Below are 144,179 nucleotides of genomic sequence, written 5' to 3' on the forward strand. Positions count from 1 at the left end.
CCCTGGAAATCAGCTAGGGCCCTGGACCTACCACACCTTTGCAAGCCCAGAAGGAACCCAAAGACAGAGAGCAAAGAACACTACTCACAAACAGGAGACAGCTCTCCAACCTTTTCTTCCCACTAGTGGAGATGAGGCATGCAGAGGGAGGGTAGCCACCACCACCATCTGCCACGTGGTCTGTGTCTGTTAGTTTGCATCCTGCTGCCTCACTAATAAAACAAGTGATGTAGTGCTTTCCAGGGGAGAAACATAAAACACATTTGAAGGTAGTTTATTTTATTTTAGGTTCTATTTAAGAAAAAGAGAGGAAAGAGATCTCTGCAAGTGGTGCAGTTGCTGACATGAGCACAACATGCTTGATTGTGCTTTCTTCGTCCACAGTACCTCACTGACCCCCTTGAAGGCAAAACATTAGAGGGGTTAGGTGATGCAGCTAAACCATGTATAAAGCAGCAGCTCCTTAACATGTGGTTGTAGTTACACAGCTGGGGAGTGGGCACATATTTTGGGAAGATACCTAGCCAGTGTGTAGCCAGCTGTGATCTGACATCCAGGGTAACTGCGCCACCTCATGGTTCCCAAAGTTGGAGTCCAGAGGTGAGAGTTCATAGTGTGACTCATGTATTTACTGTAGTGAAATCACCTCCTTTAGTAAGGCCAGGTGAGGATTTGCTCCATGGCTTACTGCATTACTTTGACAACACTCCAAATAATCTCCAAAGGAACTATTACTCTTCTAAAACAAACTAAGAGCTGGAGATGACCTTGGGCACCGTTCTCTCCTGCCTGTTTTGGGACTGTTCCTTAGAGCACACACACATCCAGTTCCTGTGGCTCCTGCTGCCTCCCAGCAGTTGTGAGCTCGCAGCCCAGCAGATCCCATCCTGGAGAAGGGCTGTCCCAAATTATCAGGTTCTGTTTCCTGTTGGGGAAGATGAAACAGGAAAGCCTTATAAATATGATTGCCTCACAAAAGATTTTGGGAATATGAAAACTATAAGCGACATCGAAATGAAAGCCACCTTTGAATTACCAAGTCTTAGTTACTGAACAACTGGAAAACAATGGTATGGCCGACTGAAGGTAATCCCCTCTTGATGGAACAATACCCTCTGCTTGCAGGCAGGTCCAAGGGTCAGAGCAGACCCTACTAGCTCAGCAGAAGGGGTCCAAAGAGTAGTTTTTAGAAGTTAAGATGTAACACTCTATGGTAATATAAGAACTCTTATAGGCTGTATGTAAATGCTATAGGATTTGTATCTTGTATTAGATTGGTTAGTGACAATTAGAATATTCAGTACAGAAGATGATTTATTGTATTGTAACCAAGACTTCACCATTCCACTCTTACACACTCTTACTACTTCTTCTTCACTCTCATTCCTCTCGCTCTCTCTCTCGTTACTTACCCGCTTACTCTCTTGCTCTCTTGGGCCTGCTCAGAGCTGCCAGCTGCAGCTCTGAGCAGTGCCCCTATACCTACGCCCTTTGCAATAAACCGCATGTTCCAAGATCTGACTTCAGAGATCTCCCAACCATCCGTCACCGTCTCCGACCATCTACGCCCAGTCCAGACTGAACCCCAAAGCACCTACAGTTTCCTTTTCCTTTTATCCACTTGAAATAATCTCTCTGGTTTGGTACCCCAGGCAGCCCTTCTTTTAGCCTTCTATTCTCACCCTTCACACTTGAAGCTGATTGTTAGCTATGTATCTTACAAGCTGTCAGTTGGACATTCATGCCTGGAATTTCCCAGTTTTTCCTCTGTAAGAGATGTGGTGGGAGTAGTTTTCACCTACTTAAGTCCAGCACAAGGTAGTCACCTAGTGGTCTCCCACAGTAAAAGGGAGAGAAGGGTATCACCAGGGTTAAGCAAATCCACCCCAAGCCAGCTACCCAACAAAGTCCTGTGACCCTCTTCTGGGAATGCCTCACTTGTTCCTCCTGCTGTCTCCTCCTTAACCATGTTCAGCCACGCAGATTGCATTTCCATGGATGACTTCCCTTTGCCTCAGTTATCCAGCACCAGCCCTTGTCTGCAGTGAGATAACAATAATGATCACTGTTAATTTATGACAATGTCATGCACACTGTGTGTCTGCATATCACTGACCCTTGGCATGGGTAGTTCTTAGCATCATAAAACACATCTATAGTGCAAGCAGATGGAAATCTGATGTATCCTAAATCTAAATGCAGCAACTATTTTTCAAATTTCCCCTCCCTGTCCTCAACTCCAGTATTTGTTTATAAAGAAGGCTTTGGGAGAAGATGCAATTTGCAGCAATGGGCTCAGAGCCATTTTGATTATTGTTCTGCCTCATCTTCCTTATTCCCTTTGCCTGTTATAGAATCACAGAATCCCAGAATTGTTTGGTTTGGAAGGAACCTTAAAAGCTCATCCAGTTCCACCCCCTGCTATGGGCAGGGACACCTTCCACTAGACCAGGTTGTTACAAGCCACATCTAGCCTGGCCTTGAACACTTCCAGGGAAATGGCAGCCACAGCTTCTCTAGGAAACGTGTGCCTCACCACCCTCGCAGCAAGGAATTTCTTCCCAATATCCCACCTAACCCTGCCTCTGGCAGTGGGAAGCCATTCCCCCTTGCCCTGTCCCTCCAGGCCTTTGTCCAAAGTCCCTCTCCAGCTCTCTGGAGCCCCTTTAGGCACTGACAGGGGCTCTAAGGTCTGCCTGGAGCTTTCCCTTCTCCAGGTGAACACCCCCAGCTCTCCCAGCCTGTCTCCAGAGCAGAGGGGCTCCAGTTCTCAGAGCATCTTCATGGTCTCCTCTGGATTTGCTCTTGCAGCTCCCCATCTGTCTGATGTCGGGGGCCTTTCTTTTTGTCCTGGTACGTACCTGGCTTCAACAAGCACTGCTGTTCAGGGGGAGCTGAATGCTGGACTCTGATGCCATGTTAGAGCTAGCTGGGGGTCACAGCTGCTCTTAGAGAAACAAAATTCAGCTTTGGGAAAGACATTTTACTCACTTCATTTGGAAATGCTGTCCCAGGAATCACCAGGTAAGTTCTTTATATCACGTCAATTTATCAAAAGATTGGGTTACTTGCAGTTTGGAAATCTCATCTCTGCTTTGACCCAAATACAATACAGAAAATGTGAACGGAACACTTACAAAGCATAAATGTAGCTGTCTGTCTGTACAAACTCTTCACAAGGCAAAGGAGGAACTGGTTGGCAAAACAACAGAAATACCACCAAAGGAACCTATTTCAGGATATTTGAGAAGCCATTTGTAAACTTTACTCAAAATCTTTTCTGCATCCTTGCCTTCACCATCCACCATGGATACAATCTCCCACTTTGAATTCAGTGGTTCCTACTGGAATGAAGAACTAGGGACAGTTGTAAAGCAGAGAGAAGTGACTGATTGGTCACCTGCTGCCAAACTCCTTGACTGCATGCTTTGAGCAAAGTCATGAGATGCAAGGTGTCCTTGGAAATCTGGGAGCATCAGCCCCAAGTAAAAGTGATCCAATAAATACTGTTCTGCTTTTTCTTCACTCTTCCCCTGCCTGTTTTAGGATTAAGTTCCTAAATACACTTAATATGCACAAAGTGAGAGAACTGAAAAAAACGCATAAAAACTGTGACCTCTGCAGCTCATCTTATCAGAACATCTTCTAAGGCAGGCATTTAAGCATCACAGTTGTCCAGCAAAAATGGGCATTGCCAAGGTCTGTCCCCTCACCTGATGGCCAGATGAGATGCAAGGTTCTATACCTTTATCATTAGTCTCTTTTTCTTCACAGAACAGGTTGGTCACATCCATTCTCATCACCAGGAAGGCTGTTTGGCCTGTGCAACTACAGGACTGTTTGGGACTGTCCAAAACTGTTCCAGGGACCTTGCATAAAGTTTAACTGTACAGCCAGCTGCAACCTGCACTGGTTATTAGTATGGATGTAGTCAGGGAGTTTTATTTACTTGAAAGAGCAATGGTGCCACAGCCTCATCAGTGAACGCTAGTCCAATCTTACCACAGGAGTGAGGGTCAAGGGGTCAGACTGAGCTCAAGATGTTGCCTAGAAGCAAAGAGAGGCAAAGAGTGAAATGAAAACCTAATTGGTTATATTATTTATGAGGAGGAGAAGGAAGATATTAAAAAAGAAGAAACACCTCAGTCCCATATCTTCTTCCCTTTACATTGTGCTTATGGCCTTCTCTGTCAGTAAACCAAGCATTCAAACATCCTGCACAATGCCTATCAGCATCTGTCTGGAATAAGAATGAGCTGACAGGGACTAGAAAAAGTGTGTCACATCCCCATTTGAGTTCCAGCTCTTTGCTCTAATTTAACGAAGCAATGAGCCAATTTGGTGTCTTCATGCCTGTGGCTGTAACATCCTGTCTCAATCTATGATCAAAGGAGTCCAGGCACCACAGGTTTTGGAGCATGTTGTAAGAACCACTAAATGAAAGTCAATGAGCTAGATGACGAATTAGATCAAACTAGGTAATTAAGCTAGACTCAACCAGACTTCAAATAAAGGAAAAATCCCCATGTAACTCCTCTTAAGTGCTAAGGGCATTATCAGTTCTCTGGGAAAAAGCTCAGATAAAGCCATTTAATTCTGTGGATAAAATCAGAGGTTTAAGGGCAGGGGTTTTTTATGGTGTTTGACTGTTTGATGCCTGGAAATGTCTCAATGCTGGAGCATGATTTGCACATAAAACCTTACTAGTTTTCTTCCTTGGTGTGCCATAGGAGCTCTTGCAGTGCAGTGTCATCTCTGTCCCCCAGGACTTGTCAAGCATTTAAATGTCACAAGCTCTTTGGGTCACTATTGCTATTCTCTACTTTAAGATGGTGAAACTGAGGAGTGGAGATGTTCAGTGCATTACCTTACCCACAGAGTGGGAAAGTATTCCTTTGCAATTCAGAACAGTACTCAGTCCTATGCCAAGTTTTGCTTCTGACCTGAATCACAATAAAGAAAATGAAGAGAATAAATGTGGAAAGCAGAAAAGGGATTTGCACTCAAATACACATCAGTTTTAGGCACAGGTTTTCCCTTAGTGGGAGCAGGTAAAGAGAGGAGACACCCACACATCCTCCCATTCTCAGGTCTGTTATTTGAGATGCCATATCAGCCTTGGGGATCAGCCCAAGCTCTTGATCCCACCTTCTTGTCTGGCAGCTACTGGTATTACCCTCAGCTGAGTGTGCTGTCATGTTTGTTCAGAAAATATGTTGATCATTTTTGTCAGTCCTAGAATTTATATCATACAGTTGTTTGTCAAAGCCCCACCTATCCTGTACAGCGCTTCCTTTCTGATAATTGCTACTGAGATATGGAGCTAAATAATGGAAAGGGGAGAAAACTCTCTAATTCTTACCATTATCTTGAGAGAAGCCTGTTAAAACATGAACTCTTGATATTTTCTTCCAAGCTCCTCCCCTGCAGTAGGTTTCTGAGCATCCCTGGAATTTCCTTGCATTTGGACAGTGTCCTGAACTGTTGTGGGAAACAGTGAGATTGGGATGGTGCCATTTGGTGTTGAAAGATTCTCAGTTTTGTCAAGAATTAATGGAAACACAGAGTGGTGAGCTGCTCTTAGTCTACAGCACTTGTGCATATGAAATACAAGGAGAACAAACCCCCTGGAAAGGAGCAAAGAGACAACCAGGGAGATGGGATGTGGAAGAGAATCAAAATGTCAAAGTAGAAAACAACTGCTCTGAAATAGGACCAGTGACGGATGACAGCAAGACTCTTATTCCCAATGTGACACTTGAAAAAAGGATGCAAATGAGAAAGTTCTCCATGACTCCTTGTGTTAAGAAGTATCATTAATCAAAAACAATCCCCTAGGAATTAAAGTTACAAGCAGGTTTTGTCACAGCTTGATTTCCACCTTGGTCTCTGCTGTTCACCAGGGAAAGCAGCTCATCCTGTACTCTGTGAGGTCAGCAGGACATCTAGTGGCAGAATAGCATTGAAATACACAGGGGAATATACTGGACTGAAGCTTTGCTTCATTCTTTGGACAGCTCGATTATCACCTTCTTTCTACCACACATAAAAAGGACTGGTTGGGAGCTCAACGTTGTATTTTTAACTGACCTGTTGAAAAATATATATTGAAATTATGCTATCCTGTATCTTCCAAACTCCATCTTTATGGAGGTAAAACACCACTATAACTACTGTGCTTCCTGCCTGTCCTCAGCCTCCCAAGACGCTGTTCACCCTGACTGTCTCCTTCTTTTTGAGGAGTTGGACATATCATGATTGTGTCTGGTTCTGCTTATGTTTTTTGCCCATGTGCAAAGGGTTCTATATGTGATTGCTGCTGGGCTGATTGATGTGATCCTGTTATACAGCTCATAAGAATTTTTTTCCCATCTGTTCTTTCCAAATATATTTAAGAGATTTTTGTATTTTGGCTTTGATGGCAATGGATTTTTTTTAAAGACTCACATTACCTATTATGTTGAACATCTTTGTGCAGCTGTTCCATTTAGTCCAAGTTTGTTCTTCACTGGACACAAACCCATCACTATTCAGCTTTGGCAGCTGCTTAAAAAACAAAACAAAACAAAACAAAACAAAACAAAACAAAACCCCAACCTTTGCAATGGCAAAATTAAATTTCTTAGTGGAGCAAGAAATACTGCTATTTTACCTGAGGTGAATCATAGAATCATAGAAAGGTTTGGAAGGGACCTTAAAGATCATCTGTTCTACCCTCCAACCTTTCACTAGACCAGGTTGCTCCAAGCCCTGTCCATCCTGGCCAGGCACACTTCCAGGGATGAGGCAGCCACAGCTTCTCTGGGCAGCCTGTGCCAGGGCCTTAACACCCTCATAGCCAAGAATTTCTTCCTAATCTCAATCTACTCTCCTTCAGTTTAAAGTTATTCCCTCTTGTCCTATCCGGTTTATAATCTGGTTTACTTTAGTTAAAATCTGTAGTCCTTACTCTACAGTCACAGACAATGGTAAATCCATAATGGTTGATCCATTGAATACTGCACATTAAAGATGAAAGATGTGAACACTGTCTAGGACTAGGTAGTCTAAGTCTAGGTAGGAGTTCTCACTTTTATAATGACTTTGCAGGGTTCGTGTACATCTCACAAAAGACCTTTGGCCAATAATGGGTGATTGTTGCTGCAATAGCAGGACAGTTGCTCAAGCAAGAGAGGGCTGTGGCCCAAATTTTAATGGGTATTTAGCAGTGTTCAGTACTGCAATGCCTAAAGTAAGCAATCAAGAGCTAAAGTAAGTGGCATAGCACCCACTTAGCAAATCTCTACTCATCACCTGATCTGTGATGTCCATGGTTCTACCCCAACTCATTTGCAACATTAACTATTTTAGCTTACTGAAAGCCCATAAACTGCAGGCTCAGTTTGGAAAATTAAGCTTTGAAGTCAATTAGGCATTGAAAAGTGAAACACTGAAACATGTAGTCACCTGCTGGTTGGGCTAAAGAGACAGCTAGGGATCTTTAAAACATTTGGAGCCAGATATTTGATGTGATTCCATGTCAGCTATGAAACATTAAAAAGGTTAGAGGAATCAATAGAAAAAAATGGAAATATGAGGGGTTTTTTTAAATTACCCTTTCAACTTTGGTAGTGACTTTTTGGTAGTGATTTTTTTTTTTGGTCATGTTTTTTGGGGGAGTAATTTTAAGTTGCAAAGAGAAACACCACTTTTACCAGTAGTGTCCACATCAAATTCATTAAGCAAACCAATGAAGACCGCTTGTAAATTGTCTGCAACCTTTCAGCTGTGCACATAGATGTTCTGATGAATACCTTAGTCCTCTCACTATCATTCCTCCTCCTCTCCTTTTGACTTGTCACATGCAGTAGAGAAAGTCTCCTCCACCTCCAACCACAACTGCAGACAAGGAGACACAGAAAGTCTGACAAACACTGGCTGCACTAGCAAAAGAGAACTACCTCTCACAGGGAAAAGGGGGTATCACTCAGAAGAATCTGGGGAGAATATTCACCTTGGAAGAGGCTGCTGTTGCCCCCTGTCCTGATCTCCTGTGCAACACAGACTACAAGATCCCTGCAGAGAGCAGCAAACAACACCCACTCTCCCTGGGCTTGCACCTAGAGGCAGGACACTGCTGAAAAGAGCTATGGCCACCCTCCCTCCACTAATGCCTCTGCACCCAGCTTGAGCACCATGCTACAGAAAAATATCTAATTTAACTCTGAAGCCTTCAGGTGATAAAGAATCCATCCTACTTTCTAATGACCTGCTCTAGTGCTAATTACTCACCCTGTTGACAACAACCTTCTTCCATCCTGAACATTCCTGCCTTTCCTGTTAAATCCTTGTCTCCAAGATTGTTAAGTCCTTCTGTCGGAGACTGAAATGTTATCATTTATGGCTTAAACATTTTTATGAAGGACTTTTGCCTATTATAGAAAAACTGTATAACAAAAGCTGCATGGAGGACTACCACACCCTGAGTGGGCCTCCTGACTGAGGCCCTGGACTGCAAGTTGACGGTGATAAAATAAAATTACTCAGGTCTGGGCTGGGGGAGAAGAATACATTCACAGGAGGATCAAGCCTAGCACTTTGGGGTGGAGAGCACAGCCCCAGGCTTATCTGCTGCCAGGCTCACACAGATCCCTACACCAAAGCAGGGAGGAGGAGAGGTTTTGGGGGCATGGTGAAAAAAGCCGCTGGTCCGAGGCAGTGAACACCCATCCTCTGCTGAGGCAGTGAATACCCATCCTCTGCTGCACAGACCAGCTCAGCTGTGGGGGCCCCCACTCTGGGAAGGCTGCATCTACAGGGCAGCAGATGGGGTGTCATGGCCCATCGAAGCCCCATCCCCCCCAAAGGGGTCACCAAACCCTGCACCAGAGCACTGTGCATAATGCAAAATAGAGCAACAGATCCAGACTCTTGCAAGGGACAGTGTCAAACCTAGCCCCCTCAGGAGAGGCACCTGGGCGTTCTCACCTGCCCAAACATATATTAATCCTTTGGATTCTATACTCTTCAGCGCGAGGGACCCTCACCACCAAGAAGACCAGATGGAGGGCAGCGACAATGCTGGCAATTATACAAAGTTTAAAATTTTTTATGTAACTTTAGTCAGTTTTATTCCCCTTTGCCCTGGGGGAAGGGAATTGAAGTTTCTTTTCAGGGCATTGTTCCACCAGGTGAAGTCTGATGAACTTAACATCTCAACAGACTGGGAGTAGCACAGAAGATACACAAAAGATAACGACCATCAATGACCATTAACGACCATCAACTCCAAACATCACCCCTGGCATGGTTGGAGACACCTGGTCTGAGAAAAGAGAGAGCACCAAGAATGAGAACCTAATTAGCATCGGAGGTGAAGAAATCCGTATCCAACAGGAAACCAAATACTAAGAACTGTGCAACTTGGGACAAATGAACATTGAACCAATGAATTTCTATGGATTTTGACTGTGTAAAATACGTGAGAAATCTAGTAAAATCCATATGTGATGGAACAATTTTCTCTGCACACCCAGGCTATGTGTGGATGAAATGGTTTCTGTTGCACATCCTGGCCAGAACAAGATCCTGGCCAGAATAAAGTAAGGCTTTTATTCTCTAACACTAAAAATGTTGTTGGAGAGTTTTTTCGTTTTCCTGTGGTTTCGGTGACAACGAGACATCATTGGGACCTTCGGAAGGGTGATTTGTTTCTACCTAATCCCTGTCACTCTCCCTGTCCCTCACCCACCCACCTTTCTTTCTTTTCTTTCTTTCTTTCTTTCTTTCTTTCTTTCTTTCTTTCTTTTTCTCTTTCTTTCTTTCTCTTTCTCTTTCTTTCTTTCTTTCTTTCTCTCTCTCTTTCTCTCTCTCTCTCTCTCTTTCTCTCTTTCTCTTTCTTTCTTTCTCTTTGCCTCTTTTACTATTAAATAAAATACATCAAATTTTTTTGCATCAACATTTAACCTCATTTGGTTTTAATCAAGTTTTGGAGTATATTTTGAACCTTTCTGGGTTTGATCTGTTTTATTTGCAGGCTTAGTTTTTTTTGCTCTTCTGTGTTTAGACCAGTTCGTAACACCTTCTCTGTCAGCAGGCAGTAACATGAGGGCAACCAGCGTCTGCAGCTCAGAACCATGTTCATATTAGTGGCTACATCTCTTGTAGTAAATATTTTGGGTCCTGCTTTGTTTCAACACCCTTCAAGCAAAAGATCGGCTGTATAAGGATAAAAACATTATCCAAAGCTGTAATCAGTAATAATAGTCTTAAGGGACACTATAAATCCCTATGGCTTAATGTGTGGCTGAACTTCAAACTACTATGGAGAAGGAAGAGGCCAGGACAAAGCTTGTGCTTCAGGCATCTCACCTTGTAATACATCCTAAAGACATGTTTGTGGTTTTCTCTGTGGTGTTGAGTCTGATCAGTGTCTGTAGAAAGATACTGAGCTGCAGTTCTAGTGAGAAGGACAATTTTAGTGATACTGCAAACCAAAGAGACCCATCATTTCCCAGAGGAAAAAAAAAAAACAATGGAGGAATTGTCCAGCATGTCTTCTCTTTCGGGAATGGGGATGACACAAAATAAGTAACTATTTAGCTCACAAAACTGGAAGGATTTCTTTCTCTATACTATTTTTCCAATGTAGGAACCAGTGAATGTGGATTGTCACTTGATACTTCATTTCAGTGCAAACCTGAAGAGTTCAAATCCTCAACAAATTGAGCTCTAAGTACTTCCTCTGGACACACTTGGCTGCTGTTCCCAGAAACCTCTTCCTTCTCTTCTCTCATTGTTATTGAACTTGCTTTCACAGTGTCAGCCCATGAGATGAAGTAAAATGTGTGGCCAGAGACCAGAAGACTCTTAGGTTTTACAAGGCTCCTTGGCATCAATTCCAGCTCCCAAGTTATTGCTTTTCACTCTTTCAGTAATACGAAAAGTCAGTCCAAAAAGGCCAAGGGAGAGTCAAGACAACCTCCGAACTTTCAAAAACAGGCCATTTGTCTAAGTATTTAGAAATGAGCACTGAAGCAGACAGTCACTTACTGAGAATAGGTAACCAAGAATTTTATTTCATGGAATCATGGCACCATAGAAGAGTTTTGGTTGGAAGGGATCTTAAAGTTCATCTTGTTCTACCCCCTGCCATGGGCAGGGACACCTTCCACTAGACCAGCTTGCTCCAAACTCCATCCAACCTAACCTTGAACACTTCCAGGGATGGGGCAGCCACAGCTTCTCGGGGAAACCTGTGCCAGGGCCTCAGCACCCTCCCAGCCAAGAATTTCTTCCCAATCTCTAATTTAAATCTACCCTCCTTCAATTTAAAGCCATTCCCTCTCATCCTATCACTGCACACCCTTGTCACAAGTCCCTCTCTAGGCTTCTTGTATTCCAGTAAAACCAATTATTACAATCTTTGAATCCCTTTGATAGTCTTTCAGTGCCACCATTTCCCAGAATAGCTGAAGTACTCAGAAATCGGAAATTATATGAAAGAAGACATTTTAATGGCACCTGATTTTAAAGGCACTGTCCATAAACACACAGGTAGGGGCAGGAGGCTGCAAATTAACCAGCTGAAACCTGAGACATCCATCACCAGCCTCATTATAAAATCTGGATACATTTGCCAGTTACAGATGCTCTCCCTTCTGGTTTTCCTTGCACATCCCTGGTTGTTCTGAATATGTTCAGATTAACACAAAGAAGGTGGCTGTTACTTAAATGCAGGTGGCTCTCTGCAGACAACTCCATAGGGCCAGCTGAAGGCTGCCAAGCAGCAATTTAGCATTGTCTCTGTTTTCACAGAAGGACCTAAGTGGCTTGGAAAGCATAGAAGAAGGAAATGTTTTCTCCATGACATACTATGGGCTGCGTACCATCAGCATCCTTCCTCAGCAGCTGCACTTGATAAATGTCATCAGCAGCCTGGGAGTCCTTTTGGGCTTCCACTGTCAAGAATGACTCTAAAGCAATCATGCAGGGACAAAACCCGTGCTCCAGAATCGCACTGGTCACACTACAATGAGTCTTTACGCGACTGGGCTGCAAGACTGAATTCTTCAGAATAAATTCAATTTCAGCTGCTTATTGGGTGTCTTGGTTTGAAAGACAGGTGTCTGCCAAGGAAGGCAGAAGCCTCTCTTGGAATGGCAGATGCAACCCCCCTTCCCTCCGAGTTACTATAATTTTGAAATCAAGGGGGCTTTTAGGCAAAGATGTGGGAAATAGGAATAACAGTTCTTTACTATTATAGATATAACCAGTCAAACAAAACAACAACAACTATGGCAGTAACAGCAAACAATCACAAACCCAGTCCCAGCCTTCTCGGCCGTCGGGCCCTTTCCCCTCGGGTGCAGTTCCGCTCGCAGCCGGCAGGGGCGCTGGCGGCTCCCGGTGAGCAGGGCAGGTGCGATGGTTCCCCCGCGGCTGCAGGGGGCGCTCCGGAGCGAGCTCGGGGAGCACGCGGCACCGGTGCCCTGGGATCCCGGGAGGGATGGGACAAAGGCTTCACAAAGCCCTGGGCAGCCGATCCCGGTGTCCAGCTGGACCCTCGGGAACAGCAGGCTGGAACGGCAGGCTGGCAGACGCAATGTATCCAAAGGGGGTACCCCCCGGAGGTCTGGGCAGGCAGGGCGAGCACGGCTACGACGTAGCGAAGGCTCAAAGCAGCGGCGGGGCAGGGCGGCCACGGCCCAGCTCCCAGCGGGGCAGGGAAGGCGGGCTTGGGATCCCGGTGTTTTCTCCAGCAGAAAGAAAAGCAGCCGTAGGAAAAACAGCTTTCTCTCTGGACGCAGAGACCAAACTGCCCCACACCCAGGTGAAACAAAAGAGTAGCCAGGCGCACCCCACCCCCAGTGGGTAGCTCTTTGTTTTCTTAAGTACCCAGCGATCTGTCGTCTTAGTAACAGTATGGGGAAAATTCCTTTAACAGAAAAAAAACCTAGAACTCCAAAAAAACCCCCAACATTGGGAATCAGCAAATTTAGTGATCTAGTCTTTAGTAAACTATCCAGTCCTAGCATATGTACTTGTGTTGGTTTTTCACGGCCTGGTTTTTGGTTGTGGGGGGCCACAGAGGTGGCCTCTGTGAGAAGCTTCCACTGTGTCCAGCAGAGCCAATCCCTGATGGCTCTGAAGATGGACATGCCACTGGCCAAGGCTGGGCCAATTAGAGATGGTGGTAACGCCTCTGTGATAACACACTTAAGAAGAAAATCAAAACAAAGTTCACACAGTTTTTTCTAGCCAGAGAAGAGGAGGAGGTGAGAACATGTGGGGGAAACAACACGGCGACACCAAGGTCAGTGGAGAAGGAGGGGCAGGAGGTGCTCCAGGCGCCAGAGCCGAGATTCCTCTGCAGGCCGTGGTAATGACCATGGTGAAGCAGCTGTCCCCCTGCAGCCCATGGGGATCCACGGGGGATGCAGAGATCCACCCACAGCCCGTGGGGGAGGTGCCCGTGCCGGAGCGGGTGGATGCCTGGAGGAGGCTGTGATCCAGTGGAACACCCGCTGGAGAGAGGGGGCCCCTGCTTCCAGGCTGGAGCAGCCTGTCCTTGGAGGACTGCACCCCGTGGAAAGAGAGCCACAGCGCAGCAGTTTTGGGAGGGCTGTGTGCCCGTGGGAGGGACTCACGCTGCAGCAGGTGCGGTGTGGCTGCTGCTCATGAGAGTGGGCCCACGCCGGGGAAGTTCATGGAGAACAGTCTCCTCTGGGAGGGACCCCATGGCCTCACACGGGAAGACTCCTCTCCTGGAGCAGCGGAAGGAAATCTCGGTGATGAACTGACCAAGCCCCCATGTCCTGTCTCCCTGTGCTGTTGCTGGGAAGGAGGGAAGGGCTGGGGGAAAAAGGTGTTTTAAGGGCTTATTTTACTTCTCATTATCCTCCTCTGAGTCTGTTAGTAATAAATTCACTTTGCAACTTCAAGTGGAGCCCATTTTGCCCAGTCCTTATCTCAACTCATTAGCCCTTTGTTAATTTTTTTTCTCTCCTCAGCCCAGCTGTGGCAGGGGAGGGTGAGCAAGCAACTCTCGTGGGTGCCTGGTGTTGGGCAAGTGTCAAATTTAAAACCTAAAATAATCCTCATTTACCTGACTTTTCAGTAGGAAAAAAAAGTAAATTAATTACACTGCTTGTCTGCTAGAATATACTAAATTTCCAGACAGAAATGGTGCATGCTCTTACATATACTGTTCTTCAACTTGATATTTTTAGCCCAGTTTCTAAAAGGAAAACAATTTTTTAAACCTTGTAAACGTCTTGGGCTATTTGCGTGATCTTACCAAGCTTCCACTAGAATCTTTGAACCAACTGGCCAATTTCATACAAATATGGGGAAGGAAGATGGGTCCTGCAGAGCCACAAGAGACAAACTCTTGAAGTTCACCTTGCTAGAGCACACAGCTGGATGTGAGCTTACCCTTTATCAGACAGAGAAACAACACGGGTGAGGTCCCCTTGGAAACACAAGTGAAGATGAAATGAAGCTTCTTTGGCTCTGCTAATCCCAAACCAATTTAATTCTTCTGTCACACCAGCAGTCCCCACCTCCATTCCCATTTCCTACCCCAATCCTGTGTGATCACAAAGACAGATTGGCACTTTGCAAAAAAACTAAGAGAATCACTAGTAATTTTTCATCCATAATGGGATATGGGCACAGTTTATTCCTAAAAGTAAAAGTATATAAACTCAGGAAAGAGCTAGAGATGTCAAACACAGATCTGGTTGCTCCAAGCCCTGTCCAACCTGCGCTTGAACACGTCCAGGGATGGGACAGCCACAGCTTCTCGGGGAAACCTTTGCCAGGGCCTCAGCACCCTCACAGCAAGGAATTTCTTCCCAATATCCCACCTAACCCTGCACTCTGTCAATGGGAAGCCATTCCCTCTTGTCCAAAGTCCCTCTCCAGCTCTCTTGGAGCTCCTTTAGGCACTGACAGGGGGTCTAAGGTCTCCCTGGAGCCTTCTCTTCTCCAGGCTGAGCATCCTCAGCTCTCCCAGCCTCTCTCCAGAGCAGAGGGGTTCCAGCCCTCAGAGCATCTCTGTGGCCTCTTCTGGATTTGCTCCAGCAGTTCCATGTCCTTCTGATGTTGGGCCCCAGAGTTGGAGGCAGTACTGCAGGTGGGGTGTCACCAGAACAGAACAGAGGGGCAGAACCCCTTCCCTGACCTTCCTGCCCACACTGTGGGATCAGCCCAGGACACAGCTGGCTTTCTGGGCTGCCAGCACACATGGCCAGGTCGGGTCAAGCTTGGAAGCGGGATCAATACACACTCCTGCAGATGAGGAGAGGGCTCCAGGATTCTTGGTTGGCTAGGGACACTGTTGGACTCACTTTGTTCTTTATGCAAAACACCATGAAGCTATTAATCATAGATATTTATATGATCCCCATTTCTGGAATATTTTCTACTCAGTTGATTTATTTGTTTTCATAAAATCTCTGTGATATAAGGCCCAGTTATCAAATATCTGAAGGAATTATGACCTCCATGTGACCTGGTCACATGAAAAAATTGCAGTGAAACAGGACACTCTGTCAAGGTCTCCCAAACCCCTGCCTAGTGCAGTAAAACAATGTCTCTAGTCCAGTATACTTACAGATCTTACATGATGAGAGACAGCAGAAACAAGACAAATAATACTTAAAGAGAAGGGTAACGGGTGAGTTAGTTTGGGGTAAATGAATGTTCAGTTCATAAAAACTAAGAAGACAGCCCCTCCTAACATGAATATCGATTTGGATTCATGCTTTGTCAGCAGTGGACAAGGAAGGATCACTGGCAGAGGAAGAATCTGAGAAATTCATTCCATGTGGCTTTGGTTATTTAAGCAACTTCTCCCTGACAGCACTGTCTCCTCTCGCAGTGACAGCAGTGTTTGAATGGTTCCACTTCACATCTTCCTCTTCACACCAACACACCTAAGATGACTCCTCTGCAGAAAAGAAGGTGGGAACAGGTTGGTGACAGGAGTGTGAGTGTAAGGAAGGTGCATAGGTGAGTAACATCCATTCAAATTATTAAATATCCAAAGCTGACTCAGAAACCTAACTTCCATATTAATCTAATTACAAAAAAAAAAAAAATTAATCTCTTTAGCTTCAGCAAATCAGTATTTCCTGAAGTATTGTGATACCTCAGCTGGGTTAACCAGAGCTCCACTAGGATTTTCATTTACAGACAATTTAGTAATATCATATTACATGTAAGAGTTGTGCTAGATCAGATAAAAATGTGTCTTGCATTCCTTGCTTGTCACAGAGCTGCTGCACAGTAGATGTTTCAATGTGCTAAAGACATAAAGAGCTATGAGTATGCAGCTTTGGAATTTTTTTAGGGGCATTTGGATATATCATTGACTTCACTACTTCTCCTGGGCTGAGAAAAAATTTGGAAAGAGAACTATAAAATAGTTGGTATTTTTTATTCAACAATAATCCTGAATAATAAAAAAATATAAATTTTTAGAACAGAAGGCCACAGTCTGTTGTGGGAAAAAATATACATTTTTAACCCTCTCAGCATTAAATTGAAGACAGATTAAGACAAAGTTTTGTGGTTACATATCATCAAACTAAAATATTTCATCTTAAAAACAGAGTTCCATTCTACCTGAATGAACCATTCAGGAAAACAATGCAATTCACACATAATTTTCCCAATTTAGAGAAAATTTCAGCTGAGAAACTTGGATTAATGCTGTCTATATGTCTGTACCACTACCACCCTGATTCAACTCACTTTCACAATAAAGACAAATTAGATCTTTCTTTTGTTTTGTTTGGCTTTTTGAACTTACTACATTGCTCATCTGATTTAGAGTGAAGGCAGAGTGGAGCAGTGAGTAAATCTTTTGTTTAGGGCTGGGGTTCTTTGCTTACTTTTAGATAAGTAACAAGTGTTACAGCAGCAGGGTGAGGGGGAAAACATTTTTGGTATGTGAACAACTTGCGATTACTTTCCCATGGCAAATTAAAATGTGTGTTTCATTACAGAGCAGTCACCTTAGACCTGACATTCCTACATTTCCTTCCTGTATTAAAAAAATTGCTAAGAACAAAAACCCCTATCTAGGAAAAATATGGCAGTGACAATTTCTCACTCAGTATGCAAAGTGGGCAAATAAACTTTGGTTTCTACACAGGTGATATTTGAGGTAAATGCAAAATGATTTTGTATGTGCAAAATTCCTGGAGTTATTGAGATAAGTGTGTGTGCTTCAGAACAGACTTCCCATATGCTGCAATTAAATCTTCAAAAGTTGTTCTGGAAAGTTATACCGCACTTGGAGCAGGTTTGCTCTGGAGAGAGGCTGGGAGAGCTGGGGCTGCTCAGCCTGGAGAAGAGAAGGCTCCGGGCAGACCTTAGAGCCCCTGCTAGGGCCTAAAGGGGCTCCAAGAGACCTAGAGAGGGACTTTGGACAAGGGCCTGGAGGGACAGGACAAGAGGGAATGGCTTCCCACTGACAGAGGACAGGGTTAGATGGAATACTGGGAAGAAATTCCTTGCTGCAAGGGTGGAGAGGCCCTGGCACAGGTTTCCCAGAGAAGCTGTGGCTGTCCCATCCTTGGAAATGTTTAAGGCCAGGTTGGAGGTGGCTTGGAGCAACCTGGTCTAGTGGAAGGTGTCCCTCCATGGTGGGGGGTGGAAGAGGATTATCTTTACGGTCCCTTCCAACCCAAACCAGTCCGGGATTCAATGACTCAACTGCAGGTTCCTGTTTTCCAGTCTCCTTGCACCATGGGCAGAGCACAGGGTGAAGTGCCTACAAAGACCAGAGACCTGTATGACACCAAAGCAGGCTATACTCAGCAAGGCCATTCATGCAGATTAGGGAGTGGCACATAATGATACAAATCAACATTTTAAAAGCTGAGAACCAGAGCAGAGAGGATAAGGAGACACACCAGTGTAAAGCCTAGAACATTTTTTCATCAGTTTGAGATGTATAAGGTCACCTTTTCCCCAAAGCATAGTTCCCAGCACAGGCAAGGTTGCAGGAGGAAAGCACAAATCTTTCCTTAATATTTGAAGAACATTGGTATTTTAAGAAAAGTGAAGAGGAACTTTCCGCTTATCTACATTTGAGTTCCATAAAAGCATCATTTTAGGATGAGAGGGAAAACAGAATGCTAGGTGAGAAAACTTATGGGTTTGTTTATTTAAACAGTAAACCTAACCCAACACATTTTGCAAATATATCCTGGTCAGAATAGAAAAAAGTCTTGTAGAGATTAGAAGCAATGACTGATCAATACATGCCCTGGGGTGACTGTATGATACTGTATTCCCCATCGTTTGCCCTATGCCAGACATGAATCCTGTGCCTTCCTGTGTCTTTAAGCTGTTTCTCACGAGAGGACAGAGAGAAGCCAGGCAAATTCTTCAGAGCGTTTTTGTGTTGAAGGACACATACACTCCCCTGCATTCCGGTTGCTACGGAGCCAAGGAAAGCACCTTCCTGCTTTTTCCCAGCTCTCCGCTCTCTGCAGCAGGGAAGAGAGTGGCATTCTCTTGCTTTTTTGCTAGCTTCTTGTTCGTTAGCTAAAGCACAGAGTTTCCTGGGACTTTGGCTTCTTCTCTTCTGGACTGTTCAGCAACACCAGAACATCAATGGGAGGCCTTACACCCTGGCCACGCTGAACCCCAGCTCCAGAGAGAGAGAGAGACAGACCTACAGAACTTTGAAAATCTTCCCAGGTCTTCTCCCCAGTGAGAGGTTTTAACATTATTCTTTTTCCGTGCCTGCATGCACTTTGCTTGTTAAATAAATAGGTTTTTTTCACTTTCCTCCAAGGAATTTCTTTCTGAACCTGGTGAGGGAGGGGTAGCTGAAACCTGCCTTTTATCAGAGGATGTATCTTCCAATTTGTTTCAAACCAAGACAACACGAAAACTGAAATTGAGAAGAGAAGGTTACTTTGTAGACAAACGAAATGGAGGACTGTTGGCCTGAATTTGGGAAAGGGAAATGAAAAGGCGTAAAATAGGAAAAAATAACAGCACATGTACTATTTAATAGCAGAAACATAGTATAGTCTGATTTTTCTAATCTCCAATGCACCGTTAAAATGAGTGGATATATCAAAAAGGCAAATTTTGAAATTGTTTAGAAAAATTTAAAATTCAAAGTATTTACAGAAAGCCACCTGGGGAATGAAATGAGATACCAAGGTAGCTAAACAAGGACAGCCCCAGTGCTCTATTCAGAGAAAATGGAGATTTTCAAAATGTGTGCTTTTTCCTGCCTTTGACTGTGCATGCCCAGATTGACATCACTTTCAAGTTCCTTTCCACAGAGATGGGTAGTGCTAAACAATTTCTAAAACCCACAGCCTTTTAATACACCTCCAGACAGAAAATGTAAAACACAGGCAGCTAAGAACACTGACCTTCAAAACACATGATCTTAGAAGGCAGAAAGTTGGGCACAAAACTATGGGCCAGGCAGGCACAGAAAAATAGCACCTAGACCTGGAAAAAGACCTGTCCTCCTTGTAACTCTTTGCGTATCAGTCAGTTCTGGAAGAAAAGAAGATGGGTGAGACTTGAAGGACCACACCAGAAAGGTGTTCAGGAGCTTATGCTTATGCATAACTTGGAGAAGCAAATAGGAGAGAAAATGGCTCTGTCTGCATTTTCAGCACTTTTTTTCCTTCAAGTTTCCCAGGAGGAATGTTGCACTCTCAGAGGGGAAACTGCATCCAGGTTCTAGCTGTATTGTCCTGCCTGAAGGATGCAAAGAATCAGGATTAGACTTGTGAATCTGCTCCATTATCTCTGTTGCTAGAGTAAGAATGTGAAACAGTCTAGAAAATACAGGAACACCTGATGTTAAATTATATGTATCACAAGTACTTTCAAACCCAGCTTTTACGATCACACAGAAGGGTGCCTTTATCTATGCCAAAACCCACACCGAAGCCACAGGTTTCTCAATAAACACATCTTTTGCAACAATGAAATACTTGTGGGATTAAGGTTTGTAAGAGCAGCTAAAGGAAGACAACTCTTCTCACCTGGCAAGCTTTCTGCCATCTCTGCAGCTCCTGCCTTATGCATGACACTGGTTTGGACACTGTAGTTTTGTACTATGAACTTGCAATGTCTCAAAGTTAATGCTCAATTGCACACTTCCACCTAATCTTTCCAGAGTGAAGTAGAAACTATCTAATACTTAGCACGTGTTTAGGCTCAGGTCTTTTGCTAATTAAACGGTTGTGTGCTTGGACATTAGGGTACAGGGTTTCAGGAGGAGCTGTGGGGACAAAGTCTTCCAGGAATAAGCTGTGTGCCCTTCACTCTGGGCATGTTTCTTCTTAAAGCATTGCTCAGCAATGTTGACATCCACAAGACAAAGAAGTGACTTCATTTGGCTTTGTATATTTTATATATATACATACACACAAAAAAAAAAATTAACCAAAAGATGACTTACAAGTGCTTATTCACTGGGCAGAGTTCTCCAGGGTATAAAGACTTCTATCAGTGTGGTTCCTGGCATACATAGCTTTCCATTACTTTTTTTATTAAAAAGGGAATTAAACCCATATTTTCCTCATTTGACTTCGTACATTCATGATGTCCAAACAACGCCAACAATGATATCATCTGTCTCTTTCCTCCAGGGAGGAATTCAGGCCAAACCGTGATACTCCTGCTTATTCCTAGAGTAGACTCACACCAAAGCAAAGCCAGCAAGCCTCACTCCCTGGTGGGGAAATGCATGTCATAGCATAGTCCGCTTCCTACTGTACCTCCTACAAATCCCGCCCTCTCCTTAAGAGCTGTTCAACACTATAAATTAAGAGTTAAGGCTTGAATCCTGTTAAGCTTGATCTCTGCAGGCAGATACCCAAGGCTGTTCTTTGGCAGGATTGTGCTCACCAGTAAGGATGTGCCCATATAGATCCTACTTCTCCCTGAATACTCTTTCCAGGATATGTACAACATGTAGCATAACTGTGCTGCTGTCTTTGAAATGGCCTCTGACCTAATAAACCAGATGATTTGCCTTTAACTTTTTAAGTACCCCAGCTCAGGAAGGAGGTCAAGTGTGCCTTTAACTAGCTGCCTGTGTGATGGTGGATCTGCTGGGATGGGCACAGGTCCAAACTCTCCAGCACCATCAGCCTCCTTGCAGCCCCCTCTCCTCCATGCTTTGTGTGAGATTTCCCTTCAGTCAGCAGCACAAAGCCCTCTGGCCCAAGCCTGCTCAGCCTCACACCACTGCAGGTGGAGATGGAGAAGACCAGGACTCCATTTGGGCTTAGTTCTGATGTAGAATTCACAACAGCTTCCAGCATCACACTACCAATGAAATGGTGCCCTTGACCTCTCTCACATATCTCCCCATCTCTCTCCCACTTCCCTAATGACTCAAACCCATTTCAGTAGTTCCCAAGTATCTTTCCTTCAGCAAGACAGCAAGTGCTTACTGTACAGAAATGTCTGTGTACACCAGGAGCTTCCAGGAAATGCTTCACTAGGAAACAGCTATGAAGACTGAAGCGCTGCTCTGGGGGGTAAGACAGAACAAAAAAACCCAAGGTCCTGATAAGTTCTGCCCCTCAATCTCTGCGTCGTGGTGACAATAGATGCTGAAGACTCTTGGCTGCCAGAATCTACTTGCTAAGAAATCACCCTGAGGTTCAGGGGCTGTGCAAACAGTATTCTCTTGGTGATCTCCTAGAGGTTCTTCCAGGAGCAAGGAAAGACACTCCTTTGCCCAGATCCTCAGACATTTACTAGCTGAAGAGGTGACAGAAGCTGAATTTTCACTTTAACAGTGGCGTGTGTGGTCCCAGCTCCAACTGTAGACTGCCACAGATGATGAGAGACTCAGCAGTACCCTCAGTGCAAGATGCCATGAGACACCTGAAACTATTGGCAAGTGTGCTGAGCTGCCTCCAGCATTGGCTTTCACAGGGACCTCAATTTTTAAATTTAAATCAGTGTTTCTCAGTACCTTTTAATAAAGGTGAAGCTGCCACAGGCCCCTCTCTTGGGTGCTGCAAGGGAAGCCTGGGCCCCAGCTGGGACTCCATGTGCCAGTAGCAAGAAGGCACCCGTGTAGGCGCCTGTATAAAATAACTATTTTTGAAAAACATCTCTTTATTATAGTGTTGCTCTTTGGAGCCTGTGGCCATGAGGAAGGTCTGTAGATTGCTTGGGTGGCCTTGGGGGACGGTAGCAGCCATCATCTATTCTGCACCCCAAGTTCTACAACTAGAAAACAAATTTATCCCTAGAGTATTTATGCCGGCTAACATGCATGGGGGGCATTGGAAGCCTTATGCAACACAAGAGTATCCTTTACTCTAAGATCACATGAGCAGTCACATGGCCAGTTTACTCACTGATATATTTAACTTTGGGACACTACAAAACAGAGGAACAGGGGATTGCAGGGACATCTGCTCTGTCACTGCTGCTTCTCAATCTCCCTGAACAAACTGCACTAGTACCCTCATTGCCTGCAAGGACACTTCCAGGGGTAACTCTTGCCAGCTAAAACAGAAGACCCACAGGCACAGTTTTAAGAAAAAAGCAAGCTTGCTGCAGGAAAATAAATTATTAGAAACAGTGCACAATATGGCAATAACAAAACGAACAGTTACTGTGTTATAGAACATGCACATTAAATTCTGTTTGATTAACAGAGTTATTTTTCAAAGTAAAGAAAACTTACAAAGAACATGAACATCTTTTGAAACTGCTGTAGATATGTTTAAAACTTCCAACTTAATTTTTTTTGCTGATGTCTCACTAATTACATTTAGGCAAAATGTTGGGGAGATTCCTATTCCTTGTTGGAACTGTTTTCCTTAAGGAAACTAGGGATCATTACAGGTCTGGAAATGACTGAATGTTACGCTTCTTTGGGATAACACCTATTTTTATTCTAGGTTATTGGCTGTTTCTTGAAACAGATAAATAAAGAGATTTATTTTCCTCTGCTTAAGAGTAACTGGGATGTTTCTGGCCACTCTGAGATTTGCACTGTTGCACAAAGAGCAAGTGTGGAAGACAGAATAGCTGCACCTAGAATCCTTAAGTGGTTCTGCTCCTCCACTTCTTTACAGGACAACCTTGGCACCCAAGCAAGTGGATACAGGATTTCTGAAGACAGTGACAGAAATAACACTACAGGAGACAAAATGATACATGCTTGACAGAGGCCAGTATCAATAGTGGTTTCTAGTAGGAATTCTGTGCATGGGAAAAGGAATTAGATTTTGTGTATTAAAACAAGCATTGCTTTCGCAGAGCATGATAGCCTGAGCAGTTATGGAAATGCACTTGTACTAAAATTATATCTGAGCAGCAACACTTACATTAATTTTACCAGACCAATTCCTTCATTACATAGAATGTGCCAAAATGCCAGATCAAACCAAGGTAAATACCTCACATACACCTTGGAAATACACACTGCCCTGAAATTGACAGAATATTTTAAAACTGTAATTCCCTGTCTCCAGAATCTGTTCAACAACACAGAATCAAAGTTTATCTTCAGTGATTGTTTCATTTGCAGACACATTTGTATCAGTCTCAGACCTGCTCTAGCAAAATTGTATGACTGCATTACACTTCAGTTGCATTCTTTCTGTGCACCCCTAGAAATCAGATGGGAAACACTATAGTTTCAGTAAATGGTTTTCTTCCACAGAAATCTCTCCTGTTAAAGGGGCACCTATCATTGCAGCCTGCTATGCCTTTGCTCCTCCACATCAGAAACCAGTCAGAATCCCAGAATGATTTGTGTTGGAAGGGACCTTACAGACCATCTCATTCCACTCCCTGCCATGGGCAGGGACACCTTCCACTAGATCAGGTTGCTCCAAGCCATGTCCAACCTGGCCTTGAACACTTCCAGTGATGGGGCAGCCACAGCTTCTCTGGGCAGACTGTGTCAGCGTTTTACCACACACAGAGACAAGAATTTTCCCCAACATCTAATCTTAATCTCCCTTCTTTTAGTTTTCAGCATTCTACCAAATCATCAATATTCAGACTAATTCTTACAGGTGACACACTGATGTGTCAAAAAATCAAGGGATTCCTTACCAGAAGGACAAATCAAATTGTAATAAATCAGGAGGTCCTGATTTATCACAGACAAGCTAAATATCTCTATGAAAGGCAGTGCAATACCAAAAGATTGAGCCAGCTTATTAGCAACACTTATCACAAGCATGTGTCTCAGCTGAGCTCCAGTAGACACTTAGTAACTTAAGGACAGTTTTACTGCACTTCCCTCCTTCAATTTGTCTCAGCACATTGGTTGGAAAGGCCTCATTTACAGAGTCAGAAAGCAGTCTTCGGCTCTTTTGGCCAATTCTATGGCACCGGATATCAATTTTCCTTCTCTGATTGCACTTGTAAGCCTGGGGTCATCCAACCTGACTTTAGTGACACAGGGCTCATAATCTCTGAGGTCGTGACCACCACGTTGCTGTGTTTAACAGGGGAACTCACAGAACTCCAAGACGGGAAAGATTTTTAAATTTATTTTATTAAAATTGTAATTGAGATCATCTTTTAAAAGAGCCAATTTTCCATATGACTTCTAATTTTAAAATGTCTTTTTTTTATAGCATTAACCAAGATTTGGGAGCTATTTTCATATATTCAGAGGAACAGAGAAAGCTATTAGCTAAAACACTTTTTACTATTGAGACAACTGCAATAACATGAAAGCATGTCAGAAAGCATATACAAATCCTAGTGGAAAGAAAAGATAATTTAGAAAAGGTGGAGTTTTTTCCAAATTTGATCTTATTGTTTTGACTATGTTAGAGCACTAAGAACTCATAGTCTTTAGAATCATTCAATTTGCTGTTGCTGGGGGCCTTTCTCACTGCAACTGCAAAGTACATAAAAGTACTGTAATTTCCCACCCACCCCCAACATAAGAAGGACATGAAGTTATTAATGGGACTGAAGCACTTCCCCTATGGAGACAGGATGAGAAAGTTGTGGCCTGGAGAAGATTGTGTGGAGATGTCGCAGGGCCTTCCAGCATCTGAAGGCCCTATAGGAAAGCTGGAGAGGGGCTCTGCATCTGGAACTGTAGTAACAGGACAAGGGAGAATGGCTTTTAGCTAAAAGAGGAGAAATTTACATTAGATACACAGAGGAAAACCTTGGCTGTGAGGGTGGTGAGGCCCTGGCACAGGATGCCCAGAGCTGTGGCTGCCCCACCCCTGGAAGTGATCGACGTCAGGTTGGACGGGGCTTGGAGCAAGCTGGTCTAGTGGAAGGTGTCCCTGCCCATGGCAGGGGGTGGAACCGGATGAGCTTTAAGGTCCCTTCCAAAACAAACCATTCGATTTTTGATGTTTGATTCGATAAATAAGTCATAAAACTGTCATGCATCAGGATAGCTGCAAAACTTTACTTTTGAACCATTTCAAATTTGATCTCTTTCTCCCTGATTGACAGAACTTCCATCAGTAAAAGCACTATAGTTAGTGCTATCTCAAAATACTTTAAAAAACCTTGTAGAACATGCAGATCAGCAGTACTATCACACAGCTTCCTCTGTCTTCAGACAATGCTGCTCAATAGAATTGCAAAACAATGGAGAAAAAATTGCTAAAATAAAAGGCACCTTTACAGAACACATTCCCAGAGGCACAGGTTTACTAAGAAATCCAATACTACGTAAAAAGCAATTCACATTTTATTTTAAATTTCAATAAACTGTACAAAAATGTTTCATTCTCACCAAAAATAACAGCAATATTTTCAATCTTACTCCTAGACAAACAACACACTCTTATTTTAATCTTTCCAGAGTGAGTTTACAAATAAACATACTATAAGATGCATGGGTTTGCGTCAGAGTCGGGGCAAACAGATTTAAATGTTTGTGAAATAAATTTTAAGTTTTTTGTGTCTTTTAGGAATTTAAATACTCCTGCCATGCCTGTTAAGCCTAAAGAAAAAAAGTTTTGTGTCTGACACAAAGGAATGTAAACAGTCATCAAGAGATTAAAGAGGTTGACTCTTCCAACAAAACCATAAACGTACCCCTATATCACTGACATTCACTTTACACCGAGACCTGTCCACAGCATGGGGATCATGCAATAGCTGAATCCACTCTCCAAAATGCCACTTAAATATACATCAAGGACTTTCTTAAACGTTTGGGGTTTTTTTAAAAATCCTAAGTAACAGAACTGAAATAGATTATACTCTTTTTAATATTTTGAGTTTCTTTCTTATCCTAATTCATCAGTGAATATGTAACAGCCCCATCAGATCTACAATCATAATGTACTTTTTCCACAATGCAATAGAGTAAACGAGCACCTAGTTAAGCCAATCAGATGTAGAAAGCACCTCTGCCAAGAGCACGGGCTTGTGTCAGCCTTGATTTTGTTTGCCAAACACATTTAGTATGGACTTACAACACATAATTTAGGTCATTGACCACAGCTTGTTCAGTCCAAGGCCTAAAATGGAAACACAATTGCAGTGATTTTTTAAGATTTCAACATTTTTTTTCCCCAGCTTTGAAACTTAATTAAGAACAAGCTGTTTCAATAGATCAATTAGAGCTTAAAAATTTAGGCATCATCTGTTACTTCAGAATTGTTTGAAGGAATATAGTCTTGAAATTCCACTTTATCCGGGTAGAGTTTAATGTAAGTGTCCACCATCAAATCTAAGTCATGTTTTATGTCAAAGTTTATGTTCAGCAAAGCAAGGTTGCTTGACCTTTGCTCTGTCAAGGTGTTTTTCAGGTATGCCTTTAAGCGCTTTCGCCCTATTCCGTATTTTTCATTCTCCACCTTCATCACTGGAAGTAAGCACAAGACTTTAAGCAATGCATAAACATTAGGGAAAAACTTTATGTCGGGCAAGTGAAGTGCTTCATAAATAGTAGCTGGAAGTTCAATATCTTTTCCTCTGTGCTTCCACTTGATTCTCCAACAGTGAAGCTCAGCAGAAAGTGTGTCTGGATTGGGCAAGTCATTTTTGAACATGTCAGCATGATGCTCCTCAGACGTATTGAATTTGAGCTGTCCCATGACTGAGGGCACTAACGACAAACATTTAAGAGCTTTTAAATGTTGTTCTGAGAAAATATCTTTTAATTCTTGAATAATATGCTCTACTGTCGGGACACTTAGGATTTCTTTGTAATAATTTTCTGATGTCGTATCAGGGTCGAAGTTCCCCTGTTGTGCCCTGCGAAATTTTCCTGGGAGTTTAATTTGTACATCCAGTTTTGTAGCCAAATTTGTTGCTTCCTCAAACCAAAATTCATGGTAAACTTCAATATTCTCCATCACTTCATTCAGAGAGTGCAATACTGCTGTTAAACTGCCAGCTGCAAAGAACACATCTGATGTTTGTCCCTGGAGATTTTTTCCAAATGCTCTTGTAAAAGACAGAACATTTTTCATAATTACAATAGTGACAATGAAATCAAAATCTGTTAATGCACTTGAAAGTACAAATGCTCGACCGACAATGAAGTTGTTCCACCTGACAGACAAGTCACTGCTCACAGTATCCAAGCACAGTACCAATGCTTGCAGGAGGTCCACTAAAACCTCAAAAGTATCATGCCTGCCTGTCCACTGAGAACGGCAGATCTTCTTCAACTCATTACCCTTCTCCTCATTGTCCTGAAAAAGAACAGAAATTGTGTTGTCCAGTTCTACTAGTAATTGTGGAGACTGATTAAAAAGACAGCAAACTTCTTCAATTGTTCCTAATGCAATGGAAACACCAACAACAGGAACAGATTTTGCCAGCCAAACATTTAAGGCACATGAGGAACACAGTGTATACACAGCTTGTGGATACTTTTCCAAGAGTCTTGTAGCCACAACTTTCATTTTAGAAGCAAACCCACTGGAGACGATGTAGGCTTGACCCCGACAGTACTCCATGTTTAGACCCCACTTTTCAGTAATAGTCGCATGGAACTTAACAGCTAAAATTTCAGGATCAGCCTCATATGGTAAAAACCCAATGAATTCTTCTCTTAGATTGTGAGAATCATCAATGAACCTGACCAACACTGGCAAATGTTCCTCTCCTGCTATGTCTACTACTTCATCGGTAACAATAGAAAAGAAGTGTGAGTCTCTTACTTCCCTCAGTGTCTCCTCTCTAACACAGTTTTCACAGATCTCAAGCATTTGTTTCTGCTGACTTTTTGAACAATACTCAAGGTTGACTGCAGTCATCTCAAATCGTTTCCTCAGAACTTCATCACCACTGTTTATTCTATATTCCAGTAGAGCCTGAAAGTTATCGGAAGTAAAAATACCTTCTGGAAGTTCATCAACATTATGGCCATCCAATGGAATATTTTGTTTACCCATTAGGATCAAAATTTCAAATAATGATTTAAGGTAATCTTTGTTTTCTCTTTCTTCCAGTGTTAAGGGGACAGCTTTTTCCTCTTGTTCTTCCCCTCCTTCCTCCGAGACAGTACTTTGCTCATTGTTTTCATTTGATTCTTGAGTTGCCTGTTTTCCTTCAAAAGCTTCATCAACTACAAAATGAGAAATACTGTGTCAAAAATAAAACATAACATTTACTTACTCATTATCTTTAAGTTACCAGAGTCCAGAGGATAATGTTTCCAGTTTAAAAGTGAATGAGTACTTTGGAAAAAATTTAGACTGGCTGGCTGAATCAAGAAGGAACTCAGTTATCCTCCTGATATATATAAACTAATAGTTATAAGTCCTTCATTACTTTGTCAGCCTTAGCAAATAAAGTTATTATCTCAATTATTTTGACCACTTACTCTTTTGCTGCTTCAATGTTCTTATTTCATCTTCACTCTTAAAAAAACAAACAAAAATAACTTATATTGATGACAATGTCTAACACGTGACCTTAAAATATTAACACATCAAGATCAGATACGAATACTGTAGATAAGACCAGTTAACATTTGCCAAAAAGTGCTAGAAACTCCAAGACCAGGAAGTTTCTTGAGGTAGTTTATTGCTGCCATGACATGTATCTACTAACTACATGAGAACAGTTGTATTAGGAGGTTCTTCAATATGTATAATTATTAGTAAATAGACTCTACTGCAATTTGATAATGTACTGTCAGTAGATAGAACTATATTTAACTCCATTTTCAGTCAACAGATGCAACCAAACTCACAAAGTAGTACTTAGAAATTGTCTGCAATTTTTCAAGCATAAACAGAGATTATGAGTGGAATTCCCCCTAGTTGTCAGTATACTTATAACCACAGGGACACTTTCTCCCTAAATGACACACAAGACACAATCCCAAAAAAAAATTTCTCAATCTTGGTTTTATCCATGGATCATCTTTTCAGAACAATAAGCTAAAACAAGCATGTCTGAATTGATTCAGATTTCAGAAGTTAAATGTGTGAACCGAAGATCACAATCAATATGCAGCAAGAATTTTGGAGTATCATGCATCAGTTGTGTTCAGTTGGCACTGAAGTAACAAGAAAAAGAAAACTATACATTTGATTTGGATGAAAGAATCAGCTCTAGATCAACATATTTAATTTTCCAGATTATTTCTTAACAACTTCCTTAGTAGATAAAATTTTTGTCATGCATTTAACTTATAATCAACAAAAAGAGATACATGAATAGGCAGCATAGAAAATACAAACACTCAAGCACTAAATATTATTATTTGATATTTTTGTGTAAAAGTTTCACATTAACTTACTTGCCTTTTTTTCTTTTAATAATAAACCAATAATTTTACATTAAAAATTTACCAGCTCTTTTATCCTTTTCCTATGTCTGCTGTGGGGATTGTTCAGGTGACTTGTAAGATCAAATATAGTTGGCACAGCATTATCCCGTAACACAGTTCTGTATGGGCTCTGTAAGAAGACAGACATCTAGATTAGGGAATTCTTTGAGAAATTTCAGACACTGTGCCTTTTTTTTTCTCTCCTTCTTTTCTCCTTTATTTTATTATTCTAAAGTACTTTGACTTTCTGATGTTACCAAAGAGCAAGCTAAGCAACTCACATTTCAGGGATATCAAGAGAACACTGAAAGTGAGAAGTAGACAGATACTACAGAAAACTCCAACCCGAACTGCAAATGCTTTTTTTCCTCCCCATTATCTTCATATCAAAGACCCTGGATGCAATAATTTTAATTTACTGCAATATTATGGTTTTTTAAAAATAAACATTCTGGATAAAAAGACATTTATGCATCAGGAAGGAAACATTTTGTTACTATTGTGTTTTGGGTTTTATCACTTATTTCACAATTCCAGAAACATTTAATTGTGAAAACGTTCAATTGCTTCTTTTTGTAGAACTACGAAGTCCACAAAACACCACTGTGAAAGATCATATGGAACGAAAATTTATCTATGAATAAACAAAAAGAAGAAAAGACTTCTAGATGATCATACAAATGCTTCCAGTTAAAAAAAATACTTTAAGTAGAATTTTGTAATTTGGATATACTGTAAACCTTTGTTATAAATACTGGCTAATTTCCATTAAGCACAAAATTGTAACTGACGTCATCTGTCATTAGACTGAACAACATTTCAAACAAACCAAGTTTCATAGAGCTTCTTTCAGAGTCATAATTACTTCAAATTTTCATTTGTTTCTGGGATGCTGGCTAATTAGAGACCCCATCACATGTAATACCACCAGGACTTCAGAGTTTGACCTGCATATTTTAATTATCCTTCAAAACTAAAAGACTGGTTTTGCCTATGTACCAGAGTGAAATTCAGCCTAGAAATTAAAATTTGATACAAAGTCCCAAGTCTATCCTTTCCTACTGTTATGCAAGCTGTTAAAATCATACTATCTTGTTGACAAAGAGAATTGAAAGCTATTATTTCATTAACAAAAACAGTGCTTTGATTTTAGCCAGAAAAAACGTAACAGGAAATTAAAGCTTGACAGATGTAAAGAGTATTTAAATCTTGTGGCCAGAGCAGAGTGTAATTTAACCAAATCACACCATGTACACACTTCAGTAACAGGACATTAATAAGTTTAAATAATTAGAGATATGCAAACTTACATCAAATAAACTTACATAATATTGTAACCTCTAGTGAAACAAAACAAGCATGAGGAAAGCACTGGAGTGAGGGCCAGTGTTCAACAAACACCTTAAACCAGCAGGGGCACTGCTTTTTCTCTCGCCTCCAACTGTTCATTTTCATTTCCAATGTCTGTGAGCCTGTGTGGAGCCCCAGACAATGACAGTGACCCCAATTAAGACTAAGAGATTAATTTTCCAGTTACCCAGGAGCTCAAAGATTAAAAGGCAGCATTCTGGTGAAAAATGTCAGTCCCATTTTGCAAGATGCAGCAAACAAATGCTTGTTTTTACTTACACTTCTGCATATCATAGAAGTCTCAAAATGTTTAGCACACAATCTGTAATGCTTGTTGAGTTGATCTGGAGTTTTATCTTCTAAATCTGCCCTTCGACAGTTCTCTACCCATCTCTGACATCTGCATGTAAGGAGAAGAATTAGATAATCTTAGGATAAAACAAACTCCCTTAAAATTTCAAACCATACTCAAAATTGGAGCAGAAGTGAGCCCAGACCTTGATGCAAGGCTTAGGAAAGTTCTTTACAACTTCCTTTTGAACACCCCATCGAATCTTTGTAAAAACTACTTTTTCTGCTTTTGCTCACCACTCAACATCACCCCAGCAAATTCAGGAATCCTTTCCCTTACTTTATGTATTCTTGCCTTTGTCACAGACACACACAGAGCAGACTGTAGCACAGTTGCTTGTGGTGATGCGATACCTTTATTGTATTTTTATATAAGTTTTCTGTACCCCAATGGTTCATCCCTACCTTCCCCACTCCTACTCCCAGCTGGTTTGCCCCAGACCCAAGCCGCTCCCCCGGTGCTCCCTACATGATTGTTCTCCTCCCCTTGTTCTAGCTCTTTCCCTATCAATCACCCAAACCCCTCCTGTTGTTCCCGAAGGTCCAGTGTCCATCATCTGAAACCTCCCAATTTACCCTTATATGGTCCTTGTCAATCCCCCGAGACCCTACCCCTCTAGATACCTCCCCCTTTGGAAATCCCCTAAACCTTGATGCCCCATTGGGGCATGTGATCCCTTTCCCTCCTCCCCTTGAGGCTATTGGCCCAAGGAAATGTCTATCCTCGTCCATAGCCCTCCCTTAGAGATTTCTATTGGTCCCCAGTTAAGCCATCCCCATTGTAACACCTCCCTTTGTAAGAGGCTCCCTGGAGCTGTTGGAGGCTTGTCTCCTGGGAGTTGCCTCCAATAAAGTTGGATTATCCCGTGTGGCAAGCCTCCTTGCTACTTTTTATCCTCTCCCTCGTCTGGACTGCTGACAGCCACTGTGCCTGGAGCTTCAGCTCCCCTGGGCAGAGCTGAACTCCTGAGGAACAGCTTTAAAGCCAAGAGCCTCCAGCTGCTCCCCATTCCTGTCGCATACTGCAGGAGCTAGCCTGCGCAGTGGTCGGTGGCGGTCATTGCGACAGTTGCTCATGAAACCTACTTAATTCTAAAGAATTTGCTCTTAAAAAGAAAAAAAAAACCAAAGAGATGTCCTTGTAGCCTAAAGTCATAAAGTTTTCAAAGCAGTTTTCAAGATAGTTGTCTTCTCCACCTCCTTTGAAAATACAGTATTCTTCTTATTTATTGTGGTCACTGGGGAGTTGAGAGTAGATTTATGAAAGTGAAATTATAACAATAGAAAAACAACCATTCTACAGACAGTGCTTCCATGCCTGAAGAAAGTTCTCCTTAGATACATATTTTTACAACGTATTTACTTCTGCTTTGGATTAGTTCTCCAAGGTATAACACAAAGATAAAGAAATATTTCCCTTACTAATAGGACTCCATTTAGGTATGCAAGAGACTCTTTCCTCTGGTGAGTAAACCACTTGCAGTAATTGATGTAAATGCAGAAGTCAGCTTAGACTTCTGCTAATGGGGTATATGCCATCCCTCTCTGAGCAATCAGGTTACTTGTTCTGTTGCTAGAAGTTAGGAGAAAGCAATTTTACTATTATTTTTGACTGCAAACATGAAATTATTGTTTATAGCAGTAAGGAGGGAGAAAAACAACTAGAGGTTACTCAACAATAAAGGAACAAAGGCTGTCTTGTCAGATGTTTTGGTGGGCAGCCCAAATGAGTAAATCACAGGTCTGAGTGGATTCACCTCTACTTCAGCTCAGTAAAGGGCAACTGTCCAGATGAAAGAGTAGAATCTTAGATTCTGATCTCTGCTGGCTGAACCATTTGTTAATCTCAATTTTTTGCTCATGCAAAATATCAAAATAACAGTGGCGGCAAATGCCGTAAGTCAGGAATCATTTCTAATATTGCTCTTGGAGATCCATACAGAGTATCCTTAGTAACAACTTAAAATAAGGAAAGAAAAAAAATGTTTTAAAAAATCAGGGGTTTTGGCACAACAGATCTTGCATGCTTGTCTGAGCAGTGCAATCACCCCAAAAAGAGAGCAGGGGAGCTTTTTTCACTTAAACAAATTATATAAACACTCTTTTTAAGTGGGAGACTGGCATGTAAATTGTATTGACCCTGGCTCTCAGACTTTCTCAGTGGGTGTCGACTACTGAACAACTCATTAAATGTGATCACAAAGGCTGATCAGCCTCCTCAATAGTTAGTGGGGAGGGTTTCAGTCCAAAGAAAGAGCCTAACCCCTGGTGTTACCTGCTTCTCTCAGTGATTCAGGGAAGCTGACAAACACTGACAAAGAGCAAAGCCAGAGCTCCTTACATTACATTAACTCCTCTGAATCATCTCCTGGCAACCACAGGGGGACAAATTGGTGGCAGCAATGGTGCATTTAGAACTGGCACACAGCTGTCAAGGACAGACAAATATCAGCCTGAATTCCTTGTCCTCCAATGTTGATGCCAACCAGAGAAGCTAAGTAGGTACCAGTAATAGTCAAGGATCAGATCAGTGAGTGACAGCAAAAGATACCACCAGCTCTTCAGAGGGGGCTTACTCAAAAATGAGTCTCACACTGATTTCCTTAACCACCCAATATTCCTTTCCCTTATCAAGTTCTTTGACAGTTGCACAAAAACTGGCTGTGGCTGCTTGCTGCCTTTTGTGCTGAAGTAAACATCGCTGACTGTGATGCCGAATTATTTTTGCCTTTTTTATCTATTCTCTGCATTCTTTACATATATATTTGTAGCTTTGTAGCCTATTGTTGTATCTGTGGCTAGTTTTCCCAGTATTTTCCCTACCTTTTCCCTAGGCAGAAAACCAAAACACATTCCAAGGCCCCCTATCCTATCTTGCTTCTTTCTGGGAACCAAGGCTGAAAAACAGCTCTTCGAGACACATTTTCATAAACAATGTTTAGTTCCCATCTAAGGGGGAGGGCAGGATTCAGAGAGGGTTGAACCAGGGGAAATAGCATCACCTCTTATGTATCTTGATGCCTGAAAGATAGGCTGGAAATAAATCCCCATAGACTGATGTCTATAGAGCAGGTATTTGTTTATTGCAGCGCAGGTGGTGAGGGGGGATTTTTCCTCCTAACTCACCTGCCTTCATCAAGTGCTGTGGTATATTTATACAGTAAATTTTATTTAATGTTGCTATGTCATTACAGCATCATCACATACGTGCCGGAACTAATTTACATAGCATGATCTCATGGTTATTAGCTAATTCTTTGCACTGTGCATACACTTCCCCAGTTCGGGGGTCTGCGGGGGTCTTTGATGAAGGCTTCTAGAGTCTTCTTCACACTTGAACTTTTCAACTTTGTCTTTGGGGCATGCGCAGTTGCGATGCTCTTCAGTCCATCTGGGCTTAACCGGCCTAAATTCTTTGTTTTGTGGCTAATTGGCTTTGGCTTGCCAATTTCTCATTAGTACTACACTTATCTATCTCTAAAACTATACACCTGGTAAGTTTTTGTTTGTTTGTTTCTTTCTTTCTCTTTTTCTCTTTTTCTCTATTCTGCACATAAGCAACTAGTTAACTATATACTAGCCATTACATTGTATAAAAAGTTATTCATATTAGATTATATGGGTATCAAAAGTTATGATTCAGGTTATATAAGCATCAGGTTATAGGTATAGGAGTTATGATTCAGGCTACATAAGTAAAAGCTGTGATTCAGGCTATATAACTACAGAAGGCTATACTTCAGCTTATATTCTTATATTGATACTCTTCAGGTTATATTGATAAAAAGTCATGATTCGGGTTATATTGATATTAAGGTTACATAGATATCTTATAACCCAAGCTTTATAAGCACTTTGTTACTTTGACCTAAGTTCTATAGACTTCAATCTAATTGGTGATTTTTGTCAATCATGCTAATTTGCCAAACTTTTAAAACTGTATTCACCCAATGGGAAGTGGGCATTTTGTGGACATTTTTCCCTATCTGCCCCTAGAGACCTCCAATGCAGACCAGCCATTGTGTTACCTCCTATACTAATATTATCTCAGGGGTGTGTTGTTTTATTTCTAGGTTCATTAAGGCATCACCTGAGCACATGATCCAAAAGCCCTTGGTGTGCTGAGCCCCAGTTTGAGGATCCTAACCACATTATCCTAGTGTGGTTTGGGTTGGAAAGGACCTTACAGCCCATCCAGCCCCTGCCATGGGCAGGGACACCTTCCACTAGACCCGGTTGCTCCAAGCCCCGTCCAGCCTGGCCTTGGACACTTCCAGGGATGGGGCAGCCACAACTTTCCTGGGCAACCTGTGCCAGGGCCTCTCCACCCTCACAGCCCTCACTTCCCAATACCTAATCTAAATTTCTCCTCTTTCATGTCATGGATCAGACATGGGCACCAAACTTCTCAACCCACTGGAGCAGCAGATCAGCAACCAGAGTTCTCAAAATTTAGGAAGCTCTACTGGCAAAGGCTGAAATGTTGACATTCTCTCAAGTAGCTACAGGACTAAAAGGAAGTGGCAGGTTATATGACTGAACTCAAACCTGCAAACTCCACTGGAGTCTGAATTCAGCCCTTCAGTCTCACTGTGAGTTTGGTTCCAAATAGAACACTCTCTGAGGAATGGAATAACAAAGCAAAAGGAAGTCAGACCCCTGAGATCACCTGCTATAGCTCTGCATGGTATTATCCAAGCAGCAACTAGAAAGATCTTAGAATAAAATTATGTATTAACTTTTCTCAAATCTTTCAGTATTCAACTAATGCATATATGTATTGTTACACAAGTTCTTCAGCTGCAATACATTTGGCACAAATAAAAAGCCATCTCAATGCAATATATTACACCACTGCTGTTGAGGAATACACCTAATGCAAGTAGCTTCAGTGTTTTCAGGCTGTGAATTGGCACTGACCTTGCGCCTAACAAAGTCCAAGAAGTCCTGTGGCACTGGCTGGCTGGGGGTGGCTGGTCCTGCCTTGGGTCACCACAACCTCACACAGAGGTACAGGCTTAGGGCAGAGTGGCTGGAAAGCTACCTGGTAGAAAGGCCCTGGGGGTGCTAGTCAACAGTGGTTGAACACTGGCGTGCCCAGGTGGTCAAGAAGGCCGAGGACACCTGGCCTGTACATGCAGTGGTGTTGCCACGGGCCCAGGGCAGTGAATGTCCCTCTGTGCTGGGCACTGGTGAGGCACCTTGTTGGGGTTTTAGGAGCTCTCCTGGTTTTTTTGGTTGGTTTTTTTTTTTCTGTTAAAGAAATCCCCCCCCCCCCCCCCCACGTTGCTAGGGGAACAAATGGCTGGGTGCTTAAGAAAAACAAAAGACGTGGCTGCTTTTTTTGTTTCACCTGGGTGTGTGGGCAGTTAGGTCTCCGGCTTTCGGACAGAGAGGAGTCTGCTTTCTTCGGCTGCTTTTCCTTGTGCTGGAAAGCACCGGGATCCCAAAGCCGCCCTCCCTGCCCCGCTCGGAGTGGGGCCATGGCCGCCCTGCCCCGCCGTGGCTTCGAGCCTTCGCTACGTTGTAGCCGTGCTCAACCTGCCTGCCCAGACTTCCGGGGGGTTCCCCATTTGGATACATTGCGTCTGCCACCCGGGATTTGTGCTCGGCCCTGCCATTCGAGCCTGCCGTTTCAGCCTGCTGTTCCCGAGGGTCCAGCCGGACACCGAGATCAGCTGCCCAGGGCTTTGTGAAGCCTTTGTCCCATCCCTCCCCGGGATCCCAGGCCACCGGTGCCGCGTGCTCCCCGAGCTCGCTCCGGAGCGCCCCCTGCAGCCGCGGGGGAACCATCGCACCTGCCCTGCTCACCGGGAGCCGCCAGCGCCCCTGCCGGCTGCGAGCGGAACTGCACCCGAGGGGAAAGGGCCTGACAGCCGAGAAGGCTGGCACTGGGTTTGTGATTGTTTGCTGTTACTGCCATAGTTACTGTTGTTTGTTTGACTGGTTATACACATATATATATAATAGTAAAGAACTGTTATTCCTATTTCCCACATCTTTGCCTAAAAGCCCCCTTGATTTCAAAATTATAGTAACTCGGAGGGAAGGGGGGTTGCATCTGCCATTCCAAGAGAGGCTTCTGCCTTCCTTGGCAGACACCTGTCTTTCAAACCAAGACACACCTCCAGTCCTGGGGTCAGTTTTGGGCTCCTTGCAACCTCAGTGTAGATGCTGGAGTGTGTATAGAGAAGGGAATGGAGTTGGGGAAGGGTCTGGAGCACCAGAAGCAGCTGAGGGAGCTGCAGGGGCTCAGCCTGGCGAAAAGCAGGCTCAGGGGGAACCTTTTTGTTCTCCACAACTCCCTGACAGGAGGGTGCAGCCAGGTGAGGGTCAGGCTTTGCTCCCAGAGAACAAGGAAGGGACAGGACAAGAGGAAACAGCCTCAAGTTGTACCAGAGGAGGTTTAGGTCGGCTAAATTTCCTCACTGAAAGGTAGTTAGGTACTGGAACAGGCTTACCAAAGAAGTGGTGGAATCACCATACCTGGTAGCCCTCAAAAGGACTACCACTACTACCACTACTGTGGCACTTGAGGACAGCGTTGAGTGGTGAACATGGTGGTGCTGGCTTAATAGTAGGACTTGATGATCTTGGAGGGCTTTTCTAACCTTAAGTCTCTGTGACTTTATTTTGTGAATACTGGGGTAACTTAAAGGCTTAGCTAAACCTGGTTCAGAGAGCAAGACTGATAGCAAGGTTGTTCATATTTAAAAAATCCCCAAAACCCGAAGTGCAGCAACCCAAACTCTTACAGTAATGATTCATGCCACTACATGCACATTATAGACAGCATTTTAACATATGGTGATTCTTTCAAGATATTTTAACCTAAGAGTTCATTTACTATCTTTTTTGTGGGGTTGTAAAAGTATTTTCTTCGTTTGAAAGTAAATAGGCAATTGGTTCACAGACAAAACATATTTCTGGAGAGCACAGAAAACACCAGCTGAAGTAATTGTTCACTCTGGTGTGCTGCTATTAGGTGCACATGGATTCCCTTCAAAAAACTTGCTTGTGAGAAATGCTCGTCTTCAAAATGTGTGCTATTTGTGTCCTTTTTTACAGAAAAGTTATCCTTTTTGTGAATTCAGATTTGGTTGTAGCTATTTGGATGGATTGTCAGGGTGTCAGTTTGAAGTACCATGCCAAGAACCGGTTCTCCAGCAGCAGTTCTCCAGCACGTTTTGTACAAATGTGAGATTTTCTGTAGACTAGTACTTGCTTATAATGGTGGTAATTTTGTGTATGGTTTTAAAGCATATTTATTAATGCATATTTTAGACATATACATTTATATAGGTAAGAGGATTTTTACATAGGTAAGAGGTAAATTACTTTCTCTAGAATAAAGAGAACAGTTGTTGTCTCAAGAATATTTGGTGTTATCCATAAATGGCAAGCATCGCCTGTGTGACCCAGGTTAGCAGCACAGTCACAGCAGCAGGAAATCTTTTTACTTTTCAAAACAATGTTATTTATATTAACTTGGAGGACACAGTTTCATTTTCATCCAGGACAAAGATATGCAAAGGGTCCTGTCTGAGCAGGGAACTGGTGTTTTGTTGCCTAAGACTTTATATTGCCTCTTCAGCAAAAAGAAAAGGAAAAAACTTCCGTTAATTAAGAAAAAAAAAAAAAGTAGATATAAGAAAATGCTTTAAAGTTCTGTTGCGGTCTTCAGGAGGTAGACAGTTAGGTCTATTAAACATGCAGAGAATTTTGACACCTACTACAATGCAATAAGGTATAAAACTACCATGTGAATTGATACTTGTACAATATGTAGATGATTTGTTACTTGCCAGCAAGGCATATGAAGATCGAAAGATACTATTTGTCTATGCACTGCTTTAGAAGGAAAAGGCCACTATGCATCTCTGTAAGCTTCAGCCGTGGTGTCAGAAAGTAAAACATTTAGGATTTATATTAACAAAAGGACAAAGATTAGGAGACCCAGAAAAAGTCCAGGATATGGTAACCAGGCTGTGGTTACTCAACCAGTAACAAAAAAAGAACAGTTGTGAGGATTTCTTAGAGGTAGAAAGATATGGCAGACTCTGGATATACCGGGGTAAAGCAGCTCAGTAAATCATTGGCAGAGAGTACTGCTAAGGAAACTTCCCTGTCAGACCACCCAGGAGCCACTCCGGCTATCACTCGCACCACCTGAGCTGGGACCAAGGCCCCTTGGCAGCTCCATGCTCCACACTCCCATAGTCAGACTGAGTTTCCTCAGCAGCTTGACCCTAGGTTTCCCATAGCACAGTTTCAGTTATATCAATCCTTAAAATAATTTCATCACAGTGCAGTAAAATGGCAGCTCAAGATGGTGCCTCCGAGAAGGGACCCCAAACAAGTCTAAGTCCTCTTGCCAGTCTAAGTGTGGGAAAGTTTGGGTCTCGTCAACTCCTGCAGTGTCTCAGAGCATCCATTTGCTTGGCTGTGCCACAGGTCCCTGTGCCGTTTTGTTGGGCAAAGGGTCGGCAGTTGCCTCATGCCTCCAGAGCTCCATCTGCAGCTGGCACTGCAGCTGCCTCTGAGCTGCCAGCACTGAATGGATTCCTTAACACTACCAAGACAGAGGATGTGGAGCCTGTGCAGTGGGGTCCAGAAACAGAAAAAGCTTTCCAAGCTATTAAAAGGAGTTTTAGCTTTTGCTCTGGCATTGGGATTGCCAGATTACTCCAAGGCCTTTTGAACTATTTTTGCATGAGAAGACAGGCTTATGGAGCTTGTGAAGTCCTTACTCAAAACCTATATCCACATCGCTGCCCTGAGTCATTACTCAACTCAACTGGATGCTGTAGCAGCAGGGAATAATTCCTATGTCAAAAGCAATAGCAGCAACAGCAATTACCATGAAAAGGAGCAGACTTAGGTCTGAGTCACCCAACAACTATGTGTACATTAAGTGGACATGATTCTTAAACATGCTTCACAAGCATCATCCCCACAGAGAGCATATAGTTGTGAATAAATTATTTTAAATATACATATTATTTTGAGATTTTTTTTTTAATCCAGCAACTTTATTTCCTGTTCCCTTCAATAGTGAGCTGCATCATGATGTGCTCAGGTAGTGTTTCACTCCAGCCACCTACAGGGAGATACGCATGATCAATCTCTAGAGAACTTGGATCTAATCCCATTCTCCAATGGATCTTCATACATGAACGGAAAATGACACACAGCCTACACAGGGATGAAAAACTTTGAGGCACCTGAAGCAGAACCTTTACAACCCTTAGTGAATGCCCAAGGAACTGAATTGACCTGCGTTAGGAAGAGCAGCCTGGTGGGGATGTAATTAATGAGTGACTATACTAATTCTAAATATGCTTTTGAAGAGTGTCATACAATCTCTGTGCTATGGAAAGAACCAGAGTTCTTTACCTTGGCAGAAAAGAATGTATCTAATGGAACTGAAATACAAGTGGTGCTGGAAGCTAGCAAGCTTACAAGAGAAATTGCTCTAGTACACTGTCCAGCTCATACCAAAGGCTCCTGTGAAACAAAGAAATAATAAAACTGCTCAAACTTGTAGTCAGGTAGATTTAAAATGGCCTGGAGTTTAGGAGTAGTACTATGGGATAGCGAGATATTGGACATAACTCTCACCAACCTCTAGAGTGGTCATCAACAGGAATAGTATTTGGGCAGAAAATTATACCTCAGACCAGCCTCTTAGAAAATAAATGGTTGGAGACCACTTCACACAAAGTAATAAATGATAAATAAAATAAAATACAGCTACATGACGTACAACCTAGAGAGGAAGGATTAATTAAGGTATTTTCAGGAAAATCCAAATTGGAACTTAAATAGGAGGGACCATACACTGTCATATACTCTTTGCTGTTAAGTTTTAGGTAAGGAAACTGGATACACCATTCTCACATCAAACAAGTAGTGGATGGTCAACCAGTTGATTGTAATTTTATATTGGTAATCATTTAAGTATTTGTTCACAGGAATCTATAATGTTGTACTCTACCCTGGTAATCCTGTTAGCTTTGTTATACTTGTTACTTTGAATAATGCTGTACATAAAGGCAGCAGTTACAGAATGGGTGCACAGACATATATGCCCAGGGATTATATAAAAGCCCAGGGATTTCTTGGTTCAGGGTCAATCCCCAGAAGCATCAGTTCAAGCTGTTATTATGTTATGATTAAAGTGCTGAAAGGAACCAGACATCTGACACTCTGCTACAAAAAACCCAAGCTTGAGGCTGAAAGGAAAACTTGTCTGCCACCATGACTGTAGGCATGTCCAAGGAGTCAAACAGCACTCTTTGCTTCACTGGAGCCACCTGCCCTGGAGAGGCTTCGTTCACAAAAATTTGACTCCCACAGTGGCTCCTGAATGATCAGGCAGGAAAGTTTCCTTAATATCACTTAGGCATTGCTCATTAGCTTTTAAGAAGGTTTTCTTCAGTCACAAACTTTACATTTTCAGAGATCAGCTGGCATCTCATGGAAGTTGAAATGGCATTTTACGGAGGTGCAGCCATTGCCTCAGTACTGGTCAACTGCAATAGAACAGCATCTCTTTGCTTAAGAAGTATTTTGTTCTAAACTCTCATATCTCAACTGTAACTCAAGCCACCATGATGAACAGAGCCACAATCACAGATGAAAGTTAAGCAAACATCTTACTGTGGGGATCACTGCCTAGACTGCATAACACTATAAAATACACAACCTTATGGAGGTAACAGAGGCTACTTATACTAGTTTGATTTGAAAAGACAACATCCCACCCATTAAATGCTGGTGGTTCCTTTCCAAAGGCTGATCTCTGAACCCTTTATCGTCTCAAGCAGCCACAATGAAAGAAGGTAGTCTTAACAGGTTAGCTCTCACTAACTTCCTAATACCTGAAAGATCAGACTTGGAGTGTCTAACTGGAACTGCTTAGCACTGAACTGGGAAAACACTAAAGGCAATTACCCAGCTATTATGGAAACATTGAAAACAGTAAGGTAATAGAAACAATTTACCTGGGACTATCCATTTGCCATCAAAGATTTTTTAAAATTAAAATTTATTTTAAGATGTATTCTAACAACTTTACTTTCAACTTTCCCACCATAAGCTGCCAAGTGCAAATAACATTTTGGCACAAAGTACTTTGCTCACCATCCCAGTCTGACCTATAAAAGTGAGAGCAAGCAGTACAAGGAACACATTGTCATTTCCATCTGCAGAGTACTGTACATCAACCCACAGAATAAACCAACACCCTCAAGTCTGTAAAACCAAAAGGATGCATGGATTTATCAGTTTCTAAATGCTGTGGGTAAAATAGAATATATTATCAACTTTGGAGAGAAAGTCGTAAGATATTAAGGGGGGGAACCTCTAGAGAACTTAGAACATTATCTTTGTCACTGACTGTTTTTAAGAGCACAAAGATGCTCACAGTTTCTCCTTCCTTTGGACAGGGGATTCTGCTGCTCTACTACGCTCTTTTGAGACCCCATCTGAAATACTGTGTACAGTATGCCCCAATATAAAGAAAGACATGGAAATGTTGGACCAAGTTCAGAGGAAACCACAAAGTTGGTAAGATGTAGGAACCCAGAGTGCCGAGAATATTTCTCTGCCAGTTTTTAAGGGTTCTTACCCCCCTGAACAACACTGTTTTAACCTCCAACCTTGGGAAAAATTACCAACAATCAGACAAGAACTAGAAAATACGGTGGTGTGACTTAGGTGATAGACTACTTGTTGGGGAAGATGAAACAGGAAAGCCTTATAAATATGATTGCCTCACAAAAGATTTTGGGAATATGAAAACTACAGGCGACAGTGAAATGAAAGCCATTTTTGAAATACCAAGTCTTAGTTACTGAACAACTGGAAAACAATGGTATGGCCGACTGAAGGTAATCCCCTCTTGATGGAACAATACCCTCTGCTTGCAGGCAGGTCCAAGGGTCAGAGCAGACCCTACTAGCTCAGCAGAAGGGGTCCAAAGAGTAGTTTTTAGAAGTTAAGATGTAACACTCTATGGTAATATAAGAACTCTTATAGGCTGTATGTAAATGCTATAGGATTTGTATCTTGTATTAGATTGGTTAGTGACAATTAGAATATTCAGTACAGAAGATGATTTATTGTATTGTAACCAGGACTTCATCACTTCTTTTTCACTCTCATTCCTCTCACTCTCTCTCTCTCTCGTTACTTACCCGCTTACTCTCTTGCTCTCTTGGGCCTGCTCCGAGCTGAGTCTGGCAGCTCTAAGCAGTGCCCCTATACCTACGCCCTTTGCAATAAACCGCATGTTCCAAGATCTGACTTCAGAGATCTCCGTCCGTCCCGACCGTCCGACCCACCCCAAGCTCCCGCAACTACTGTGTAAGACTGTCACAGGGTGAAAAATTTAGAGGTTTTGGGCTTCTCTTTGTAGTAAATAGGTAAGAGTAAAAAATATCAAAATGGAGGATTGTTGTTGTTCTCTAAACCTTCTTTTTCTTCTTCTACTACTCCATGTTTTGCAGTAAAAGTAGTTTGGAATGATTGGATAGAGAATTCCGCAGTTCCTGCCCATGTTACTGAATAATTGGTAGGAAAGTGAAAATAATATACATTTTTAGTAACTATTGGTTAAATTATCTTTAAAAGGCCATGTAAATCTTGATAATTAGACTTCTCTCCTGCTTTCTGTGCTCTATGCTGTACCTGGGTCACGCAAGTGGCTCTGTTCCTCTGATAAGACTTAATAAACAACTATGCGGCAACACTGAAACTCCAGGAAAAGTCTTGGTTTATCTTTGAAACGCCTTGCAAGGACTTTTAGAAAATTCTCTCCCATCAGGAGGGATTTGATTTATGGCACGGTTCAGTGTCAGTAAGAGGACTGGAGCACCTCCCCTATGGAGACAGGACAAGAAAGTTGTGGCTGTTCAGCCTGGAGAAGAGAAGGTTGTGTAGAGACCTCACAGCAACTTCAAGTGTCTGAAGGAGCCTTACAGGGAAGTCAGAGAGAGACTCTGCATCAGGAACTGTAGTGACAGGACAAGGGGGAATGGCTTCAGACTGTAAGAGAGGAAATTTAGGTTAGATATATGGAGGAAATATTTTACAATGAGGGTTTGGAGGCCCTGGCACAGGTTGCCCAGAGAAGATGAAGCTGCCCCATTCGTGGACATGTTCCAAGGCCAGGCTGGATGGGGCTGGGAGCAAGGCGGTCTAATGGAAGGTGTACCTGCCTGTGGCTTGGAACGAGATGAGCTTTAAGGTTCCTTCCAACCTAAACCATCCTAGAGTTTATAAAATACAGTTTCAAAAAAGTAAATCTTTAATATGTAATCATTTAATTGCACACATTTAACTATATCTCCGCACTGCTACCATGGAAAACACTCATTCAAAATGTCTTTCCATAGAAAAATTATAAACTCTAGAGGGTATTTTCTTCATACAATAAACTGTCACCTATTAACCAATTCTGCACAGCTTGATGTGACTCACATTTTACAGCATGGACCTCTTTACAAATTGAGACTGAAGCTGAGACAGCAGCGAATTTCTTCAATTCCACACAAACAGCAGACATTCCTTTGTGTGAGTTCCTGAGGGTCTCACAGGACAGAAGGTAGAAAGAGACAACAGCAGGAGCAAATCATACAAATGAAAGAATAGGTACCCAACCACTTTGATTTCAGTTCTTATTAAAAGAAAAAGCATATGGAATATGGATTGTACTACAATACCTTGCATGTACTAGGCATCACGAAGAGGTCTGGATAGCCAAGTTTTATGGCAAAGCATTGCATTCATCCAAGAGAACTTCGTAACATATCTGAAATCACAGCTTTAGAGAGCAGCTACTACCTATAGAAGTTTTTCGTATCTTCACTTGAAATCGCTTGGAGGGTCTATTTCCTTAGAAAATACTGCATATGCATAATTCCCATGGGGTTTTGATTTTTCCAAAGATCAGGCCAAGCAGCTTCAAGGAAGGAAGCAAACAAATATCATGTATAAATCATAAAAAAATTCAGCCTTAACTACCTACTCTTAGAAGAGAGATAACTGATATTGCTCTATGCCTATGCACCTTTCAAAATTGTGGGCATCATGTTAAATCAAGTGATTTTAAGAGTGTTATCTCGATTTAAGGGTGACCTTTTACATGGGAGTTTCTGTGTCTAAGTACATGATTTATTTTTCACTGTCTCTCACTCACATACTTTTTGCTCTACCAGTACACCAGCCCCGCTTTCCACCCATTTCACCCCTTTCTCCCATCACTTCTGCTATTGCTCACGATGCTTTGCCACCATCCCAGCAATCCTGTGACAGCTCCTGTGTCGCATTTGCCACGCACACACCTCATCGTTCAGCACCACATCGCCTAATACAGAGCAGGACTGATAGACCTTCACTGCTTGAGCCAGTGCAGAACCTGCGCGGGCTCCCCACAGTGTAGAGCTCCCCCACCTCAGCCCATGGCTCCGGCACCCCTCCAGCTGCCCCACACCTCTCACAGCCATACATCCCATTGCACCGCCTCACACACAACTACCACCCCACCCTGCCCACAGTCAGGCAGCCCCTAGTCCCCTCTCGGCCAGGCACCCCCTCCCCGCCACGTCCCGAAGCGACACCGCTCCCATCCCCACCACTCCCCCGAGGGGCGGCAGCCGCAGCCGCGGCCGTCCCGGCGCAGGCGCAGCCGCCCGCCCGCCACAGCCCGGAGGGTCCCGCGGCCCCGCCCCGCCGGCGCCACAGCGAGCGCGGCCTCCGCAGGCACCACCGGAGCTCCGAGCGCCCGCCGGCCCTGCGGGTAAGGAGGCGCGGAGAGAGAGGTGCGGGGGAAGTAGAGCGAGTAGGAGGGAGGGAGCCGCCTCCCCGGCGTGGTGTCTCAGGCAGGCAGCGCTGTGGGCCGGCGGGGCCTGAGGGGGAGAGCCGGGCGCTCCTCCCCCAGCCTGTGCCTCCCGAGGTGGTCTCACCTGGCCGGGTCCCGGGGAAAGCGGAAGAAGGCCAGGTCGGACTGGGTGCTCTTGCGGGTGCAGTTGGGCGCCGCGCAGAAGTTCGGCATGGTTCCCCCGGCCGGCCCCTTTAAATCCGCGGGCCGGCGGGAGGGAGGGGGGGGGGGGGGGGAGGGTGCGTGTGTGGGGTGGAGGAGAAGGAGGAGGAGGAGGCGGCGGCGGCGGCGGTGGTGGTGGTGGCGGCGGCCGGAGGGGAGGGAGGGCGAGAAGCGGCTCCACAGTGCTGTGAGCGGCCGGGAGGATTCAGCGCCGCGCTCCGCCGGGCCGGGGCCGCCTCCTTCCCACACTGCACCGCGCGCGCCCGCCGCGGGCACGGCATGTCCCTGCGCGTGCGCGCGGGGAGCGGACAAGACGGGGGAGCGCATGCGCGGGGGATCGGGGTGTGTTTGTGTGCTACCCCGTGTGCGTGTTCTACTGTGTGTGTTACACCGCGTGTGGTCATTACACCGTGCGTGTGTTACCCCGGGGGTGTCTCTGTGTTACGCCGTGTGTTTGTTACGGCATGTGCATTTGCGCGCGTTGCGCCGTACATGTGATGCCGTGTGCTCGTGTGTGACGCCATACGTGTGTTACACCGTGGCCACTCCAAAACACAGTGTACGAGGGAGATCATAACATTTTTTTGACGTCATAACAGACAAGCACTTTTTTAACCTCCCCAGCTCTTTCATCTCCGCTCCAACTTATTCATGTCAGTCCGGTCTTCCTGCTCTCTCCTGCCACATTATCCCTTTTTTTTCATTCATGTATTTGGAGCCCTACGTAATTTTCTCATCTAACCTCCAGTTTCCAACCACAGGACCTCCAGTTCCCCCATAAACTCCACGACTGGTTTCCCTCTCTTTGCTTACAGCTTCTGGTCACCACCCACAGGTCTCCAGCCGGCCAGCCTCATTGTTACAGTTCTGATCATTTGTGGCTAAGTTTCACTTAGTTTCCTCCCTGAGGAGACTCTCAGAGGGGTGGGTGAGTGGAGCAGGGCGGGGCTGGCATGCCTTCTGCTGGGGCTGCTCCCCATCTGTACATGTGCTACACTGTGTCTGCTTTAAAACCAGGCATAGGGTGGACATCAAGGCCATAACATTGTTCTCTTGTCTTATTTTCTTTTGTTTGGCTCTAGGAGGATGTCATTACTCTGCAGCCTGATGGATAATCACACACAGAATCACGAATCAGTTAGGTTGGAAAAGACCTCTGCGATCATCGAGTCCAGCCTATGACCGTTCATAACCTTGTCAAGTAGACCAGAGCACATCCAGGCTTTCCTTAAACATCCCCAGGGACAGTGACTCTACGACCTGCCTGGGCAAGCCTTTCCAATATCTAATCACCCTTTCTGTGAAAAAAATTCCTCCTGATGTCTAACCTCAACCTTCCCTGGCACAGCTTAAGACCATGTCTTCTCATCCTGTCGCTGGTTTGCCTGGCAGAAGAGGCCAGTCCCCACCTGGCTAAAACCTCCTTTCAGGTAGTTGAAGAGATAATGGTAAAAGCCACAAGCTTTTAAGTAATGGAATAATTAGATAGAGGTTGTACCTGGTCTGAAGTCATGATTAGGTAAAAATAAAAAAAAGCTTAGAAAAAAACCAGTATACAGAAAACTGGATGGTAGGAAGTAGGTAAGGGCTCCCTCACCAAATATTTCCTGTTTAAAAGTAGGCAGAGCTGCTGTGAAATTATAAATGCTGATGGCAAGTGATGATTATTTTAGGCGTAATACTGCTGTAGTTTTAAGAATTCAGCTGTGATACATCCTTTACATATCTTCACATAAACGTCCTCCTGTCCTGGAGATGTGTTGGGCTTTAGGAAGGATAATCCGAAGACACAAAACAGTCAAAAGTGTGTTTTCAAAAGAGTGCATAAAGGAAAAATAACAAAAAAACCCCTACTCATTTGATTCCTTCTGAGCTTCAAATATTTTAAGCTTTCTTTGTTTAATATGAGCAGGATTAAAGCTTTTACATGAGGAAGTCTTGTCATCAAGTGCTCTTGACCAATTATAATAACATCAGTTTATTTGGTGTTAATCGTTTTCCTGAATTCTAACTTAGATATGCAGCTGAAGTAGTTTTGAGTAATCATTTAAGCTAATGCTCAAGATCACTGTGGCTGCACCCCACTGGTTTGACTTTACTGGGCGGTCACAAGCATTCATGGACAGTGAACTGTTTAAATTAGTTGATCAGATAAGTAATCTTTTTAAAAATAAGCTAATTTAGGTTAGATTTAGTCCAGGTAGCTGCCGTCTGATCTGCGGTGCAGGTTGCATAAATGTTCATGCTGATACAAGGGAACACAAAAAAGAGAGCAGGATCATTTTCAATTGTAGTAATAGTATAGGAGCACGGTTGCATAATGTTAGAGTGAATTCTAAAACATGTAAAATCTATTTCAGTAGGAAAAAATTACTTCTCACATAACTAATAAGAAAATGGTATCTTCTGCGCAATATTGAAAGACCTTTTCTCCTCCCAATTGCTTCACCAAACAAAAGTACTTGCATTCTAAACTCCTTTTTGGGGCTCTGAGCAAGCCAGACCAGAATGTTATCATGGCAGTATTAAAATGAAATTAGCCATTGCACATATTTCTGAGCTGCCACTTCTGACCAAAGTCTCAGTTGATATTGATTGTGTCATTTGAAGCACTATACAAGTATGTTATGGCTGTTACCTTCCAGATGTGTGTATATTTGCATAGGAGCTTTCCTAATGAAATGAAGGCAAGGATTTGTTTATAAAGTGGTCTTACTGAGGTCTGCTGGATGGTGATTTTTATATGAAGACTAATTCTTAAGTGCTTTCTATGTAATGGGAAGAAAATGGACTCAATAGTTTTCAAAACCCAGTAGTAATACTAGAAGCACTTTATTTAAAAATTAGTTTACATTACTACTTAGTTGGAAATTTCAAAAATTATTTTCTCTTGTAGAGTGCAGAAATCCCTGAAACCATTTTTCCTGCACAGTAGCCTCTGAAGTGTACATATATAATTTGTATGCTGGTGATTTTGTGTTTTAAACAATCTTCTTGATTATTTAAGTCCTATTCACAGTATGTTTCCAAGTATGTCTATTGAACATTGAACAGGGATTATATACTGTATTAGTGTTGAACATATAATCTGTATTCTGATAAATTATTCTTAAAGGAATTTTGTGTGTTCACGTGTATTTTTTTTTAGTCGCTTTTTTTCTTTGTTGTGTCTTCAGAGGTTAGCTGTGTCTTAAATACAGGATTTTCTTTCACATAATAGTGGGTATAAAATAACCTTTTCTGTGTGCTTCTGGAAATGGACTGTATGTCTCTTTCCCAAAGGTGAAAGTTGGTATGCCTTAATTTTCTGAGAGTACTGTTGAAGTGTGATGGTCTACTCCTGCAGGTTTCCTGCTATTGAAAAATTTATTTGCAAGAGAATATTTAAAGTCTGAAATGCTTCCATGATTCTTTTTACTACTACATTTCTCTTGCAAGCCTTACAGCCCTGTTGTTGGAATAACCTGAGTGTAAGACCTAAGTGGGCATCAGGCTAATCCCACAGAGCTAGTTTTGTAGATTTGTATCCAGAAGTATCTATTCACAGGTAACTGTAATAAATATTGTCCAGCATTTACCTGCTGTTCTGGAGAACTGGGAGGCAAAGGTGGGGAGTAACCAAGTCTTGCATACAGTGTGTGTCAGACCTCTGGGGACAGGTGAATGCAGGCTGAGTAAGCAATACTAGTGGCCAAAACACAACTTAACCCCCACCTAAGTTACAGTAATGCAGCATCCCAGCTCCTCCCTTGAGGTTAGCTTTTTGCAAATAAAAATTAACAATGTCTGTGATGATATTAAAAGGTTATCAGACCCAATTCCCATTGCATTTTCCCTGTTTCACTGGGATCTTTTTTCTTTTTATGGTTCTGATTCAAAGAATGTTGATTTTCATAGGTGTTCTATCAGATATTCTTTATGAGGAAACCCAGAGGGCCATTGTCTTTGCAGCACTGGACTTTGATGTGAGGATCTGCCCAAAAACCATGGTTTTGTGCACAGGTTGTCTGTATTCTTATCTGCTCTACTTCTTACTCTTTTTACTCAGCTGTGTATTCTGGGCTACAGCTACTTCCCTGCTGCAGAGGGAAGCAGCCATCTGAATTCCAAGCAGCTGCACTTAGTTCAGGCTTCCACCTGAGCTGCTGCAGTTTCTGAAGCTCCAGCCAGCCCAAGATCACAGCCTCCCCACTCCGTGCTGTGCTGCAGGTACGAAATTACGCCACCATGAAGGAGTCAGGAGTGAGTGTCTGAGTCATCTCTTTTCCCTATTTGCTTGCCCCAGCTCAGGGTTGTCTTTATTTGTCTGCACAAGCCTTGCTAATCCCCAGTGTTAACATCAACCTCTTAAAACACGTGAACTTTGCCCAAAGTTTAACTGAAAATTGCAGTGACAATAATGCTAGTTTCTGGTTTGCAAATGCAGCACCAGCTTGCATTTCTTTTCCATTGCTGTTGTCACCCTACAACAATACTGTAAGTTTAAACTTCCATTTGCAAGGTGTTCCAGGATTGATATAATTTCTAATTCTTACATTAGGATTATATAATCTTTAATATTCACTTCCTTCCTCAGCATTTATAGCATACCCAGCCTTGTAAAAATAGTAAGTCAAAATCAGGAGCAATTAATTTGTTGGTGAGTTGATTTGAACTTTAAAGCAAGAGACAGTCTGTTGATTGGTTAAAAGTGCAACTTGAAAGAGAAAATGCAAGCTTCCCTAAAGTACAATGCAAATTGGGTCCCAGTGTGACTTAATTCTGCTAATTGGCGACCTGGGATATGTTCTTTGAATGGCAGAAGCTTGTTAGAGATACCCAGCGTTTGTATAACACATATATGGCCATAGATAAGGACTCAAGTGGCTCAGTGGAGCAATAACTTCAATACTTCGCCTTATTCCTTAGCTTCCTAATCTGAGAAGTGGCTTCCTATTCTGAGAAGTGGCTTTGCTTTCTTCCCAGCAAGTTTATATGTTCTTTGCCAATACAGCAAGCCACAAAGAGGATGGAGATTTGCATCTACCTCCCAAGATTGCAGAAGGTACCAGCTTTAATTCCTTCTTTGATATGCCACAGAATGACACAAGTGATTTTTTTCATTATCTGAGGTTATATAGTCAGGGTTTTGCCTCAAGTGTAGCAAAGTGTTTAAATAGATGCTCATCTCGATACACAGTGGCATTCTGATGAATTTTTAATGCTTGCTGAATTTAGATACTTTCAGCTCAGAAGCTGTTAGGATTTGTAAAACAAAAGCATTTGTTGAATAGAATATGTATTACTTACAATGGGGGAGGGGGGAAATAGCTATTGACTGGCAACACAAAGCTATCTTTAGTGAAAGTAATTGAAATATCTTTGTGAATTTAAATACAAATAGTCCTAGGTGACAATCTGTCTGACAAGGCTGTGTATAAAAAGCTTCTCTGCAAGCTGCCAGCACCTAGACGTTTGTTAAGGCTTCTGCTTTTCTCTTAGCCAGGAGGAAAAATGTGATGGGAAAGTGTTTGAGGAGGAAGAGAGTTTTTAGTAGTGGTCTGAGGGCAGAAGAATGACATTAAAATAGAGATGCTTATGTCAGGAAAATGTATTGAGTCACTGAATAACCTATTAGGAGAAGGGGAAACTCCATTGGAAACAAAAAAAAGGCCAAGAAATAATTTAACTTCTGTTAAAATCTAAGATATTTCTCTCTTAGGCAAGACATGGAAGATACTTTAAACTATCCTAAATTCCCTAAAATTTGAAATTATCTACAGTGTTGCATTCCTCTTAGTATCAAAAGCACAGTGGATTTCTTACTTCTTTCTCAATTTCTGGCAGACTGAAACAAATACATTTTTTCCCTTGATTTTCCAATTATACTTTTAAAATTACCAGCGTAAGTCTCTTGGAAGCTGGAAATTCACCATTTACCTCATAGAAGCAGCAGCTGCAGTAGCTGTGCCTGGTTCCCATATAGTACCAAGCTGAAGCACCTCTCTTTACTCATGAAAGGCTGTTCTGAAGAAAAAGGATCATTGCAGAACCTGTATCAATCAGGGTCTAGCGATGTGAGGGGAGATGCAGTTAATAACCCATCAAGAACTACAGCGAGGCTGCTCCATTCATTTCCTATGAGCTCCCAAGAGCTGAGAAGCACAGCTTTGTCCTGGTTACTCAGGCTGCATACAAATCACTGCCCTGGGAAAATCACAGCTCTTCCTCGGGCCATCAGAAAATGTGGTTAATTAGACCACTGTGTGTTATTGATGAGATTCATATTACTTAAGCCAATAGGGTATATGAAATTGTTGGGTTGTAGAGAACATAACAGAAAGTAGTAGCGATTGATGGTCATTTATTTCCCTTTCTGGAAGGAGAAACAGATTTTGTTTAAATGCATATAATTGAGCAAATTCTGAAAAAGACTACTCAGCAGTATGCTTTTAGAAAATTAATCATGGAATCCCAGGGTGGTTTTGGTTGGAAGGGGCCTAAAAGATCGTCTGGTTCCAGGCCCCTGCCATAGGCAGGGACACCTTCCACTAGACCAGCTTGCTCCAAGCCCCATCCAACCTGGCCTTGAACACTTCCAGTCATGGGGCAGCCACAGCTTCTCTGGGCAGCCTCTGCCAGGGCCTCACCACCCTACAAATAATGCCTAGCTTTTATGTATCATTGTCTGTTGTTAGTTTGTAAAATGTATTATAAAAGTGGGAAATGAAGGCACAAGAGAGGTCCCAACAACTTGCACAGTGTTGCTCATCAGGTCACCACCAGATTTGATGATTTGAGTTCTTAGCTCCCCTTGACCGACAAAACAAATTAATTTCACTTGTGGGTTTTTTACACTGTTGAGCTTTGCTTCCTTAGGAAAGATGATGAAATGCTGCTGTCAATGAGTTTGCCTTTTGTTTTACTTTATGGACACTCAGAAAGTGCTCTAATTTTGGGCCTCCTTAAATGATGACTCAGAGAGAGAGGATGTAGGTAATGAGAACTGAGAAAATTATTAGTATCTCTGAGGCACCTAAGGCTACAAAAAATGCTGGCATTTTCACACTCCATTTTCTTACTTTACCTACAGTGACTTCATTTATTTTATATGAGTTTAGTGAGAGAATGTGGGACATTTAGCTATGTTTCTGTATTAATGAAGTATGTATTGAGTAAGCCTAATTGTCTTTTTTTCTTCTAATTTTTTTCGTCTATAGCTGGAACACTTGATATTTTGGTCTTCAGGCAGAAAAAAATGCTGTCAAGTCTCAGTCTCCTGGATTAGGCTAGGCGATCTGAGCCAGCTGTGTGTAGTCATTCTGAATCCAGATAACCCTTCGTCAGGTTTACAGAAAGACCTGTGCTGTTCTTGGACTGGTTAAGAGAGCAGTGTAGTGATTTTTATTTGATGTGGGATTTGACTCAAGAAGACCCTCCTGACCAGACCCTGCTGGGCTTGGGGGTAATTCTCGTGCATCTGCTAGGACAACCTTGGTTATTGATCGAAGCTGATCAACCGCTGCAAGGCTCTGGCCTTTTTATGCTTTTCAGGACTCATTATTTATGTGCTTTGAGCATTTTTTTACTTTGTCCATACTATCCCAGCCCTCCTGTTTTTCTGGGTAATGGAGAATTGATTGTAGGCTAGTCTGAAGTAAATGGTAACATCATGGCTTTGACTACAAGGAAAATTTGGCTTTTGGACTTTCTGAACCTCTCATACATCTCCAAGTCTGGGTCTTCATCCTTAATAAAAATAAATATTCTTGGAAATCATCTTAGGACATCTGAAGAAATGCAGCAATCACAGCTTCAGACACTTCATACATACATAACTGACTCATTTTTTACATCACTTTTCTGTTCTGTGTGCCAAAGGAAATGAAGCAAATACGATTTTCTTGAATACATGCATATGAACATATATGAGTGTCAGTGTATGTCTGTCCACCTTACCCACAGTAACTTTTGATTCTGTTGGCTACTTTCATCTGTGCTGGAAAAAAAATTAGAGAGCTAAAAATAAATATGAAATAGATCTAATTACGTTTAATGAATTATAGCTACTAAGCAGGTCTGAAAAAAGTATTTCTGCTCTCTCTGAGCTGCATCGTCAGCACTGATTTCACTCAGAACAGAGCACTTTCATAAACACACAAACTGAAACATAACATGCAGCTAAAATCCAGATCTTAGTTAGATACGTTTTCTTTTAAGAGGCTGGTTTTGTAGTTTCTGCTCATGGAATAATTTATTCTACAAATACAGGGGCTGGCTGTTAAACATCTTGGGTGCAATAAAACTGATACTCTGTTACAACTGATTAATAAACCTCTAAAAGGTTATATTGTGTTAAGTGGCAAGGCTGTCCTTGCCTGTTCCTATTGACCAGAGTAGTTTGACTAAAGGACACATTTTGAGCTACCTGGTCTAGGGGAATGTGTTACTGTCCATGGTAGGGGTTTGGAACTGGATGAGCTTTAAGGTCCTTTCCAGCCCAAACCAGTCTGGGATTCTGTGATTTTTGGAATTTGTGATTTCCTTTCCAGTGGAGTCTGTAACCTGGCAAGGAAAACTTCAACTTCTGGCGCAAACCTGCATCTTCCCATTTGTGCACATCTTAGGACATTTATTAGGCAATAGTATGCAAAGATGATGCTACTTGCCTTCAGCTCATTCTTGTTTAGGAAGGCATTAAAAGGAGAAAAAAAAAAATTCTAGCTGTCTTGTGCTGCTCAGCATAGTTGTTTTTAAGTACTTGACATTTATACCACTGTGAAGAATAATAGGAAACTGCAAGTGAGAAAAAATTCATCTGTGATCACAGGGAAGAAACATTTCTATCTATAAGGAGGTGGAAAAAACAGCCCTTGCGGATCTGCTGGAAATAGGTGTTGCGATTCAGTGCACACCATCCATCCTCCTCGGGAAAGGTCCAGCTGTTTCTGGCATTCTGAAAGCAAACTGTAGCACACGATTTTCTGGGAGAGGGCAGAACGAGGAGGAGCCCTTCGTTACTCTTCATGAAACTGCCTGGCCCCAGGCGCCCGTGTCCAGAATGCATCCAAGACGGGAAGCATGCTAAACAAGTGCTGCAGCAAAAATGGAGCCCTGTGAGATAGAGAGCCGGGAGCAAGCCTCATCCCGGAGGGGTTTGGGTGTGATTTTCCAGCAATTTCCTTGCAGGTAGTTTTATGCATTGGATTCTTTTATACTTTCTTGCTGCAACATGCAGCCGCAACTGGATGCATTGCTTTTCAGCTGCACCCCAGAGACATTTTATCTTCTATTTCTAATTTGATCTGAGGACTTTCAAACAGATAACATTTACTGCTTTTCATGGAAATCTTCAGGAAAACAAGATATAATCACTATAATATTCAAAACGGCAGCCAGGCCCAGGACTCTAACACTGGCACTCACGGTGTTGGTGTCAGGAAAATTAATTCACAAACACCAGAGGTTTATGTCCAAAAAGGAGACAGAGAAGTCCTGTTACTTAATTCGAATAAAGGGAGAGGCCATGGGGCATTCCCCTGGGGTCTCTTAAATTGTTAGAGGACACAGCCGCCTTTCTATCCTAATTTCCCGGCCGCATTTCCCTCTCTCTTTCCCCACTGGCTGAGATACTTGAGAGGTACAGACTTCCCGAATCGCTTAATACAAACCCTCTTTCTAATGTGTACCCCTCCCCGCCCCCAATACTTTTCTTTGTGTCTGTTCTTTTTCTCTAAATCCAGGGATTAGCACCATGTTGAGTGAGTAACAGTCTGTGTCAATTTAGTGGAATTCCTGTGGAAATTCTGGTTCCTCCCACTGCTTCTTTCACCTCTCGGTATCCGGCTTTATCTACCAGCAGGCCCATAGTTTGTTTGTAAAGACACCTCCTTCTTATTCCTTTCAATGAGATGCAGGTGGTTGCTGTACTCGGGGAGCAGAGACACCCCGGAGCAGCTACGAGGGGGCTGTAGGTGCAGAATTTATTTAGGGAACCCTTATTGTTCCCTACACGCGGTTCGCTACAGCCCCGCGTGCCACCGGCGTCCGTTTTAAGTTAGAAAGGTGCAAACGGCCAAATGGCGTCGGGGTGATGTTCTCTCCTGCCAGATTTCGTTCCAGGAGCGGTGGCCAGCTGTTAATTCCTAGAGTTCGGGGGTACGCGACTGCGTTCGAACCGCACAGCGCGCCCCAGCCCGGGCAGAGAACGCGCACCGTGTTTTGTCCCCTCCGCCTACCCGTACCCGCCCGCCGAGCCATGGCGGGACGGTGGGCGCCACTTCCCACGCGTCGAGAAACACGGAGAGAACTATCACTCCCAGCATGCTCCGTGTCGTCGCGCATACGCAGTGCTCACTCGAGCGCCATCTTGGCACCCGCTTCTTCCATCTCCTCATGCTCGAGCGGCGGCAGACACTACAATTCCTAGCGTGCCTCGCGGCGCCCGCGCATGCGTAGCGCGCTCACCCGCCATCTTGGCCCGAGTAAACGCCGTCGCCGCCGCCACTAAACAAACCCGAGCGCGGCACCAGTCAACGGGGGGGGTGGTGCGGCCGCTGTGGAGCCTTCGATGTGCTGGGCACGGTCGGGCAGGTGGGTCCCGCTCCTCGCCCTACCCGCGGCGGTCCGCCTCGGGGAGAGGGGCAGCTCCGCTTCCCCGGACGGTGGGCACCCGCCGCCCCCTCACGGGCCCAGGGCAGAGCCCTGGCCCCCGCCCGCCGCCGCTGCCGCTCCGCCCGATGCGAGAAAGCAGCGTCAGCCGCGGCCCGCTCCCTCCCTCCCTGTCTTTCCCCGATCCCAGCGTGGACTCAGCGCCGCTGGCTCCGGCCGGTCCCCCGCGCCCAGGGCCGGGGAAGGGCGGACGGGGAGTGCCCGGGTGGCGGCTGCTTTCGGGCGTCCTTGTAGGAGACCCCCCCACCCCCCCCCCTCCCCAGCCCCCCCCCCCCCAGCCCCCCGCTGGGAGCTGCGACGGCGCCAGGGCTTTTGTTCCCGGTGCCCACCCCTCCCCACCCCCCCGTCGTGCCGTTCCCTGCCCGGCCCAAACCCCGCTTGCCCAGCTCCCCGCCGGCTGCTCTTTTTCCTTTATTATCCTCGTCTCATCGGGGAGATGCGCCCTCTCTCCCCGCCATCCCCGGAATCTCGCTGCGTTGGGATCCGGCAGGGAAGTGTTCCCGTGTTTGGCTTATTTTTTGCGGGGAGGGGGCTGGTGTTGGTACGTGGAGAGCAAATTTTCACACAGGATGTTTTTTGCCATCCTGTCATATAATGTAGGCTGGAGCAAAATACATTCCTCGGGGGAAAGGGGGAGCGTGCGGTTCACTGGAAGAGTTCTTTTAATAGGTACTCTGTGCTTAAAGAGAGGGAGGAGACTTGAACATTAATTCGGGGAGCGTTTCAGCGTTAGAAAAAATGCTTGAGAAAGAGATAGGAAACTCCGCAAACAGGCTTGGGCGATGCATTTGAGCGAGAGAGTATAGGAAGTCCATGCCCTTGTGAAACTGCCGAATTCCTTCATGCCACTACAAAGGATGGGAGCGAATGTGTCGGTGGAGTTGTGAGCAGGCTGAGAGGAGTTTACATTAATCGGCTTGGGAAATCAGTAAATCATGGGCTTGAGCGTTTATATTTCTTTTCCAGCGAGGCTGAGCTCTGTGGGAGCACAGACACAAGGGAAGGATGCCTGTGGTGTGGCCAACTCTTCTGGACCTCAGTAGGGATGAGTGCAAGAGGATCCTTCGCAAACTGGGTACAGTAAGATACAGTTTGTGGGTCTGTATTTTGCCCTTTTAAGATTTGCCTTCATGCTGCTTACATTAAATATTTTAATAGGTCTACAGGCAGCTTGCAAGTGATTTCCTGCATTTTCCATGTGTCATTGGTTTGACAGCCCTGGCTTAAAATTGTGTTTGGCAGACACTCTCAGCCCTAGCAAAACAAGTAGAGAAGAATTGGTTTAGTTTGGTTGAATCTCTCTTGGATGTCCTAGCTGCAATGCTGCAGGGCTGGTTTTTTTTTTGTCACTATTAACATGCAACAGGATTTTCTGTGAAAGGAGAGCCTTTGGGGTTGCTTTTTGTTTTGTTGTGTTTCTTGGTTGGGTTTTTTCCTCAATTCTGTATTAGAAACCTTTTTGTACCTCAAAAAAATATAGAGGAATCCTGGTTTAACTGGCACTCTAGGGCTGAATTCAAGTATTAAAGTTACTATTGTGAAGACATAAAACAGGATTTAAAAAGATGTTGTTTGTGATTTGCAGTTACACAGGTTGTCAGGGAAGTGGGAAAACAGTGCCCTTGCTCAGCTGCCATAAGCACAGGAGCCTTTTTAATTGTTTCAAATGTAGCTCAGTATTTGAGGCCTCTGCTCAAGAGATAGACACTGGGAGATATTTTTGTGCTCTGTCCTTGTAGATCTAAGTGTATGAGGAGAGATGCTTCTGTGTTTTGGAAAGTAGTAAAAGCATTTGCTCTTTCCTCACACATCTGTTTTTGGCTACTGCAGGAGAGAGAATCCTTTGTTAGATCTTTGATCTGATCCGACATAGTTGGTTTTGAGTTCTTAGGGCTGAATTTATGTAATTAAGGGTTTGGGGTTTTGCCAGTTAAATGATGCATAATACTAGAAGGGGAAAAAAAAAAGCCTTAGATTTTTCAGACTTTCTTCTTAAGACCATAATCTAGGAGATGATGTCCGGAAGAAAGTTGAGGCTCCCTCTAACTTCCCATGACTGTCAAGTGACAGCTTTTCTTGTTCTCATTTTGCTTGAATGCTAAGAGACAGTGTGCTGTATTTCTTAATTGTGCCAAAGTTCTCATACATTGTGAAGCCATTGACTTTATTTTTTGAGAGTTGAGAATTTATCTTCCCTCCCTTTGCCCTTTTTCTTTCATTTCTTGGGAATATGGGATTTGCGTTCTGTTGAAACAGTGATGCAGATGTTGCATGCGACATTGCAACAAGCTGTGCTATCTGTTAAGGTGACAGCCCTAAGTCTTAAGCAAGGCTCAAGAAGTACAAAAACTAGGAGACAGTGCAGAATACCAAAAGCTTTTGACCAGATCTGTGCTACTAAATTTCATTTATGTAGCTGTGCTGGCTGGAAGCATGGAAAAAAACTTGCAGCCGAGCTGACGGTGGTGTGCTGGCAGAACCTTGCTGGTGCAGCTGAGCCAAACAGAATTGCAGCTACACCTCCTTCAATGACATAACCTAGGCTGACAGGAAGGAAAAAAAAAAATCATTTTTGTTTTGCTGGCATGAGCTGTCCCCACAAGGGGGCCCTGCCAGCAGGGTAAGGCTGAGGCAGTGCCTCCCTGAGCGGAGAGGAGGCACACCACAGGACTGGGGAGTGAAGGAGCACAGGCAGTGGAGGCAATAGCTGTATGACACTCACATCCAGCAATAGCCATTTGCTTTAGAGGGTCCTGCTTTTCCAGCTCACAGCCCCACATCTCATTTGGCTGATGGTACAGCAGTAGTGGGAATACTCCGTAAGGAGTGAAGCAGGGATGTAGGTGAGGCTGAAATGCATCTCGAGGTATGCAGGACCTGGTGCTGATCGTGGTTTATTACTGAACCAGGTGATGATTGTAGCACCTAACACTAGCAATAATGATATTTACTTCCCAAACCCATTTTAGGTATTTCATGTGTTTTGCGTTGGAAAGAGCACACCACTAATGATCGCTGCACAGACATAAGGGTGAGGAAGTTACAGCTGATCTGTAATCCTTACTAGCTTCCAAAAGACCAGAATGTGCATTTTTAAAGCTCTGGTGTAGAGGATCTTTATTTACCATGCAGAAGGAAAAAAAGTTTGCCCTTGATAAGTAATTATATGGTTGCATCTGAGAATTACTTTTAAGTTGTTAACAGAGGCAAATAATTAGTATCGTAAATATTGTAACATGGTTGTCTAAATAAATGCTGATATTAGTAATAACCATTGCATTAATTAGTGAATGTTTTATAACTGAAGCTGAAAATGCTTCTGTAGGTCACTCAGCATCCCTGTGCAGGCGGCATAGTTAACCAAAATGACTCTGCTTTTTGTTTTGTCTGTTTAATCGGGACAGGAGAGCAGGATTTCTTTTCAGCACAATTCCTTGATTTCATTTCTAAATTAGCTCTTTGGAATCCTAAACTGAAAGCTTTTCAGAATAGTGCCAGTCTTTTCTTTTGCGGCAAACTTCAGTAATGTTAGGCTTTGGCCTGCACCTTTTATTCTTGGTCTTGGTTAACTGGGATCTGTTGTGCGGTTGTTTGGGTTGGCAGCTGAAATAGGGGTGTCAAATGAAAGGCACCTATGTAAGGATCAAACAAATTTGTGTTTCTGGTTTCCCTAAACCGTGTGAAGCTGACAATAGCAAGTCATTCTTTGGCAAATTAGCAGGCTCCATTATTTGCATTAGGTATCTTCAACCTGTTTAGTAGGACAAAATTCAAAAGTATTAGTAGCCTTTTATGGTTCCATTTTTTAAAACACTGATGGCATGACATCACAGTCACTTGGAATTTGACATTTCTGGTAAACCAGAGTTGCATTTTTGTGAGTTAGTCTTTGTGATGGCTCTATGTTTAAGAATAGCTGGATTGTTTCTTTTGTGTTGGGCAGGTTTAATTCTGTGTTTCATTTCTTTCAGATTCAAGCAGTTGTACCGTATCAAGTAAATAGGCATAAAAGATTACGATGATCATATTTAACAAACTAGAGCTGATGCTCTCCATGCTAATTAAGGAAAGGCATTACAAAAAACCCAGTTGTTCTAATGATGGTTTATTTCTTTTCCAAGCTAAGCTTTTCTATAGAACTCTTAATTATGTTATATGTTAAGAGAATTCTGAACTACTCTCCAAACAGTTTCTTCAAGCTTTTAGCCTGAACTGTCAGGTCAGAGAGAGCTTGACACATTCATTTGGGTTTATAAACTAGATAATCCTCTCTGATGAGACAATTGTTTCATAGAAATGGTTTATGCTGCAAAGTAATTGGCTGGGAGAGTTCTAAATCATCAATCTCTTTCAGAAAAGCACTAAATAATTGAAAGACATGTTCCTCTTTAAGATTTTGAAAATTTACAGAATACTATCAGTAATGTGGAAAACATGGGATTTTTTCCCCTTTGCTGTGAGCATTAAATAGAAATATTATTTGCTCTAATTCTTCAGAACTGGAGGCCTATGCAGGTGTCATCAGTGCCTTGCGTGCACAGGGAGACCTTACGAAAGAGAAGAAAGATCTTCTTGGAGAACTCTCTAAAGTGCTTAGGTAACCCTGATCTTTTTAGACTAAGACCTGTCCTGTTTTCTTTTATGGTTTTGCATGCTTTTTCTTTCACCGGAATCACAGTGTAAGTCTGAATTTGGAGCAGTAATTCTCCATGTTTCAGAGGTTTCATTCTTGTTCTGCTTAGAGTTTTTAATAAGAAAAACAAGCATGCTTCTGTGGTAGAAGTTTTACTGGTTTGTTGGTGCTTTATGGGATACTGAGTGTTAGAAGGATTACAGCCAGGTCATGCATGTACACTGGCTTGTGGTTTTGTCAAGGTAGAAGTTCAAGGTCTTTAAGCCCAAGGTACCTGAAGAAAGAATGCTGCATGTCCTGTGTGAATTTTTCTGCCATATCCTTTAAGTGTATTGCTCTCATTAGGAGGTTGGATTCTAGCTGTTTTTCAAGGGCACCCTATGAGCAGTAATGTTCTTTTCATTCTTGAGTAATATTTTTGAGCAATAATACAATTGATTCTCTGTCACTGTGATAGCAGGAGTTAAGTGACAATCTCTTAAATGTGAAGTCCTGTTCCCTCTCTTCTCTTAGATTACTCATAAGTTTAATTTTAGCTGGAATTTTTAGATGAATGTTCATGTCTTCCTCTGATTAAAATATATTGCTTTATTGTTTTTTTAATAGTATTTCAACAGAGCGACATCGTGCTGAAGTTCGGAGAGCAGTAAATGATGAACGACTAACAACAATTGCACACAAGTAAGTTCCAGGTCATTTTGTCCATGATTTCCAAAAGTGCCCTTTGGGAAATCCATTATGCCTTAACTGAATGTTAGAATTTTGAAGATTGATGGTGGTTTAAAAAACCAGTAGTTATAACACTGTATGGATGAAGGAATTACTGTATCAGATCTACAGGGATGTAGAAACAGTTATGTAGTACATTTTGGATCCAAGGCCATCCTGTTCACTGTGCAAGTACAATGTAAGAAGCAGTTTTTTAGCATGGAGACCTTTCTGTAAGATAGACCAGAAGAAACAGAGAATGAGAAAATAGAGAAGCTGCTAAGTAGGATGAACGTGTTTGCTTTTTTTTTTTTGCTTGTTTTGCTTTTAGTTTTATTTTAATCTGTTTGGAAAGGCTGTATTAAGTGGAAAGAGGAAACTACATAGGAAAGACAAAGAGAGGGCAAGAGGTGGCAGATTAGTGGAAAACATGTATCAGCACAGAAAGGAAAAAATGGTCAGAGTAGAAGAAGCTGCAGCAAGCTGATGACATCAGTGTCCACCACTCTGCGATGCAGCTGCTGTGCTGGCATTAGCTGGGGTGGTTCCTCCTTGCATTTGCTTTCACAAGCACTACATGATTTTGAGAGGTGGAGGAGCAATAGATCAAGTGGTTATGTATCTTTCATGATTACTTAATAGTCTTACTATTAAGGACTGTCTTTAAACAGAGCTGCATTGTAAATGTCTGTATTTTTTTCTTTTTCTGTGTTGCAACTGTTGATTTTTTTTAAGTTTGACTGTTGTAGCTTAGGTGTTCTGAGGAGGAAAAAAAGGAAATTATACGAATAGCAGGACAGTTGGAGTTAGCAATTGTTTGATACAAAACTAGTCAAAATCAGCATACTGGTTTAGTGCTGTAGAGGGACATTTAAGTTTTAATGTTCGATTTTAAAGATTTAGAAGTATGCTGTTCACCAAACACAACCCACCAACTTCTTACCCCCCTTTAAAGAAATGAGAGGGAGGATAACGAAAAGCATTTAGTTGTCATATCAGGATTCTTTTCCTGAATCAAGTTTTCCTTTTAAGTAGTACTTCTGGTCTTAGCATTTTGCAGAACACGAATAGTTTGTTCTGAGGCGTTGCACTTCAATGAAATACTATAATCCAGACAAGGTGCAATTTTGAAGTGCTGCTTTTCTTTATTTCTTTTCTTTGTTTTCCTGTGGTGATTCCTTTTTAGTGATGGTTGGTAATATAGTATTTCACTTACATAATTCTCTTAAGTCATTAGTAAAGCCTACTTTGCTAGCCTTTGTGCCCTTTATTTTTTGTTTTTAAAATGTATTTTTACCTCAGCTTATGTAGCTCTTTTTATACACTATGCATATGTATGAGGAATGCTGAAGCATTTCAAGATTTATCAACAGAGCAGATACTCAGCATTTTACAAACTACTTTGTAGTAGCTCTTGCTGCAACTTGCTTGAAATATTTCATGTGAGAAGTTACTTTTTTAGAATATATTAATACATTAAATGGGTTGATTTGCTTAAGAACATTACAGCATTGAAAAATAATTTGCCATTTTGGTTTTGTTGATTTGATAAATGACTCACGTAAAACAGTCAAAAATACTTCCCCATCTAGATAAGAATAGTGTTTTTATGAAACATTCTAGTGTGGATGTAAGTACTATTAAGAGCTAATTAGAGCTTTCTGTTTAGGAGGATGCTCAAGGTGTATTTAAATAATTTCATGTTCTGTGACCTTGTTTGGGAATACTTAAATAAACATCAGAAATGCTTCTGTTCAGGTGAAACAAAATTTGCCTTAGAAGCTAAGAGTTTTTCCCTGTAACATAATCCATTTCAATAGTCTTTTATGAAATCTATTTGGTTTATTGGCATTTTCATATTACAGAAGTAGAGAGTTGGTATACCAACTCTGCCTGAATAGTAGCTTACCTAATGTGGGGTGTTTGAGTATGGTATTCACGCACCTCTGGCCCTTGAACAGCTCTGTAAAACAGAACAACGAAAGAAGAATCAACTCTTTAATTTAAAATGGGAGGTTTTCTATATCAGGTGACAAAAATGCAAGGGCTTTCATGAAATGAAGGAAGTTGTGTATTAGTGCTCTAGTGTGTCTTAAACTGCCTTTTAGACTTGCACTATGGGAAAAAAAATGTATTTGAGTAAGATACTGAATATTTGGAAACTTGTCAAAATACTTACAGAATGTGCATTTCCCTTTAGTATGTCTGGACCAAACAGCTCTTCCGAGTGGTCCATAGAAGGCCGTCGACTGGTGCCACTGATGCCACGACTTGTTCCACAAACAGCTTTTACTGTTACTGCAAATGCTGTTGCCAATGCAGCCGTTCAGCACAATGCATCTCTTCCAATTCCTGCAGAAACTGGGAACAAAGAAGGTGAGAGAAGGATGGGATTCTGCTGCAATCTATGGGAATGTAAAAACAATGTCACAGTGGAAATTGGTGTTTTAGATTTGAAGTGTTAAATATAAAAGATATTTTTTAGAGGCCAGGTTGGATGGGGTTTGGAGCAACCTGGTCTAGTGGAAGATGTCCCTGCTAATGGCAGGGGGCTGGAACTGGGTGAGCTTTAAAGTTCCTTCCAACCCAAACCATTCTATGAACCTATGAAAAAAAATCCAAATCTTTCTTACAAACCTTATTCACAGAAATATAAAACACCCCTTATTTTAAAGAACCCTTTGTGGTATCTGCAGCATTAATCTGACTGCTTTGTGTTATTGACACTCTAGCAACTGAAATATAAAAACAATCCAGTTTGTCAGGAAATGACATTCGCTGACTAATTTATTCAGCTCTGTAAACTTTAAAAACTTGGACTAATGGCTTAAGATTTTGTAAAGTTCTGTAAGTGATGAAAGATGTTTCAGAATATTTTATTTTAAGAATGCAAGTAGGTTTTGGTGAAAGTCAAGAAAATACTGCTTTGGGTTTTTTCCTTCCGATTAAATGTACTATATAACAAGTAAAAAGGTTGCTTTCTGCTTCCCCTGTGCTTTTAAATAATGGTAGTACACATTCCAACTAGCTTGGCTGAGCAGGCTTGGATTAGGCTTCATACAAGTGGAGCATGTGTAACACTGCTTGAAAAAAGCTGTTTTATCCTGGTTTTGTGATAAATACTGTATCATTGTGCTGTTACTTAAAAGCAATAGTTTAAAAAAGCAGTTTAAAAAAGCTGATTAGCACAATCAGTTCTTCACTACTGGTTTTTTCAACTGGTGTACTGTTGAGTAGAGGCAATAGCACTTTTCTGTCAGTTCCTAGTCATTTACAGAAAAGCAAAAAGATTGATGTATTGAATTAATGCTAAAATTTAAAATAACAAATTATAAAGTAAAACAAAGATCAGTACAAAAAGAAATCTCACATTGGCAGTAGAGATTTTTGGGGATGGGAGGTTAGATTTCTGTGTTGTCTTTGAAGACCATTAATTCCGTGGCCATGCTTAGCTCAAATTGGGGAGTATTCCACAGTAACAGGATTGCAGAGGCAAATACACAGATAATGACCCAATAAGCCTTTGGCTTCCATTTCATTTGAAAAATAGTGATAGAATAATGGGATTCTGCACTTCAGTTATATGGAAGGTGTCTTTTCTCCTCTTCAGTGGTGGTTTGCTATTCCTACACAAGTACCACTTCAACCCCAACATCCACCCCTGTTCCAAGTGGCAGTGTAGCAACAGTGAAGTCCCCCAGACCTGCCAGTCCAGCCTCCAATGTAGTCGTCTTGCCAAGTGGAAGTACTGTTTACGTCAAAAGTAAGTGATACTAGCAACTGATTAACAAAAGGGAAAGAAAGGGACAGTGTGGCTGAAGCATAAGACTGAATTAAACACTCCAACCTTGGACAAGTCATTTAAGGCCTTTGTGCCTTCGTTTAGTCTAGAGAATGAATTTATTGCTTCCCTTTTTCGAGAAATAGTGTTCAGGATAAATCCACTCACTGCAAAATGCTGTAAGGAGCAGTAAAGCTGCAAGGACAGCAAGTGAAAAATATTTTGAAAATTAAATATAGACATTTCTGTATATCAGTGAATTTCTGATCCGTCTTGTTGAGAACTAATGCATAGTAGTCACTTACTTGAGTTAGAAAAGGTTCCTCTTTTCCACTTTCACAGTTGATGTGGAATTTTTTTTTTTTTTTTTTTTTTTTTGAATGCAGTTTGGCAAGGGTTTGTGCTTACATACTGTGTCTGGTAATTTTGTGATTTACCTGAAAGTCAGTCTTGGTGAGGCTTGTGTTTCTCAGCAGCTGCGAAAACTTCATATGAATTCCTATCAGATACCCATCTTCACATATTTAAATCTGAAAATTCAGGACATAGAATCTAGAAACAGTCTTTTTTTTGAGAGTGTGTATGTGTCCCTATCTTTGTTTGGCTAATAAGTCAGCTAGTTCTAAAAGTGGATTATGTTCTCATATATACGCCCTTGTCATGGGTAGTTTTATTTTCCTGTTAAAATGTTTCCTTCCGTTCTTACTTGATTCTATCAAAATAACAAAGATTAATAGTGAAGTAGATAAGTGCTTGCTCTGTATACCTTTAATATTTTAAAATCTATTTTAGTCTTTATGGTATATGTATACATCTATATAAGCTTCTAGGTAGTCAGAAATGCCACATAGTACATAAATATAATGTTAATTGCGAACAACCATCATTAATGGCTCTGTCAACCCATTAAACCCATTACATTGAGGTTTTTCATTTTTCTGATCTATGCACTAATCACTTGGCTTTAGTTTCAAGATTCAGGGGGAAATGTTCTTAACATCTTAAAATTTTATTGTAAACTTTAGTGAATTATTACATGGTAATGAGTATCAAATGAGTCTAGACACATGATACAGGGATGATCATTTTATTGTCTGTCCCTAAATTTAATTTTTTCCCTACTTCTTGTGCTTTGTTTTGTTGTTATTGTTTATTTTTTTTAAAGAAATTATGTGTCTTTCAGAGTATGTTACATCAGTCACATTAATTTTAACAAACCTGCTTGGGAGCAAATTCAGGAGATCTGAGTTAGAGTCAGGACTTTGCCACTGGTCTGTGGTGTAACCTCTTCCAAGTCACAGTCTGATTGAGTCATTAACCTTTCTATGACTCTTGCTTCCTTACTTATCAAGTGTGAGTTTCAGTCAAGCTGTATTACCTTTTAACTAAATGTCTGTGGAAAACTGTACAGCAATTGCTAATATGAAATGGTAGGAATAACATTCTTGCAAAACCCCAGCAGTGAAAACAGGAGGTGAAATGAGCTGTAACATAAAATAATAACATAAAATAATGCTCTACTAGTTTAATGTTACTTTCTTATGTCTTGATTGATTGGTTGATGGGGGTTTTTTGTGCATGAGGGCCACAAAGTTTCCTCTGTTTCTTGGTGCCTCACCAAAATAACAACTGTGTCCTAACATCCTAGCTACATGCAGATTTTGGATTTAAATGGGTTCTGAGATTTTTAAATTCCTGCACATGTTCAATATGATTAGTGCACTCACAGTAACACTTAAAAGCCTGTCCATAATAAACCTTAAAGTTACGTAATCAAACCTCTGCTTTATAGAGGGACATCACCTTTATAGAGGCTTATTCAGGACCATAAAGTAAATTATTGATTAGAGATTTGAAATTTAGTCTTGTAGATCCACACTTCACTTGTCCTGCTACAGGCAACTAAAGCTACATTTTTTAAGTTTGCTTCTCTTCCCTAGTTCAGTTTCCTGTCTCTGTGGATACAACTGTTAGCCTTTGGAAGCATACCTGCAAATGAGCTGCTACTTCTGCTGAGGGAGGATACCATTTTTCAGAAATTGCCTATTGTGGTGCTGGGCAGTTTCTTGTCCATATTAGTTCTTGAATCTTCACTTTTTGAATGCCAGAATATTTAGTAATTTTAATTAGAGATTGGCCATAATTAGATCTTGGCCCTAATTAGAGACTGACTACGAACAAAGTTTGCTTTGATTACCAGCAAGACTGCTTTTTGATGTGATGGTGTTCTTTGTAAGTCCCAGGCACATGGAAGAAGATTTTCAATCATCTTCTCCATAGGCAGGATTGTATCTCTTCAGCTTCTCTCTGATTGTTTTTCTTTTTAAATGGTTTGACACAGGTTGACATGGTAAGCATAAATAATAGGATTGCAGATTTGTCAATGTTGGTAGAGACTTTAGAGGTCATCTAGGTTCAACCATCAATCCAGCACCAACGTAATTGCCCCTGAACTACCTCCCCAAATGTCTCATTCAGATACCTCTTGAACACTTCCAGACTTACTCCAATGCCTGACTACTCTTCCAGTGAAATTTTTTTTCTAATACTGAATCTGGACCTCCCCTGGCACAATTTGAGGCTATTTCCTCTTGTCCTGTCACTTGTTACCTGGGAACAAAGCCCAACCCCCACTTGGTTACACCCTCCTGTCAGTGAGTTGTTGAGATCAAGAATGTCCCCCTATAACCTCCTTTTCTCCAGTCTGAGCCGCCCCAGTTCCCTCAGCTGCTCCTGGCACTCCAGACCCTTCCCCAACTCTGTTCCCTTCTCTGGATGCACTCCAGCACCTCAATCTCTCTCTTGTCATGAGGTGCCCAAAAGTGACTCCAGGACTGGAGGTACTTCACCAGTGCCCAGCACAGGGAATGGTCGCTGCCCTGGTCCTGCTGCCACACCAGTGCTGGTACAGGCCGGGTGCCACTGTCCTTGCCCAGCTGGGCACACCTGGCTCATATTCAGCTGGCTATTGACCATCATCCCCAAGTGCCTTCCTTCTGGGCAGCCCTTAAGCCCCTCTGCCCCCAGCCTGTAGCTCTGTGTGGGGTCGTTGTGACCCAAGGGCAGGACCTGGCACTTGGCTGTTGGGGTCCCTCCCCCTGCCATGGAGCCCTGGGAGAGGGGCCCTGGGGGGGGAGACACGGGGTTTCCCTGCCCCTGGTCAGCTTCAATTTAGAAGACTAAAATGGTGGGACCTCCAATACAAAGGAAAAGATTTCACTCTGTTTTAAGGAAACATTTCGAGTAGACTAAGACAATATTTGTCTTTTTTCATGTTTTGCAAGGTGCCAGCAATCTGCTCTTAGAGAGTTGTAGAGAGCAATAAAGTCCCCCCTCAGCCTCCTGTTCTCCAGGCTGCATAAAAAGGCACATCTGATTCTGTCTTCAGCTGCTTCAGTGGTGTTGTTTCCAAAATTTCCAGGAAGTTTTGAGCCTTTTTTATTCTGTCAATATCACATCCTGCTAGTATATTTTGCAGTGTTGATTTTCATAACTCCAGTTTTGCAGTGTTGGTCTTTAATACTGGTAACCATAGTGAGGCATAGGGGCTGCCTGCCTGATTGCTCAGTGAGCAGGATACCTCTGCTGTTACTACAACAAAACAAAAAAGTTGAAGTGGAACCTTGCAGCCGTCACCCCACATGATTTCATTGAACACATCCTAAGGAAGGTGCCTCTCCCTAAAGACAAGTTGCTTTTGATCCAGAAGCATGCACAAACCTTCATCGCCCTTTGTGCCACAGATTTTAACTTTGCCATGTACCCACCATCAGTGATAGCAACTGGAAGTGTGGGAGCAGCCATCTGTGGCCTTCAGCTTGATGATGGGGACAGCCTCACAGACCTCCTGGCCAAGATCACAAACACAGATGTGGACTGCCTTAAAGCTTGTCAGGAACAGATCGAGGCAGTGCTCGTGAACAGCCTGCAGCAAGTCCAGCAGCAGCAGAGCAACCCCTCAAAGACAGTGAATGAAGCTGACCAGCAGCCATGACGAACACGCAGGCATGTGATAGGAGAAGTTGTAGCCACGAAAGTCACAGGAACTGTGGAATGGTACAATGTAAAAAACAACTATGGATTTATAACACGAGATGATACAGGGGAAGATCTATTCATCCATAGAACTGCCATTAAAAGGAATAACCCTAAAAATTACCTGCAAAGTGTAGGAGATGGAGAAGTTGTACAGTTTGATATAGTGCAAGGAAAGAAAGGTTTACAAGCAGCGAATGTTACTGGGCCTGGAGGTATTCCAGTCAAAGGCAGCCGTTATGCACAAAATTATAAACAATATCCATCCCAGCAATTTCCCTATCCACAGCCTACTTCCCCCTTTTACCCTATACCCAATATGAACCCCTTCCTAAGTTTACCCTATCCCCAGTTTATTCCTAATCCGTTTTTCACCCCATGGCTTCCCTATACAATTCCATTTCCCTACAATTCCTCTCCGATGCCAAGGGGGGGATGAAAAGGGGGAGGGAAGAAATTAAACCCTCTCCTGCCTCAGTTTCCCCACAAAGCATGCCCAGAGAGTTCTGTCTCCCTTCTGTCAGCCCTAAGATGTTCCACAGAATCTGTTTGGACATTTAAAGACTCAGGAGGGTGGCTTGTTTTGTCTTGAAACTGTTCTTGTTATGTTTATCCAGTTGTTTTCATTCTCCTTTTATTAAAATAAAACGGGTGAGATGTTGGGGTCCCTCCCCCTGCCATGGAGCCCTGGGAGAGGGGCCCTGGGGGGGAGACACGGGGTTTCCCTGCCCCCGGTCAGCTTCATTTCCCATTGGTTGGTTTGGGTTCCCTGGTGTGGCCAAGGACCCTCGGGTCCCATGACTGCAGGGTTCCTGAGCAGAGCCCCGGCCATGCGGCTGGAGAAATAAACATCTCTGAAACATGTACCACGAATCTGTCCATATATACTTCTCTTTCCACGGGACTCCTGGTTTGATATATGTGTGTTACAGTAATCTCCGCTGTAGCACTTGGCCTTGTTTAACCTCAGCCCACTGATCCATCTTGTCCAGATACTTCTGTAGAGCCTTCCTGCCTTCAGTGCTACCCAGGAGCTGTAAGAGGTTTGCAAGGTCATTAAACTGTGTCTGTCTGTAATCTAGACCAATTTATGAACCTGTTGCCTACTTTGGCAAGTTTCATTTGGATTTAAGATCCATTAATCATCCTGTTATCCTTTGCTGAACTGAATATTGCAGCAGATTCTTTATGTGTGCAGTATATGATTGTGAGGAAGAAAGAACTCTTTTGAGCCAGGACTTCTTATGTTTTTCATGATTGTGTGTTAGGTGTCATTTTATATCTGTTGCACAAAATACACCAAAGAAGGCAAAAGCTGATAAAGTGAGGATTGACCTTCACAGTTAAACTATATAATAAAAAAAAAAAATTATATCCCAAGATGTTGTATTGAGGTGAAAGGCAGAAGGGTACTGTAAGGATAAACATGACGTGAAAGTAGGTGCAAAGGCTGAAGTCTGAGAAAACTATAGGGGGTTAAACTTTGATAGTCCAGTTGCTGTGAACAAAACCACCACCAAAAAAACCCAAAGTAGTGTAAAGTTTTAAACTGTGTGTGGCATTATCCCAATCCCTTTGTGTGTGTAGTCTCACTAGTCAAACTTCTGGAGAAAGAATAAAAATCCTGAACTGGCTCTTAGGTTAATCTCTCAAACAGAATGAAGTAACCCAGTAACTGAATAGCTAGGGGTTTTGGGTGATTTGTCTCTGATTCATGGCACTGTGAGTGTGGCCCGTATCAAGGACTAAGATCATCTGAGGTGTGATACAGGTTGGTTGTGACTGTAAGATGTAATTTATCCTTTATTTCTTTTTATCTTACTTGAAAGAGGGTGCAAGACTCAAAAAGGGTGTAGTGTTTCAGAAAGCGCTGAGATCTGCAGACAGGGGAAACATAGTTTAGAGAAAGTGTTTCTTTTCCAGGTGTCAGCTGCTCAGATGATGATGAAAAACCCCGCAAAAGACGGCGAACGAATTCTTCTAGTTCTTCCCCTGTTCTTCTGAAAGAAGTCCCGAAGGCAGTGACTCCTGTGACTAAAACTATCACAGTGCCTGTAAGTGGCAGCCCCAAAATGAGTAATATAATGCAGAGCATTGCCAACTCCTTACCACCACACATGTCGCCTGTGAAAATAACCTTCACTAAGCCCTCAACACAGACAACAAACACCACAACACAGAAGGTATGTGGGGGAAGCTGCCAAATGTTACTTTATTCTGGTTTTATCAATGAATAAGATGTGATGTTTGACTCTTCCTTTCTATGGTCTCACTAGCTGTTTTTTAAGGATTGATCTTGGGATAAGGTAATCCCTCTTTAAAACGAACAAAGGGAAAACCAAACTCTTGTATGAATTTAGTTCACCTGTGTGTGAAAGGACCTGGATTGACAGCCGTGGAGACTGAAGCCCTCTTTTTATCCACAGAACAGGTACAGCACAGGCAGCGGGAGTGCAAGCTTCCCCCAGACTGCCCCACCAATGTGCCTCAACCCTGACCTGAAGGGACCACTTCTAGGGATGAGAGGGGATTCAGTCTCCATGCTCATTCAATTCTTGGCCTGTCTGGTGAGACTGCCAACAAGGTTACCAGTTAGTACCATTTGTGGTGTTGGGTTTTGTGATATGGACACTAGTCCACTGAGAACTGGATCACATAGGCCACTGAACAGTCTTCAGATGGTAACAACTATTGGTCAAAGGTAATCTTTCTTATTTCTATTTTCCTTATTTATAATTATTCTTTGCAGTAGTAGAATTCCAGGAGAGATGGCATGGGCTTTCCCTTGCCAAGCCTTTTATCTAGAGACTAGTTTTTTGGGGTCTATAACGTGTATTCTTGGAGCTGGTCAAAGTCCGGGGGGCTTTCTTTTCTTTTCAGTACTAGTGTGCCATTTCTCATTCTACATTAACAGTGTTACAGTGGTCAAAATCAGTCATTATTTCAGCTGATTGTGCCTAGCTTTCACCACAATGCAGTGTGCAGAAAAGGCTTTCCTTGTTTAAATTTTGGATTGGATTTAGATTTTTAAGTGCCTAATCTATGGCATGACTATATTCCCATTCATTAGGAGGCAATTCAGTTGTGTCTATTTTTCTGTTCTTAAGATGTAAAAACAAAGATGAATGGTTCAGACCAAGTTCATTCTTGGTACAGTTATTAGTTACAGCAGACTTCAGGGAGAGTTAGTGTCTCTGTGGAATTAATTTCGCCTCGATACCAACAGACTTACAGTAGGCTGGCCACTAACAAGCATTTTTTTCCAACTGTGAGAGTTTGACTATTGAGCTCAAACCTTTGCATGGTATTTTTTCTACTAGTCTTCTTAATTGCTTTATGCCTCTTTTTGGATTAGCAGAGTTCCTCTGTCCTGATTTTTGGAAACTTTAAAACCGAGTAAGATTAACTGAAGTAATGTGCAATAAAGATCTTGCTTTCTGACCTCTTCCCACTCCAGGGAAGATGCTTTCATTTGATACACTGTTCTTTAACAGTGTCCTTAATCAAATTTCATCTCTGAATACATGAGTGGATAAGAGAAATCCATGAGTGAGCATAAACCATCAAATTAAATGTTCTGCATTCAGTGCAGCAAATCCACAGCTACTACAGGGCTTAACCTATCCATCTTATTGCACATTAGGGTTCTAATTTGTGCAGGAAGAAATTTTTGCTTCAAACGTGTAGGGTTGTATTAAGTATGGTGTTATATATCATGGAAATTAAAGACAGTGTACTAAGTCTCCAAAAGAGTGGACTGTTGATAGGACCTTTCCTGCAGTTGTGCCTCTGCATTTGTTCTGACATCGAAATTTTAGGGTTTACTTTGCATTCTATTATTTGTCTTACTAATCTGCAGTGACAGGAAAATCAGTGCTTGTTTTGTTAGGCAGCCAGAGTAGCATTTGTATCTGAACTTGTCACACTGCCCTCTTTTGTTGGATTTAGATATGCCAAAATATATAACTGGATGATTTTGGTGGGAGAAATCCCCTTTAGTAGTTTTAATTTAAATGTCAGTCTTGTTCATTCATATCCAACAGCACATTTCTGATTTGAGTGTAAGTTGTTATATGTGAATGAAATTCTGTGTTTCTGCATGCCAGCTCTTTGAATCGTTTTGACATTTCAGTGGGTTGGAGGAAGATGTGTTGTAACAACTAATAATGTCACAGCTCCAGTTTCTGGATTCTCTTGTAATAAAGTCACTTGTCTAGGACACAGAAGGAATCTAGCTAGTGAAGTTTCCGGCAGTTACAATACCTTTATTTTTTCAGGGACTAAATTTGGCATCTCTCAAAATAGAGCTAGCAGGACTAATTTCAGTACATGTTGGGAATTAGATTTTACTGTAACAATTAAAAGCAACAACAACAAAATTACCACCTTGATTTGTGTGTGTGTGTATGTTTAAAGTTAGGCAGTTTCTCTGCTGTAGAACATGGGATGCAGTTTTGGTACCCAAGATGAAATTATTTGGATCATTTCAACGTACATGAGAAAACAGTACTTCAGAAATAAAGTGGTTGTGATTTGAACTTTAATTTTTAAATTTTTACCTGAATTTTATGTTTTCTGGATATACTTCATACATGAAGATTACTGAACTTTGCTCTGCTCTTTTAATTTTGAAAGATGAGATAGAATAGATAGACCCAAACCTGCTTAGTCACAGTATAGCAGTCACCGTTGAACTGTAATGCTTTACAGGCTTTATTCCTTCCTTAATTAAATAAAGTGTTTTTAAGTGATAATCTTGGACTTAAGGAAATGCAGTGGTCTGCAGGAGTTGCAGTTATGTTCAAATTCATTCTACGTATCTGTACTTAGTTGTGATGCTGAACTTGCCCTGTTGTAGTAGGGTTTATTATCACACTAACCTGTAATATGCCTATTTTAACTGCAAGTTGTCCTTTGACTGTATTCCTAAATTAGTTACCCTGGGTGGAATGGAGCTGACCCTAACTTCAGACAGTTGGGAAGTATTCCAAGTGTTAGCTGACAGTTTAAGAAACAAAATAAAACTCCAGGGGCGTATCATAGAATCTTTTCACTTCCAATTCTCACACTAGAACAAGCTGTGTCATGTTCAGCTCATCTGCGTGTTTGTAGCCTAAGAGCAATTTGAGAAAGGTGTTTTGATTAAATCAAGGTTAGGCAGAATGCAGAAATAAGACTGATGCAGAGAAAATGTTCTCACTGGAGAATGCAATCAAAAAAGCAGCAGAATGTGGAAACCTTGTCCTTCAGACACTGATCAGTTGTGGTCAACCTGCTACAGCTTGTGGGGGTAGTAAAGTTTTGATTTTCCTCAGATCAAGGTATTAAAGGTTTATCTAAGCAGTAGAGACCATCAAACTAAGAACTGAGGCAAAAGGAGAAGCAGAACCAGCCATGGTGGTGAAATTTGCTTTTTTAATAATGCTTTTATTCCATCCATGTGGCTGTTTCCCTTTTTTTTTTTTTTTTTCATTTTTCTTTAAGCAAATTATAAACTCGTAATCTCTTGCTGCTTGATCTGTCGCTTAAGTCTATTTCTGGTGCCATTACCGTATTATTTCTTTATCAGGCAAGGTTTCAGTAGTGCTTGGCTAGCTGTGTAAGACTTTGTGTGTGAGCTGACACAGGTTTCCTTTGCCCATTTTGTACCTTACTTTTCTATCAGCTTTTGTTACATTGAATCATTAATAAGCTTAAATTTTCAAGGTTTTAATAAACAAAATTTTTGTTGGGACAATAGCATTATTAAAATAATTTCTCAATATTCTTGCTTGATAAACTGAAAATGTTGTACTTTTGTGCTTCTTTTTCTATTTTAACTGTGTAAGTACAAGAAGCGACATAGAAGTTGAATAAAAGGAATTTCTTTATGTAAACAGTCCCCATTTTTGCTACTCAGTAAGTGCTTAGTTTTCTAGGTCAGTTGCATAACGACAGACTTCTTCCAATGCTGTCATGAATTCTGTGTTTTTCTATGTCAGATCAGATTCATGGAGTTGTAATTGTAACTCGCACAGGGGTGATGTTTATTCTCTTCAGAGAAAGCATTTTCAGACAAATGAGAAAGAATTTCTTGTTATTAAGAGCACTAAATAAAGCAGAAATTGCTTCAAACCTAAACCATTTTTCTCTCACTGATGAAATATTGCATACAACCTGGTAGATCATTTCCCATTACTGACTCAGCAAGTGCTTGTTAATTGTTGAAAAAAAATCATCTATTTTCTCTCATTGCTGTTTCTTGATACTTTCGTGGGGTTTGGGAGAGTGGCACTTAAAACTTGCTGGAAATCCATTCAGTTTCTCTTAAAATAGGTTTCAAGCTTCCTGGCCCAGTTTAATGAAGTCAAGTTCATTTCTGTCTGTTTGCCTTCAAACATGAGATAAAATTCTACTTTAATTGGATAGTAATTGTTTTCCTTAAAAAATCTGCCCAATTTTAAGGAAACATTAATCACCACTTCCTCAAAATAATTGAAATTTTTTCTTGCAAGCAAATGTGATTGACAGTCTTACAAGCTCTTAATAAACATGTATCCCTAAACCTAAATACACAAACAGACATGTTACTGAAATTCTATGCTTCTAAATAGATGCAAAGAACAAATGAATTTCTTCTTGTTTTTTTCTTTTTTCAGGTCATAATAGTAACCACCTCTCCAAGCTCAACTTTTGTACCCAACATCCTTTCCAAGTCCCACAACTACGCAGCCGTTACAAAACTTGTTCCAACATCAGTCATTGCCTCAACTACTCAAAAGCAGCCCGTGGTTATCACTGCTTCCCAGTCCTCTGTGGGCAGCAGCAGCAGCAGCTGCTCCACTCCTTCCTGCACTGCAAATACTATTGCTGTGACTGCTGTAGTGTCATCTACACCATCAGTGGTTATGTCAACAGTAGCACAAGGTATGGCAATTCTCTTATAAAGGCTCTTTCACTGAGGAATTGGACTTTGCATTGAGAATAGCATTGGGGAGATGCACTTTTTGTTTACATATGATGAGTAAAGCACAGGACATGTGAAAGAAATGTGCTTATGAAACTAATCCAAGAGTCTCCACAAAAGTTCTTGTTGAACTCTCTTCCTCTTTACTTCAACAGTTAATGTGCAGATCCTCTTTTTTTAAGAGGAGGTGAGGTGAGGTGGCGTGACTTAGCTCTAAAGCAATATAACCTCAAAATGATTGGCTTTAAGACCTTCTCCTGTTGCATAGAAAAATGTATATTTCCAATATTTGAAGGTTATTGCATCTCTAAAAGCCTGATTTACAAAGACATGCAAAGTTAACATCAAATAAGTACAACTTATTAACATGCCCAGATGACAATTCTGAAAGGTAGAGAAGTGTTTACAACTTTTTATTAGTGTATTTTATCAGCATGTCAGTTTTAAAGTCCTTTATAATTAAGACCTGAGTGGGCCTGATTAAAATTCCTAGGTTTCTGATTTCAAATTCCAGCTGTGTATGCTAGCTTGACTGTTTCAGCTTCACAGCCACCAGCTAGCGTTTGAAAGGGAAGCTGTGAATGAATGAATGAATGAATGAATGAACTTTAGTGAGCAGCACTTGAAAGAAAAACTGCCTGACAGTGACAAGTGTCACAATTTTTCCTGGTCTGTATTTTCCATTCTTGTTCCATTCCACAAAATATTGGGTAGGTGTATCAAGGCTGAGGAGGCATTTTCCTTCCCTATTGCTTGTATTAATATGATCAGATATTAATCTATGGAGAAGAAGGGCTCACAGCAGGCTTTAATATTTTTTGAACCGTTGATTTTTAGTTGGGTTTGATCATGGAAGAGACTTTAATTCTAAAGTACATAGGTGGAGTATCTCTCTAAAAGGTTTTTTTTCCAAGGCTGTCAGTGTCATTGCAGAAGATGCTGGTGAAAAGTTTTGTGACGTGAACTGATAATCTCTTCAAATGTAGAGTTGAACTCATGAATGAAAGGAGCTGCCCAAGGAAATGGTGTAACCATCTTAAATGATGCAGTGAGGTTGCTTATTTAGATTGCCAGAATTGTACCTTTACTGTAATTTCTGTCATTATCACTGCCATCTGTTTCTGGTTTTCACTACAACTGGGATTTAGTTAAAAATTGCCTTCATAAGATACGGACTTTGTCTGTCTTGGTGCTTACAGATGTGTAGTTTAGAATTATATACAAAGCCAAATTTGCTGTAAATATTTTGACAGCTATGTAGGGGAATGACAGAAATAAATAATAATATTTATTTGGGAACTTTGTATTTCCATCTTACTGTAAACTTCTTTTAATCACTTTTACTTTTAAGACCACCTAACCCAACAGCACAAAACAGGTGTCACACAGTTTTATAATTTACATAACATTACTTGATTTTTTTTTAATGCCAACCAACTCTTTTACTAACAGCTACTCCCTTCCAGTGTTGATGGGTTTGATATTTGACATCCTCCTATTGCCAACTTTTCGTCATTGTGATTTTAGAATCATTGAATCACAGAATGGTTTGAGTTGGAAGGGACCTTTAAGATCTAGTTCCTGCCCCCCTGCCAGGGGCAGGAACACCTTCCACTAAACTATGTTGTTATAAATACATATTTAAAATATTTTCACTATAGGTATTTTGCTGTCTTGAAGCTTAAAGACAAGACTTTGAAAATATTATTGAATTATTTGTATTACAAAAGGTGGGGAAGTAGACTGGGTTTGTGGTCTTTCCATTAGCTGCTGTTCTGCTGCCACATTGAAATTCTGTATAAGGCTCCATTGCCTCCTATGCACTTCTGCTACATGGGAACTTTATTTCCTCACATCTGTCAATGCATTTTTCAGTAGTAAAGATGGTTGAAATGCAAAATTATTTTAGAAATTATAGTATTTTTCTCTCATTGCACTGTTCAGTCTTAAACGATTTACTCTTTCACAGGTGTGTCTACATCAGCAATTAAAGTTGCCTCTACCAGACTACCTTCCCCAAAAGGTTTGGTTGGGAATCCAACTCAGATCTTAGCACAGTTTCCCAAACAGCATCAGCAGTCTCCCAAACAGCAGCTGCACCAAGTCCAACAGGCCCAACAGCAGCAGCAGCAGCAACCGCAGCAGCAGCAGCTGGTGCCATGTTCTGTAGCCCAGCAGCAGCCACAGCAGTCTCAGCTGCCAGCTGGCATCAAGCCCACCATTCAGATCAAACAGGAATCAGGTAGTTGGAGTTTTTCTTGGGTCACATTGGTGAGGTCTGACTGTAACTCAGGAAAGTAGGGCAGAATTCTGTCCCAAAATGTGCATGGGGGAGTGGTCATGAAGGCATGATTTCTTGAGTACAGGATTTGGCTTTAAACATGAATATAAGTAGATAGTGAAGGATGTTTTAATGTTTTCAAGTAACAGTAATTAAAGAATTTGGTTGTTTCACTTTTCTTGTTTTGTTCTGGTATTACAGACCTTGCTCTAGGTATATATGTTTTATCTTAGAGGTTGAGAGGTATGTAAATAACTGCAAAAGTAATGTGATTGGCAACCTGAAACACACCGGTTTTCTGAAGATCCCAGAATTGTTCAACTGTATCATCTGGAAAAAGAAGTTACTCCATGTTTTAATTATTTTCTTTGGTCCAGAAATCAAAACATACTTTTGAGGTACATGTCAAAACAAATACAGTTAGATCTGGAAGTTGGACTGGATTCTTTTTGTAACATTGATTAATTCAGCTGACTTTGGGCAAGTCATGTAATTGTTCTTTCTTGGCTTTTCTCTGCTGTAGCACACAGTTCTTATCTCAGCAAGAAGTAGTAAGAAATAAAGCTTGCAAAGTTATCCAGTTCTCAGACGTGCTATAAAAGTGCAAAGTATAATAGTACTTTTATGTATATTAATATAAAATTAGTATTTTAATCCTGTCAGTAAAATTATTATTTTATATCGTACTATTTAGATCAAGGAATTAAAGTAGACCATGGAATGAAAAAATAAACAGCCCTACTCCTGTCCTTTGATAAAACTACCTTTTGGATTATAGGATCACTGCTTAAGAAAAGTCATAGCTATTAATTAAGATGTAAAAAAGGCTTCCAGCCACTGAACAGTATCAATATGAGCTTCATTTCATTGTCTTCTACAATGGATTTAGGCTCAATGTGCTTTTTAGTTAAAAGTTTCTTTGGAAATACCATCTGATACCAATTCTTTCTGGAAGATGTGAATCAGTTTTCATGGTGACTTTTCATCCAGTGTCTGGATGATGCAGAGACTTCAATTTCTCTTTCAGTTTGGAGCTTACTTGCTCGGTACTGCTTTTATATTCAGTGTAGAGAGAAGAAAACTTCTCTGGAGGATGTTCCACATCTCAAGTGGACAAAATTTTTCACCTAGAAATACTTGTGTACAAATTAGGTGCTTCACTTAGATGGGATTCATCCAGGCTGTGTGTTCCATGGCATTTGGCCACCACAGTGCAGTGCATTTACCTCATGGAACAGATAATATCTGTTGCGTATCTCCTGGATGCACATCTCCTGGATCTCCTTTTGAACAGATGTTGGGAATCTGCTGGTTTGCAACTGAGAAGTGAATCTCACAGAGGTCCCATTCCCCAACACAAAATGGAGAGAGAGGGAGCAGAATCCTGGCAGTACTAAGGTGCCCTCATCCTTCATTCTTGCTGATTCTTTTCATAGCTTAAGCCAAATTTCTTTGTGGCTTTAAGATAACCAGTAAATCAAGGGGAAAGAGAGCAGTTTACTTAAAGTAACCTTCCCTAGCCAGTGTCACAGTTGCTTCCTTACAGTCACTAATACTCCTTGTGCAGAAATGTTTTAAATTTATTCAGGGTGATGAAATTTGTCTAGGCTAATTAAGACACATTAGGATTTACAGACTGAATTGATGAAGAATTACTTTGCTTCTAGATGGTTCATGGTGTATGAACCAATTCAGTCTTGATTGTAACCTGTTGCCTCCTGGGAAACATTATGGTTTCTTGTATCATGGACCAGGAAAAGTTAAAAATGACATCAACAAATCAGTGATGGAATGGACAGTGGAAATAGCTAGGAATAAACAGGCACATGAAAGGCAAAGATGATGACTTTCTTGGTATTTGCAAAACAAACAAAAAACCCAACCAAAACTAAGAGAAAAAAAAAAAACAAAGTCAAAAATTAAATAATTTTTTTCATGATCAAGAATACATGGGCTCAGAATTGAAGCCTTGTGGAGCTACTTGCCCACTAGGCCTTGGTCTGAGAAAGCATTTCAGAAGGTAACTTATCGTGCCTGTATTTTAACAGTGACCTTTCTCCTTTCCTAGGTGTTAAAATAATCACTCAACAGGTGCAGCCCAGTAAAATCCTTCCCAAACCAGTTACAGCGACCTTGCCCAGCAGTAGCAATTCACCCATTATGGTGGTTAGCAGTAATGGGACTATCATGACAACTAAACTGGTCACTACTCCCACTGGTAAGTTACGCCTCTGAGAAGGGAAGGGAGGGTAAACCCAGACATACAGGTGATCAAACATGGTTTCTTAGGGTTAATAAAAAAGCACTTATCTCTTTCGAACAGTGGGCACAATGGCACATTCACAATCCTGTTACTTATTATAGATCAGGATTTTTGCACTGCGTGCTCTTCTGTTCCTCTGTTTGAATTGTTTCACAAAAATATCATTGTTCTTTCCCCATTGGGTTTATTTAAAGGAAGTTTGCTTGCAACCTATACAGATACTTTGCACTTCTGTAGCACCTTATATTACATGATTTTTACTGATTTAACTCAAGCAGACAGGTCAGCACCATTCCTATTTTGCATAGATGGACTTCAGAAGACATGTGACTTGCTCATAGTCCTGCAGTGAATTTATAAAAAGACCAGTAAATTGAAATTTAAGCTCCCAGTGTTTTTCTGGGCATCTAATTGTATTTGTGTTTGTAATAGATAATAATGCAGACTGTTCAGATTATAAACTTGGATGAGGAAAACTTAAAAGGTAGCTTAATCATGGTTTTCAGAAAACTCTTTATTTCCTGATTTTTTTTTTTTTTAGGATGGGCTGGGAATATTAGAACCATAAAATTGTTACTGTTGGAAAAGCCTTTGTGAGATCATCAAGTCTGACTGTTAACCCAGCACCACCATGTTCACCACTAAAAACCTTGTCCAAGTGCCACATCCATACAGCTTTTGAATGCTTCCAGGGATGGTGATTCCACCACTTTCCCGGGCAGCTTGTTTCAATGCCTGACCACCTTTCCCATGAGCAATTTTTTCATAATATCCTACCTGAACCTCCCCTGGCACAATTTGAGGCCATCTCCTCTTGTCCTTAGCATAAACTAATGGTAAAATGGTAAATATTCTGTTTATAACTTTTAAAGTACTCCACAGATAAATTCTTGAGTACATGAAAAAAACCCAGAAGTTTTGCAGTTCATTTAGTTGGTAAAATCTGTATTGTGTTCTCTTGGATGTGAACGCACCTTTCTGGACAAAACAAGCTGCTTTGCTCTGTGATCTTTAGCAATTAAGGGCACTAGCGGCAGCAGTACAAGCAGAATGGAATTCCAGTGTTTGTGTAGCTGTTACTATTTTTGAGCAATTTTCTTTTGTGGACTCAGTTCTCTTTCCATCCAGAAAAGGACTACTTCTGAAAAAACAGCATTTATACGATGTTTAGAGGTTTCTTTTGTGTCACTGTATGCTAAGTCCATAAAATTGCATCATCATTGTAAATTATATTTTTCTCTAAGGGTGTTATTTAGACCAGTCATTAGTGGTTCTCTTTATAAACAATCGGTCATATAGGAGAAGTGTCATTTATGAGAGGAAGGGATGAGTTCTGGTTGTGTCATCAGATGGCTGACTCTGGGGCATCTAAGGGAGCAAGAGGCAAACCTACAGGCAGAATCTGCACATCTATTGAAAATTACGGTCTTATGCACAAGGACATTAATTAAAATAAGGCAGTCATGGAACATTTGTTAAAATACTCAGAAGACTGTTATATTAATTTAAATTTTGTATATACTTGAATATTGCTCTGTGGATTTAGAAATTACTAGAAAAATTGTAAAGGGTGGTAATAGATTGCACTGTGGGATATCTTTGAATAAATCTGTCACTTTATTCCTCAACTAACATATTTTCTCACAAATATTAGTAGAGGATTGTGTTGTAACAGTGAACTTTTTTTTTCTCTCTTTAAAACAGGAACTCAAGCAACATATACACGGCCAACAGTGAGTCCTTCTCTGGGGGCTCGGATGGCTGGAACTCCAGGGGCTGCTACTTACGTGAAAACTACAAGTGGTAGCATCATTACCGTAGTACCAAAATCACTGGCTACTCTAGGAGGGAAGATCATCAGCAGTAATATTGTTTCTGGTAGGCATATGAGTACTTTGATGTTAAGACTTCTATTTTAAAAGTAACTTTGGGTTTTCTTTAATTGTTCAGGGCTTTTCTGTGTGTTACATGCTCAAATAGTTATTAGGACCTTTATTGGAAAATTCAGAAGAAAAATAGCTGAGCATGAAGAAGAAGATAGTAGAAGTTTGAAGGTGAAGTGTTCTTAAGGATTGTGGTAGTTCTTGTGTTTAAGAAGGAAACAGCAAATGTGAAGGAAAACTGCGAGGAAGGAGAAATGTGAGGTGGGGAACTAGTACATTGTATGGAGGGCAGAAAGATTAGAAAACACTATTGGCCCCTGTTTTAAAGCATTTTATAATCCCAATGCTGCCCTTCTCTGTTCCACTGCATGTCCAAAGAACCAGAATAAAAATGGCCTGTATATGTTAGATTCAGCTATGCAGTCTCCACCTTACTTTGATATTTTATCATTGGCAGCCTGTCTTTCCTTTAGCCCGTGTTCTGCCTTAAGCTTTCCCTCCCAGCTTTATGCAGACCCTGCTGCTTATCTTTGTTAGTCTGCTGACCAGCCCTCATTCTCCCTGCTGGTTTTGTACTGGTACAGGTTGCCCAGGGCAGCTGTGGCTGCCCCACCCCCAGAGGTGTTCAAGGCCAGGTTGGATGGTGCTTGGAGCAACCAGATCTAGTGGAAGGTGTCCCAGCCCTTGACAGGGAGTGGAACTGGCTGAGCTTCAAGGTCCCTTCCAACCCAAAATATTCAGTGGTTCTATCATCTCTAAAGATAGTCTCTTTAGGACCGGGACCAAGCACACTCACCACTAACAATTTCTTAGTATATGTTTGGGACTTAGACTTTGTTTAGCAAAGACCTGATGTGGCACCAGCCAGCTCCAGTCACCTGAAGGTGCTGCACAAGCTATCAAGTAAATGTACTCTTGGGCTGTAATCTAGTAGAGCAGTTTTTGATTTCTACAAAATTATATTTAGTGATGATACAGCATCTTCTTTGGCAATAAGTAACTTTTTTTAGCCTGTTGTGGGTATGATGAATTGTTAAGACAATTTTTAGGTCTTCTAATGAATTATACACAGGTGGAAGTATTCTTCTGAGCAGCAGCTAATGTGGAGAAACCTGTGGGTGATCCTGACGAGGATAATGATTGTCCTGAAAGAACACAAGTTTGGAAAGCATGCCTGCTTTTTTCTTTTTGTTTGCTTAATTGTTTTTGCTAAGGGAGCAGTCTTTAGATGCCTCTGAAGTCAGTAGGATTAAATAAATCATAATCCTGTCTCAGCATGTCTTCCCTTTCCTAGAATTAGTAGAAATTTTAATCTGAAATACTTTGCGAAGTATCTACAGGTATGACTGATGGGTAGAAAGTAGTAAAGGAAATCTTTGGGTTTGCAGCTCTGTTGTGACTGAATGGTGCTTTCCTCTGGAGAAAGGAGAAATCGTTGATAAAAAGCTGTCTGAGTAGCTACTGCAGTGGCAGTCTGATAGCATTGATGACTGATTCCAGTGTATGTAACTTCTGTATACTGTGGAAGGCTGACCAGAATTAACTGTCACTGCAGGTAATTAAAAACCTGATACAGGGAATGGAACTAATTAAACACCAACATAGGAACAGAAATAGCCAAGACAGCTCTTCAAAAACAAAAAAAGCACCCCACACTTCTAAACTTAACTTTTGTGGACTCGTTGTGAAACAATAGCATGTTTTTCTTTTTTCCTTCTTTAAATCCACTACTCATCACTTACATTAGAACAGAAAGAGCTGGTGTTTCTCGTGACTGGAGATACATCCTTGGTACGTAGATTCTTCTACAGAGGTCATCCGTAGAAGAGATTGTCTGTGCAAATCGGATCTTGAGTTTAGTATTAGTTATGTGCTTACCCCAGCCTAACTCCAGCCTTTGAAAAGTTCTACATGTTTGCCTGAGAAAGCTGTGTTAGTCTGCTTTGTAACTTGTGAGAAGGGGTTGCCTGTCCTAATACAGAATATATTATGTTCCCCTAGGCACACCTGTTTTTACTGTAGGTGAAAGATTTGTCGAGTTGGCATCTAGTCATTCCATGTTGATTTAGGTGACATAAATTCCGATTCCAGATGCTCCTGGTTTCTTGATGTGCTGTCAGATTTAAATACAATGATTCCTCTATAGCTCACCAACTTCTATGGTGAAAGGAAATACATAAAATGTGATAAACTGCACATTATTTCTTTTCCAACAAAAATTTAGGAACTACAACCAAAATCACTACAATTCCAATGACATCGAAACCCAATGTGATAGTTGTGCAAAAAACTACTGGAAAAGGAACTACAATTCAAGGGCTTCCAGGCAAAAATGTTGTCACAACACTGTTGAATGCTGGGGTAAGTAATCATTTCAAGTCTCAAATGAAGAGCCAAGTGGCAAGCATTCATTCTGCTAAAGGCTTGATTAAAAGCAAACTGTGCATGAGCTCCTTAACAGATCCAGCATGCCTTAATGTCAGGGATGTTTGAAAAGTGACTGTGGTTTGCAGAATGTAATTCCATGCTTAAAGCAAACTGGGGATGTTTTTTCAAAGTTAAAGGAAAATAGAAACTTTTGAATGTGCTTTTTTCCCATGGATAATGATTTTGTATTCCTGAAGCAATTAAGGAGATGAAAATAACTAGAATCTTAACCTGTTTGCTCCAGTGAGAACCAGGGTCCTGTGTTAATAACTTGCGTCTCCAACCATTTGTCTTTTGGGTATAAAGGGCAGAAATAAACTCTGTCTTCACAGTAGGGGAACCACTTCAAATTTATGTGGTGTGTAACATTGTGACATCCTGTGCCCTGACTATTGTATAGTGGTGAATTTTTTTTTTTTTTATAACCTGAGGTATACCTAAGAATAAAATCAAGTTTCCAGCATCAGCTGAGCTTACCTGTAAGTACTAGTAAATAAAAATGATCAATGTTCCTAGATAAAACTGTGAGATTTAATGTCACAGTCCTGTAAAATTTAAAAGGCTGCTTGAGTAGCAGAACCACCGAGGGGGTTTTTAAAATCTTTTATGATTTTTGTTTTAGGTCTTGAACTTTCCTAGTTTTAGAATTAAAGGTGTATTTGCAGACAAGTGGAAATCTTACGATGTTAAACAATAGTAGCTACCAGAATGGGATGGTATTTTTGAAACAAGTGTGCTTTGGGGGCTTTCCAGCTATTTCATGGATATTGGTAGGAACTGGCTACTAATGTTGTTACTCACTTGGTTTGTTACTGTGCAGAGCTTAAAAAAACATGCTCAATGCCTTTGCTCTTCTTAAGCTATCGGGAGTCTAGTCATCTGTAAACACTATTCCACAGTCAAATGATTCCTGTGAAACAGCTGTGAATCTGCATTTTTTGTTGAAGTGAACTTTTAGTTTAAAAGAAGTCCATACATAATTAATGTATTGGTCCTGAAGACAATATGAAAATCTATATTTAAATAATTTCTTTTTAGAATCTCAGTTCAAGTTTTGTAGATGTCTTGCCAAAGTTAGTGTTAATAGAAATTGGTGGTCTTAAAAAACATTTGTGAAGGATTTGGACAAAGTTCCAGTTTGAAAAACTTCATGTCTTTTAGTTTCTTCTTTTTATTCACCCCTTCAGAGCTGCTCAAAAGGTAAGGTAATGGAAAGTGGATTTTGGTAGCTTTTTTCATTCACAACCATAGGTTCTTTTGTTCTTGGTCTTCTAATGTATTTTGTATCCAGTAAACGTAGTTGTAGCAGGAGATTTATTTCATGGTACACACACTCACATATAACTGTATTTTTTTAGAGAATTGGGTCTCACTGAACAATTTCATTAAGTTAACCTGTAAACTTTGACTTCTCTACAGGGGGAGAAAACTATTCAGGCAGTGCCAGCAGGAGCAAAACCTGCTATCATCACTGCCACAAGACCCATCACAAAAATGATTGTTACACAGCCAAAAGGAATAGGGTCCACGGTCCAGCCAGCCACCAAAATCATCCCAACTAAAATTGTTTATGGTCAGCAAGGGAAAACACAGGTACAGTGAGGACCCCTTTCTGTCTTGGAATGTACCCCTAAATTTTAATGGGAAGTAAATAATTTTTCAATGTATTTCCTCATTTGTTCCAGGTTTAGTATATATCTGTGGGGAATGAGACTTAGTGTAATGAGGTGGCCTCAATTCTGATTTCTCAAGCACAGTATTTGCACTTGTTAGCTTTTTCTGGAGGCCTAGAGCAAGCCAAAAAGATTTATTAAGTCTTTTCTGTAGCTGAAACTGTCTGGCCATGGCTCCAGATACTTGTTTACATCTTACAGCTAATGGTTAGACCATGAGAAATAAAGATGCAGAGTCTGGACATAGGTCATCCATCACATCTGACGTTTTACTGAAGTTTATTTTCTGCTTAATACCTGTTCAGGCTGTCCCTGCAACCTTGTGTAGTTGGTGGGGCTGGGTACAGAGAACCTGGCTTATTTCTGGATGCTTTCAGTTTCAGCTTTTTCTCTGGCTGCACTTACTATTTTAAAGAACTTTTATCACATGTAACATTTTGTGTGTTTTGATTGTTCAAGACTGTATTTATTGTGGACGTGCTTGTCCTTATCAGTGCAGTACATGTTCCAGCTCACTTGCATAGCTTTGTCTTATCACACTAGTTTTATCTAGTCCTGAAAAATCACTGTTCAGTGGTTTGTTGTGTTAAGTACTTCAAATAAGTAGTGAGAAGTACATTATTGTGCATTGCCACTTACTTGGGCTTTGTGGTTTAATAATCAAAGTTGCTGAATTTAGAGGTAGACTTTTTAAAGTAAAATATTAATATGTTATAGGTGGTGTAAATAGATCTGAGTGGCACCCTGTACTCTGATTGCTCAGATGTGTTTTCTTGAGTGCTTCTACTTTAAACAAAATTTATCTTTCTAATTAGGTCCTCATAAAACCAAAGCCAGTGACATTTCAAGCAACAGTTGTGAGTGAACAAACCAGACAGCTGGTGACTGAAACGTTACAGCAGGCATCAAGGGTAGCAGAGACAGGAAACTCTTCTCTCCCAGAAGTGAAAGAAGAACCACAAACCTACACTGACAGTAGCTCTTCTTCTACGGAGTCTTCCCAGAGCTCTCAAGGTCTGTCTTGGTGTCACATAATGTATGAGTAGAATGTCTTCCAAGAATGCCAGCTGGGTCCAGAGAGCTCTGTGTGTCTCCTTTTAGCACAGGTTTCACCCCATCTGTTTGCAGTGAAGTGCCATTGTTCCCTTACTTTTATATTTTTCTTTCTTTTGAGCTACTTACTGTATGCTTTCATTTCTCCTGAAAAGTGATGATAAAGATGTCTTGCTGGGCTCCAACTTGCTGTTAAAATGCAACCTGTTCCCTCTTCCTGGAGAGTCTGCCAGAGGTAGGCAGGGTAGCAAGTTTTGGAGGTTATTTTGGCAGTCCATGCTCTGCCACTGTCTTTACAGAGTGTATTGAAACATCTCTCTGCTGCATGGCTGAAAGCTGTCAACACAAATCTTGGTCCTTTTGTAGACGTGTGTATGTGCATCAGGACATATATCAGACATGCAGTCCTGATGGGAATTCTGCCCTGGCTTCAAGCCAAAGCAGCTCTTTGTGTCTAGGAGGAGCATAAATAGTAGGGCATAAACAACATCCAACCTGTGTTTGGGAGTGATCATGATATGTATCACTACAGCAAATAAAAGCAAATGTCTCAGTGAAACCTTTGTACCTTTTCTGTATAATTTTGTAACTGTTGATCTATATGGCCATTTAAGTTTTAAAAAAGTTCTGAAGATTCAACCAACTTACCAAAATTTATGTGCTGTTAGTTCAGAATGCTGAACACATGCTGATCACCCAAACTGCTGAAACCTGGGGAAAAAAAGTTCAATCCAAGGCAAATTCAACATACAAAGAAACCTGCTGAACTTTGATTTTTCAAACAAAATCTTTTACAAAAAAAATAAGATACAGAACTTTTCGGTTTTTTGCTGGAAACTGTTCATAACATCAACAGCCTTTTACTTCAAGAATCAACTGAGATAGAAACTAAAGTGTTGCTGAATGAGAGTATGCATCCTTGGCAATGTTCAAAACTAGTAAGTAATGCGTAATTTGGTATAATTTTGAACTATCACCCTGCTTTAAAGCAAGAAGTTGGACAAGAGCCCTCCAACCCAAAATGGTTCTATGATGACTTGAACTGGCACTGGTTGCCCAGAGAAGCTGTGGCTGCCCCATCCCTGAAAGTGTCCCAGGCCAGGTCAGACAGGGCTTGGAACAATCTGGGCTAGTGGAAGGTGTCCTTGCCTGTGGCAGGGGGGTGGAACGAGATGAGCTTTAAGGTTTCTTCCAACCCAGACCATTCTGTGATTTTATGATGTGCCTTTTTTTTTTCTGCAAACAGATTCTCAGCCTGTAGTCCATGTGATTGCTTCAAGAAGTCAAGATTGGTCAGAACATGAAATTGCTGTGGACACAAGCCCTACAATAATTTACCAGGATGTATCCAATGAATCTCAGTCAGCTACTTCCACGATAAAAGCTTTGCTGGAACTTCAGCAGACAACAGGTCTGAAAACCCATGAGATTGTTTAGGATAACTCTAGAGGTTACTTTTTGCTTAAAAAGCCTGTTGTAGTTAAGTTTTGCAATTGAAAAGCACCTATCTTGAATCAGCTTGATTCCTTCCTTTTTATCCTGTATGCTTGTTTGCATCTATTCTATAGTGTTAACTATATTTATTTAAGCTGGTGCATTTATATTGTAGGTTTATTTTATTATGAAGGTTTATGTATTAGAGGTTGATTTTATGCTTTTCTTCTAAAGCAGTCAAGGAAAAGTTGGAATCAAAGCCAAGGCAGCCTACCATTGACTTGAGCCAAATGGCTGTCCCAATCCAGATGACTCAAGAAAAGAGGCATTCTCCAGAAAGTCCTTCAATCGCTGTTGTAGAGTCAGAACTAGTGGCTGAATATATCACAACTGGTAAGTGGCTAAGGTAGTGTGAGGGTGGCTTTGCAGTTGAAGTCTGAGGACTTAGTTTTGGAGTTTTCTTACAATAGGTTTCACTTCTATGTTTTTGCTGAAATTTTCTTTAGAGGAAATTAGTCTTGTCTTCCACTCCTGAGACCCTGTGCAAGGGACAGAGATTGCATCTGTTTTGCTGGGGCCTAGAGGAAAATGTTTCTAACTGAAACAAAGGGTGGTTGCTTCAGGATATCCCACTTGAGCAGATTTTCCTTTCCCTGGATGTAGAAGACAGACTGTCCCACTACCCTTGAAGGAAAATGTCCAGTAAAGAAAAAGTAGAAAATGAAGCTACAGGAACTGTAGCCTAGTTTTTGTACATACTGAAAGGAATCAGACATTGAATTTGTTAAAATCCATTTAGTCCTGAGTTAAAGCCAGGTATGCATTTAGCATGCTAATGTAGCCCCAGTTTCTTAATTTGCTAGAAAGCTTTGAACTAATACATTTGCACTTTTAAAATAAATAGGTTACTCAAATTAATCTCTTTAAATTCTTGACTCCTCCTATTTGGACATGCATTTTGTGTAAGTCCTTTCTCTTGTCTCTCCAATGTTCCCTACTATCTCAGAACACTCGATGTGAGCCACTTCCCATACATACATGAAAAGATCAGATTACCTGTTTTCTATTTTAATTTCTTAAAGCCACATTATTAGTCTCTATATTATTTGGAAAATGAAGGAGTGTTGAAAGTCTACATTGGAAAAGAGAAATAAAACTAACTGTATTAAACTGTATTAGTACATATCTGTAGCTCCAGTGGTTTTAGTGCTAAATGTCTGATCTGGTATTTTCATTTTGTTCTATACCTCCTCCCTTTGCTCCCATCCCTTAAATGGCCTAAGTTGTGTGAAATTGGAGCTGGGGGGATGTTACTATTACTCCTTTAAATAGCACTTACTGTATCTAGCTTCAATTTTGAATGTTTGCTCCCTTGGATCTCTTTTAAAACAAACTCCAAAGTATAATAAATGGTGTTAAACTGCTTTCCAATTAGCAGTCCAGTTATCTTCACTGACACAGATACCGTGCATTGACCTTCTCTCCAAGGTTCCAGTTTTTGATGGGTCTTGCTGAGAAGTTGATGTACAACAGGGCCTTTTGCAGGGAGGATGGAAAATTAGTCAGTGTCTTTGTAGACTTCAGTACTTTTCTGCAGCTTAGAAGCCATACAAAGTACAAAGGCTAAAAATTTCCTGGCAATATGGAGATACTATTTTAAATATTAGGATTCCTGTCAACATTGATTTGAAATGTGGGAATCTACCAGAGAAGTGCAGGCTCCTGTGTGTTGGCAGCAGCAGATTCTGCTACAGCATTAAAGTGGTTATTTTGCACTTAGATTTTTGTCCCTTCCCCCAGTTTCTCTGAACATTGCCAGGTAATGCAAGTAATTGAGTTTCTTTTTGGTTTAATTTGTTCTTTGAATTTATCAGTGGCCCACATAGCTATATTTTCTGCTAAAAATTCAGTCGTAAGATCGTAAAGAATCTATAGTCTGTTGTGAAATGTCCTGCATGGGCCTAGACCAGAGGATTAGGTATTTGGGAACTGGGATTCAGCGTGTGCTTCCTCATGAGATGAAGGGAGCAATTCACACATCTTAGTGTCACCATTTTTTATCTGTCTGCAGACTCCGGAAGACAACACTGTATTGGTTCACATTCGGAAGAATATCTACACAACCATATAGGTTAGAAACTTTATTTTTAAATTACGTTTTCAATTGTGTAGGAGTTGTTGGGAGATAGCCAGGATAAATCTGGCACAGCATGCAGGCCAGTATTGAAATAAACCAACTTTCTTGGAGTGAGAAAGTAAAATTACCATATTAATTCAAAATTTGACTTTTCTTTAAACATTCAGGAAGGTCACTAGAAAATTCTTAATTTTAAGTTATGTTACAACTGAGATTAAACTTTGCTTGTTCTCCTTCAAGAAGATGCAAGTGATTAAATATTTTGTAACTAAGAAATTAGGTTACACAAATATTTGCATATTATTATGGATAGGTATAAAGTAATTTGGATTCATATCTTATCAGTGACTGCAATATAGAATGGTTTTGTGGGGTTTTTTTCTCAGCAGCGCATGACTTTTCTGTCGGTTCATTGTTTAATTACAGGTCTCTCACTATAGCTCTGTAACTCAAGCTAGATCTGTTCTCAGAAGTGACAAAGACCCATGACAAGGTCTCCATTTTTTAATCTATAATTTCTGATCAGCCTCACTTGATTTAATAGTACCCAAACATTTTTTTTGTGCTAATCTTTCAAATTTAGCCTATGCTCTGGGGAGTATTGTGTGCCGTTTATCAGTGGTAGAAATCTGGTGAGCAAGGCTTGCTGTTCTTAACTGCAGTCAATTGCGGAGGTGGTTTTAACAGTGTAAAAACCACAGAATAACTTGTGTTCTACAGCAGTATTCTGGTGCTATATAAAGAACCCAGCTGAACATCAAGTATAAACTCTGCTTGCAGAATTGGTGTATTGGGAAAGGGTGGCCAGAGGAGGTTTGGACCAAATGTGGTTACTTAGGAAACAGACAAAAGCAAAACCCCTGAGTTGCTACTTTTAAGAGGTTTCTCAGAATAGATCTACTCATTAAGGTTAATGCTAGTGCACAGTGAAAGACATTTTTCATACTGAGATCTTTTTCACTCATGTATGCTTTCAGTTGAAGCTTAACTGCAAAGCAAACAGGTGAAGTTCCTGCAGTTAGTTGTGGAGAAGTGCCACTGACCTCTTTACTTTCAGTCAGTCATCGGTCCCAGCCCCACCAGTCATCTCAGCCCCAGAGGACTCTGCTGCAGCACGTGGCTCAGTCGCAGACAGCAACGCAGACTTCTGTTGTGGTGAAATCTATTCCTGCATCCTCCACCGGTGCCATAACCCATATCATGCAGCAGGTTGGATCCTTTCTTTGCCCAGCAGTCTATAAACAGCAGTAGGTCTTATAAATTACATAGGACCGGGGCTTGTTCTGAATGTATGTATCATGGTGCTGCCACCAAAAATGTTCAGTGTTCAGGCAAATTAATGATTTTAATATCGCTTCAATAGCCATAAGCCAAAGGAGAGGAGGTTTAGATTAAATATTAGAAATAAATTCTTTACTGGAGGGGTAGTGAGGCACTGGCGTGGGTTGCCTAGGGAAGTTGTGGATGCTGCAACCCTGGAACTGTTCAGGGCCAGGTTGGATGGGACTTGGAGCAACCTGGTCTAGTGGAAGGTGTCCCTGCCCATGACAGGGGTGTTGGACTAGATATTCCTTTAGATCTTATCCAACCCAAACCATTCTATGATTGTGTTTCGATGGAGAGGGTGGTTGTAGTACTGCAGCAGCCTGAGCCCTTTAGGTTGTGTTGGTAGTGTAGGGGAAGAGGGCTGAAATGGAATCTGGTCAGTACACAGAGCACACAGTGTCTTTTCCATTTGAGGGCTTTAGTTTGTGAATAGGAAAACTTCTCTGAATCAAAAACTCAGATCACATTTAGATCAGTACTGTGGGGATCCCAAACACTTCAAACAAACAGTGCAGCTTCTGGTCAAATCTTGCTGAAGCCACTTGAATGACTTTGATCAGGACGTGCTCAATTCTGCAGTGCTTCAACTTGAGGAGCTTCAGCTGCAGTCCAGAACAGCACTGTGTTAGAGTTATAAACGCACATCAGGCAGTATATTTTCACAGGTGTGGGACTAGGCTGCTTCATCTTGCTAACACTGTCACTACATTTATACATTTTGGTTTACGAAGCATAGATTGCTTGTTCCCTCAAAAAGTCAAATGTTTGTGTAATGCCCAAGAAAAATTGCAATACAATTTTTAGAAAGGAAGGAAAAGAGAGGATCTCTGCTGAAATAGGACAGCCTGTAGTTATGTGGGCCCCTGCAGAAGAAACCATAGAGAAGATGACTAGGCTTTCAAGAGGCAGAATAGAAATTCATTGTGCAGAGAGACTCTGGCTTTAATGAGGAGCTACTGGCTCAACCACCTGCTACTTCCTGCTGCTTCATATCCAACTGCCAGGCAACCTTAGGAAGCTTTGAGCCTCAGTCTGACACAAGCAAGATCTACATAATCCCACGGAGGGTTAGTTGTGGAGTTCATGTTCTCACATAGAGATGTACCACAGTTTAACATGATACTAATAGCTCTTAATTGCATATATATTGTGAAATATCCATGTAAGAGTATCTTTTTATACATGAATTGGGAGTCTGTAATGTAAAAAAAGTTAAAGTAGTCCATTTGAAACACGAAAAATTATTTCTAGATTGTGTATTCTTATATTTCTCTTTACTAACTTGCTCTAAATTCTTCTTCTTAAGGCCTTAAGCAGTCATACTGCATTTACCAAACACAGTGAACAACTTGGAACTGAGGAAGGAGAAGTGGAAGAGATGGACACCTTAGATCCTCAGACTGGCCTGTTCTACAGATCTGCCCTGACACAATCGCAGGCACAAAAACAGCAAAAACTGAGTCAGCCGCAGCTGGAACAGACTCAACTGCAAGTGAAAACTCTGCAGTGTTTCCAGACTAAGCAGAAGCAGACAATCCACCTACAGGCTGATCAAATCCAGCACAAACTCCCACAAATGCCCCAACTTTCCATAAGGCATCAAAAGCTAACCCCCCTGCAGCAAGAGCAAGCACAGACCAAACCAGATGCACAGCACCCCCCACACCATATGATGGCCAAAGAAAGGCAACTCCCTACCTTAGTGGCACAGCCACAGCAAACTGTAGTACAGGTGCTTGCAGTAAAAACCACGCAGCAGCTGCCCAAACTGCAACAGGCACCAACGGCACAAAAAATCTACGTGCAACCCCAGCCCCCCCAGAGTCAAATGCAGCTACCTGCCTCTTCAGAGAAACAGCCAGCAAGCCAGGTAACGGAATATTGATAGCATGCAAAATACACGTCGCTGTTCAAGGAAAAAAATTAAACACTGACCCTGTCGCTGTAGCAGTGTTTTGTCCTGGCAAGAGAGAATCCCTCATTCCGCTGGTAGTGATTACCCCATCAGAAGGTTGACACTAGGAGAGAGAAGCACATGTTATAGGGGAAAAATCCATAGAGCTCACAAACTTGTTTTGTTGGACAGTTTTTATTAATTTCAGCCACTACTGGTGCATGGAATTTGTCCCTAGTTATTTTCTTTTAATTTTTAGATACAACACATTGTTAATTTCCATTCCCATAGCACTTTTTATTTCTGTAGAAAAAAACATGAATACACTGCAGTCTCCTAAGGCTCTCCATTGTTCCTCTTCCTTTGTAGTTCATATCTTCCTGAAGTTATATGGCTTTCATGTACAGGAGTAATTTGATTTTCCTTGGGAGGGAAAAAGGTAGAGACTGAGGAACATGGGAAAAAAAATGTATTTTAAGTAACTCCAGAAAAGTAAAATTTTTTTGGCCCTTGTAGGAATAGATGTGAAAACCAGAAAACACCCCATGGGGCTGTAAATCCCAAAGGAAAATTAGGCTGCTGTGGTATTATACTGCTACAATCCTTATATAGCAGCCTAAAAAGCTGCTTTTCCCCAGGCTTCAATTAACTGTTGCCCTATCATTGCTAATTCCTTTGTTAAAACACTGAGTTTCAATTGTCTTCCTAATAGCAAGTATGTTGTTTGTGCCATTCTGTCCTTGGAAATATTGATTAGGATTTCAATTTAAAAAATATTAACTGTAATATGCACAACAAAAATTTGATTTTCAGGTGCAACACAGAGATAACTTTTGAGGGGCATGAGGCTCCTTCTGTTTCAAAGGCAGCAGGTGGCAGTTCTGTGCCCAAACTGGCATTGCTGGTTACCAGCCTATTTCCCATGCAGGCATCCACGGAGACAGCAGTAGCAGATATATTGAGAGTGTCTATGGTGGAAGCTCAGATTGATGCAAACATAGAACATACGATAGTGGATCCCCCAAACAAGGCCACGTCCACTAGTAAACCTGCTAGTGAAGCAGAGTCGTCACCTTGTACCCAGGGCCTGAGGGTGGCTGCAGTAGGGATGACGGCACCTTCCATCCCCCAGCAACAGACACATGCAGAATCCAGCTCAAGTCCTCCTGCTGTTGGTCCTACTTTAACAGAGAGGAAACTCGATGCACAAGGAATACCTGCAACAAACCAGTTTATACACATTCAGAACATATCACAAAAGAAAGCTGAAGAAAGCTCATCAGAAATTGTTGTCCAGGTAAGAGAAGACAGAGCAAATAAGGCAAAGATTGAGCAGAGCAAACACATCTGATGTGATGATAGTCACTGATGTTCGAGTACTTGTAGGTTTATTCCCCAGGTTTTGGTTCTGTTTCTGCTCTAATCTTGCAATTGATTGCTACCTTGAAGTGTAATTCTTCTTAATTGGGCTCAGGTTTCTCTAGTACTGTATCATTCACTCTGCCCTCAGTGTCTTCCTTCTTCTGTTGAGAAAACAACCAGGCTCATCTCATTTTATAAAGTTATTTTCATTTGAAATGCTTAAAACTGCTTCAACACTTAGTATGGAATTATGTTCTAGAATCTTTTATATACTCTATTAAAGTTGCTTCTAAGTGTAAAATTAATGACATATTAGGGTTGTGCTTTCTGGAAAAGTTCAGCAAATAAGGTCTGAAATCAGAAAAAAAGCTTTTTAACTTCACATAGGATCAGACTTACCACTTCTGAGATAAAATTACTATTGATCTTTAGCCTAAATGCTTTGAATCATTGCCTAACTGCTATGCTTGATATTTTCATTGATTCTGCTGCCTTAAATATGAGGGTGTATGTTGTAATAAATTGTCAGAATGTCAATTGAGGAGATAGTTAAGTCTTCCAAGTGGTATTATGTGAGTCTTTGTAGACAAGTTGGCATGGCATATGTTCACACAAATGGTAGTGTGGATTGAAATTGTTTTAATATGTATCATACTTGTGTTACAGTGAAAATGCTTCTGATGCAGGAAACAATTTGTGTACAGAGGTTTCAAATTTTCGTGCTACTTTGTGAAGTCTTTACTGGGGCTAACTTTTCTTTTGGAGAAATTACCAGTTTTGTATTCATATTTAGTCCTCCTTAAATAGACAAAGGTAGATTTCTGTTTTGCTTCAAACTTGTATATTTTGAGAATTTGTAATATTTATCATTGTGGCATGCTATGAGTTGTTTCAAAAGTCAAATACTGCCCAGAATTTCAGTTGTATAGTCACAGATTTAGCTTCTAATCTATGAAAGTACAAGCAAAAATCCACAATAACAATAATCATCATCATCATCTTAGAAATAAATAGCTATTGTGTTTCCTCAGCCTCTGAGTTGCAGCTCTGAGCAGGGCCAGGCCTTGTACTCTGTTGTATACAAAAAACATAGTCCTTCCGAAGTGCTTGGACAATGCCCTCAGACACCTGGTGGGATTCTTGGGGTTGTCCTGTGCAGGGCCAGGAGTTGGACTTGATGGTCCTTGTGAGTCATTCTAGCTCAGGCTATTCTTTTATCGGCATGTCTTGTCTGAAAAAGATAAGGCTGAAGAAAATATTATCTCTGCTTTGGGTTTGCAGAATGGTGGATGGGCATCTGTTATGCTGTCACAGACCTTTAGGGAAGATCAAAAGCCAACATCACTGCCTGGAGAGCAAGATTATTCAAATTTTACCTTTCACAACCCAATCCAGTGAAAGGGTGCTTTAAAGTTTTAGTTAGGGAAAATAATCCCTTTTCCATTAATGCCTGTGCTTGCACAGATGCCTTTACCTTCAAAATTGTTCATTAAACTTAATATTTTCTTTCTTTCAGACTATCCCTCACTATTCCATCCCTTGTCACTCCAGCTCCAATGTGGTGGTGGAACCCAGTGGGCTCCTGGAGCTCAACAACTTCACCAGTCAGCGCCTCGATGATGAGGAGACAGCAATGGAGCAAGATGTGGACAGTAGCACTGAGGACGGCACTGAGCCCAGCCCCTCTCAAAGTTCTGCTGAGCAATCTTAAGGATTAGGGACACTGGAGTGCACTTTAAAGTATCTTGGGATTTTGAGTATCCAAGATGCCCTTCTGTTGTGATGTCTTAGAGCACTTTGCCTATTAGAATTGTTCATTGGACTCTTGAAGCATCAGTGTGTTTTAACAAGACAGTATTGCAAAAGCTGCATCTTAAAAATTGTTTTGGGGAAAAAAAGAAGATGTAGTTACTGAGATTGAGTAAACCTGTGAGAGTGGAATGTACTCCTGTTCAAAAACGAATCTGCAATGAATTCTACAGCTTGTGCTATTGAAGCCCATGCCCAGATACTGAAACAGCTTTCCCTGAAAAGAGATCATTATTTTGTTGTGTCTTTTTAGCTGTTGAGCGAAACACCATTAAAAAAAAAAAAATAGAAAACATTTAATAACTATTTTTATTTTCAAATAGCATGTGAGAGAAAAAATGTCTCTGACAGTGCTGGAAAAGCCCCAGGAATTTTGGAATTGGTTAGCTTTCTTGCACTCATGCTCACTTAAAAATTTTTTTCAGAAGCCTAAAAATATATATTTTTAAAATTCTTTCAAGTTGGTGAATGTTTGGAAATAAGCAAAATAAATCACTAACTCATAGCAAAGTGGATTTGCTAGTGGAGTTTTGTTTTCATGCTTTACAAGAAGTCAGGTAATGGTAGATGAGGCATTTCTTTGTGCCATAAGCACACAAAATGCTCACCTACTCTAGTTAACCTTTGTTTAATTATTTAAATATAAAATTTCAAGTGAGACAAGTTGTTGGAAAAGCTCCTGTGAAACAGGCAGTTTTAGTAATTCTAGTACAAACCAGGAAGAAGGAGGTGTCTTTTGCTATTAATGAGTTTTTCAAAATTGGGGATAAATAGTTCAACATCTTTCCAAGTTGAACTTGAGAATTTACAAGTGAGCTAAGACTTTTAAAGATCTCTATTTTACTCTTACATGCTGTTTTTAAAGTTGACCATTTGGGGAGTTTAAAAGCTTAAATGGATATACAGTGGTAGGTTTCCAAAATTAGCCTTATGCCTTGGCTTGTTGAAGCAATACATTGGGGTTTTGTGATAGTTAAAAGTCACAGAGAGCGGTTTGGGTTCAGATGGGACAAGAGAACCAGTTTTAATGCATTCTGGTGATCAAGACAATACTTTTTTTTCCAAAATGTATATAAAACCATGTTTTTAACTGTTTTGTATAGATTTCATTATAAATAACTAAGCATTTTATGACTTTGACATATCATTTAATTGTATATACATGTATAAGCTTAACTGCCCACGTTTTGGTGCTGAAGTACTACTGTAAGTAGATTTCATCCAAAGTCTAATACAGCTTTTTGCATCAGTCTTTTTTTTTTAAGCTGTCATTTTACTGTTGATATTGTAGTTAAGGTTAAAATCCAGTTGGAGTAACTCAAACTAAAAAATACAAGCCCTAAAAACCATTTATAATACCTGTCCCGAGTATCCACCTATGTTAGAACTTGCAATAACCCCTAGAGGGGGCTCTTGGTTTTCTCTAACCTCAATTACCTTATAAAAGTCACTAGGACCTTCATATACTTCTCTTTTCCTTCTGTTTTCTTTTTCCATCAGCATTAATTCCAAAATAATGTAGTTTATAATTGTGGAGAAGTGTTCTGATAAATTTGACATGCAAATACTGGAATACTGGGTTATGAAACAAATTATTTTTGTTACCTTTATATTGAAATAAGTATTGGTTTGGGTTCTGCTGTCCATAGTGCTCGGGATTGAAGAGAATAATGTTATAAATGAAACATTTCACATTTCTTTCTTTAGTTAAATTATAACCCTGCCAGTATGTCATTGTAGGTAGTTCAGGTTTTGATAACTGTTCAGGAGTTTTTACTCTTATTTTAATGAAATCACAGGCATCAACAAAAGCGAACAAGTTATTGCCGAAGTTGTGAAAGTTCCACATTACTACAAAATGACAAAAAGTGACTTAATACTGATGTTATTGGCAGTGAACAGTCTGTTGTGCTTTGCATAAGTCAGCATAAGGAATGGTCTGCATTTTCATACCCAGCTGTGAAAGGCCCAAAGCAGGTGACACACACAGTTCTTCTGGCTTGTATCAAATTTTCATTGTCACCTGGGCTCTTGCAGTGCTTTGAGTGTCCCTGGCATGTCTAGGATGGGAAGGCCAAGAGAATATAAGAGAGAGCAAGATTTTTCTTAAGCAGTTATGACCAAGAACATTGCCCTAAGTTACAGTTTCAGTTTTAGGTGAAGGTATATGCTTTCCCCAGCCAAAAACAGATACCAGGAAATGGCCTAAGGTGAATTCAACACCTGATGCATTTACTATATTGAGTTCTGGTCCGATTTATTCTGTTTTATGTAAGACTTGTTTGCCTCTCTAGTGATGACTGGAGCAAAGGTATGGACAACTACAGTGGACTATTTGACAGTTCTTTGAAGACAGCAAATTGTTAAACACCTGAAAGTTTTACATGTTTCTTAGAGAAGTGATTGATTTCAGGTTGGCAAGTTGAAGCACATGGTGGGGATGTCTAGGGGTGATGTAAGAAACTTAGAAGAAGGAACTTTGGTAATTAATGTGTTAATTCTTGACACTCTTCTCTTGCTGCTTTCCCAAATTTCAACTTTTCTTCAGATTCTTCTGTTGAATTTGTCTGTTTCAGCACTTCACCATATGAATACCTTTATGTGTATATTCTAAATAAGAAATAGACAAGATGACCTAAAATGTAGGGCAGATATGTTAATTTTTTTTTTTACATCATTTTTGATAATGACAGTAAGACGAGGTGCTTGGAGCATTTGGCCTTCTCTCCTTTGCATGAACTCCAGGCATCACTGCCTGTTCTTTTGTCCTGCCTGGCAGATGTGCAGCTTTTCCTACGTGCCCTTGAGATACTTCATCCATCTGCAGCCATGCATCCACTTCTCACAGCCCCATAAATATCAGCAAACTGCTAAAAATAAAACATCCGTATGTAAGATAATATTTGCATATCCTATCTCCCTCATAAGCTGCATTTTCATTCCTGAAATTAATTTGATGTCCCTCCTTGGAATAGAAGAAAGCGTAGGTATGGTGGTGTTAATTTTTGGTACAGGGAATTAGCAGGCACTAGGCTTGTATCTTATCAGGAGGCTGTGGATAAATTGTAGAGCAAGTGAAATGGCATTAATGAGTCACTTTGAATTCAGCAGTTTAATGAACGTGCTCTGGCACTGCAGTAACACATGAATTTTCAAAAAAGGATGCTAAGAAAGTGAACTGAAGTTAGAGGAATTACTGAATCTAGGGGGAATTTATGTGTGTTTTAAAGATGCAGAGAATCACAGAGGACTGCATGTTGTCTGGAAAGGTTAAACCATTGGGGTGAAAGTATTTTCAGTCTCAGTCCTTCTCCCACTGACAAAGCAAGCTTTTGAAATTTCAGGGCAAAATATAAAAAGGGCCCTTAGGGCCCTTTGAACAGAACACATGACTAAATCAATGGGATTTAAAAAACCCAACAACAAAAAAAACCTACCTGAAGCCTTTTAAAAAATCAAAAATCTTGAATTAAGACTAAATGCTTTTGTTTCTAAAGTAAAAATAGTTCCCGAAGTCTAAGGATTTCACAGGTGAAGGTGGTTGTGCATCTCCACAGGGGCACACAAAGGCAGATGGTTTCAGCTTGGTAACATTCAATCCAGAGAGGACTGATCATAATTTAGGATAATGAACTAGAAAAATACTGCTTTGGGGTTTGCCTGTGTTGGGAAAAAAGTATGTTTAGCACTTGTGTGTCTATGCTGGACTCCTTTCCCTAAGTTTTGAAGTAAACCATGAAGAATGTTTGCTAACAGCCTGTGCACGGTTTTCTTCCACACTGTGGGACTGAGTTTTTCCCCTACTCAAAGTCTGTCCTGAGAATCTTTGAATCTGTTTTCTTCCAGTAGAAAAGAAACACCTTATGATAAATTTAGAGCTTAACATAGCTTATCAAAGAGAAGGTTAGGGAAAAAGTACTTTTAGTACTTTTAGTGTTTGTGGGTTCCTTTGCAAGAAGAAATTGTCATTGGGGCATTTCAGTCTGGTATAGAGGCAGAGTATCATCATCAAATGATTTGGGTTGGAACGAACCTTAAAACTCATCCAGTTCAACCCTCCAGCCATGGGCAGGGACACCTTCCACTAGACCAGGTTACTCCAAGCCCCATCCAGCCTGGCCTTGAACACTTCCAGGGATGGGACAGCCACAGCTTCTCTGAGCAACCTGTGCCAGTGCCTCAACACTCTGAAGGTAAAAAAAAAAAGAAAAGTAAACTTTAAAAAATCAATAGTAAGATGGAGGATAATTAACTGGGATTGACAATGGTATAGTCTTTTCTGTCATACGCAGTCTTTCTCTCCAACCAGCACAGATGCTGCAGGTTGAAATCTAGTGGCCTCGTATGTCTGATACTGGCAATGAATTGAGAGTTGCATTGGTATGCTAAGGATTTAAACTGTGAAAATAAAAAAGAGAATTTTGTGGTACCTTGAGGCATATAGTGCTATGACTGGCATGTGGGGATGCTTGGTCATCTTGGATGGGTTGGGGGAGTATTTTCAGTGTGCTTCGGTGAAAAGTTGCGGAAGTGTTAAAATAGGAAAATCCGTACCTGGGAACTTGCTCATTAATTCTAGAAAAAAGAGTCTTTGAATTATTTGGTGCAGAAATGGTATTAAGTTTTTAAGCACTGTGTACTGAAGAGTAACCAAACGGTCTTGAATCATTTTTGAAGCCCAGGACTGCCCACAGGAGAGGGTTGAAACAGGATGATTTAAAAGGTCCTTTCCATCTCAAACCATTCTACGATTCTCTGATGACTGTTAGAAATGTCCAACAAATACTCCAGATCTGGTCCTACTCAAAACTTCCTATGATTTTAGTTTTGCTCAATCCTTGGCCTCTTTTGAAAGCTAAATTTTTTTTAGTGGTTTTTTTTGTATGGTTTTTTTGGTGGTGAGGGGGGGGTGTTAAGGATTTTTGGTGTTTTCATCAGCTTTCCAGCTCCTAAGTTTTTTAGCAGTTTTGAAATTTTCTGTGATCCTGGTTTCTGTAACTGCCTTTATTAAATGGATTTAGAAAAGCTACTCTCATCACCCAACTGTGAGTGGATGATTAGGACCATGGGCTTTTTGGGCTATCATTGAACCCTTCAGAGAGTGGTAGGCACAATAGCCAGTCTCTCATGGACTACCTATGGGATTTAGACTCCATAGAATGGTTTGGCTTGGAAGAAAGGGACCAAGATAATCTAATTCTGTCACTTGAATGCCCAAACTACCTAGCATGAATCCTTTTCGATGGCACTTCTACTAAAACTTTGATAATCCTTACTTGTAAGAGCCTAATTTATTACTCATTAGAGCAAACACTGTTCAGAAATTGTCTTATGTGGTAAAAAAAACCAGCTTGTCACAGCTCATAGTCAGAACTGTCCCAGAGGCTCATAGATCTCCAGTACTTCAGGACTTCCTTCATGTCAGGCTCTACTGATACCTTTTCCTGGTCTTAAAATCAAGAGTCAAACACTCTTAGAAGGGAAAAAGGGATTTTATCTTGGTATTTATTTTAAGGATCCTTAGGTGCACCACGTCCAGGTCGAATGCACTGAAATGCACACCTCGATGCACACCCCCAAAAGATCAGGTATAACATTATAGGTGTTACTAATTAGCAGATCTATCAATTCTCCAATGAGAGGCTTGAATGAGCCCCATACCCCAAGGAACCTTCCCCTGGATGGTTCTATCTTAGTTTACAGAATGTGTTCTGCAGAGGACCTTGGTGTCTGGGGCACCAACCCCTGGACACTAACCCCTACCTACAAAGCTTCTAAAATGTTTAGTCTCCTAGCTGAACATACAAGTCCAAGAATGTAGACAAAAAGCACTAAGAATACAGAAGCTGTAAAAAGGTACAACAGGTATAAAAGAAACGGCAAAAAAATCTTCATGGCATCACTACCAGAGGCCAACTAAAGGCTCTGGAAGTCTCTTTGCACAGGCTTTTTTTGCTGTTAAGGATGCTGCCCAAGACCTGCATACGGCAAGGAGCTGGGAATAGTTCTTTGTGCCCACACATCACTGAGGTTGGCAGGAGCCTCTGGAGATTATCTGGTCCAACCCTCTTGCTCAAAGCAGGGTCAGACTGCTCAGGACCATGTCCTGCTGGGTTTTTGGAAACCTACCATAATGGAAACTCAACAACTTTTTCCAGTGGCCACCCACGCATTCTTTTTTCTTCTTTCCTAGTATGTGCTGTGTTTTCTGGTTTTTCTCTTGGTTTGTTTTGGATGTGAAATAGAAATACTATATTGGTCTGAGAAGAGGCTAACAACAGCATGAGAACAAACCACAAGGAAGAAGCACAAATTTAGCATGAACAAAATGTTGTAGCTGCAGTGTTCCCAGAAATAGAGATACTTGTTTTCCTCTCCAGACTTCAACTTGTTCAATTCTCCCTGCCACTTCTGGACTGCAGAGACACAGGATACTAACAAAACACTGTAATCAGATGTCACTTTCTAGTATTTCTTAATATTAAAAAGGTGTCCAGAGAAGGATTTGAATGCTTGGAAGTGTTTTTTCCAACTGCATCAGTCTACAGTTGGATGTAATAGCTGTTACTGAGCATTGGGCAGCCTTCTTTTTTTGCATGAAAATATATAATATAGATCCATAGGTGACCACGGCCAGTTTCAGCTCTTGATTTACAGCTTTTGTTCAAATCTACCATGTAAATGTGACACATGCAAGCCCAGAATGACTAATTTGAGAACCGGAGGGCTGTCTTCCCTGTGAAGTAGGGATTTTGGTCAGGGCAGAGCCTTGCTATAGCCATTCCTTGAGAAAGCACAAGCTCATTTGGTGGCAGACTGTGCTCACCTCTGAGTTTGTCCTGAGGGATGCATGAGTTCTCCTGCAATAAATAGAAATGAGACCAAACTAATAATAAAAATCTGCCAAAGCATCTTAAGACAACCCAGGAACATGCTGCAAAGCAGAGCTTGCTAAATACAGAGAACACAGGATAAGGCTTTACTACAAATAATTCTTACTAAATGGCGGCATTACAAATAATTGCTATGAAGTTCAACTGATAGTAGGGCACGGACTCAGTGAGCAGTTGCCTCATCTGATCAGCCACTGTGAAAGTACCACAGGGCTTGGGGTTACTTTTGGTTAGGGTTAGGACAGGTGCTTTATGGAAAGTTATTGTTTGGAAATAAAATAGGAACTTCAAGATGAATTAAACTGGGATTGAGGAACAGGGGTTGCAAACTTTAAACTTGAGGGTAAATGTAACCTGGATCCTTTAAATTCTTTCAGTCAAGGTGCAGATGGCACAAGGACAACTCTGGCCCCAGAGCTATTTAGTCCCATTGCAAAAGTTGGGTAGAAGAACTGATCTGGGAAATTGCTTGATTTGGATGTATGTGGTATGTACAGATGAAATGTGGAAAACGATGGTGTACAGATGCCAGCAGGACAACTGGGGGAGAGCTACCAAAATCACCTACAGAGAGCTGCAGCCCCTGTTATGGTGAGACACAACCATGGTTTGCACCTAGATGGTTGACTTGGTACTGGTACCATTGTTTGCAAAACTTACAAGAACTCAAAAAGTTACCAAGTTACTGACTGAGGTGGACTATGGCCCCCCCCCCCCTTACCTCTTTTCTCCTTACCTTCCACTCCTAGAAAATAAAGCTTAAATTATCCAACTTCATTCTTAAAGCTACTGGAAATCACTTTTCCTGTTCAACAACTTTTTTATGAGAGTGAGGTTTGTTTTCATTACAAATCACATTCTTGATCTTGGTTCAGGCAGAAAGGGTGTCCTTTGTGTGATTTCCAAAGGACTTCATGATTTCCCTTTCCCTTCTTCTCTGTCCTTTTCATCCCTGACTTTGTGGTCATATTGCAGTAACCTACAGCCTAGAGATTAGCAGGACAGCAGTAATGTACGGAATGGAGGTTTTCAGGTCTAATCTAAATGAAGTTCCCCTTGGAAATTGCCAAGAAATTCCTTAGTTGGTTAGGGTGACTGTAGAAAAAAGCATGAGACAGCTTCCTCACCACAGGCTTAGAAGATGTGGATTTCCATGCCTTGGAGACTGCCTCACAGAACTGACATTTGCTGTGGGATGGGACACTGGAACAGGCTGCCCACGGAAGTGGTGGAATCACCATCCCTGAAAGTGTCCGAAAGCTGTGAACGTGGCTTGGTGGTGAATACGGCAGTGCTGGGGTAACAGTGGGACTCAATCTTTTCCAACCTAAACAATTGGGTCGTTTATGATTTGGAGGAGGGTGTGTGGCACTCTGACTGCATGGCACAGACCAAGGTGTTGATGTGTTACACATGCATGTTCTCTTTGGAGAGACATATACTGCACAGGTCAGTGGAGCTCATGGGGCCATTGAGAAGCAGGAAGGAAGAGAATGCCTTCTGCAGCCTGGTGAGCTTAGCAGGTGAAGTGACACATCAGCTTGCAAACTTCAGGTTGTCAATCACACCACTGAGATATGTGGTGACATCGACCACACAATTATTACGACTCTCCTGTGGGATGTGTAAAGAGTCCTGGATGTGATGAAATTAAGCAGTACAAAAGCAAAGACAGACATTATAATGACCCCCAAGGACCTGTGGAGTCTCCTGTGAGGAAGCTAGCGTGTCTTCATCCTTCACCTTGTTTTTTGGCAGGGTGCTATGCAGTCCTCCACAAATAAATGAGTCCACACTGCAAAAACATTTCCCATTGCTGGCCATCCCATTTGCTGCCGCGTCCTGACAATGTCCCTTAACGCAATGACAGCTTCTGCATTATTTTTTGAGCCTGGAATTTAACAGGCAATGGAAACACTAGGATGCACTTGGACAGACTGGATTATATTCCTATGGAAAATGGTGATTGTTTCTCTTACAGACTTAAGAATCTGTTTCTAACTAATGTTTTAACTTTCTGGTTTGATGTTTTATGAAAATTCAAAGTCTTGTGATTTGAGCCCTCTTTTTGTTATATTCCACCCATCCTGCTGATCATAATATTTCTCATAGAGTCCCAAGTCTCCACCAAACCAGTACAAGAAGCCCAATGAAACAGAACAGTCTCACTCCTGAAATTCTGGTATGTGTCTTTCTGGTATGAATTGTCCATCAGACTTGTCTTCTGCTTCCCCTGGCCAGATGTGTATTGTAATAGCAACTTAAAATAACTAACACTTGCTATTGCTGCTGTTGGAGTATCACCAAAATGTTGTTTGGTATTTAATTTCTGCATTTAATTTCTCGATACCAAAACAAATTTTCCTACTTGGGAGAGCTTAGTGTAGATACCTTCTGGTTGGCTTGGCAGGGACCCAGCCTACAGAGGTCCACAACATGTTCCATGCTGTGCACAGTGTCCTGGCTACAGTCTTGTTTGTCTTAGTTTGTGGCTGCAATGTCCCCACTTTGCTATTGTGGGGTGTTCATATTTTTCCTGTTCTTTCACAAACATTTGAAAAATTTCTTCTTAATGTTACTGCCTTGTGCTGGTCCATCTTCTCCTCACCAGAGAGGAGTTAGCAGGGGAACTGCTTGTGAAAGAAATTCTCAGCCTTGCTCCTGCTGCTTCCTTTTCCTTACAGTCTTATATTAGCACACAGATTTAGTTTTCCGTTACTATTAATTACTATTTTATTACTGTTCAGGTAACACCAGTCCCTTCTGAACTATGTAGGATAGTGCTTGCTTGTGTAATAAAAGCAAGAAGTCTCTGCAATTTCTAATACACTAAGGACAAAGAGTGGCTCAGGGCCATGAGTAGTGTGGATGGGTTAAACCACAAAACTAAAGGCCAATTATACTTTGGATTTCATAGAACCATAGAAAGGCTTGGGTTGGAAGGGACCTTTGAAATAATCTCATTCCAATCCCCCTGCCATGAGAAGGAACACATTCCACTACATCACGTTGCTCCAAGCCCTGACCAGCCCGGCCTTGAACATTTCCAGGGATGGGACAGCCACAGCTTCTCTGGGCAACCTGTGCCAGGGCCTCATCACTCTCTGGGAAATGAGTTTCTAATCTAAAATCCTCCTCTTTTAGTTTAAAACCATTGTACCTGATCCCCCCTGGATTTCCATGGGTTTCTCTGCCACAGCTTCAACTTCTGTTTGCTTTCAGGTACAGCTACTCAGAATTAATTGTTTCATATGAAAAAAGTAAATAGTTTTGCCAAAATAATAGGACTTGATTATTATGGAAGTGCAAAAAGAATGCTGTTTGGGAAAGAATGACTCGTTTAATTGGATGCTTCATTTTTGAAACATGAGCCCATGATGTTGTATGTACCTGGTTTTCTTTTATGAATGCTGAAGGACTTTGCTGGCAGAATATGTATGTGAGTTCTGAATTCAACATATGATTTCACTCTGTCCCCCTCAAAAACATATAATTATTGATGTAAAAGACAAAGCAAAGGGTCAAGTGTCTTTTTTGGATGCCACCTGCATGAAGCTCTCTAGGAATGTAGCCAGGCTTCTCCAGCCATGCTGCAAGCTGTCTCTTGTTTTCCAGGAGCGTAAACAATCCCATTCATGTGCGTCACAGCAAACCTAAGCCAGAACAGCCCAAACTGCATCATGCTGTAAATGGTTTCCTGTGAAAAACAATACCTAATCAGTTTTTATGTTGCAGTTTGAGTGTGGTGGCAGGCTGGTCTTCTTCATGATCTCATGACAAAAGAAGTATCTCCAAAAAATCAAGTTAATACCAGAAAATCCCCAAATTATTTAATCTGGCCGTGCCATGTACCATGACATTATAAATATGCATGTTTCACTATGAAAATGAATTCTTCACTATCGGGTTAGAACTAGATGATCTTTAAGGTCCCTTCCAAACCAAATCATTCTGTGATTCTATGTGTCAACTGGAATAGAAAAATTATGCTTTTTACCAATCTGCATTTAATTTTTTATTCTGCTGTTCACACATCTCCCATACTCTGCTTTTACAGGTGAACATTTGTAATAGAACTTCTAAGCACAAAAGGCTTGTGCTGAAGCAAGGAAGACTGTGCTGGATCTGAGTGGCAGGAACATCACCTAGCAATGATCGGTTTTGTATCAGTACTGAACTGCCAGGCTAAAAGCCACAAGGGAGTGTTGTTGTTTTGGGGAAAATGTGTTAAGCTCGCCAAACTGTTCAGATGCTGGGAAACACAGCTGGACCAGCTGTGGCTTCCAAGTCAAGAAGTATGCAGGAGTCCTCTTCATGTAGCCTGTGGAAAAAAACCCACATGAATGGCTGTAATGGACCAATATCTTGCCTCTCATCAGGACCTATCTCACTACTGTCTCTCATGCACTGACCCAGTAGTATGATGCAGTGTGAGCTCTGCCTCAGCTTGGCACATTTATAATAATGTGTTTCTTTTTCCAGTGGAAAACTGTTATAATAACAAGGTGGTTGTGATTTTGTGTGTGTGTGACACTTCTCTATGATATGGCAGTCAGGGACATGGTTTAGTGGTGAGCACAGTGGTGCTGGTTTAAGGAGTACTCAATGATCTTAGAGGACTTTTTCCAACCTTAATGACTCTATGATTAGTGTTTTCCTTGTCCTCAGGCCCTTCTTCAAATAAGCACCAGTAGGTTGCTGATCAGTTCCCTCCTTTGGGGAAAGCATGCTTTTGTGGTGAAGAGGCTTAACAAGGGCCCACATCACCAGAATCTCTGTGAACCCAGGCTAATAAATCACTTGCTCTGCTCTTCGCCTTGGCTCCCAAAGCCTTTGGCCATCTACCTTCTCCACAGGGTAGTGTAAAGATAAAATCCATTTGTGATTCTGAGTTGCCTGGATACTGTTGGCACTTATGGCAAAATTAGAAGTACATAAATAGAAAAATGCATCTTCTAGAGTCTTTTGTCTCCAACCCTCCTCATGTAATTAACCAACTGCTGTGTCTTTCCTTGGGCCAGTTTGACATCCCAAGCTGCTGCTCATCTGGTGTCCTCACTCAGCAGCTCTCCACAGGGCTCTGTAACTTCTCTCCCTAATTAGCGGCTTTTAATTGGCAAATCATCACTCTCTTCCAGCACAATTCCTCCCTTCCCTGATGTTCCTGGTGATGTCTGAAGAATAAGACCCAACTGACATCCTCTTCCAGGGCTTTCCCGACACTATTTGCTCCTCAGAGGAAGTTGTGCTCAATTTTAGCCTTATTTTGCTATTAGATTATACATTATTTATATAAAGAGAGATTCGCTGTCTATAACCCTTATTACTTAATTCAAGTCCAAGTTTATGAGTTAGACAAAAAAATTCTTAGAAGTCATAGCTATGACTGTACGAATGCAACCATGCAGTGATGTCCAAGGCGTTAGTAGTTCTGATATGAGATAAAGTGTTTTACAGGGTTAGGTTAAGATGATTTAGCTGGGTTCAAAGGGAGTGTACATCAACCAGTCCATGCTAATGGTAGTAGAGCTACTAACTGGTTGAAACCTGCTTATGAACTTCAATTCCATTAATTTTTTAATATTTTAAACTGCCTTTCACTCTATTCCCAAATGATCTTCCCACTACACAGAAGGTCAGGAGGTACCACTTTGGTGACTATAAAAGAACTGGAGGTCATCCTGGTTTCTTCTGAATTTTGAAAAGCCACTTTTATATTTTGTTATTCCCTTTCTCCTGGCTTACGGCAATACACATGGTCCCAGTAGCCTAACTTCATGGGCTACAACTCTCCCAGTAAGCCAGACAAGGTCAGAACATGGCAATGTAGTTGTTAAGACCTTAACTGTTAACACAACAACTGCTATTCATGCAAAGCAACCTGGAATGGTTATTCACAGATCTCGGCACATGCCCCAGAGCAAATTCCTCCTGAGTGGAAGCCCTGAAGCAAAACTCAGAATTTTGCTCAAATGCAAAAAATAATCTCTTTATACAGCAAAGTGAAATCTCACTCGAAAATTATAGAATCACAGAATGGTTTGGGTTTGAAGTGACCGTAGAGCTCATCTGGGTTTGAAGTGACCTTAGAGCTCATCCAATTCCACCCCCTACCTTCCAGTATATCAGGTTGTTCCAAGCCCTGTCCAACCCAGCCTTGGACACATCCAGGGATGGGGCAGCCACAGCTTCTCTGGGCAACCTGTGCTAGGGCCTCACCACTCTCACAGGGAAGAATTTCTTCCTAATATCCAATCTAAATCTACCTGTCTTCATCTTAAAGCCTAATCCATGTTTTCATGTCACTGGGTTCTTTGTTTTAGGTTTTAAATGGTTAACTTCACATCTTAGCTGGTCTTCCTCATCCTTTTGTAGCTGATCATAAGTGCAGTGCAATGAATTCCATTCATTAGATAACATTTGTAGGGTACTTTCGATGTGAACAGTATTTTATAGATTACAGGTAAGACATACTCCCTGTCTAGGACACTCTGAAATCTAAAGTAGTCAAGTTAAATACATGGCAGATCATGAGAAAATATTTCATCACAAGGATTATGTGAGATTGCCAGGGATTAGAAAAGAGGAGTGCTGCTTGGAGAGCTGAATTTTAAGCAGTGCTTTGAAGAAAAGAGGGTGTTTGACAGATAAATGCAGAGAAACGGCAAAGGCACAAGGCAAAGAATGTGAAGAGATAAAAAAGAAATTAGATGAGAAGATAGAGATAAGCCAGTGCACTGTGAAATAACAGTCTGGATCTTGGTCCTGGGTGGAAGAATTCCTGTTATGAAGGCTGGGGAGTAGTGCAGGTAGAAAAGGAGAGGTCTTAGGACAGCTCTGTTTATAACTTCAACTGTATGATTAAATACCGTGTGATTTGTTGGTCTCCAAGAGGGAACTGCGACTTGGGAATGAAAGAAAAGCATGAGTGATGTGCTGCACCAAGGACAGAAAAGGAGGAAAAAGAGTCAGAGGTCTGTGAGTCAACCCAAGGTGGAAAGGTGGGATCTGGAAGGAAAGTGTGTTCACTTCTGGGAACAAGAAGTGTGTTTGAAATGCAGGTCTTGGTAGTGAGAGGTCCCTGTGTTGAGACAGAGGGGGAAGAGAGTCAAAACCCAATGCCAAGGTCCATCATGGTTGGATGGCAAGAGAAGCATGGATGAAATACTTCAGGAGAGAAGGTGGATAGAAGTAAACATGGAGGATCAAAATCATGATCCAGCCCAACACCAATACACAGAATAAGATTAGAGGAGCCTTGCAGAAAGGTCTGTGGGAAAATGTTTAGGGACACCTTCTTCAACTTTGTTCTGTCAAAGACATTGTTCCTTCTGTCTTCTCCAATGTAGAGAGGACAGCTGCTTCTGCCTGGATGTGGTCATTGTTGCTTACCATAGAATCATGGAATGGGTTGGATTGGAAGGGGCATTAAAGATCATCTAGTCCAATTCCCTGCCATGGACAGGGACACCTTCCACTAGATCAGGTGGACTTCCAAAACCACAAGTCTGTGCTTTTCCATTCTGTGCCATATCCTTGATAAAATTCCCCGTCAGCTAAACCTACACCTTGCAGAAACCTTGATGGCCTTTGCTGAGCATGACTGTTGCTTCCCTGTGCTCCCCTGTCTGTGTTCACATGTCTGCCCCTTGCTTTATTCTTTGACTGTGAGTCAAGCAGACCCTCCAGCTGACCTTCAGGGTGCTGCAGTGATGCAGGAAAGCCGTGTCGTGGTCTAGGTTTTCCGCCCTGGTAGCTGACGCAGAATGGGTTATCACCCTTCTCTTGGCAGGACTGGTGGAGCTCTCTCCCTTGGGTGTAGTAATATGTATCAAAAAGAACACTCCACCTTTATGTTGCTCTAATTTGTACAAGAACCTGAGTTAAAAATTATTATCATGATGTGGATTCAGGAACTGGTTTGGGGCTCCTAGCTGGACACAGGATCTGAGAAATCTCCTGGTTTAACAACATAAATGCAGAATGAGCAGCACCAATGTAACAGAAGAGAGCTACCAGCAACTGATGAGTGGGGAGGTGGGTGGATTACAGAGAAAAATAAAGAAACCCATTAAAAAAATTCAGGAAGACAGCTTTTTTTTTTTTTTCTCCTTTGTTTTTTTTATGTCTGTGCTTGGTATAACACTTCCCGGGAAAAAATTGAAGATAGAAAAATAACAGCCTTTTACAAGCCAAAATTTGATTATGCGTAGAAAAACAAACTCCTCTAACAGCAGCTGCTGTTTTATATGTTGGCCTTAAAGCACTTAGTATTATGAAACTTGGAATAATATTTAGCAACTGCAGTAATCCAGTTAATTTTTTTAATAGACGTTCACTTACATCCTGTTTATAAGTTGTCCCTGAGCATCTGCAATATTACAAAGATGTATTGTCATGACAAGGTGATTAGAGGAGATTGTTTGCTTGGAGTGGTGGTGACTAATTACAGTTTAATTTACAGTCTAGAAAGTAAGTGAAGCATGTTAACACTTTGGTTGATAGATCTTCAGCTAGTTCAAGCTGACCTGGGCCATTTGAAGACCAAACTCCGGACTGCCTTTTTATTCTTGGTTTTACTCAAAATCAAGTCATTTTACAAGACCTTGTAATTTGTTTACATATCTGCACTATGGTGTTTGGCATTATTTATACTTTGTTTTGTTTGATGATATTACCCAAACCATGTAAATTGTCTGGAATTGAACTTGAGTGTTTATAAAAAATCTGGTATTCACCTTCAGAGCTTTTAACCCAGGAAGTCAGAACGAAATAGGGAATCAGGAGAGGGCTGTGTAAAGATTCCAAGTTCAATGAAAATTTACCAGGTTATAAAGTTTTCTTCAGCAAATGCTCCCATGTAAAGATGTCCTAGAAGATATCTGTGCATGACTGAGGAATCTTATGCTGCTCGTGGGACTTGGAACTGGGGCCAAGTGCTTGCATAACTACTTGAGTGGCTACAGACTTACAACATAGCCAGTAGGTGAAAAACTCTGTTTCTTACTAACCTGAGCCCTGAGTGTCTTCACTGACATGCTGGAGGCAGCGAGATGTAAGTCATCACGTAGTTTAGCAAGGTGGGCAAAGCTCTCAGCCAGTTTCCGTGCTGGTAGAGCTGATTTCATCACTTCTTGCAGCAAAAGAAGCAAAAGCAGAGCAACAGAAGAGCCTGTGTCTCATTTGACCATCTTGATGGCTGCCTTTTGCCAGTGTAGTGTAGGAACAACCTGCACGGCCATAGTTTCTTGTCCACTCATCCTGCAGACAAACAAGAGGATTATCTCCGAAGCCCTATTTGGCAGCTGAAAACCTCCACCCTGAGCAGTTTGTACAGTAGTAGCAGGGAGTGTTTGTGATAGCAGCCAAACAACCTATGCTCCTGCAGTGCAGGAGTGTGCAGGAGCATGTCCAAGATCAGTAATACCCAGAAACATAACAACAATTAGCACACATACACAATTAAACCTCCCTGCCTAAAATATCAGCTCAGAGCATGTATTTACCTATTTATACTTCCTACTAAAAATAAACAGATTAAAGTCACAAACCTACTGTGTGAGTAGGTAGAGGGAAAAACATCACATGTGAAGCATAGCATGTGATATAAATTCCTCTGATGCAACATGTTTAGGCTCCCTTCCCATCTCACCCTCCTTGCAGCAGTTTGGATCGAGTTGCTGGACAATTCTTTCCAACAAATACCAGGACAGTGTGTCTGCTTTGTGTCTATGTTGTTATCAATTATCCACAGATACTGCAGCCACATTTCTAGGCAAAAGTTACCAGAAATTCTTACCTTATTTGGGGGTTTTTTCTGCTTATTTGGTTTTCTAGTGTTTGTTTGCTGGAGACACCAGGTTAGGACTTGGATCCTAAGTTTGTTTTCTGGCTTTGCCACTGATTCACTGGCTTGTGGGAAGCAGGTTGCACTCATGACACGTGTTGGAGATTAGGATTGCTCCTTTTGTTTTCTTTCAGGGACTTTTCTCCCATTTATTGCTAAGAGACAATAACGACTGGTACCTAAGAGAGACAAAAGAAGTGGCCACGGAGAAGGGGCAGGAGTGCAGCTGGTGCATTCTCTTAGGAAGGGCAAAGATACCTCGAGATTTTGGCTGGGTCATGAGGGGTTGGGCTTGGGTCCTCTCTCTCGCTCTCAGCATCGAAGGAGGATCATCGAGCTGTTGCTTAATGGGGGAAGAATTCGCTCCCGCTGCCTAAGCCCAGCCCTGTACTGCTTCTCCTGCTGTGGGTGAGCCTTTGCTCGTGAGAGCAGCCATTGAACTGAGACCTTATTGGCACCCTGCCTCACTGAAAAAGAACCCTTGCCATCTGTTTGGGTGCCTCAGAGGAAAAGACCAGGACCTCGACCTCCGAACCCCCTCCTGGAGGGCGCATCTCCCCGGCTGCGTGGGGCAGCTGCTGCAGAGGAGCCCAGCTGCCGCTGCCCAGCCCCGCTGCTTTCTGCCGCTGCCTCGGGCTGTTTTTCGCTACACCCCACACTCCCTGCTCTGCTGGGACACGCAGCGACCCCTGCTACAGCTGTGGAGTTTCTGATACATTTTGTTTATTACTCAGGGATTTTGCGGGCCTCTGCTGTTCCAGCTTGCTGCTTCCGAGGTTCCTGCTACAGCTCATTTGGCCATCCAGAGGGGCACCAGGACTGGCCGCCCCCCACGGGTTTGTAAAGGAAGCCCCTTTTCCATCCCTCCCGCCGGCTGCGCCGCCATTACCCACGTGCAGAGAAACGGCCGAGCTCGCGGCACAGCGCCCCCTGCAGGCGCGGGGAAACAGCGCACCAGCGCCCCCTGCCGGCTGTGAGCGGAACTGCACCGAGGGGGAAAGGGCCCGACAGCCGAGAGAGGCTGGCACTGGGTTCCTGGTTCTGTTTGTGGTTGCTGCTGGTGTTGATTGTTTGCCTTGTTATATTTATACCTATATATATTCTAGTAAAGAACTGTTATTGCTTTTCTCATATCTTTGCCTGAAAGCCCCTTAATTTCATGGTTATAGTAATTTGGAAGGAAGTGGATTATATTCTCCATTCCAAGGGAGATTCCTGCCTTCCTTGGCAGACACCAAGGTAGTATGTGAAGCAATATCAATCTGCGCTCATGTAAGCTGCTCCTTCAGCTTTGTCGCTGTTGGCTTTGTGCAGCTGGGTCAGATTTCTGAAGTGGCAAAAAAGAGTGTTTGCATGGCACAAGCAAAGAATTAGGATGCTGATAGGCCTTGTCGTGTGCACTGTGTTTGATCTAAGATGCAACAAGGAAAAACTATTATGACATCCATATTCCTCCCAGATAGTAAAGCATGTTGGAATTTCTGTGACCCCTTTCCCCAAAGGCACAAGTATTGTTCCTGTTAGGCTCAGGAAACTAATTTTGAGCCTCCCTTTCTTTTGGGTTGTAGTTGTACGTGAGCTGTCCCATCAAAGACCCCTAGTTATTTCTGTTGCCTGAGTGTGTCTGGAGTAATTAATTCTCTCTAAGATTCTGTCTACATTAGCAAATTGGACTTGCCCATGGCTGCTTTTCAGCACTGAGACCAACTGGCACGATACCCCTTTTCCACACTACTGAAGTCTATTTGTGACCAAAACATGGTGTCTGAGCACCTTCTGCTATTTCCCAGACTGTGCTTAGTGGCACTTGAGGAAGGAGTTGGTTCATCCAGGACAGAGGCATCCCCGGGGGGAGAGCTTAGCAGCACTGACACTGAGACAGCGTGAGTCCTCATCATGTTTAGTTTAGTGGAGTAGATGATGCTCAAAAGACTATACTGGATATTAATTTTCACAAGGTATTTGCTTATCGTCTAGGGTTTTTTGATACTCTATAATTTCTTCAGAAATTGGACAGTCCTTGCCTATTTCCGATTGTCTAGAAAAAAAGGCTCCATATTAGTTTGGACCACAAACCTTCAAAATCCTTGAAACCTCATTAAGACCAAGCTGCATCTTTCCATCTTACTTTAAACCAAACATTTTATGAAGGATCTATCATTCTTAATCTTTTATGCGTCAGCACATGTGGCTTTGATCTTTTATGCCTCAGTAGATGTGGTTTTGCTCACTATATCTTGAGAAACTATGATACAGGGCACATTCTCATGTAGGAGCATAAGAATATGCTTTCCACCTTTGATTTTTCCTAATAAATCCTATTTTTGCTAAGGATAAGGTAAAAAAATGTGTCTATCGTTGCTTTTCTTGTGCAGGTATCTGTACAAAACCCACAACAGCAATAAAAGGCTGACAAGCAAACTTGTGTGGTGCTCCACAAGCTGCCAGCTTTCACTGGTAGCATCTTTACTGAGAGAAATTAGACCCATAATTAGTTATTTCTTAGGCTCCCAGCCTCTTTTGCAAGAAAGGGTCTTTTTTGTCTCTCATCTGAGGACTAGTGAAACATTTTTGGTGGAAAAGATCTTTATCTTCATCATGAGAAATGCTGGTGTGGAAAGCATTTAAATTTCCTCATCCTATCAGGAGAAGCATAAGTAAACCAGGTTGGATGGGGCTTTAAACAACCTGGTGTTGTGCTCCAGACCCTTCCCTAGCTCTGTTGCCATTCTCTGGACAAGCTCTGGCACCTCAATGTCATTCATGCATGTGCCACATAGTGTTCTGCATTGGCCCAATCACAGGGAATGAAGAGACCTTACTGCCTCTTTCTTCTCTCAGAGAATCCAAGTCAGAGACTCAGCTCTGTGCTTCTTGCAAAAAAAGTGTGTGAAAACAACTCTGTAAGCATAATCTGGAGCATTCACCTGTTATCCTGAGTCACTGTTGTCCTTTCTTTGAGGTATTTCTTCCACCAACAACCAAATTTCCAGCAGCAGCTTTGCAGATTGCTTGCCTACCCTAATGATGCCAAAATGATTTTTGCTTTTATATATTCTTTGTATATATTCATAGCTCTGTAGGCTATTATTGTACAGTTATATAGTTTCCTAACTCCAATACTTTTCCTATTAGATGAACAAATTCCTGAAGGCCTGTTCTAATCTTTCTTCTTCTGGGAATCAAGACCAAGACACCTTCCCAAGACACTTGCCCACGTATTAGATAATAAACAGCTAGCAAGGAGGGGGGCTTCAGAAGGGGTTGAACCAAGAGGGGGAATTATTTCATTACCTGTGTTTCTAAATGGGGATTCTTGCCAATTATGCTAATTTGCTAAACTTATAAAACTGTACTTGCCCTGTATCCCGTGTGCACTTTTGACACATTTTCGGCATGTATGTCAGCATGTTGTGCACCTGGAGGTACCCTTCATTAAATGGTAACTGCATTTTTATCACCTTAACCTTGTTTGGCTCTTGATTTTAGGGGCTTAAGGCAACAATTGCAGAATGGCCAAACCCCCTTGACTTGTAAAAGTCTCAGTAATGCACCATTCCTTTCTGTGAATACCCACATATTTCCAAAGTGTTTTTGCTTTTGGGAGAGCAGTTTTGCCTCATTTAGCTGACAGTCAATTCCAGTGATTTTTTCTGCAAGCTCCCAGAATCCTGTGAGACAGACAAAAAAATTGGTTTTACAGTTTTGCAATGTGAGAATTATTGTTCAAAATAATAGAAAAGAAAATAAAGCAAAAAATTACAATGAGATACAGTGAGACCAACAGTAATTCGGTTGAAGAGATTCACATCTCAAAATTTGTTATTTTTTTCCTATGTAGACAACATAAATCCACATATATTAATTTCAAACATATTTTTATGAGTAAATAGTACAAGATTATATTTGAGATACTTAAATTCATAAAATCATAGTATGGTTTATGTTGGAAAAGGCTTTAAAGACCATCCAGTTCCAAACTCCCTGCCATGGGCAGGGACATCTTCCGCTAAACCAGGTTGCTCCAAGCCCCATCCAACCTGGCCGTGAACACTTCCAGAAATGGGGCAGCCACAGCTTCTCTGGGCAGCCTGTGCCAGGTCCTCACCACCGTCATCCAGCCTAAGTGCTGAAGACATCATATGACGCCTAAAGGTCTTTGCTATGACAGTCATGTAAGGAGGTTGAGGAATGGGAATGTCTATGTTGTGTAGTGGACAGCTGAAGGGAATCCAGAGGAAACACCATTTCAGTGAGAAAATAGCAGAACCTATGTGAAGAGACCAGAAAGCTGGAAATCTTCCCTTCCTCCCAACTGAATCTTCTACCCCAGAACTAGAGTCAGACTCTTCCTCAGCTCTCCTTTTGACCTTGTTAATTCTAGGATGTGTAAATGTTCTCTGCTGGGTCTGGCTAGTGTGAGGAGAGGTTGGGAGAGGAGTATGTGCTACTGTGCTTGGGCAAACAGGCAGGCTATGGTCAGGAAGCCCTGAGACCTACCTTGTCAGCACTGTAAGCACACCCATCTCTTGGGAAGCTCCTGCTTCTGCCTCGTGTGTCATGGCATGTATGGGAGCAGTGTGTGCCCTCTCAGACACTGCTGGTTCAATGCATGGATAGCTTGAGCACTCAGCTGGGTATTCCAAGATCCTCCCAGACTGTCCTCCCAAGGACCAGCTAATACCAACATCTTTTGTATCACCCAAGCAACCTTCTGGTAGAACAGTGGTCATTGGTCTTAGTAGAAACGGGACGCAAAACCTGGGTAAGACACAGGTGTGTTTGGTACATGCCAGTTGGAAGATGGGTACCCAAGTTCAAGAGAGAAACCAAAAACCTCTTGCAAATTCATCTGATGTGCTTAAAAAACTGAGGACATACATTTATTTCAGAAACTTAATAGAAAACTAAAGCTACATTAAATGCAGAGGATCCCTTACTTCATCTGAATTGATTGTGTACTGAAGTATCTTAACTTGGGGCCAACTACCTCAACCAGAGCCCTGCTGGAAGGTGCTTTAGCTCCTTCCTCACACATTCTTGCTGGGGAAACCAGCACAGGAAGAGTAGAGGAAAGGGTGCAGCTGGGTCTCCTTCCTACATAGAGTTAGGAGTGAGAAATGCTTCTTGTTCCTACTGTTCTGCTGTTCCCTGATGCCCATCTCACACTCCAGCTGTTTCAGGATACACATAATAAGTGACCTTCTGCCAAAAATCCCTTTTCCTTTCACCCTCTTTTACAAGTATGGATTTGGGGAGCAAGCCTGGGCATCCAGGTAATCTTCAGGCATCAGTGTAATCTTCTGTTGGATCCCTGCTTCATTCAGGATGTAAATTTTTCTGCTCTTTGTCCCCAAGGAGATTATTAGAAATACTACCTTGGTGCACACATACAACCTGCACAGAGCAGCATCTGGGTGAAAGGCCAAGTTGTGTAGCACAAATTGTTAGCCAGTGTCTCCTGGATGAAGGTTATGGTGCTTTTCACTTGCTTTGAATACTTTGAATATTATGTGATTGTTACATGCTCTTTTCTTAAAAGTCCCATACAGGACCACTGTTTATATATATATGGGTTTTTTGGTTTTTGATTTGTTTTTGTGTGTGTGTGTGTGAGGAGAAAAATTATTTGTGGTTTCTTTCACTAGCAGCAAGAAAACATGTAACAGATCTTTTGATTAAAAACTAAAATGAAAAATCCATCATGCAGCAAAAAGAGCTTTGAATAATATCTTTCAGACTAACTCAAAGAAAGGCAAACAGGTCCCCTATTTTTTAAGTGATCCACAGCCCTGAATATCTGTCCCAAAATATTCAGGCTCCAGGCTGCCAGCAGAAGAAGGACTGGAGGTTAAGGGCTTGACCTTCCTGAAGAAACTGTACTTGGCCAAAAAAGACTTTGGCTCAAAGGCTCACTGGGGGATGGATAAAGTTTCAGCCTAGAGCAGAAACTGCTGCCAGTAGTTTGCTCAGATGCAACATTTTAGCTGGAGATTTATTGAGGGGTTTTTGTTTGTTTTGTTTTTCTATTGCTTCTCTTTTCAAAGTTGAAACTTGTTCAGTAACACTCTCTCAGTCTTTTATATGGATTATCAGACACTTAAGAAAATCAAACAAACAAGCAAACAACCTAAGTTCATAGTCAGCAAGTTTGTAATGAAAGGTGGACTGGTGACCTCTTGACAAACCTTCAGCTGAGATTTTGGCAGAGTAAAAGTAGAAAGCTGTTTCCCTTATTTGCTGCCAGCATTTTTATGTTTCCACTGGCTTCACTGGGCACCAAATGGACACTAAATGTGGACAGTATAATTTCCAGCACAATGCATATGTATGACTCTCCTCACAAGGCTGTGTTTGTGGAAAGTATTGTACCTCGTGGTCTTTAACGAAACACAGGTGAAGCTGAGTTTATTCGTAAAGTCTGGGATTACTTCGGCTGTCACCATGAAACAGAAAGATAAACAGAACTAATAAAGTAATGAACCTTAAAAAATACTCTCGAGACTTCAGCTCATCTATAATTTGCACAGTGATTTTACAGAAACTGCATGTGTAGGAGACAAGGAAATGGGGCTCTGAAGCCAGTTATTCGGCTTTGTAACAGGGTAGGCAGAGGTCTTTCCACGTGTCTAAGTTAATGTCTATCTAAAGGCACCTCTAAGTCTCTCTGATAGCAAAAGAGGGTGTCATTGAGCTCAGGATCAGGACCTCAGAGCTCCAGTGTCTGACTCTCTCCATAGTTTTAAATTGTTTATTTAAACGCAAACTTTGTTTCCTGGTGCAGTCCAGATGTAACCAAGTGCAACCCACCCCTCTGACCTTGAGAAATTTCCATTATTTATATATTATAGGATTAACTTCAATATAGGACACAAAACTAGGCTAAATCTTATGAACTCCATACTTTCATTTATGCCTTATCCACACCTATCTCTCACACCACCCTTGAATCCCACCCAAATGAAGGGAATGGGTTCTTTATCCAAAACCCATAAAGCCCCCAAGAGGACTCAATATCTGTGATAATATGTCTATGTGATTATACCAAGTTTATGCTCTTTCTGGTTTTACAGTAGTGGAGGGAATTTGCTCAGGGACTTCAGTCTACAAAACACCTCAGCTGGCACTTCTAGTCCACATTAACATTCAGAGTGAAGGCAAAGGTGCTAAGAATAATAGCAAGATGATTTTTCCCTTAGTATAATGCGTTTATCCTCTTAAAGCAATGCAGGGCAGGACAAAAGCTGCTTTGCCAGGGAACTTGCCGAGAGATTCACAGCTGGAGGGGACTGACACACAGATAGAAATTGAAGGGCTGAATAGAGTCTGAAACAAAATAACAATAAAAGTCATTGGCTTTTTTTAAGGGGGAAATTAATTTCTGCTCAGGCTGACTGGAATAAGTGGGTTGGAATAATCATAAGATATGTCTGTTGATTGTAATAGTCAGTGTATTGGGTCAGTTGGGAAATACCGGCTCTGCTGCAATGACATAAATGGGGAAAAAATTGCTTCAGGGTTCTTGTTAAGCAGCAGAGGGAGACAGTCAGTGATGTATCATACCTCTATCCCTGCACGCCAGCATAATTTGCTCAATGGGTAAGTAATCATGCAAAATAAGTCCAGAAGAGGCCACAGAGATGCTCCAGGGACTGGAGCCCCTCTGATCTGGAGACAGGCTGGGAGAGCTGGGGGTGTTCAGCCTGGGGGAGAGAAGGCTTTAGGAAGACCTCAGAGCCCCTTCCAGTGCCTGAAGGTGCTTCAAGAGAGCTGGAGAGGGACTCTGGATAAGGGCCTGGCGTGACAGGACAAGGGGAATGGCTTCCCACTGACAGAGGGTAGGGCTAGATGGGAAAATGGGCAGAAATTCTCTCTGTGAGGATGTTGAGGCCCTGGCACAGGTTGTTCAGAGAAGTTGTGCCTACCCCATCCCTGGAAGTGTTCAAGGACAGGCTGGAAAGATCTTGCTTCCATTTTAGGAAATCTGGTCTAATGAAAGGTGTCCCTTCTCATGGCAGAAGTTTAGAACCAGAGATCTTTTAGGTCTCTTCCAACCCAAACCACTGTTATTCTGTGATGAATATTTCTAATTCATGTCCAGTCTCAGTGATTTAGGCTTTTGTTTCTATACTAGTGGTTGCTCTTTCCCTTTTTCCCCAGATTCACACCAGTACACTCCATGGGAATTAAAGTTTGTCCTGAAGTAAACATGGCAAAGCATCAAGGGCAGCTGGTGCACTTCTTAGTCCTCCTGACCCAGTCTGTAAGAAATGCAATCAATATGGCACCGTCCTGCACATTATCCAATGTGGATAGGTAGATAGAAATAACTACTAATGACTAAGCAGATTGATTGTTTTCCCTACTGTACCAGGAAACCAGCACAACACAAGGTTCATTGACACTTACTGAAATCTTGGTTATCCTGGAGTTTTCCTTCCCAGCATATCCAGGAACTGATCACAGCGTTGTTGTGGGTATTAAAAGTTGGGCCTTGGGTACTAACTGAATTCCATGGCTAACTGCCTCCCACTCCACAATACAGACCAAAGCTGCAGATTGCCTTTGCATAAAAGAGTACTCTTGAACCTGTCTTTTCTCTTAGCACCATTTCATTCTCTTTCTGCCATATAAATGCTGCATGCATCTCACAGCAAATAATATAGATATCTGTGTGCCCAATTACATATGGGCACTGGCTTCTTCTCTCCAGCCCTTTAGTCCTATCTCACCATTGTAAAGTCTTATGAGTTTCTTTTTCTCCTTCTTGCAGCATTTGTTGTTGGCCTGGAATATCTGGGGAATTTCCACTTTAAAATTATTTATCAGGAAGCCTACATGGTGATTTGTAAATGTCAAAGTCTTTTAATCTGAAAGACAAATCTTATCTGGTGTGTGGGAATAATGTGTAGGGTTGCTAGTAAACACACTTTTCTTTGTCCTTTCTGAAAGTCGCTTCTGGCTCCAGGGCTTTATGTAAAATGTTGAGTTTCATAGAATCATAGAATGGTTAGTGTTGGAAAAGACCTTAAAGACCATGTAGTCCAACACCCCTGCCATGGGCAGGGACACCTTCCACTCGACCAGGTTGCTCCAAACCCCATTCAGCCTGGCCTTGAACATTTCCAGGAAAGGGATGTCGCTGTTGTCCCCAGGGACGGTGAGAATCATGACATGGAATTCAAGCCCAGGATAAAATGGGATTATTTAATTAATCATCACCTCGTTTATATAACTTGGTTCGCAATAGAGAAATGGCATTATTGGCTGCTTGACCATACACCTCCCAGAGTGATTGGCTGAATGCTAACACGCCTATTTCAAAATATTTTCTTCAGTAAACCAAAACAAGACTGTGCAGGTGCAAGATAGAGAGTTAGTTTACAAAAACCTCTTTCACTGTTTCTCAGCTAAAGCATGAGAAAGGAAAACTTCACAAAATGTTTCAGCAGCTGGAAAATTCCTCTTCTCCTTCTTTTTAGCACCCACAATGGGGCAGCCACAGCTTCTCTGGGCAACCTGTGCCACCACCCTCACAGGGAAGAATTTCATCATATAAGCTCCCCTTCAATGCCCTGTAAGAACAAGAAGAAGGATCAGTGGGGGCCCAGAGGGATTTGACTGCCTCAAAATGCATCAAAACAATATTTCTGGGGGGCAGGTGAGTGACATAAATTTGTAGCTTTACCTACACAGCTGCTGGTGCCCTTGTGCTGTGCTGCAGCTGAGTGCCTTGGCTGGCTGCTGAGCTCCATGGTGGTAATGTTGCCAGAATTATTTTTGCTTTTATATATTCTCTATATTCTTTACATATATATTTGTAGCTCTGTAGTCTATTATTGTAATTGTAGCTAGTCCCAGTACTTTTCCCTACCTTTTCCCTAGGCAGAAAGACAAAACACATTCCAGAGCTCCAAGCCCCGGGAGGTACAAGGTCCCTACCCTATCTTGGTTCTTCCTGGGAACCAAGGTTGAAACCAGCTCTTCAAGACACATTTTCATAAACAACGTTTAGTCCCATCTGAGGGGAAGGATTTAGAAAGGGGTTGAACCAGGGAGGAATTGCCTTACCACATGTGCTCCTAATTGGTAATTTTTGTCAATTATGCTAATTTGCTAAACTTATAAAATTGTATTCACTCCAGGTGGGGGTGGGCATTTCAGCATTTAGGCATTTTCCATATCTGGCCCTTGGAGGCCTCCAGTAAAGACCAGCCTTTATATTACCTCCCAGACTAATATTCTCTCAGAAGTGTGTTTTTTCATTTCTAGGTTATTTAAGGCATCAGTATCACCTCTTGTGGTGGTTTCCAGGCTATTAATGAGCAGGCACCCAAAACCAGCCTCTAAGGCACGCCCTGGGGATGTCCCCACCTTGCACATGTTGAGATAATGAAGTGTCTGTCCAGAAGTTGTGGGGTCCACAATTGTCCTTGCAGCAACATCTGGAGTGCAATACCATTCCATCCTCTTCTTGTGCAGGTCAATGGAGCTGGACAGTGATGGAAGAGTGTGATCATAACTGAGCCAAGCAGTGTCGCCAGGAAGTGTTGTTAGGTGTCACTTCACCCATGACGCTCATGACACCCATGGCACCACTCACTGCGCTGCACAGAGTGGACTATTTTGATATTGGGTGGTGTGTGAGCAATACTGCCCTGAAGTCTGGGAGGAGTGGCAGAGATGAAGTGGATGAAGTGGCAGAGCAAGGATTTGACAAAGACTGGGCTTGAAATGAGAAAAAGGGATCAATTCTGTGGATTTCTCTTTACTTGTAAAGCAATGAAATCCTAATCCAACTGATGTGATTTTCTAGTGGATTTTTTTGAGACAGCTGCTAAGCTCAATTTTGCATAACACTGGTAAAAAAAGGTAGAGGTTCTTTGCTGCTCAAATTACCCCTGAACTCAGTTATCTGAGTCCAGTGTTTGACTAAATGATCTGAGGCAAAATCCACATGTATTGTGTGACAGATATGGGGTTTGGTAGCCCAGATGTTTTCAGAGGTGTCTCAGCTGTAATTAGCTATTGAGGACTTGTGGCCTAAGAAGGTTTAGAACTATTTCAAATTATCTTCTGCTAGTTTGTGATAGTAATTTCTGAGAAGGGCAAGACATACTTGAGAACCCACTTCTGCCTTTGTGCGTGGGTAGAGGTTTTTGTGATTCTAAGCTGGTCTCAGTCAGCACAATCCCCCTGCCAGCAGATCTGGAGGGCAAAAAGTCCCCCAAACCCACTCCTGCCACCACAAGTGACGCCACTCAGAGATATGATGCCATGTTTCCTCCAACAGCAAGGTCTCCATTGCACAGATTGCTTCCATTTCTTCATTTCCTCTGCCCTAGCCTGATGCAGTCTCCTGCTCTCACTCCTGCCTAGCGACCTTTGCATCCTCAAAACACTTTCGTTTTAATTACTTTTATTGTGCCTGCTTGCAAACCCATTGTGAGAAGATCTCATGCCCGTGTCTGGTGGAAACTGGGTCCTGTTCACAAAAAAGGGGTTAAAGAGTAATATTGCAGCATCACACAAACTGAACTGCTTATGAAGCTCACAGATTTACAGGTCTGAAGGCAACTTAACTTAACTTAAACTTTTCATTCCCAAAACCTGTAAGGGATTTTTGGAGCCTTGAGCATGGGATGGATTCACATAAAGCTTTGCAGAGAGGTTGGGTTTCTTAGGATGCTGTTCCAAGTTTGGCTGAAACTGAACATAAAGAAACACCATGTCTGTCTAGGAGTTGTCTGATACTAATAAGCAGAACCTAACAGGAAGGAGCCTACAGAGTATTCAAAGGTTAAACAAAGGACACTGTGATGTCCTAAGCTGAATTCTTCTGCCTAGGAGAGGTCTACTGCTATTCAAACTCGGAGGGAACTGGCAATCTGGGATGTGTCTGCTGTGAGATGTGTCAGTGAGTGGTAGTTTCTTCCTAAGAAATTGTTGCTGCCAAGATAAATCATCTTGTGCATGTCTTTGGAATAATGAAAATAAAATTGTTCCTTCTTACCACATTTTCCCAGGGAGTGCTCCCACTACAAGGCCAGAAGGGAGCAAGTCACCTAAGGAAACCATTGACACTTTCACCTCAATTGGCAAGGATTGCTCAAAGCAAGGCCAGACATTTGTTGCAACAACTTGCCACAAGATTTTTGCCTGCTTTTTCTCTTTTAAGGAATTTTTTCATACTTCACATTCAGCCAGTTACATCTCACTTTGTTGCTTGCCGTTTTGATGCAACTATAATTCCTTGGGTGTACCTGTGATTTGTACGGCTGTTGGAGTAAAGACACTTTAATCTGCAGGGCTTGGTGCAATGCTTGGTTTGATCCCAACTCTGTTTTCTTACTGGAGCCACACCATATACTCTTATTTCATGGTGATGGAAGGGATCTCAACAGTGTTTTGGGATAATACCTGGGTGCAGGTCATTCTAGAGGGAAAGGGATGGGAGGGAACCTCAGGACACATCATCTGACCAAATGATGTGTTCAAACATAGCAGATCATGCTGCACATGTCTGCAGTTGATACACAACTTCAGAGCTCTGTTTGGGTTTGCTCTGAGGAGCTGGGAGCTTCTGGACACCAGGAAAGAACATCATGCCTTGGAGATGATGACCAGCAATTTTGACTCAACTTGATGTGGGTGAGAAGAGCAGAGATGGGATCCCTGGGAGCTCTCTTCTGAAGCCCTTGTGAGTGATGATGTGCTCTGCGAAGTGCTGCGAGATGACTAGGAAGCAAGCACAGTCTTTCCATCACCACCAGCCCATTCTGGATCAGGCCCAGGATGCATCATCATGGCTGTGGTGTGTGGCGTGGTCCCACTGTATACATGACTCTGTTACCAAGTAAGGTTTCTTTTAAGGATGTAGCTGATCGTGCAGCAAGACTGTGGAAATACAGGGGGAGACAGTGTAAGCTGGTTAACTGCTTTAAACCACACATTCCTCCCCTCCCCCCTTTCTTTTGAGTTTAATTTTTAAAATGGTCTGTAGGTTTTTTTGCCAAATAGCAGTTCATCACTTTTTTTGGTGAAACTTTCACAGCTGGGGACTTTCCATGGTCATTTGGAAAAAGTGATGCAGATTGTAAATCATGTCTTAATTTGACTTAAAATATCTAAGCCTCAGACAAGATGTCATCATACTGAAGATAATACACATGCTCAGAAACCCAGCAGGTATCCTTTGAAAACTCACACCAGCAATACAAGTCCCACTTATTTTTATAAAAAATAGTTAAATTCTATAGCTATATAATTCTATATAAAATGAGATAATTGCATTTATGCATCAGACATACCTTTTTTTTCCTTCCTGACTGATAGTGGGATCATACAAGAGAATAACTGGGGAGAAATAAGAGGCTATTTAAAATTTTTTATGGGATTTCAATAAGCAACTGGTAAGTTTGCTACATTTCTTTTGATTTGTTGCTCCAATACAGAAAAAGCATGGCCTGGAGTTCAAAGCCTACATCTTCAGCTAAATATAAAATCATGGAGTCATAGAATGATTTGGGTTGCAAGAAACCTTAAAGATCATCCAGTTCCAATGCCCTGCCATGGGCAGGGACACCTTCCACTAGACCAGCTTGCTCCAAGCCCCAGCCAGCCTGCCCTTGAACACATCCAGGGATGGGGCAGTCACAGCTTCTATGAGCAACCTGTGCCAGGGCCTCACCATCCTCACAGCCAAGAACTTCTGCCCAATATCCGATCTAACCCAGCCCTCTGGCACTGTGAAGCCATTCCCCCTTGTTCTGTCATTCCAGGCTGTGTCCAAAGTCCCTCTCCAGCTCTCTTGAAGCCCCTTTAGGCTCTGACAGGGGCTCTAACATCTCCCTGGAGCCTTCCCTTCTCCAGGCTGAACACCCCCAGTTCTCCCAGCTTGTCTCCAGAGCAGAGGGGCTCCAGCCCTCAAAGCATCTCTGTGGCCTCCTTTCTGCTGGAGCATTTGCCAGTGAAGACTAAGACAAAACATCATTTTGTATCTCAGCCTTCTCCACATCCTGGGTAACCATGTCTCCCATTGCCTTATGAAGAGGCATACATTTTTCCTAGTCTTCCTTTTATCACCAAATTACATTTAGAAGCTTTTCTTGTTGCCCTTGGCATCCCTGGCCAGATTTAATTCTACCAGGGCTTTAGCTTTCCTAATCTGATCCCTGGCTGCCCGGACATCTTCTCTGCATTCCTCCAATGGTACCTCTCCGTGCTTCCATCCTCTATAGGCTTTTTTTTTTGTGTTTGTCCAGGTGCTCCTTGTTCATCCATGTAGGCCTTCTGGTGTTTGTGTCTGAATACCTCTTTGCTGGGATGCAATGCTCCTGAGCTTGGAAGAGATCATGCTTGAATATTTAACAGCTCTCTTAAGACGCTCTTCCCTCTGGGGCTTTATCCCATGATACTCTTCCAAGCAGATCCCTGAAGACACCAAAGGCTGCTTTCCTGAAATCCAGGACAGTGAGTTTGCTGTGTGGCCTCCTCTCTGTAAGGATCTTGAGTTCCATCCAATACTTCATGGTCACTGCAGCCCAGGCTGCCCTTGAGCTTCCAATTCCCCACCAGCCTCTCCTTGTGGGTGAGAACCAGGTCCATCATAACACCTCTCATCCTTGGCGTCTCTATCACTTGGAGAAGGAAGTAATCATCAACATTTTCTAGGAACCTCCTGGCTTATGTCCTGCTGTGTTGTCCCTCCAACAGGTATTGGGGTGGTTGAAGTCCTCCATGGGGACCAGGGCTCAAATGTGAGGCTACTCCTACCTATAGATGATCTCATCCACTTGTTCCTTCTGGTACAGGTAGCCTGTAGCAGAGCCCCAATGCAATGTCACCTGTTGTAGGTGCTGGGTGTGGGTTCGGCAATCACGATGGGCGCCAGACTGTAGGTTCTTGGGTTCAGTCTGGACCGGGCGTAGACGGACAGTCGGGACGGACGGAGATCTCTATAGTCTGATCTTGGGACATGAGGTTTATTGCAAAGGGCGTGGGTATAGGGGCACTGCTCAGAGCTGCCAGACTCAGCTCGGAGCAGGCCCAAGAGAGCAAGAGAGTAAGCAGGTAAGAGAAAGAGAGAGCGAGAGCAAAGAGAGTGAAGAAGAAGTGATGAGAATAGAATGGAATGGAAATGGAATGGAATGGAATGGACTCGAATCTTGGTTACAATACAATAAATCATCTTCTGTACTGAATATTCTAATTGTCACTAACCAATCTAATACAAGATACAAATCCTATAGCATTTACATACAGCCTATAAGAGTTCTTATATTACCATAGAGTGTTACATCTTAACTTCTAAAAACTACTCTTTGGACCCCTTCTGCTGAGCTAGTAGGGTCTGCTCTGACCCTTGGACCTGCCTGCAAGCAGAGGGTATTGTTCCATCAAGAGGGGATTACCTTCAGTCGGCCATACCATTGTTTTCCAGTTGTTCAGTAACTAAGACTTGGTATTTCAAAAGTGGCTTTCATTTCGATGTTGCCTGTAGTTTTCATATTCCCAAAATCTTTTGTCAGGCAATCATATTTATAAGGCTTTCCTGTTTCATCTTCCCCAACAACCTGTCCCTTTCTCTCCTTTGATCCTGACCCATGAGCTTATCCTCATCCATCCCCAGGCAGAGCTCCATGCACCCCAGCTGGTCATTGACAACACCCACTGCTGTCTGTCCTTCCTAAAGAGCCTGTATCCTACCATTCCAACACTCCAGGTGTAGCAGCCATCCCACCACATCTCCATGGTGCTGATAAGTTTGCAGTACTGCAGCTGTGGGCATGTCTCCTCTTGTATTCCCCATGCTGTGTGCATTTGCACAGAGGCATTTAAGCTGACTTAGTGGCTGGAGCAGCTTTGTACTGCTCCTCAGGTGCTCTTCTGCTGATCTGTGATCCCTCTCCAAGTTCTGGGCATCTGTTGCTAGCCTTGGCATCAAAGTGGTAGGAGTGGGATGGACTGAGGTTCTCTTTCCCTAGCAACTTTTAGTTTACAGCCCTCCTTTCCAGGCTGGCCAACTTATAGCCAAAATTGCTTTTTCCCTTTTCTGACAGAAGGACCCCATCAGTCCCCATCAGAGCAGATTTCTCCAAGCAAGTCTTACAGTCTAAATATCTGAATCCCTGGCTGTGGCACTAGTCCTGTAAGGATTTATGGACTCCCCACATTCAACTGGACTGTTCAAACCCCTTCCCTTTGACCAAGAGCATCCAGGAAAAAACTATCTGCACTCCTGAGTCTCTTACCAGCACACACAGGGCTCTGCAATCCTTCTTGATCCTCCTCATACTTCTCCTGGCTCCATCCCTGCCACACACGCGAAATGATGGCCTTGGATCACAGTCAGTGGGCTGTACAAGTGTCTAGGTGACATCCCTGGTACAACATTCTCCTGTCATACGCTGCTATTGAGGGTAGGGGTAAAGTTTGAGAGATTCTTGTGGGTGTTTTTTCTAATTTCAGATCATTGCACTGCTCTTCTGAGTATTTCTCAACAAAAATACAGGACAGAATATTTGACTAAATTAAGAGTGCAAATGCATGTCATTCAGTGGAAGTTTATCAGATGTCTCAGTTAAATGACATCTTACCAAAACTATGTTCTCTACTTTTAAAACCTGATATAGGGCATGTGCATGCATTTGTACAACTTTTTTGTTCTTGCTTTATTATACAAAAAAAAAAAGTATAGGTCCTCATGATGCCTTGAGAGGCCACCTAAAAACAGAGACTAGACAGGAGTGAGGGAATAAAGGTAGGTATTTATTTGAAAGACCTTCAAAGGTACCCCCTGGGGAGCCAGAGGCTACTGCCAAAAATGGACCCCAAGATGGACGACAGGTCAGGAGTTCTTCACACTTTTATAGGTTTGGTTCATTCGCGTATCAGGGTTAATTCTCCAATTAAAGTTTCAGTTAATGATGCAGTTTCCCTAAGCTCGTCTCCCCCACCCCCCCCCCCCAGAGGCTTTTGATCTATACTTTTTGGGCCTAGAACAGTCTGGGTGTCCTTGAAGAGCAGGCCCGGAGAGGCTTTGTTATGTCTACCTAGCACGAGAGAGCAGAAGTTAATAGGCTACAAGAAACTTCAAAGTTACACACTAAGCAGTACAGGATTTGAAAAATATGAAAGTTAAAACCTAAAGCATCACTCATACTTTCCATCTTGAAGGGATTCATAGGACTTTATTCATAAAAGATACTTAAAATAGTGATTTAAAAAATTTAAAATGAAATTTCCCCAAAATTCAATGGGACAACAGAGATATTACATCAAACTTATTTTGAACAAATATCTTAAGTCTACTGAAAAGCAGCTGCTTGGTAAGCAAAATAATCAAAATTACAAGTATTTGATAGTATGTTGCACTAGAACTTCTATATTTTGTAGATATTCAAGGAAAGAAAAACCACAGAATTTCATTATTTTTAGACCATGTTCTCAAATTAGACCTTAAAGCCTATATTTAGACACTTCAAGGCTGATAATATTTCAAAGGTGCTGAGCACCTCTGCTTTCCATTGACACAGAAAACTTCTTAACACTTCTCTGAATGAGATCACATTTCTCAGAAAACCTAAACATGGTTGTAGGAACCCAGTTTTGACTCATACGCCTGCAAATTTCACTCAGTAGAGCTGTGTCTCTAAACTAAAGACAAACTAAACTGAAACTCTAGAGTTAAGCAAACCCCAAAGCTTCAGGGGCTTGTGAAAGATGTACATGGTAGCTGTGATCCTTTACAGGGAAATGTAGGTTTACCAAGGAATTTGATTGCAGAAGTTGCAGCAAAGGCACCTGCAGGAAAGGCACCAATAGTAACAAAGTTTATTAACTCTCTTGTGTGCCCAGAACCTAGAGGCTGGTACTGAGTCCTTAGAAATTGTATCATAAGGAAATAAGCAACACTTGAACATTGCTCCCCATCCTGCTCTGAATCCAGCCAGGGCCACCCCAGCAAAGAGCAGAGCTCATACCAGGATGAGGAAAAGTCTCCTTGTTGGGTCTTTTCCACCTTATTTCAGTTGAAGGCACCCTTCTGCCATTTCAAGGTTTCTGGTGGTTTCAATCTAGAGATATTGCAAAATTCCTCATCTCTTACAGCTCTCCATGCTGTGTCTGTTGGGACCATCCCCATGACAACAAAAAACCACTGTCTGAGCTAAAGAAACCCGTACAGCTCCAAGCAGTCTTTTGCAGGTGCAAGGTGCCCTGGAGGAGTATCAACTGAGTCACGATTTTTCTTGTAGGCACCTGACCATTGCTGAAATGCCATGAGACCACTGAATACATGCCAATGGACCATCTCCAGATGAAAATACTCTCTTCTTACCACTGACTTTCTACTAAAACTCACAGCTCATAGCAATAGTAGGGCTGGGTGGTGTTTGGGTTCCATCTCTGAAGCAGATTTCATTTGTGTCAAGTCTCAAATCCATGGGGGAATTGTCAGATTCCTATTCCTCTTCCATGAGGAAGATGTAAGAGAAGTCCATCTTCTCCATTGCTCTTTTGAACTAAGAAGTGCAGCAGTAACTCAGGGAACAAAAAGTAGTACAAAACATACATTGCAGGATATTTGGGGTCAAGTTTTCCACTCATGGTGAATCAAGCTTTCACACTTTATGCTTTGTATGACATATTGTGGGATGTGAAGGCATTGCGTCATCTGCATGCATCATACACAAAGCATGAGCCTGATTCCCCACAGATCCTCCAGGGTCTTGAAAGTTGTTACATTTCCTGTAGTCCACAATGTGTTGGCCTCGTATTGCTACAGAGATGTAAATATGACAAATAGCAGGATCTGAGTCAGATAAAGTCATGGGACCTCAGACCAGATTACCAGTTATATTTTTCGAAAATTTAATTTTGTTTTGTTTTATTTTATCTTGTTTTATTTTATTTTATTTTATTTCATTTTATTTTATTTTATTTTATCTTAAAGAAGAGTTTCTGACTTTGCTGCAGTTGCTAAATGGCAGTCAGGTCCTGGGCAACCCATGAAAGATGTGACTCTAAGTCACACATGACTTTAGATATTTGTGTTGATGTCTATACCTGATTGAGTAATCCATGACTGCCCTTACAGTCAGTAGAGAGAAGGGGGCACTTTTAGGCTGTGTTTCACCTCATTTCTTTTAGGCACTGCCTTCCCAAGAAGGTGAATTGCACTCCGGGACCATCTTCCCTTGGGTTATAAGGAGAGCCCAGAGTGACTCAAACCCAAGGATACTTTTGGTCAGACTGATCCCAACCCTGTTTATGTCTCTGTTTCCCCTTCTTTAAAATGGACCCACCTTCCCTCTGGGACAACATTGGTTGATGTCGGTGCTCTTTGAATGCAGGGAATAACTTACACTTTTCAACTGGTGGTTTCACTATCAAGGCCCTGGGGTGGTCAGATGTGGTATGGAATGTGTTAGACAAAGTTATTATAGTTAATTTGTGGTAGTGCTTCAGAAGCTAGAAGGGTGAAATATGATGCCGTAGAGTATTACATCTAAGTGGTTCCAGTGCTATTTGAACTCTGATTTCACAGAAGCATGTAATGGTTTGGGGTGGAAGGGACCTTAAAGCTCATCCATTTCCGACCCGCTGCCATGGGCAGGGACATCTACCACTAGACCAGGTTGCTCCAAGCCCCACCCATCCTTGAACACTTCCAGGGATGGGGCAGCCACAGCTTCTCTGGGCAACATTTGCCAGGGCCTCACCACCCTCACAGCCAAGAATGTCTTCCAAATATCCAATCTAATCCTTCTCTTTGTCAGTTTGAAGCTGTTTCCACCTTAATAATTTCAAATGGAAATGGAGAGACATTTAACAAGCCACATTTTTCATGTTACCTTCTATTAACATGCTCTCAGGTTTCCCCAGATGACCTATGCTGCTGTCCTTACATTTTTTGATCAACAGATGTAGAAATTATGACCAAAGGTCAGGCATTGGACTATCTGCAGTTCAGTATTGATAACTTGTTTCCTGTAGTGTTTCCCAGGACAATTTGCTGGCTTCTTTTTGAACCATTTAAAGCCTTTCTTCCATGGAATAAGACATACCAAGGCTTGATAAAACTATTTATATTGGCCAAATTTCTCTGTCAAGCTGACAGATAAAAACATAGATTAACCATGGAAAAATCCTAAAGAGAGTCCACAAGAGAGGTGGAGAGGGACTTTTGAGATGGGCACGTACTGACAGGGCAAGGGGGAATGGCTTGAAACTGAAAGAGAGTACATTTAAATTGGAAGAAATTCTTGGCCATGAGGGTGCTGAGGTCCTGGCACAGGTTTCCCAGAGAAGCTGTGGCTGCCCCATCCCCGGAAGAGTTCAAGGCCAGGTTGGACAGATCTTGGAGCAACCTGGTCTAGTGGGAGGTGTCCCTTCCCATGGCAGGGGGCTGGAACTGGGTGATGTCTAAGGTCCCTTCCAACTCAAACCATTCTATGATTATGAAATCAAACACACACTTGAGTCAGGAACCTGCCTGGCTGCAAGGTGATCACTCCATCATGAGTTTTTGAACCACATCCTACCAGTACCCACCAAGATAGGGAGCCTGGTGGTGGTGGTGAAAAATCTTGTCCTTTTTCCTGTTCCCAGCAAAAAGTCACTTCATCATGATACCAGAAAGGTAAAATCAGCACAAGCTAAGGCCATGCAGAGGAGAATTGCTCCATGTGAAGTGCTGATCAGAATAAAATGATGACAAATCATTAAAAAAGGTTTAGTTGACGCTGACTTATAGAGTGCTCATAAAAAAAAGGAAGAAAAAAATGTTGAGATATTTGCTAATTCACTCCCCAGGAATTTCCCTTCATGCAGCACCAGATTCATGAGTAAGACTTCTTTCCCAACTTGTCTGTGCTGTACTGGAGTAAATGAAAACAATCTTGACTATTAGGGCAATAATTGTTTGCACCAGGGCTTTCTCGGGTTTTTTTTCCTGGAACATGAAGGTGATCAGATTATGAGTGGGAAAAAGATTATGTAAGTAAATAAAATATAAATTCACATACTTTCAAAATATCCCCAGGTTCAGAATTGCTAACTGTTCCTCTTGAAGAATTGGAGAGGGTATTAAAAGAACTCACATATCTGCAGTGTGCAGTCTGCTGTTGGCAATACCTCCTTCTGTTGCTCAGGGGATCTTGATTTCTTTTAGTGAACTTCATAACAAAGACCCTCAGGTGTCTGCTCCAGCCCCATATGACAGCAAGAATAGGCATCCAATATTTATTATAGTTTATCTACCCTAACCTACATACTTCTAGTATTTCTGAAGACATTTCTGAACCCAAATAACTCATTTCATTGGGAATTCCTCATTGATAATAGAATTTATTTTCCTAAAAATGTCATTTTTGCTTAGGTTCCGGTAGTGTCTGATGACTTCATCTCTGATCAGGGCTGTGTGAGATGTTCTACAAATATGGACTAAATGGCATAACTAGAGCAAGTAGTTAAAAATACTGGGCAAAGAAGATTTATTCTCCTGTATACTGTGTGGGAACGGAAGTACAGAGAAAAATCTCACAAGAGGGACACAGCCAGGAACTGAAACATGCCGTCCAGGTCCATGTATGATTTTCTGAGAGGTCTAGGACGTAGCAAAAAAGGACACATCAACTGTAGGTGGCATCCAAATGTTTAGATCCAAACCAAAAGAAGGTGGGACAAGCATAAAGAGGCCTGAGGTATGAAAACCATCTGGTTTAATTATGAGCTAAAGAAAAAAAGAAGAAGCCTATGTTGGTATACTAAGTTAGGAGAGGCAGTTCAATTTATGTAAAACTATTTTTCAAAAATCCTTATTTTGCACTTATCAAAACTAGAGTAGAGGAAGTTGCAATTAACTGAAGCACCAAGATGTTGAAAATACTGTATCTGGGCATAGTTGGGAGGAGCCATAGCACGAATATGCATAACTGAAAGAATGTGCAAAATTTCATATAGCCTAGATGGAAAAACTCAGAAAAACTTGGATGCTGAAGAAGACACCGTGGGAAGATGTTGATATCTTCCAGGCTTCCAGGTCATCCTGACCTCATCTTTTTTACATCCTTAAAATCTCATTTGCATTTAACGATATATAAGCATTTTATGCCTTTTGACCACAGTCCTGGTCTGGTGGGCAGATGGATGATCTTGCTTATGTGCGTGCAGAACCTCAGACCAAAGTAGCCAGGTGGGTTGTGCTCACCACTGTGTGTTGGGTACTATGTTCTGTGCTGCCAGGTGCCCTTGGGACCTCTTTTTGTGTGTTTGTTCATGGCCTGCTCACCTGAAGATGATAGATGAAAAGGATTTTTTTTCCCCCAGGTGTTTTTAGACTTGCTGGTGCAAAATGCAGGTCCTTTATTTATGCTACATCCTGGAGAGCAGGTTGTAGGCACATGCCTTCTTCCTTGCAAGCAGAATCAGACTACACAAGAGCAGCCTCTTACATAGGCATCAGCTCCTTAACTAACTAAATTGCATCTTAATATGTGAGGCCCTGGGCCAGGTTGCCCAGAGAAGCTGTGGCTGCCCCATGCCTGGAAGTGTTCAAGGCCAGGTTGGATGGGGTTTGGAGCAACCTGGTCTAGTGGAAGGAGTCCCTGCCTATGGCAGGGCATTGGAACTGGAAAATCTTTAGGTTTCTTCCTACCCAAACTATTCTATGATTCTATGAATTTATGATTCTATAAATACAGATCCTGCACTACCTGGAGTGCCATTTCCCCCAAACACGGACGCTGTCACTGGGGCAAGACCTAGAAAACTAAGCAGTGGTGAAGTGTCCTCACAGGTCGCCTTGTTTTTTCTGAATTGCTTTGTATCAGCAAGCAAGTTTGTTGCCTGATTCTAAATATCTTCATGTGTCATTGAAGTAAAATCTGTGGTAGTGCTATCTTCAGACAAGAATCTTCAAATTCTTAGTATTTTGAGCACTTTATAGACCTCATTGGGTACATTAGTAAAGAAATTGAGATAGAGCCAGCAACAAGAAATCTGACAGTCACATCTGAGCTGAGGAAAAAGCTCTGTATTGGTATGACTGTAATTCATTAGTCACCACTTGAGCAGACCCCCAGAGGTTTTTTCTCACTGAAATCATCAGAACACTGAGTATGTGTTCAGTGTTTCAGACTTGTCAAAGTAGAGAGGCCCTTGCTAAATCCCCTGCACTTCAAACGGAATTAAGGCTCTGTGCTTACTAAAAATGGACACTTTGAACAGGGTATAATCTATAAGCCCTGGAGCAAATGATCAAAAAGTACATAAAGTATTCCCTCCTGGCTTGAGCTTCTCATTGAAAATCCCAGTGCCCTTTTCCTAACGAGGTCAGCACCCCCAGCCCAGATTGCAAGGTCACATTTCTAACTGTGCTAGAGAAAAGCCTTTTCCTCTGGGCATACCATCCAGCACATGCACAATGGCAAGGCTCTTCCAATAAGTTATCTCTCCAGTTATAAGACCCTTTGAAGAAAGGCAATGCCCCCTCACCCTAACCAAGTATTCCAGAAGCCGCATTCCAGCAGCTGTCCAGAGCATAAGCCAAATATTTATCTAGAGGCCTGAAGTTTGAAATACAGAGAAGCAAAAAGGCATGCTGTTGTACTGACCTTTCCAAATTCCCAGTAAGCAGGCTATGTAAACCACAGAGATGATGTGCATTCACTCCACAACGTTCGGTTACCACTCTGAACACAAGAAAAATTTGGTGTGCGAGTGAATAAGCAAACATAGTCATCTTCTAGGAAGGAGATGTGAAACTCTCAGAAGGGTCCTGTGTTCACCATGACACCAGATGCTGAAGGATATAACTTCTCAGTCCAAATGATCAGACAAATTTGGGGTATTCTCAGTTCTTTTTCCAGGATGGGCAAAACAACCAGGCTGTGGATGGCTCTTGGAAATTTTAGCCATCTTGGACTTTGGATATCCAGCCTGGGTTTGAAAATGAGCAGTAATAAGGGACTTGGATGGGCTTTTGGCATGGAAGGCTTCTGGGAGATAAAACTAGGTGTGAAAACACTTGGAGAACTCTAGCTACCTTGTCCCACACATTTCTCTCTGACTGCAGGAAATGGGTATTGTCAATGTAATCCTATAATTTATCTCCGTGAATAATTCCCAATTCTGCCTCCCTGATCATCCAGAGTAAAGAAAAGCTAATTTATCTTTAGGAGTGAGCCAACTCTATAACTTTTCACTCTCCATTTCACACAGTCTTCCAGCACTTCCCAGGAAATCTTGCATGCACAGTCCCTTCCAGGACACTCCCATGTGCACCCAAAGACAGACACATGTTCTGGCCACCACAGTGTAAAACATCATCAGGGCTGCAGTATGGAGTTGATGAATTCAAATGCTTTTTCTGAGAAGACACAAGCACAAAGTATGAATATATAGCGCCAACAGCTATGCACTGGAAACAGAAATAAAATTCCCCATGGCCCCCACCCTAAGGCTAGCCCTCTCTCCTTAGGACAAACACCTTTAGTAAAGTACTTGTGACTTTTGATGCCTGCAAAAGGCCTTAGAGATCAGGCAAATGCCCCTCTTAATCCTGAGACACTCTTTCAAAGACATTGGCATGATGAAGTTTGTGTGAGTTTGTTCCAATTGCTTCCCAAATTTCTATAGAGGAAAGCTAAAACTGTGGCTTGTCCTTATCCTTGGAGTGGGACATGGCTTTTATGCAATGTGATCATGTCTGCTTTGTCAGAAACTATGGGTTCATCAGAGTCAGCAATGGAAAAGGCAGCTAGGTCATGGTCCACCAAATGGTAACTGAAGCATGCTTCATAGAATACTGACATTTGAGCAGTTGGGTGAAACCATGTATTTCTAACTGAATAATGGCAGCAGGAGGAAGATCTGGGTAGAAATGTCTGTCTAGGAACATAAAGCATTTTTGTGCTACTCGCAAATTGCACAAACTTTCAGTATCTGTTTATTATTCAATGCTGCCATGGAATCTTTCTGCACACAAGATGCTTGAGATAAGTTCATCCCAAGATGTGTGAGTCAAGGCAGCTGCAAAACAGTAATTTTCTCTCTCAGGAGGGCACGGTGAAAAAGACCTCTGCAATGAATTATGCTCTTACTACAAAGAGAAAGGAATGCATGGAATGATTTAGCTAAGCTGTGTATAGCCCAAGGCTCTGAGCCAAGGAACGAGGGAAGATAGTCAGATCCCTTTTATAGCTTAGCCCCATCCAGCTGGAAAGACACAAGGCAAAGTGGCTGAAATAGCACAGATGGAAAATGCCAAGAGTCGTAAAGAGCAAGAACAGGGAGCAGGGAGAGAATCTGAAACAGCACTTGTGAGGAGTTTTTCTTCCAAGAGAAGGCAAAAGGTGCTTGGAGTTGCCACAGCAAACAAGTTTGGGCAAGTAGGCGTATAGATTAGGAGTACCCAAGACAGAAGCCTGCAAGGACGTGAAGCAGCAGCATGCACACATGCTTCAAAGTCTCTATTTCTGCAGACATGAAGGGAGATATGAAGCTGTCCTCACTGGTAGCTGATCTTTTTTGCAGTTAGTTTAGCCCTTGGGAGAAGGAGGGACTTGTAAAGGACCTGGTGGGAAGTCATAGAAAAGGCTGTCATGATGCTTGTTCCTCATGGAGAGGCAGAAAATGCAACACTGAACATGTTAATGGCCACCAGGCCAGTGACAAGAAGTTGTGTTAATACCTGTAGGACTGACAGGAGGTGTTTAGATTAAATACCAAATACTGTGGGTCTTTATAAGGATGCATTACCTAAAGGCTCGAGGTAGTGAAGAGCACATTAAGTCCAGGCTGCAGTTTTGGATGTTCATTTCACTGTCCAAAAACTTCGGGTTCTGCAGATCTCTGTGTTTCTCCCTGTTTTCCTTGAGCTTCTTTCTACCTACTGACCCCCCATAACCATCCCTTGCTCAATTTAGGGGATCTGTTGGTCCCTAACCATCAACAACAAGTTCCCAGACATGCTGCAGCCCCTTGGTGCCCGGGCTGCAGTATTTCTGTCCCACTTACCTGTTCTGCAGACAATGTGTGAGGGATCAGCACATTTGCGGCTTGTAGCTGAAGCCCCAGAAGTATTGACTTGCTCCACGTGTTTCAGAAAACTTTTCCTGTAATCTAATGGCATAAACCCCTGCTCGGATGAAATTCCCAGCATCACTGTTTAACTGAATGCATTTATTAGTGTACTTAAAATTCCTGTCTCACAACCTTTGTAATTAATAAACACCCAAAGAACATATTTTACAAAGACTGAAAAAAAAGGGTTTGAGGACCATGAATATGTTTTTTGTTCATTGCAATATGCATTTGAAAGGGGGTAGTTTTTTCCTTATGAGCAGGAACAAATTAGGTATGAAAAATACAGAAAAGTTGATGAAAAGGGAGAGAAAATAGCACAACAAATGTGTTCATGTGGTTGAAGCACTTGACTGGAGGTCAAAGGATCAGATTTTGATCCCAGCTCTGTCATGGAGTAGTCTTGGCTGAGATGCTGTAGCGGGTTCAGTTCGTAAACCAGGCAGAAACACCAATTAGAGTGTAGTGCTTTTAGTCCAAAATACTCATTACTTACTTATTTACCTTCTGTGAGATAAGGTTTAGGAGAAAGCAAAGCAGGCACAAAATTTAAAAGAATATAAAGAAGTTTATTAACAGACCTAAAAGAAAGGAAAAAAAAACCAGACCAAACCTTCAGAACACTTCTCCTTCCCCCACCTTTCTCCCTTCTCCCACTGACAATGTAAAAAGACAACCCTTGAGATGTTCAGTCAGTTTACCACTTCTATAATAACCTTATTCAGTTCACGAAGGGAGAAGAGTCTCTCTTGCTCATGCTATGGAGACATCTCCACAAGAAGTTCTCTCATGGCTTCAGTAGCACAGCAAGACAACCGCCCGGGTTGGTTCTCTGCTCGCATGTGAAAGTCCCTTCCCCCGACTTACAGCTTTTCCCACAACTGCTTTCTGGGGTCCAATCTTGAGCTACTGGGGCACCATTTTAAGGTTGAGCTGTTCAGAAACAAAAGCACTCTTCACCCATCTCTGGGAGCATCTTCATCTCTAGGAATAGAGGCCCTCCCCCTTCCCTGGGAGCAAAAGGGTCCTCATCATCTTCATCTCTAGGACTATCTCTGGGAGCATCTCTAGGAACAGAGGTCTTGTCCTTCCGATTTGGAGCAAGAGTCCTCATCACTTCCATCTCTCCCTGTTCAAACTTCTCATCAAATTACAGCTGCTTCAGCATTTGCTTGTTTCTGCATAGGTACTTTTGCTTACAAGTACAGTTTGAATGCTCCAACCCCCCATGCTTTCGTGAAATTTTATCATAGTCCATCACCACCACAGCTTTACAACAGAATTTCAACCTCTAAGCATCTCCTCTTTCTCCTCCCTCAGGGTTTCAGCTCTTCCTTCTTTACTGACTTCGGTGTCTCTATGGTGTTTTCTTCCCCATCCCTTTTCCTCAGACTCGGAAGAGGATTAATGTCTGCAGGCTTCATCTGTTCTGGAGAAACTTACAGCACTAAAAAAGTGTTAATCTCACCTGGCTCCGCAGCTGGAGTTCACTTATCACTGTTGGTCACATGATCTTTGCTGGGCATCGGGGCAGGGGTCTCAGGTGTGCCCCAGCCGCACCAGGGGCTGCCTGCACAGAGCAGGGCTGGGGGGAAGCCGCAGATGGAACAGGGACGCACAGCTCCAGGATGGCTGTGTCCTGGCCCGGCCTGGGCCGAGCAGGGCCCAGCCCGGGCCCTCTGGGCTGCACAGACCCTGCTCAGTTACCTGTCCCAAGGCCGGAAGCAAGAGAGAGCTTTCCTGAGGTTTGCCCATTCTTAAATGTGGACCACAGAGGCATGTCAAGCCTTTTAAGTGGCTTAAAAAATTGTCAATATTCAAACTAGCCAGTTGATAGGTTCTGTTAGGTCATAGAGGAAGCTGTAAGCACCTCTTTGCAAAGGAATCACTTCCGCAGCTATGCTAACCCATGACAGATGCTTTGCCGGGTCTGGACTAAATACATTAGTAATTGTCTGTCATTGTTGTGATGGATGTGACAGACAGAACTGCTGCTCAACTACTGTCTAGACCTGAAGATACTACGTTCCTGCTAGTTGGCACCAAAATGTTCATATCTTCCAGCCAAGGCTTTGATTCGATTTTACATCAAAGCCCTAAAGATAAGGCTTAGGTTGGTACCTTCTGCTACCTGATTCTACAGAGAAGCTGATACGCATTGCACAAGGGACAGCCAGGTGACAATGTTCATGTATGGACGGGTACTTCTTCACACAAGTGACCCAGGATCTCATTCTTGCTCCACTGGATATAAGGAAGAGACTTGATTTGATATCCTGACATATTCAAGGCTTCTCTCACTCTTTCCTGGGACACAAGCTGTCAAGATCCTTACTGTCATGGGAAGGGAAATATTCTCTGACCAGAAATTTTGGGCAATGGAATTTAGCAGCAAGGATACAAAGCCTGGTGCTGAAGCAGGAGGGTCATGTCTTGGCTAGAGGTGCTTCAAGCATGCTTCCGTTTTCTGACCTAGCTAGTGAAAGGTCTTTGTTTCCCCAGCTGTCTTGGTTTGAAAGACAGGTGTCTGCTAAGGAAGGCAGGAGCCTCCCTTGGAATGGCAGATGCG

The 144,179-nt window shown here is 41.8% G+C and overlaps 2 protein-coding genes and 2 long non-coding RNA genes across 18 annotated transcripts; 2 read left to right on the plus strand and 2 right to left on the minus strand.

Moving 5' to 3' along the window:
- Positions 1 to 25,672: 25,672 nt before the first annotated feature.
- Positions 25,673 to 46,544, minus strand: THAP12 (THAP domain containing 12). 4 transcript variants are annotated; one of them, XM_048294032.1, is made up of 7 exons: positions 46,411 to 46,470; positions 45,169 to 45,407; positions 44,927 to 45,027; positions 31,370 to 31,490; positions 29,763 to 29,870; positions 28,787 to 28,823; positions 25,673 to 28,528 (listed from the first exon to the last, which is right to left on the minus strand). In XM_048294032.1, the coding sequence occupies exons 4-7, from the start codon at positions 31,382 to 31,384 to the stop codon at positions 26,583 to 26,585; spliced, it is 2,106 nt and encodes a 701-aa protein (XP_048149989.1). In that variant the 5' UTR covers positions 31,385 to 31,490; positions 44,927 to 45,027; positions 45,169 to 45,407; positions 46,411 to 46,470; the 3' UTR covers positions 25,673 to 26,582. The 4 variants fall into 4 exon arrangements, with proteins under 4 accessions (XP_048149989.1, XP_048149990.1, XP_048149988.1 ...); XM_048294033.1 differs by lacking the exon at positions 44,927 to 45,027; XM_048294031.1 differs by lacking the exons at positions 44,927 to 45,027; positions 45,169 to 45,407 and having other exon boundaries at positions 46,411 to 46,544.
- LOC125321336 lies at positions 46,140 to 54,393 on the plus strand. 2 transcript variants are annotated; one of them, XR_007201514.1, is made up of 4 exons: positions 46,140 to 46,244; positions 47,570 to 50,696; positions 51,396 to 51,531; positions 53,687 to 54,393. It is a non-coding gene; the product is annotated as an uncharacterized LOC125321336 (long non-coding RNA). The 2 variants fall into 2 exon arrangements; XR_007201515.1 differs by lacking the exon at positions 51,396 to 51,531.
- Positions 54,394 to 56,952: 2,559 nt separating this feature from the next.
- EMSY (EMSY transcriptional repressor, BRCA2 interacting) lies at positions 56,953 to 102,537 on the plus strand. 11 transcript variants are annotated; one of them, XM_048293645.1, is made up of 21 exons: positions 56,954 to 57,059; positions 58,104 to 58,212; positions 61,635 to 61,734; positions 62,377 to 62,451; positions 64,679 to 64,854; positions 66,089 to 66,241; positions 72,218 to 72,477; positions 76,933 to 77,200; positions 79,210 to 79,482; positions 81,590 to 81,739; positions 83,489 to 83,662; positions 85,892 to 86,028; positions 87,514 to 87,687; positions 88,583 to 88,781; positions 90,067 to 90,231; positions 90,489 to 90,647; positions 92,326 to 92,385; positions 93,449 to 93,600; positions 95,024 to 95,587; positions 96,540 to 96,908; positions 98,490 to 102,537. In XM_048293645.1, exons 2-21 carry the CDS (start codon positions 58,143 to 58,145, stop codon positions 98,682 to 98,684), a joined length of 3,873 nt encoding a protein of 1,290 aa, XP_048149602.1. In that variant the 5' UTR covers positions 56,954 to 57,059; positions 58,104 to 58,142; the 3' UTR covers positions 98,685 to 102,537. The 11 variants fall into 11 exon arrangements, with proteins under 11 accessions (XP_048149610.1, XP_048149612.1, XP_048149613.1 ...); XM_048293646.1 differs by having other exon boundaries at positions 90,492 to 90,647; XM_048293648.1 differs by having other exon boundaries at positions 72,218 to 72,348.
- An 8,171-nt stretch (positions 102,538 to 110,708) lies between these two features.
- LOC125337274 lies at positions 110,709 to 118,290 on the minus strand. Its single transcript, XR_007208005.1, has 3 exons — positions 118,208 to 118,290; positions 115,693 to 115,694; positions 110,709 to 110,721 (listed from the first exon to the last, which is right to left on the minus strand). It is a non-coding gene; the product is annotated as an uncharacterized LOC125337274 (long non-coding RNA).
- Between the last annotated feature and the right edge of the window lie 25,889 nt (positions 118,291 to 144,179).

This window comes from Corvus hawaiiensis, chromosome 2, assembly GCF_020740725.1.
Source record: "Corvus hawaiiensis isolate bCorHaw1 chromosome 2, bCorHaw1.pri.cur, whole genome shotgun sequence".
Lineage (NCBI taxonomy): Eukaryota > Metazoa > Chordata > Aves > Passeriformes > Corvidae > Corvus > Corvus hawaiiensis.

Excerpts from the sequence above, each read along its gene's own strand:
- THAP12 (XM_048294031.1), bottom strand. The coding sequence starts at position 46,499 with ATGCCGAACTTCTGCGCGGCGCCCAACTGCACCCGCAAGAGCACCCAG. Across the intron at positions 31,491-46,410 it reads TTTCCCCGGGACCCGGCCAG|ATGTCAGAGATGGGTAGAGA; the intron begins GTGAGACCACCT and ends CCTTACATGCAG. Across the intron at positions 29,871-31,369 it reads CTTCTATGATATGCAGAAGT|AGCCCATACAGAACTGTGTT; the intron begins GTAAGTAAAAAC and ends GTCTTCTTACAG.
- EMSY (XM_048293645.1), top strand. The coding sequence starts at position 58,143 with ATGCCTGTGGTGTGGCCAACTCTTCTGGACCTCAGTAGGGATGAGTGC. Across the intron at positions 64,855-66,088 it reads AGAAACTGGGAACAAAGAAG|TGGTGGTTTGCTATTCCTAC; the intron begins GTGAGAGAAGGA and ends TCTCCTCTTCAG. Across the intron at positions 86,029-87,513 it reads CAACACTGTTGAATGCTGGG|GGGGAGAAAACTATTCAGGC; the intron begins GTAAGTAATCAT and ends ACTTCTCTACAG.